Genomic DNA, 144,179 nt, shown 5'->3' on the forward strand with positions numbered 1-144,179 from the left:
GCACTCACCGGGTTAATGCAGTGATGGTGATTTATTGGTAAGATGTCATCTTGCAGGCAACTTCAGGGCAGGGGGAGACAGGTCCAAAGGTGCTGTGCACCGTGGCAACAGCCGTTTCGCGGGCTAACTTTCCCGCTTCATCTAGCCTCTAGGCTAGATGAAGCGGGAAAGTTAGCCCGCGAAACGGCTGTTGCCACGGTGCACAGCACCTTTGGACCTGTCTCCCCCTGCCCTGAAGTTGCCTGCAAGATGACATCTTACCAATAAATCACCATCACTGCATTAACCCGGTGAGTGCCGCTGGTTTTTACTTTCTCAATGGCTTGTGCTGGTTAAATGAACTGCTTTTTCATTTACGCTGAGCACCACTGTGATGCAGGAATGTCACTGAGATTACTCAGTTAACAAGGACTACAACGCTCCTTATCACGAAAGGTCACTCAACCTGAACACATAAATAGCTCCATACAAACTACGGGTTACTGATAGTGCCAACACATCTACTTGCTTGTGATTATAGTAGTTATATTCCTGTATATAGGAGCAGTATTATAGTAGTTATATTCTTGTATATAGGAGCAGTATTATAGTAGTTATATTCTTGTATATAGAAGCAGTATTATAGTAGTTATATTATTGTATATAGGGAGCAGTAATATAGTAGTTATATTCCTGTATATAGGAGCAGTATTATAGTAGTTATATTCTTGTATATAGGAGCAGTATTATAGTAGTTATGGGTAAGGTATAGAAAAAGTCGACCGGCACCAACCGATAAAACGCACTTCGGTACGTGTATACAGAGGACGGGAGAGCGCCACTGTCCCAGATGTATCCTATCCACACAAGTCGCGGTGCAGAGACGAGAAAGCCAAGTAAACAATGGAAACAAAGAGACAGAGAATCTCGCACTCACCGACTTCACAGATGCTGGTGGTTTATTTGCGGGTACATCAGAACCAAGTGCTGCGGGGAGAGGGGAGATGGAAACGCAGGTGTGTTCCTGTGAACACACCTGCGTTTCCATCTCCCCTCTCCCCGCAGCACTTGATTCTGATGTACCCGCAAATAAACCACCAGCATCTGTGAAGTCGGTGAGTGCGAGATTCTCTGTCTCTTTGTTTCCATTATAGTAGTTATATTCTTGCATATAGGAGGCAGTATTATAGCTAAAATTTTAATTACTTACCGTAATTTTGCTTTCTTCGAGAATAGAGGCAGCACACATGGGGGGATATAGGTCCCTTCTACTTACTCTCAGGACCGCCCACCTACAAAAAATACCTGACAACAGGTTAACCAATTAAACTTAATGACACCTCATAAGTACGCATCCGCATCATTCATACACTGTGTACAATAAAATAGCCAATATGATGCTAAACACACTTTTATTGGGAGGGTATATCTGTGCTGCCTCTATTCTCGAAGAAAGCAAAATTACGGTAAGTAATAAAAATTTTAGCTTTCTTCTTCGTATAGAGGCAGCACACATGGGAGCTAGATGGCTGCTGAAAATAGGGGAGGGTAGATTAGATTGCAGCACTTAGCACTCCGGTGCTGAAGGCTGGATCTCTGCTTAGATTATGAAGCCTGTAGTGAGTTACGAATGTGGATGCTGAAGACCATGAGGCTGCATTGCAAATATCCACCACAGGCACTTGGGCCCTTTCTGCCCAAGAGGTTGCCATTGATCTAGTTGAATGCGCCTTTAAGGAGGTAGTTGGTTCCTTGTCTGCCTTCCTGTAGGCTTCTATGATTACAGTTTTCAGCCATCTTGCCAAGGTGTCCTTGGAAGCTTTTTTCCCTCTCTTTGCACCGGTGAACTGTAGGAAGAGATTCTCATCTCGTCTGAAAGTCTCTACCCTGGTGATGTAACAGGCCAGAGCCCTTCCAACATCTAGTAGCCGTAACCTTTGTTCTTCCTCATTGGATGGTTCACGGAAGAAGCACTGTAGCCGAATCTCCTTATTGATGTTCTGTACTGAAGCTACTTTGTGTATAAAGGATGGAATGGTTCTTAACAGCATCCCTTCTGGCGCAAACTTAATGAAGGGTTCTCTAGAGGATAAGGCTTGAATCTCGCCGAGTCTTTTTGCAGACATTATAGCCACTAGGGAACACGTCTTTAAGGTTAGCCACTTTACTTCTACCTCTTCTAGAGGTTCAAATGGTGCGTTCATCAATGAATGTAACACAGTCTGCAAGTCCCAAGCTGAAACACACCGCTCACAATGATGGGTTTTGTGCTCCTGTTTGTGTGTTTTTTGTGTGTTTCTCCCTTTTTGTTTTTCAGATATCGGCATCCTGTGGATTACGTCGGATTCGATGGACTAGGTCAATGACCAGCGGTTGTTTGGATTTTTATTTTCTTTTTAATAAAATGGTCAATGAGGGGTGTGGGGTGTTTTTATTTGCATAAAAAAATAATTTCACTTGTGTCTTGTCTTTATTTCTTCACTTTATAGACTTAGTAGTGGAAGCCGTCTAATAGACAGCATCCATTACTAAGTCGGGGACTAGTGTTAGCTGGATAAAATGGCTAACACTAACCCCCCCCCCCCCATTATTACCCCAGTACCCAATGCCACCAGGGGTACTGGGAAGAGCCGGGTGCCAGTGGTCCCGGAGTGTCAAAATTGGCGCTCCTTGACCGGGCGGCAGCAGGCTGGTAAGATTTAAGCTGGGGAGGGCCTAAACCAATGGCTCTTCCCACCCTGGTATTACCAGGCTGCTGTTGCTTGGTTTTTAACCTGGCTGGTTATGAAAATAGGGGGAACCCTACGCGTTTTTTTTTTTTATGTCCTCAGCCTCTGATTGGCTGGGCGGACATATGAGGAGCCAGAGCCCAGCACACATCAAGCTCAGTGTGCCACGCTCTGGTGAAGAAGAGGGAAGATATTGAGGGTATGAATGCTTTTTGTGTTTTTCCCTTTTTGTTTTTGAGACATCAGTCTCTTAAGGATTACATCGGATTTGGTGGACTATGCCAATGACCAGTGTTTTTTTTTTGTTTGTTTTTTTTAATAAAATGGTCAACAAGGAGCTGTTATTATTAGATTTTTTTTTTTAAATTCACTTGTCTTTATTTCTTTACTTTACAGGCTTAGAATAATTTATAGTTACTTCACTAAGAGGAGTATCATATGGCTACCTGATCCCCATAAAGGGTGATACCCATGTGGCTCCTGTTCTACTTGTCCCTTTGTACAAAAAAATCTAAACAATTCTCCTGTGTAATGACAGGTGATAACTTCCAAATTAGAGACGTCATAGGATGTTGTACAAAGGGAATTATATACAAGGTGAGATGCAGCTGCCATTTAAATATGTGGGTAAAACCATAAGGGAATTTGGGAAAAAGAGGGGCATGGGGAAGGGGGTCATTATGGGCAGGTGGTGGTGGGAAATTAAAAAGGACAATATGCTCACCTGTCCCCGTGCCCGCTCTGTGCCGCATCACCGACTTCTGTACCCCACCGGGTGTTCTTTTCTCCCAGTTTCTGGGTATGTCACGACCCTGGTTGAACATCACAAGCGGGTGGGATTAAGCCTGCTTGGCCAATCAGTCACTGCAGCGTTGTCCCGCCCCAGTCACTGACTGGCTGAGTGAGGCATCTGTCAATCGGGTTGTGAAATAGATGGAGGGGAGTTAAGAAGACAGCTGGTTGGGGTCCATGAGCAGGATGGGGCACTGCTTAGGCACCAGGACAGGTGAATCTAACTTTTTTTTTAATGTTCCCCACACCCAGCCCAGAATTTTTTTTTTTGCCTCCCTTTTAAGACAATATATTCAAGTGGTGTTGCTTTTTTAATAACTATATCACTTGGCTTCCTCATTGCACGCTGAAATGATGGTTATGCATATGGTGGTGTAGCCCTGCCCATAGTCTTAGCTGATCAGCTGAGCACACATATGATTCAGAATGTTTCTTCTAATAATGCTATTGTGATAACATAATTAGAAGAAACATTTGATGTTTTAATTAAAGTATTAATTATGACAGAAAGCTCTATTATCGGGAATATGAATTAACGGCTTTAATAGAGCTTCCTGTAATAATTAATATTTAATAAATAAAACACATTTTTGTTGTAATAAAATGAGTTTCATTGTTCAATAATTTAAACAAATCTATACTTGTGCAATTAAATATACTGTAAAAAAAATATATATATCTATATATCTAAATATATTTATTTTAACAGCATATTTAATTGCACAATGATGGATTTGTTTTAATTAAATTATTGAACAACGAAAGTGACTTTATTACAATGAAAATGTGTTTTATTAATTAAATATATTAACCATTAGAGGCATCGGCATTATTTTTTTCCACTATTTTTGCACTTTGATTTTTTCGACTTTTTTTATTGTATTAGCAACTGCAAGTACACGAAACTCTACCCTATCAGACTCCCACTATTGTAGCTGCAATTATTCAGCCGTTATTGCAAGGTTCGTTTTCGGTTCGGTTCGTAAGAATCCGAACTTCAGGAAAGTTCGAGGGATCGAACTGAACTGAACTTTTCAAAAATTCGCTCATCCCTATTTTTCTGACTACAGAACTCCTTCTGCTATTTCCAATTCTCCAGTATTATTTGAGATTCTAGCATGCCTGCAGTATTTCTTTCCAAAGGGGGTCCAGGCCAGTGTCCGGCTTCAGCCTCTGATTGGCTGGGCGGACATATGAGGAGCCAGAGCCCAGCAAACATCAAGCTCAGTGTGCCACGCTCTGGTGAAGAAGAGGGAAGATATTGAGGGTATGAATGCTTTTTGTGTTTTTCCCTTTTTGTTTTTGAGACATCAGTCTCTTAAGGATTACATCGGATTTGGTGGACTATGCCAATGACCAGTGTTTCTTTTTTTTTAATAAAATGGTCAACAAGGAGCTGTTATTATTAGATTTTTTTTTTTTTTTATTCACTTGTCTTTATTTTTTTACTTTACAGGCTTAGAATAATTTATAGTTACTTCACTAAGAGGAGTATCATATGGCTACCTGATCCCCATAAAGGGTGATACCCATGTGGCTCCTGTTCTACTTGTCCCTTTGTACAAAAAAATCTAAACAATTCTCCTGTGTAATGACAGGTGATAACTTCCAAATTGGAGACGTCATAGGATGTTGTACAAAGGGAATTATATACAAGGTGAGATGCACCTGCCATTTAAATATGTGGGTAAAACCATAAGGGAATTTGGGAAAAAGAGGGGCATGGGGAAGGGGGTCATTATGGGCAGGTGGTGGTAGGAAATTAAAAAGGACAATATGCTCACCTGTCCCCGTGCCCGCTCTGTGCCGCATTACCGGCTCCTGTACCCCACCGGGTGTTCTTTTCTCCCAGTTTCTGGGTATGTCACGACCCTGGTTGAACATCACAAGCGGGTGGGATTAAGCTTGCTTGGCCAATCAGTCACTGCAGCGTTGTCCCGCCCCAGTCACTGACTGGCTGAGTGAGGCATCTGTCAATCGGGTTGTGAAATAGATGGAGGGGAGTTAAGAAGACAGCTGGTTGGGGTCCATGAGTAGGATGGGGCACTGCTTAGGCACCAGGACAGGTGACTCTAACTTTTTTTTTAATGTTCCCCACACCCAGCCCAGAATTTTTTTTTTGCCTCCCTTTTAAGACAATATATTCAAGTGGTGTTGCTTTTTTAATAACTATATCACTTCGCTTCCCCATTGCACGCTGAAATGATGGTTATGCATATGGTGGTGGAGCCCTGCCCATAGTCTTTACATCTGGGTTATGGGCTTGTGCAATGTCAGTTTCCAGTGAAATTGGATCTAAATAGTCATTGTTTACAACCCAGCTATGATCTGACTAATTTTTATAGTAAATGCATAATAAACAAGCTCTCCAACTGCCCAATTATACAGTGCTGCTATATAACACTGACTATACTATAATAACATATGTAATAATGTTTGTAACACTGCTATAAGGATGTCTGCACACAGAGTAATTCTTGCAGGAAAACTCTGCGCAAAATCCGCCGCTTGCTCCCCCGCACTCCCACTTGAAGTTCCGCCCGTCACATAGGCTCCATTATATGCCCGGGCAGATTCCGTCCTCAGCCCATAGAAATGACATGTGAAATCCGCCCGACATTAGAATGGAGCCGATGGAGAGGGAAGCGGGAGCGCCCGGGGACGAATGGCCGATTCCACACTGAGTTTTCCGCAGGAATTACTCTGTGTGCATATACCCGAAGTAGGAACAATGTGCATATATATATGTTATATAATATGTGCAATATTTGTATTTACTATTTACTGCAATGCAACTTCCGAACTGAAGGGTAAGAGAATATGTGACATGTTGGCCAACCCACATGTCAGGGGCTATGTGCAATTAACATTGTACCTTAGCCCCTTAAAGCGTAACTGTCATGTTTTTTTATTTTATTGCAGAAATCAGTAGTATAAGCGATTTTAAGAAACTCTGTAATAGGTTTTATCAGCCAAAAAAGCCTCCTTCTGTACTCAAGAAGCAATTTCCCAGCCTCCCCCCCTGACTTCTTATCTGTGCATTATCAGGCAAACACGTCTTCATTACAGAGAAGCCAGTGAAGACGGGCTCTGCTCTCTCCATTGTAAGCCTATGAAGGGGGGAGGGGCTGAGGGAGATGAGGGAGCAGAAAGAGGTGACATGAAGGTCAGCTGTTTGTAGACTCTCTGGGCACCTAAAACGCTAAATTCAGGTGTCAGAAAGGTCAGTGCTTATCTATGAACTTACTGAGAGAAGATTGCAGGGTGTTGTGCTGTACGGAACTGCTCCGTGCTTACTCACTCCTCTCAGCCCCTCCCCTCTCCATAGCCACATAATGGAGACAGAAATCCTGCTTCATCTGATGTGAGGGGGGAGGCTGGGAGATTGCTTTTTCAGTACAGAAGGAAACTCTTTTAGTACATAAAACCTATTACAGAGTTCTTAAAATCGCTTGAACTGTTGATATTTAATGTTTTCAGAAAAATGGCCCTGAAATGACAGTTACGCTTTAAGGACCGGGCCAATTTGCATTTTTGCACTTCCGTTTTTTCCTCCTTGTGCTTAAAAGGCCATAGCACTTGCATTTTTTTCACCTAGAAACCCACATGAACCCTTATTTTTTGTGCCACTAATTTTACTTTGCAATGACAGGCTGAATTTTTTCATAAAGTACACTGCAAAACAAAAAAGAAAATTCAATATGTGGTGAAATTGTAAAAAAAAAACACTTTTTTTTTTATTTGGGGGTATTTGTTTTTACGCCGTTCGCCCTGGGGTAAAACTGACTTGTTATGCATGTTCCTTAAATGGTTACGATTACTATGATATATAACATGTATAACTTTTATTTTATTTGATGGCTTGTAAAAAAATTCAAACCATTGTTAACAAATATATGTTCCTTAAAATTGCTCTATTCCCAGACTTATAGCGCTTTTATCCTTTGGTCTATGGGGCTGTGTCAGGTGTCATTTTTTGCGCCATGATGTGTTCTTTCTATCGGTACCTTGATTGCGCATAGGCGACTTTTTGATCGCTTTTTATTACAATTTTACTGAATTTTATGCAACCAAAAATGCACTTTGGGATTTTTTTGCGCCTACGCCATTTACTGTGCGAGATCAGGAATGTGATTAATTAATAGTTCGGGCGATTACGCACGCGGCGATAGCAATGTTTATTTATTTATATTTATTACATGTGGAAAGGGGGGTGATTCAAACTTTTATTAGGGGAGTTTTTTTTTTAATTAATAATAACACTTTTTTTTAACACTTATACTAGAAGCCCCCCTGGGGTTTGGGTTATTGCCCCTGGGGTTAGGGTTATTGCCCCTGGGGTTAGGGTTATTCCCCCTGGGGTTAAGGTTATTCCCCCCTGGGGGACTTCTAGTACATGCACACTGATCTCTCATTGAGATCTATGCAGTTTAGATATCTGCTGCAGCCGAAAGCAATCGAGTGCCGAGCCAGGATCAGCGCCATTACGGCGCAGACCCTGGATGGCCTCAGACGTGGGGATCGCTCCTCCACGACAACATCACTAAACACCAGAGAGTGGGACAGCAAGCATTTTAAATGCAGCTGTCAACTCTGACAGCTGCATTTAAAATGCTGATTAGCGGGTAATGAGATCGCACCGTGCCCGCTAATAGCTGCGGTTCCGGGCTGCATAAAGCACCCAGGACCGTGGCGGTTCAGAACGGGGTCGCCGCTGTGGTCCCAGATGTTTTATGCAGCCCGGGACCGCCGCTATTAGCGGGCACGGTCCAATCACCGTACCCGCTAATCAGCATTTTAAATGCAGCTATCAAAGTTATATACAGTAGATTTGTAATTTACTTCTATTTAAAAATCCTTAGTCTTCCCATACTTATCAGCTGCTGCATGTCATGCAGGAAGTGGTGTATTCTCTCCAGTCTGACACAGTGCTCTCTGCTGCCACCTCTGTCCATGTCAGGAACTGTCCAGAGCAGCAGCAAATCCCCATAGAAAACGTCTCCTGCTCTGGACAGTTCCTGACATGGACAGAGGTGGCAGCAGAGAGCACTTCCTTATGTACTGACCAGACTTGGTTCTATGAGGAGCCAGCTGGGGAGGACACTTCTGTTGGGATTTCTATATAACAGTGTCACTGTGATGTTTTAGTGTGATGTGTAGTTGGGAGTACGGGTTAGTGTCTGGAGATAGTCACATCTTATTGCACCATAAATGCTATATTTGTTGCCCTCTCTGTTGCGTGATCTATTTATCCCATGAAGGATTACCCGCTGGGAATAAAATGCATCAGGATTTTTCCAATTATATACGCCATTTTTAGGCAGCCACTCTTTATCTAGGGTATACTCAGGCTTAGGGAAGGGACAGAGTGGTGGAGTGGAAGCTCTGTCTGGGGGGGGGCAGAATTATCGCGGCTGTGGTAGGGTAATACAGGGGCTGGCTGCCACAAGCCTTTTGTGTCTCGTTCCTCCAGTCCGGCCTCAAACCACTGTTCACACTTACATGAAATCACAGGATCTAGGTGGAAGAGATTTTGGTTCTGCATTCTGAGATACATCAAGAAGTCAGAGTGACAAACACCTTCTCAGAACTAGCAGCCACAGACTGAAAATAGATGTGACCATTTCTAAGGAAGTCTTCATAAAAGGAGAAGTTCTAGCTCCTTGGATGTTCCGGAGAAACTGTGCAGTAACAGCGGCGTGAAGTAACAACAAAGCCTTATAGACGCAAATTTATACACAAAGATATACTGTATGATAAAGAAGAAGAAGAGAAAATAATGCGTCACATAAATTATTGTGAGAATAATTCTACAGCGTTAGACAAAGGAAGGTAAGGGTGACAATATAGAAGGAAAAAGCTAGTACAGAAGGACTGCACCTCGAAAATATTTTATTAAGTGTTACACAACCAAAACATATAGGGCACTTAACCCCTTTCCTACCGAGCCAATTTTCATTTTCGCGTTTTCGCGTTTTCGTTTTTTTTTTTCTCCTCGTGTTTAAAAGGCTACAACACTTGCATTTATTTCACCTTCAGAACCATATGAGCCCTTATTTTTTTACGCCACTAATTTTACTTTGCAATGGCAGACTTAATTTTTGCATAAAATATGCCGCAAAACCAGAATTAAAAAAAATTATATGTGCAGTGAAATTGAAAGTAAAACACAATATTTCTTATTTGTGGAGGTTTTGTGTTACGCCATGCACTGCAAGAGGGCCGTTGTAGGTAAGAACTCACATTGTAGGCGGCAGGCTGCCTTGGAACTGTAGTCTATAGATTGCCACCGACTCAGGCACACACATGGTGATGGTGTCCCTCCAGAATGGGGGATGTTTAGGTCTTAATGGTGAGAGATTGAAGGGCAAGTAAGAATAAAGTATATATGTATTTATAAGATGTAAGTCACCTATCTAAAGAGGGGGGGGAGGGTTATTGCCTACTGGGGAACACCTATATAACAGGGGTGTTTTTAGCATTTCAGACATTATGGGTGGGAAAAATGGTAAGAATAATCATAAAAAATAAAGAAAAAGCGCAGAGATTCTGCAGAAACAAACCAAGATGGTGGTCAGCGCCTGAGGTAAAAGGAGGAGTGCGCTTCCGATCCAAGAAGATACCCTCTGTCTGCAGAGTCTGGACTGACAGTATTATTTATCCCTGTGCTTACCGTACATACTACTTAGCAAACTATTTGATCAAACAGAGTGTACCATGTCGCCACGTTAAGGTGTCCTCAGAGACACGGTCCCTACTCTAGCATTTTCACACTAGCAATGGCCTCTCCTGGGCTGAATAAGCTACAACTGGGCAGATAGGAGCCAAATGATCTCTTTTTATATCTTCTATCTATCTATCTATCTATCTATCTATCTATCTATCTAGTAAAAGTATTCCAACAGCATTCCAGAGTAGTGAAGAAAAAACGTGTATTTTATTCCATCTTCAGAAATGCAGCACAGCAAACAATAGCAAACAATGTGTATTTTATTCGATCTTCAGAAATGCAGCACAGCAAACAATAGCAAACTTGTATATCTATAGATATCACGTTGTCTATCTATCTATCTATCTATCTATCTATCTATCTATCTATCTATCTTCTATCTATCTCCTATCTATCTATCTATCTATCTCCTATCTATCTATCTATCTATATATCTCCTATCTATCTTCTATCTATCTCCTATCTATCTATCTATCTATCTATCTCCTATCTATCTATCTATCTCCTATCTATCTCCTATCTATCTTCTATCTATCTCCTATCTATCTATCTATCTATCTATCTATCTATCTATCTATCTATCTATCTATCTCCTATCTATCTATCTATCTATCTATCTATCTATCTATCTATCTATCTATTATCTATCTATCTATCTATCTATCTATATATCTCCTATCTATCATCTATCTATCTATCTATCTATCTATCTATCTATCTATCTATCTACACTTTTAAAGATTTTATATGGAGAGAAAAACAGACATCATCGGTGTCACACATCCATAAACTTATCATTGTTCTATCTTCTTCTCACCACCATATTCTACTAACATCAGGAGTTAAGCCCCTATTACACGTCCTGACCTCTCAGGTCAGCACTTGCTTGCTCCTCGTTCCCTGCTCACTATTACACGAGCACAATCTAATCAGCAAAACTAAGAACCAGTTTTTTTGTAATTTTTCATTGCTTATTTCCCCTGATACATTAGCTCCCTGAGAGAGAGAGATGGTCTGCAAAGATCCAGCAACTTCTGCAGCTCCCGATCATACATCAATCACGCGATCAGCAGAAGAAGGAAGCCTCCCTGCTCCCTGCTGTACTGTGTACACAACTCCTAGGGATGGTGAAAAACTTTTTCTGTCCTCAAACCACAAGGTTTCCAACAGCCAGCTCACGTAAGACGGGACAACAAGGTGCAGTGCTTCTTCCATAAATTTACTATGTATAAAAACACATCTGTAGGATTAGTAAGGGAATCATAGTACCGGATATTACAGATTACAGGAAACAACCAAGTCACTTCCTTATATGCCTGAGGCACGTAGCAGAGTTGTGTCACTTTGTACTGGGGACTCGGCATGTGAGTAGTGATTTATTAAATATATATATATATATATATATATATATATATATATATATATATTATCAGACAGATCTGTAATTTATTTCTTCCAAATATTATAATCCCTACTGTCATATATTAAGTTTTGCCTGCATATTCACTCTATGTTATATTGTGCTGAAATTGGCCATAATGTGTAAGTTCGGAAGAATCTGTGAACGGCAAAACAATTGACTTGCTTTTTTTTAGATTTGTCTACGTTATCAGGCGAAGAAAGTGGAGGAGATTAAACTACAGTGTAGATTATCTATATGGTTATGTTCACACAAAGTATTTTCGTCAGTCTTTTCTTCAACTAAAATCAGGAGGCAGGGCAAAATTATAATGGAGAGATTTGCGTAGTTTGGCCATGCTCCAAATAATGACTGGTATTTTAATAAAAATAAATAAATAAATAAATAATATGTGTCCAAATAATTAATAGAAACAAATGTCCAGCACCAGAGCAGGAAATCCAATGCAAATCGTCCTTTATTGTTTAAAACATAAACACCATCAACCATCAACGGCCCAAAACATGTTGGTCGTGGACTATGGAGTGTTCGTGTTTTAAACAATAAAGGAAGATTTACATTGGATTTCCCCGCTCTGGTGCTGGACATTCGCTTTCCTTACATTTGGTCTGGCTGTGCACAGGTGTTGAGACCCAGAAAGCAGCGGTGAGCAGGTTTTTTATTTATTTACAAACAATTACTGTAATAATAATAATAATATTATTAATAATAATAAGGCTATGTTCACACAATGTGAGAGACCGGCCGTTCCGTGACCCCGGCCGCTCCGTCACGGAGCGGCCGGTCTCTGCACGGATTATCCCGGCCGGTACTGCAGTACCGGCCGGATGATCTTTTGGCCACAGGATTCTGATGAAGCCGCTCGCTTCCCTGTGTGAACTGACAGGGTTTCCTACGGCCGCAATTCATTGAGTTGCGGCCGCAGAAAACTGACATGTCAGTTATTTGCTGCACTGAACGGGATCCTGGCCGGAGCGTATACAATGTATACGATCCCATTGAAGCAGAGGCCGTGTTCCACTCCGCAGAAAGTACGGACGTCATTTTAAACGGAGCTGAAAAACGTTGTGTAAACATAGCTTATAGGCTATGTTCTTACAATGTTTTTTATTCTGTAAAAAAAATATATATATATATAGAAAAAAATGACGTCCGTCATTTAGCTGTTTGGCTGCCCGCTGTTTAAGTCAGGTGGACTAATTGGCCTTTGGATGTGTCTTTAATTGAAAAGTCTGTTGAATTTAATAGTAAAGAAAGTGAAAAGACAGTGAAAAAAAAAAAACTGTACTTGAAAATCTATAAAATAACGTCCACTGTTTGCAAAAGACGTTGTAAAATAATTGGCATGATCATTATTTTGACGTCAATGTCCGTCATTTAACACTCCGTGTGCATTGTAGTTTGTGCAACGTCCGTCCTTCCATTGACTTCAGAGCATTGAGGTGAATAAATATGCAGAAATAACAAACGTCTTTTTAAATAGCAAAGCGGACGCCTTTTCTCTCTCGTTTTTTTTCTTTCTTTTTTTATGTAGTGGGAACATAGCCAAATATATGTGTATATGTTTATTGCATAATTATGAAACGAAAAAGAAACAATAGTAACATTATTGCATGTATTGCATGTTTCCTGATTTAGTCGCCGACCATCCTCATACAGAATGGAGGCAGTGAAGCAGGTTTATCTTCTCCTCATCTGTCAAGGTAAATAGTCTCACAATTCCAGAATAATCGGATAGAATGAGATTCTGTGACTCCAGCCTCATGTTGTGTCATTGTCTCCAGGCTTCTATCTGGGCTCTGTATGTCAGCAAAGGATGTTCCCTTATACAATCACTGCTCTGCTCGGCTCCTGTGTGGAGATTCCTTGTACATATGATCCTGTCTGGGCCTCAGAACGGTCTGGCATTATATGGTATGTATATGGTGGAAGTGGTTATCCAGAGATCCTAAACACCAAGGACTCCTCATCAGTATTGGAGGAATACAGAGGCCGGACCTCCCTGGTACCAGGAGAGAACAGCTGTACCCTGCGGATAGATCCTGTAAGAAGAAAAGATGGCGGCAGGTATTATTATCCAGGGACCATAGAAGATAAAATTCAAAAAGAAGCTGGAGTTTTTCTCAATGTCACAGGTAAATATATGAAAAGACTAATAACAGGAACCACTTAGAATCTTCTCACCAGTAACTTGTGGTACCGTTATATTCAATGGTAACATCTGTGACTGTGTTTGATTACTGTATGTTATTATTGTGTGTATTGATGTGTGTAGTGAGGCAGCTGGGTGTAAATGTGAGATTGCATTGATCCCTGATAGACTAGATAGGACAGGAGGAAAAAAAAAACTGAATTTTTTTTCAGGAACTGACTCTGTAAAGGTATGTGGTTTTGGGATACAGAGGTGTTTAACATTAACCATTGTAACGCCTGTTGCCTGAAGGGATTTCTGAAAAAATCTTATATAGGGTATAGGGCTGTATACTAAGAGTGTGCAAAAAAAGAAGTGAACCAGTAGCTTTTGTCAGTAAACCTAGGTTACTGACAATTTTTCCCCTAATAATATGTCTGTTTGCACAGCTGATCCTGGCCGGTCTGTCGCTGGAGCAGTGTTAACGCTGGGAAGGATGACTGCCCCCACAAACTCCAGGCTGGATTTCCGTTGCCTTATGAAATATGGAGAAAGACTTTTCTATTGCCATTTGAACTAATCCCCACACTTCTAACTCTGCTTTTAAAAGGCTCACCTCAAGTGCCTTAAGCTAATTTATAGAAGGCTCATCTCAAGGGCCATGAATAGATTTTTTTCTGGGGCTCACCTCAAGGGCCATCCATAAAATGTTTTCAAGGGCTCACCTCAAGAGCCTCAAGATTATTTTTTCAAGGGCTCACCTTTAGGTTCTGTTGACACTTTAGCTGCACGCGAGACAGGCAGAGAGCCGAGAACTAGTTATCTGGGCCATGACTAGTCACAGCTCTCTGTCTGTCACTTTGCAGGATGATTGAGGCCAGTAATAAGCCAGTTATATTTGCTGGATAAAATGACCCCTGTTTTATCTGGACACTCTATACAATAAGTTTTAGTAGGCCCATAAGGTGTTTCTGGTTTCACTGTCTTCACAGATAAAGCAAACATTGAACTTTATGGATCTGGATTAATGACTGAAGGAGAAGCCACCACTATGCGATGTATAGTAGAAAACATATGCGGCTCCACTCCTCCTTCTCTACAATGGAACAGATATGGTTATGTCCAACAGAAGTCAGTGATTATGAGAGGATCCTGGAGAATAGAATCAATTCTTAAATACATTCCTTTGTATAAGGATGATGGGGGTTCTATTGAGTGCATAGCTACATATCATAATCTATTAACTTTTTGGACATCAGGATTGATGAATGTTAAATGTAAGTATTATTTATGACTGTATATAATGTGCAAAATGTTTGCTTATACTGTATATGTGATAACATAAGCTTCCTGTCCTCTCTTCCCCTGTGTTGCTCTGTATTTACAAATCGCTTCAAATTACCTGTATACATATAATTTATGTTAAACAAGACTGACAACAAGGGCATTCCCATCCATCTATGGCTATGTTCACACAACGTCAAAAATATTGAAAAGGCGACCGATTTTCATATTTAAAAAAAACGTCAGTTTTTACTAACTGACTACATTGGCAATGCATTGAAGTCAATGGGAAGACAGACGTCCAATGCACACAGAGTATTGAATAATGGACGTTTTTGCCGTGGGCGTCAAAATAATGAACATGATCATTATTTTCGGACGTCTTTTGCAAACAGTGGACGTTTTCTGTTAGTAGTTCACACACAGTATTTCTTTTGTCACTGTTTTTTCTCCGTAAATTCAATGAACTTTTCAATTAATCTGCATCCAAAGGCCAATTAGTAATCCCAAACTAAAATAATGTGCAAACACCAGTCATTGCACTAAGGGGAAGCCAGGCTGCTAAATGACGTCTTTTATTTAAGACTTAAAATAACGGACGACATTTTAAACAGAGCTGAAAAACGATGTGTGAACATAGCCTATTGCTTTGCTCATACTTCAAAGAAAGCTCCTTTGACTTTTACTGTATCTCTGTACTCAGAAAGCACAAAAACATGCACAGATGTGTCCACCCTAACCTTCCCTTTAGTTAAGTTATTGATTGCAATTCATCATGAAATAAAGTCAGCACATTATCACAATTTTAGAATCCTTATAAGGCTTCAGCATAGTAAGAATCACTGGGTAAAAAAACATAGGCAAACAGTATAGATTACCTAAGAGGTGTGCATCGATTGTGTAGAGAATGCCGATCTTAATAAATGGCTCCTCTAATGCTAGAGAGTGGCTAATATGCTCAAGACATGTATCACTGATAATATGTTCCCACATTTATTTCTCTGTGCCCTCCAGTTTTTATGGTGGACTTTTCGTACATTTTCTGCAAAAATTTTTGAAACACCGAATTCATCTTATTTTTTGTCAAATTATTTTTTGTCTACAGGCAGAAAGGTGGGCAAAAACCCCACTAGATTTATGTAGATTATTTTACATTATTTGCCCATAAACTAACCAAACTAAACCAATTTCAAGATGGTAATCAATTACAGCTGTTAATTTACAACATTGTTAACTGCTGTCTAATTTCCCATTGACGTCAATAGAATGCATTATTACACTGAAAACACAGCGATATTCCGACTTTACCATTACTCTCGTATGTGAACATAGCCTACGTGTTTTTTTTATTTTTTTCTCTGAATGTAGCAATGTGCTTTACTGAGTGTATTTTGCTCCAAACTAATTTGAAAATATGTTAATCCCTTTAATATATATGTATATATATATATATATATATATATATATATATATATATATATACAGTACAGACCAAAAGTTTGGACACACCTTCTCGTTCAAAGAGTTTTCTTTATTTTCATGACTATGAAAATTGTAGATTGTAGCGGCATGCTATTCCATCTGGTTTGCATTTAGTTGGACCATCATTTATTTTTTAACAGGAAAATTACCCCAAACACCTCCAGGCTATATATATTTTTTACACAACGTCATATTCATATCCAACATCCTTTACTGGCTAGTAATTTATCTAATGGTCACAGCTCAGTTTTTATCTAAAACCCCTGTACAGCTATAGAGGTAAACAAAAAAATTCTGTCTGCCTGCAGCCACCACTGGGGGGAGTATATGAGTTGACTGCATACTTACTAAGTATTGCTAATAAAAGCAGCTGAGATGCGGCTCTAAGAACGATATTTGGTTGCATTCCTTTCTCAGATGATGATTATTTATTGTATTGCCTAAACCATAACATTTTACCTCTACAGATGCACCAAAAAATGTGACTGTCACCGTCATTGATGCAGGAATGGAGGGAGGTGATGTGAGGTTACAATGTAACAGCTTCTCCAATCCTTATGTACACGAGTATGAATGGTACAAAGGGAAAGAGAAATCCAGATTACCGGAGACAGGACGGGAGATCACAGTGAGGAAAGTGACCAGAGACATGGAGCCCTATTCCTGTACTGCCAGAAATATAATGGGGAGAGGAGAATCAGCCTTGACACAATTACCTGCATCATGTATGTATACAGAGATACCTGTACTGTGTATGTGTACAGATACCTGTACTATGTATGTATACAGAGATACCTGTACTGTGTATGTATACAGAGATACCTGTACTGTGTATGTATACAGAGATACCTGTACTGTGTATGTATACAGATACCTGTACTATGTATGTATACAGATACCTGTACTGTGTATGTATACAGATACCTGTACTATGTATGTATACAGAGATACATGTACTATGTATGTATACAGATACCTGTACTGTGTATGTATACAGATACCTGTACTATGTATGTATACAGATACCTGTACTGTGTATGTATACAGATACCTGTACTGTGTATGTATATACAGATACCTGTACTATGTATGTATACAGATACCTGTACTATGTATGTATACAGAGATCCCTGTACTATGTATGTATACAGATATCTGTACTATGTATGTATACAGAGATACCAGTACTATGTATGTATACAGATACCTGTACTATGTATGTATACAGATATACCAGTACTATGTATGTATATAGAGAAACATGTACTATGTATGTATACAGACACATTTCACTGGAGAACAAAAACATTATCTACATTCTGGAAGCACAGACAGATATATGAAAAGTACCATGTGTCTCCTTAAGGCTGGGTTCACACGATGTAACTGTGCGGCTGTATTTTTTATGCGGCTGTAAATGTGCGGGTGAAACTCCGGCCGTGGGAAAAAATAGACATGCGGCTGAAAACATACGGTCATTTACTTGGAAATCTGGTTCAACTAAAAATAACAAATAAAATGTTAAGAAAGTGATGGAAACACCTCTGGATGCATCTGGGAAAGCAGGGAAACAGTTTACATGAATCGCTATTACCGGGGTTTGCGATCCTCTGCAGTATAGCCGATGTCTCTCATGGTTAATATATTGAATTAATAAAACACATTTTCTTTGTAATCAAGACACTTTCGTTGATCAATAATTTATTTCTAACGAATCCATCATTTTGCAATTAAATATACTGTTAAAATAAATATATATATAAATAAATGTATATTTATATATATATTAATTTTTTGACAGTATATTTAATTGCACAATGATGGATTCGTTAGAATTAAATTATTGAACAAAGAAACTGTATTTATTTCAATGATAATGTGTTTTATTAATTAAATATTAATTAGTACAGGAAGCTCCATAAGCCGTTAATTCATATTCCCGGCAATAGAGCTTTCTGTACTAATCATCACTTTACTTTAATTAAAACATCAAATGTTTCTTCTAATTATGTAATGACAATAGCATTATTAGAAGAAACATTTAGAATTATATGTGTGCTTAGCTGATTGGCTGTTCGGCTGAGCGCACGTATAATGAGCCGGTCGGCAGTACAGTGACTTCATTGTGCTGCGGACCAGCGAAGAGGACACATCGGGGTGAGTATAGAGCTCTCCCCACCCCCTCCCCGGCACTGCACCCTTCCCAGCAAGGAAGGGGGGTCAGTTAACCCCTTCCTTGCTGGGATGGGTGCAGTCTGACATCAGTCTGGCCCCCCGGGGGTTAAGGGGGATGCAATACATCCTCCCTTAACCCCTTGGGGGTCAGACTGTAAGCAGCGATCTGTAAAGATGCTGCATACTGTAAGGAGCACAACACCGCTCACAATGATGGGTGTTGTGCTCCTGTTTGTGTTTTTTGTGTGTTTCTCCCTTTTTGTTTTTCAGATATCGGTATCCTGGGGATTACGTCGGATTCCATGGACTACGTCGATGACCAGCGGTTGTTGTTTTAATTTTTTTAATAAAATGGTCAATGAGGGGTGTGGGGGTGTTTTTATTTGAATAAAAATTTTTTTTAACTTGTGTCTTGTCTTTATTTCTTTACTTTATAGACTTAGTAGTGGAAGCCGTCTAATAGACGGAATCCATTACTAAGTTGGGGCCTAGTGTTAGCCGGTATAAAATGGCTAACACTAACCCCCTATTATTACCCCAGTACCCAATGCCACCAGGGGTACTGGGAAGAGCCGGGTGCCAGTGGTCCCGGAGCGTCAAAATTGGTGCTCCTGGACTGGGGCGGCAGCAGGCTGGTAAGATTTAGGCTGGGGAGGGCCTAAACCAATGGCTCTTCCCACCCTGGTGTTACCAGGCTGCTGTTGTTTGGTTTTTAACCCGGCTGGTTATAAAAATAGGGGGGACCCTATGCGTTTTTTTTTAAATTATTTATTTATTTAAAAAAAAAACACATAGGGTCCCCCCTATTTTTATAACCAGCCGGGTTAAAAACCAAACGACAGCAGCCTGGTAACACCAGGGTGGGAAGAGCCATTGGTTTAGGCCCTCCCCAGCCTAAATCTTACCAGCCTGCTGCCGCCCGGTCCAGGAGCGCCAATTTTGACGCTCCGGGACCACTGGCACCCGGCTCTTCCCAGTACCCCTGGTGGCATTGGGTACTGGGGTAATAATAGGGGGTTAGTGTTAGCCATTTTATACCGGCTAACACTAGGCCCCAACTTAGTAATGGATTCCGTCTATTAGACAGCTTCCACTACTAAGTCTATAAAGTAAAGAAATAAAGACAACACACAAGTTAAAAAACATTTTTATTCAAATAAAAACACCCCCACACCCCTCATTGACCATTTTATTAAAAAAATTAAAACAACAACCGCTGGTCATCGACGTAGTCCATGGAATCCGACGTAATCCCCAGGATACCGATATCTGAAAAACAAAAAGGGAGAAACACACAAAAAACACAAACAGGAGCACAACACCCATCATTGTGAGCGGTGTTGTGCTCCTTACAGTATGCAGCATCTTTACAGATCGCTGCTTACAGTCTGACCCCCAAGGGGTTAAGGGAGGATGTGTTGCATCCCCCTTAACCCCCTGGGGGCCAGACTGATGTCAGACTGCACCCATCCCAGCAAGGAAGGGGTTAAGTGACCCCCCTTCCTTGCTGGGAGGGGTGCAGTGCAGGGGAGGGGGTGGGGAGAGCTCTATACTCACCCCGATGTGTCCTCTTCGCTGGTCCGCAGCACAATGAAGTCACTGTACTGCGGACCGGCTCATTATATGTGCGCTCAGCCGAACAGCCAATCAGCTGAGCGCACATATAATTCTAAATGTTTCTTCTAATAATGCTATTGTCATTACATAATTAGAAGAAACATTTGATGTTTTCATTAAAGTAAAGTGATGATTAGTACAGAATGCTCTATTGCCGGGAATATGAATTAACGGCTTATGGAGCTTCCTGTACTAATTAATATTTAATTAATAAAACACATTTTCGTTGAAATAAATTCAGTTTCGGTGTTCAATAATTTAATTCTAACGAATCCATCATTGTGTAATTAAATATACTGTCAAAAAATAAATATATAGATAAATATACATTTATTTATATATCTATTTATTTTAACAGTATATTTAATTGCAAAATGATGGATTCGTTAGAAATAAATTATTGAACAACGAAAGTGTCTTGAATACAAAGAAAATGTGTTTGATTAATTTAATATATTAACTATTAGAGGCATCGGCATTCGGCATCATTGCCGGCTATTTTTGAAGTACTCCATACGGACCGCCTGTCAATCCTCGGCCGCATGTCCAGCCGCAAACAATGGTCTTGTTAATTTTTTACGGGTCCGTTTACGATAGGGCCGTAGATTCAGACATAGTGTGCACTGTGCAGCCGCATATCCTATACTTCCCAGCATACACACGAACCACCAAAAATACCACCGCACAATTACAGCCGCAAATACAGCCGCACAGTTACAACGTCTGAACCGAGCCCCCAACTGTAAAGTTCAAGTTTGCCCGAACCGAACTTTAAACAAACTAAAACTATTGCAAGCGTTTAGTTTTTTTTTTTTTTTTTTTTTGTGCGATTCAAAACATTTTCGCTCATCTATAATTACCTGTCAGTGCTCCCCTGGTGTCCTTCTTCTAAAGCAGGGGTGTCAAACTCAAATACACAGTGGGCCAAAATTAAAAAATTGGAAAAAGTTGCGGGCCAACCATGATATTTAATGAAGATTGCATGCAGCGTTTCTGGCACTGCCTATCCTAAAGTAATTGTCCCCACATGGTAGTTACGCATTTTATCCCTCAAGCAGTAGGTAATCCCATAATTGTGCCCCATGTAGTAGCCCCCTCTCCCAATAGTGCCCCACATACTAGCCAGGCCTACTATTAGAGCCCCACATAGTAGCCAGCCCTCCCAATAGTGACCCATATAGTAGCCAGCACACCTAATAGTGCCCAATATAGTAGCCAACCCCCCGATAGCATCCCATATAGTAGCTAGCCCCCAATAGTGTCTTACATAGTAGCTCCCCTCCCAATAGTGCCCCACATACTAGCCAGGCCTACTATTAGAGCCCCACATATTAGGCAGCCCTCCCAAAAGTGACCCATATAGTAGCCAGCACACCTAATAGAGCCCAATATACTAGCCAACCCCCATGATAGTGTCCCATATAGTAGCCAGCCCCCAATATGTCTTATATAGTAGCCCCCCTCCCAAAAGTGCCTCACATACTAGGCAGGCCTACTATTAGAACCCTACATAGTAGCCAGCCCTCCCAATAGTGACCCATATAGTAGCCAGCACACCTAATAGAGCCCAATATACAGTACTAGCGAACCCCCATGATAGTGCCCAATATAGTAGCCAGCCCTCCCAATAGTGTCTTAGATAATAGCCAGCCCTCCAAATAGTCTCTTTTATATTAGCTAGTCCCCTCCAATAGTCTCTTATATAGTAGCCAGCCCTCCCAATAGTCTCTTAAGCCAGTCCCTAAAATAGTCTCTTATATAGTAGCCAGCCCTCTCCAATAGTCTTATAAAGCAGCCAGCCCTCCCCAATAGTGTCTTATATAGAAACCAGTCCCTAAAATAGTCTCTTAGGCTATGTACACACTACGTAAGAGACCGGCCGTTCCATGACTCCAGCCGGGTCACGGAACGGCCGAACTCTGACCGGATCAACTCGGCCAGTACCTAAGTACCGGTCGGATGATTTTTCGGGCGCGGAGCTCTGATGCGGACGCATCAGCGCGCGCCCGCATCAGAGCTTCCCATAGCCCACAGTGAAGCGAGCAGCCGGAGCCGCTCGCTTCACTGTGTGCACTGACAGGGCTTTCTGCGGCCAGAATTCACTGAAGTCAGTTGTTTGCGGTGGCGTATGAGATCCCGGCCGGAGCGCACGCGATGTGTGTACGCTCCAGCCGGGATCCCATAGAACAACAGACATTGTTCCACCGCGGTAAAAGTAGTGTGAACATAGCCTTATATAGTAGCCAGCCCTCTCCAATAGTCTTAGAAAGTAGCCTGCCCTCCCCAATAGTGTCTTATATAGAAACAAGTCCCTAAAATAGTCTCTTATATAGTAGCCAGCCTTCCCCCCTAGTCTCTTATTTAGTAGCCAGCCCTCCCAATAGTCTCTTATGTAGAAGCCAGTCCCTAAAATAGTCTCTTATATAGTAGGCAGCCCTTTTCAATAGTCTTATAAAGTAGCCAGCCCTCCCCAATAGTATCTTATGTAGAAGCCAGTCCCTAAAATAGTCTCTGACACATCACGACCCGGCTGGCCGTTCAGACAGTCAGTGACTGGGGCAGGATGCCACTCCAGCCTCTGATAAACTGAGCGGCCAGTCCATCAGCTAGGACAGGTCTTTCCCCCTAAGTTTTGACATCATCACAACGCAAAGAAAAATGCCTTCCGGTGGGGTCCCGAGGCCGGTCCTGCCACTCACTGGGGAGAGGTAAGTTCAGACTTGTAATCAATTTCCCCCCTGCCCCTACCAGCTGCCCAATTTTTATAAATCATCGGACTTCTCCTTTAAAATCCGCCACAACTTACAGATTTGTTAAGCAACCCATCACATCATTTCTGATGGGTTTTCTATTCTAAAAACAAGCCACTTCTAGAATGGCGGGATGGTTAGGTTTTATTTTTGCCCATTGAAAAACCTTCCAGATTTACTAAGGGCATGCGTCACATTAATGAATTTCACACCAAAAAAAAAAAAACTTAAAAAACACACAAAAGACATCATAACAGCTTAAAATTAATGTATTGTTAGTAAATGAGGCCCAATGTCTCACATTTTGACTTCTGGTCAATGAGGAATTCTAAGCTCTGGAGGAGGGAAGTTACAGTTACACAAAAAGTTGCTAGACTCCTTCTGTTAACTGATGTCGCTCTTACAACATCTTTAGGCTATGTTCCCACAATGTACTAAAGATAACAAAGAACGATTACTTTGTCCATTGCCAATGACTCCATTCTTTGCGATCTTTAGTATGTTGTTGGAACAAAGCCTTAGTATAATGTCGGTTCTCTATTAGGCTATGTTCACACAGCGTTTTCTCAGCTCCATTTAAAACGATGTCTAAAACAACAGACGTCTTTTAGCTGTCTGGCCTCCCTTTAAGTCCATTGAATTTAATAGTAAAAACATTGAAAGGAAAGTGATAAAATAACATCTGTGCGTGAACAACAACAACAAAAAAAACGTCCGCTGTTTGCAATAGACGTCCGAAAATAATTAACATGATCATTATTTTGAAGTCCGCGCAGATAAGGTCCATTATTTAATACAGAGTGTGCATTGGACGTCCGTCATCCCATTGACTTCAATGCTTTGCACTGAAGTTAATTAAATTGCAGCAAAAATGGACGTGTTTCTAGATAGAAAAAGCAGACGCCTTTCCTCTTTTTTTTTGACATTGTGTGAACATAAACTTATGGTTTATAGTTTCATCTATTATCTTGATTCATATGTTATATTTAATTACAGATAAAGCCTCCAGAACTAATTCTCTTATCCTTCCTGTGACAATTGGAACAATCTGCCTACTACTGCTTCTACTGCTTGTCTTCTATTGTTGGAGGTACTCTATAGTATTATATCTTATTTTCTGTTTATAGATCACTTTAAGGCTATGTTCACACAAAGTAAAGTCTGTTAAAAAAAAAAAACTGCTCTTATTTTGAAGTCAACGGGACACATTATAATATTTAATTTTGGCCATATTGTGCCCTAAATTTACAATGTGTGAACATACCAAATATTTAAGGCCCTTCTATTAGCTTAGGCATTGTATCCTAAACATAGTGGTCATCCAGTGTGATATAAATCAAGCTTAAAGTAGCAGTAGATGTGATATAAAGCGAGTTTGCAATTTACATTTATTCAGTATTTACTTTGTTTTCATGCTTTAAAACAAAGTTTTGTGAAACACGAACTGGAGAGAGAGGAACGGCTGCACATCCCATCTATGGCTGATACTAATGCCGCTAGGCCTATATTATAATGAAGTCCCATGCTCTGCCCCCTCTCCTCTCTCCCCTGCTGCTGTTAGAAGCCTGTAAGAGCAGCAGGGGAAATGGGGGTGGGGGTGGGGCAGAGCTCTCAGACGCCCGGGGTGTACACCAGAGAGAAGGCGCAGATCCATCCCTTCTCCCTGGCAGATTTGCCCCTCCTGACATTAATCTTGATCCAAATCTACACCTGCTTTAAGCTGATGTAGATTTGTTGCACCAAGAACTGGTTCGGGTGCCCGGCCGGTTACACTAATAGGCGTGCTTCTCTTAGTGAATCCAGCCGGGGGAAAGGGGGCGGGGCCTCCTATCAGCATTGTGAGCTTTTAAGTCTACTCCGCTCCGTGTCGCTCCTCCCCAGGTGCTGGGAAAAGATGGATTTAGTCCTAGGAAACTGGGAGAAGTTAGCCAGGACTGGATCCATCTACTCCGTGGAGTAGCACGGAGTGGAGCAGGCATCAAGGACCCATAGCCGGATGAGCAGAATGCTGATAGGAACTAAGTGCTTTGCTCTGTTTCTACTGTAAATGCTCTCATATCTAGTTTTAAAAAACGGTTTAATGATGGCCGTCCAACAAAAAGGGCCATCATTTTGATGGTGTGTCAACATAGCTTATTGATAATAATAAAATCTGCGCATTTTCCCAGCAGTGTGCCAGGGCGCACCATGATAATTCTCCCTCATGCTTACACCTGCTGAGCTCCGCTTCTTTATTCATAGTTAAAGAAGTCTGGCCCATTTTTTTTAGCAAATGCTGAGTAGGGGGAGGATAAAATAACATGCTCTTACCTCCTCCACCCCAGCGCTGGTGGCCGCATACCGCCGCTCTAGTGCCCGGGCCCCCGGCTGCTTCCTGGTCTGAGCGGGGACCCAGGTTGTGACGTGTAACGTCCTCTCAGCCAGTCAGCTGCCAAGGCCGAACCCCCATTATGGCTGCTGACTGGCTGAGCGGACCTGACACGCCATGTCCCCGCTCAGACCATGTAGCGGCTGAGAACTTGGGGACGGGAGCGGCAGGATGCGGCCACCAGCGCTGGAGCTGGGGGAGGTAAAAGTATGTTACTTCTCCCCAGCACTCGCTTAAAAAAAATGGGTCTGCCCGGAGTTCCCCTTTAACCCCTTAACGACATCGGGCGTAAATTTACGCCCTGATGCCGGTAAGGGAGTTCAGAGCGGGGCCGCGCGGCGACCCCGCTCTGAACCGCGGCGGTCCCGGGTGCCGCGTGTAGCCCGGGACCGCAGGTATTAGCGGGCACGGTCCGATCGCCGTGCCCGCTAATACAGTAATCAGATGCAGCTGTCAAACATGACAGCTGCATCCGATTACCGGATCCAGCGTCTCCCTGGTGTCTAGTGGCGGAGATCGCTCCCCCGGGATGTTATCCCGGAGGAGCGATCTCCGTTTCTGAAGCCGGCCGGGGACCGCTCCAAGATGGCGCCGTCCCCGGCTCGGCACTCGTTTACTTCCGGCTGCAGCAGCCGAAAGCAAACGAGTGCCTATCTCATGGATCTCTGCAGCATATCTATGCTGCAGAGATCTCTATGAGAGATCAAAGCACTTATACTAGAAGTCCCCCAGGGGGAATAAGCCTAACCCCAGGGGGAATAACCCTAACCCCAGGGGGGCTTCTAGTATAAGTGTTAAAGTAAAAAAAAAAGTGTTGTTAACAGTAAAAAACCCCCTCCCCTAATAAAAGTCTGAATCACCCCCCTTTTCCCAGGTTATAAATAAAAGTAAATAAATAAATAAACAAACATGTTTGCTATCGCCGCGCGCGTAATCGCCCAAACTATTAATTAATCACATTCCTGATCTCGCACGGTAAACGACGTGAGCGCAAAAAAATCCCAAAGTGCAAAATTGCGCATTTTTGGTCACATCAAATCCAGAAAAATTGTAATAAAAAGCGATCAAAAAGTCGTATATGCGCAATCAAGGTACCGATAGAAAGATCACATCATGGCGCAAAAAATGACACCTCACACAGCCCCATAGACTAAAGGATAAAAGCGCTATAAGCCTGGGAATGGAGCGATTTTAAGTGACATATATTTGTTGACAATGGTTTGAATTTTTTACCGGCCATCAGATACAATATAAGTTATACATGTTACATATCATTTTAATCGTAACGACTTGAGGAACATATATAACAAGTCAGTTTTACCCCAGGGCGAATGGCGTAAAAACACATTTCCCCCAAATAAACAAAATGCTTTTTTTTTTCAATTTCACCACACTTTGAATTTTTTTCTAGTTTCGCAGTGTACTTTATGCAAAAATTCAGCCTGTCATTGCAAAGTACAATTAGTGACGCAAAAAATAAGGGCTCATGTGGGTTTCTAGGTGGAAAAATGCAAGTGCTATGGCCTTTTAAGCACAAGGAGGAAAAAACTAAAACGCAAAAATCGAAATTGGCTCTGTCCTTAAAGGGTTAATATCTAGAAACAGCAGATCTAATATCACGTTACCAATCTGTTTGGATAAAAAAAAGAATAATAAAAATAGTAAGAATAAAAAATAAAAAAAAAGAAGTTGTCCAATGTGTTACTACATGCAATGTAACATACAGTAAAATTTTTCTTTCAGTCCAACTTATAATGTGCCATCATCTATACTAGAGATGACCTAAAGAAATCATTCCTCTATAGTCACTCCGCCACCCCACTGTTTGACCTATGGGCAGTATTTTTTTATTTCTAGTTTTCTAGTTTCGGTAACTCACTGATGGATGTAATTGATAGGTGTACTATATTTTTTGTTTTTGCAGGATTAGATGCCAGATGTTGAGAAGCAATGAGGTATGTGTGATTAGGTACTAAAGCTTCTACTAATCATTCTGTGCGGTTGTTAGTAGAGTTGAGCCAACTGTTGAGGTTCGGCAATGTTCTCTGAACCTGAACGTTCGACGTTTGACTCTCAGTGTCTGGAGAAGTTGGATGCAGCCCTAGGGAGTCCTGGAAAACATGGATACATCCAAAGGTCATGCTCTGTATCCATACTCTAATGGCAGCCTTAGGGTGGCATCCAACTTCTTCAGCTACCAAGAGTCAAATGCCAAAGATTCAGGTTTAGAGAACATTGCCAAACTGTAAAGTGACTCTCTACCCACAATCTGCCACCCCAAACCACTTCTACCATCGGACAGCTGCTATTAATCCAAGATCTGTCCAGCGATCCATTCGGCAGGTGATAAAGTTATTGTCCTAAAAAACTACTTTTAAACTTGCAGTTCTGTGTCAAATTGGCATGGCCTTGAGTGTGTTTGCCCTAGGATTGCAATGCCCCTCCATTCCTCATCATCATTAGGAACACCCCCAGGCAGGGTTTTTCCTATTCACCAGCTGTCTGCACACTGCACAGGTGCCTTAACGATCCAACACATGTGCAGTATTCACACAGGTGATGAATAGGAGAAATTGTTCTGGGGGCATTCCTAATGATGAAGAGGGTGGGGAGGAGGGACAGAGGGGTGTCACAATCCTAGGACATGGGTACTCCAGGCCACGCTAATTGGCACAGGGCTGCAAGTTTAAAAGTTGTTTTATAGCACAATAACTGCATCATCTGCCGAACGGACCCCAGGACAGATCTTGGATCAAAAGCAGCTATCCGAAGGTACAAGAGGTTTGGAGGGGCAGATTGTGGGTACAGAGTCACTTTAACACTTTAATGTAAGGAGGGATTTGCTGTATTATCATTACATCTTTTATCTTGGGAAATCCCATGACCGGCTATACATACAGATGCATCAGTAACAACTTACAGAAACAGATTTACCTATTAGATAATATCAAATAAATAAAGATTATAGAATATATATATATATATATATATATATATATATATATATATATATATATATATATATATATATATTATAATTTTATTTTATTTTTTTCCACTAAGGCTGAACCATCCCCAGATGCTCCATATACAGATCTGGTGAAAGAAGACATTCAAAGTGACTATAACCAATTACAGGTACCTGTAACAACAATATAATATTATATAATAATAACAATAAGGCTATGTTCACACTGCGTATATGTCCGGCCGCGAAGATATTTTACGCTGACATATACGCTGTAAACTCCGGCCGGGGATTTATGCTACTTGCGGCCGGCTACGTACGGAGCACGAACTTACGCCAGGAATCTACTTACACTTCCTGAGCGCCCTACGTAGCGATCCGACAGCGGTCTTTTACTTGGAAATCTTCGGCTAGCCCCGGACACCTCACAGAACCTTTTGGATCGGCACAAAAAGCTGCAAAAAAGAAGAAATAACCACTCCGTACGGGACCGCATGTTACGCTACGGGCGTAAGTTACGGCATTTTCGTCCTCAAACAATGGTCTGGTTCATTTTTTAGGGCGCCGCTTACCATCCCCGCGTAAGTTTGTACGTAGTGTGAACTTTGCAGCCGTACTTCGTATACTTTCCATTATACGCAAACTACATAAGTCTCCGGCCGCTTATTCACATAACGCGCTACGTCCGGAGACTTACGTAGTGTGAACAAAGCCTAAAAAAGTATCCATACACATTAGATTTAAAGGAAATCTGTCAGCTACAATGCATGTTCCGAACTGATGACGCTGTTAGCTAGCTGTCGGGGAATGAGGCACCTGGTAACTTCAATTTCTGCCTCCATAAAATAGGTGCATATATCTGTGCATAATGTCCGAAAGACTTTTCGAAAGTGCTGAGGGTTGTAACACCTCCTCACTTCCCTCCCCATCCCTGTTTTATTGACAGTCACCTGCAAGATGAGCCCAAATCTCCCTCCTGCCTTGTGCTTAGAAATTGTGTGTACAAATGAGATTTAGAATCCGGACTCAATCAGGCAATTAGAGATAGGGATGGGAGGGGGAGAGGGAAGGCATTACAGTCCTCAGGATTTTTAGGGACATGGGGTATCTCTTTGAAACTTTTAACAACACTGCAAAATCATCTGGAATAAAGGGGGAAAAATGCCCATAACAGTTACTTTTTACAAAAACTGACTTTTTAATAGTTACAAAAAAATATAGGGTAAAGCAAATAAATAAATAAATATTCATGAGAGTAAATAAATAGAACTAGAGGATTCATTTATGGAATAAACATTATTCCATAAATGAAGGTCTAATTTATTTATTTTAAGGTATTTTTTGGTCTATGGGGCTGTGAGAGGGGCCTTTTTTTATTCAATTTTTTTTCTGGGATGGGATTGTGACCCAAAACCAGCAATTTTGCACATTGGCCTTTTTTTTTTTTTTTTTGCTGTTTACCATGCAAGATCAGGAATGTGATCGTTTATTAGTCCAGGCAATTCCGCAGGTGGTGGTAGCAATATTTATTTATTTATTTATTTTATTTATCCAGTGGGTAAAGGGGGTGATTTAAACTTTTAATATGGGAAGGGTTTTTATTTATCAAAAAACCTGGAGGACTTCTATGTGCAATACTACACTGATCTCTCATAGAGATCAATGTAGTACACATGTACTGCATTGATCTATAAGATCCGTGCTCAATTACTAAAGATTGCTGGTTCCCATAATAATCAAGTGCCGAGCCGGAATCAGGGGGTTGGGAGGTTGGGGGAATCCCAGCGCAAGACCCCAGGTGATGGCTTTTTTAAGCTATTTTTTAAAGCAGCATTTAAATAGGTAACTAGTCAGCATAGTGATCAGGCCATGCTAGCTAATATTAGTTGTAATGCTGTAGTGTCTAATGTAATTGGATTGTGTATTGATAACTTATATCCCTCACTGTATGTTCTGTTACATTACAGACTGTGAACTCCCCACACATCACCATCACTAATGGTCACAGAAGTAGCCAGTATGAGAATGTACTATAAGAACAATCCAACAATGGTCCGAACATAAAGAAAAGAAACATCACAGATGGATCCTGAACAGAGATTTCTGGAGTCTTTATGAGGCTATGTTCACACAGAGTCTAACAATGGCCGTTCTTATACTGGCCGAACACCGGCAGGTGTTTGTATGTATGGTGTCCTACTACGGGTGTTGCTATTTGCTACACCCTTCATAAAAGCCTGTACTTTTTGTGCGCAAGTAGTGATGAGTAGTGATAAAGTTTCGCCACTAGATGTCGCTGTTTTAGATATATGTACTAAGATGCTGCAAGGCTGAAGTATGGAAAAGGTTATTGTTTATTTGTGTGTCACATGCATCTGTGAACCTATGGGAAGGTCATCTTCTTCTATCCTACCATTTCTCTCTTTACTTCTTCTAATACACTCTTCACCCACTCACAGTGCACCTTACATACGCAGGGGAAGAAAGTCACATGGGTAGAGGAAGTGTAGCTCAGTCTCAGTTAGGTTCCTGTGCAGCGAGGACACAGGACAGTACAATCACTGCTGCAGTCAAGCTGGGCCCTGGCTCCTGCCAGGTCCCCTTGTCAGGAACAGAAGAATCAGACTCAGTGTGCAGTCTAGGCTTAGACTGAGGTACATGAAGCTAACAGTTTCTTCTTACTCTATACAACACGATGCAGTGTTAAAGCTCTTACAGGAGAGGACAAGTCAGAGAAACCTCAACCCACGCCGTGGACTAGGAGAGTCACAGTGCAGGACAGTCTCCACAAAAGCCAAAAGAAGCTAGGAACTGATCCGGATAGAGCAAAGGAACTGTATCTCACAGCGCTGTTGTCAGCAGGAAATTCTCAGCATTCCGCTCATCCCAGGTAACAAGGTCTGTGGCCTTGTGTCACCCACTAGGACGGGTCTCTCAACACTGGTAGGGCATTTGGTGGTACGAAGACCCATAGGTCAAAACACGTGCACAAGTATTCTTTTCTTCTTCTAAGTATTCTTCTACCTCATCCTCCAACATCCCGGCAGAGCACAGTACTACTTGGGTTGGGACTCTCACGACATCCTCCTCTTTGGTACAGCACAATTGTACTCTTCACTGTATTCCTATCACAGATCTACTACTGAGTGTAAACATACCCTGTCAAGGGAAAGTTGTATTAAATGCTGCACACAAGTACGTTTAAAGTAAACAAGAGATTATTTATGATAAAGAGACTCTGTGATTCTTCGCCCCACACTGACACAGTGTACACTACATCTTTGGGACATTACCCTTTTCTGTGGGTGGCAGTTCCAATAGTCTGGGAGGGTCACTACACCACTCCGGCCCACCGTGATATCATCCCAAGGGACCCCGCAGCAGCCCGGCAGGACACTGTTCAGAGGGCAACAAGGTACAACCGGCCCTTTAAACTAAAAGTAGGTGTGCCACCATAACTGTGTGCCCAACCAGCACAGGCGTCACAACATAACATCACTGGGACCAGCTGTATCTCGGCCAACCACCATAGATCTGGAGTCACACCTCAACATCTGAGTATGAGTAGTACCAGTGTAACAGCAAACCAGATATCCCACGCGTTTGATTGATCTGAAGCACAACTGTTTTACGTTTGACGGTAAGTTCTACAGGCAGGCATCGGGCACGGCTAAGGGTGCACGTTGCGCCCCCTCCTATGCCAACCTCTTTTTGAGTTGGTGAGAGGAGGCGCACGTGTACCCTAACCTCATGTTCCAAGAGAAGGTGATAAAGTGGCATCGCTATATTGATGACATTGTGATTCTTTGGTCAGGTACACATGAAGAGGCGGAGTGCTTTATTCAGGAACTCAACAACAATGATTTCAATATTTTCTTGACTCATCACATTTTGACTTGCATGGTCCAATTTTTGGACTTGGAACTGAGGTTAGAGGACCAAAGGATCAAAACATCACTGTACAGGAAAGAAAAGGCAACTAACAGTTTACTGAGTTTCGACAGCTTCCACCCACTCCACACCAGGAGGGGTATTCCGGTGGGACAGTTCCAACGTATCCGACGTAATTGCACTGATATGCATGATTTTCAACGGCATGCCCGAGATTTGATGACTAGGTTTCGGGCCAGAAAATACCCCCGTGCCATTATTTCATCTGCATTTCAGAGGGCAAGAAATGCTGAACGAGATGATCTCCTCCAGCCACGTGACAGACACCAGGATAGCTCCTTGAGGTTTATTACAGTCTATAACAACCAATGGCAAGACATCCCCCGCATTCTGGGACGGAATTGGAAAATTTTACAGGCGGATACTAGGATTTTGGGTAATATACCTGCCAAACCCGTTATCACGGCTAAACGGGCCCCGAACTTACGCGATAAATTGACACGGAGCCATTTTGTGCGCCCTAAGACCTCTCTGGGCAGTGGACAGCGCATCACTGGTAGTTACTCTTGCGGACAATGTAATATCTGTCAGCACATGACCAACTGTGACCACCTTGAGAATCCTTCGGACGGGGTAAGATATGACCTTAGGGATTTTATCAATTGTCGAACCCAACAGGTAATTTATGCTCTAACCTGCCCATGCAAGAAGATATATTTCGGACAGACTATATAAACAGATAAACTAAAGAACTCTGTAAACGTATCCAAAAACATATATCTACGATTAATCTGGCAGCCAGGGATACGAGACAAGGTAAGATGTTAACCTCTGTGGCATCTCACTTTTTGCAGACACATGGAGGCTCGGCCCGGGGTTTGTGCGTTACTGGCCTGGAGAAGGTTTCTCTAGGTATCCGTGCAGGTGATGTGGTCAGCCAACTATTAAGAAAAGAATAACGTTGGATTTACTCACTTAATTCGGTAAGACCAACTGGGCTTAACAAGGAACTTTTATTTACAGGATTCTTAGGGTAATTGCCACGTCTGTGTTCATAATAATACATCTTAAATTTCCCATACCCACAGGTAGTATTAAACATGTTATTAGGAGGGGAGCAGGGGGGATTCAGTTTCACATTTGGTTTCTTGCACTCAAACTTTTCTCACATAGACTCACATTTCACACCAGTACTTGATAGCATCATATTCACTCACTACACATTTTTTTTCTTTCTCTTTCCCCCTTCCCCCTCCTCACTTTTTGCTGTTTTTTGTTTGATCATGCGGTGTCCCCCCTTTTTTTTTTTTTTTCTCTCACTTGCATTTACACTTCTCTTTCTTCACATCCCAGTAACAATTAGATTCAGTGTAGGCCACCAGGTGGCACTTCACACAGTATATTGATCGGTCACTTCACATTCTTCACCTCTCAATCACACTTATCACTTATCACACATACACATACACATCTCCAGGATATCTCATTATCATTAACTTTTTTATACATTCATGTATTTATCTTTTTTTTTTTTGTCCCCCCCCCCCCTCTTCCCTCCTGCACTTTACTTTCTCCTAGGTTGTAATTTCAACATGTGACATGCATTCCTCTTACAGTTTGGCCCCGACTATCTTGGACAACATTTCTTGTGTGCTGGTCAGTTGCGGTTGGTGTAAAGTGTCTATGGAAGTCCCTCACGTTGATACAGATGATCGTGTCAAGTCTTCCTTCCTCATCATGACTCAAGTTTGGATTCGTCCTTTGTTGATTTCAGCGTCAGAAATAACCTTTGCTCTCCCCTCCATTTAGCTTTCCAAGATGAGCAGACTGGACACCCTAGTATTTGGTGTCATAATAACATTGGAATAACCCCTGAGTATTGATAACTTCAGACACATGATTGAATTCATTAGACAGATACATGGGTCTTGGTCGCATGCACCGAAATGGAGCCTCTGACTCATGGGTGCTGGTTATATACTTGTTTGGCATTGAGAATTATGCCTACTGGTTCACAGCCATATGTTTATTGTTACTGTGTTTTCCCAGCAGACGGTTGTGTTTATTATTTGTGTTTGACTAATATATTTGTATAGTTCCACATTGACATAGCACTTTATATTTATATGGCAGAGGCGGTGTCTATCATATGGCCATGTTTTTACCTGGGCGGCTGTCAGAAGGTCTTTAGGCATGTAGCATTTGCAGCTATTGGCGAATTTGGTTATTTGCTGTAGTTTACTATGCACAGCGTCCCTTATTATTTTTCGGCATTTAAATCAAGATTATTAGAGTCAAGATTATTATGACCACATATGTTATTTTTCCATATTTTTATATTTTAGGTAGATAATATTAGTGCTTGTTTATTTCCTTTCACTGTTTTGTATACTATGTGGTCACCTTACACATGAGACGTGTTTTTAGCACACTGCATGTTTCAATGCATGTGGCACTTGGCACTTTATATTTATTCACTTTTAACTCACACTCACTCACTTTGCACTTCACACTCACTTTGAATTACAGTCACTTTAGGTATTATAACATGTGTTCCGTAATCTTGAGTCTATGGGCCATTACCCATATTTGTTCTCATTAGGGCCATTTTTTTGGCTCCGATTCTATTCCATTATTATAAATTATATTTACTAGAAAATGTACCCGGCACTGCCCGGGTATAAAATGTCATGTCCTGTATACCTGCAGGGTCGTATTTACCATTAGGCACCCATGGTCTGGTGCGTAGGGGCACCTTGCAGAGGGGCAGTACCCTCCCATTCAGACTTGCCAGAAAATCACAGTGTGGCGGTATTGGTCAGGTCTGGTATAGTGGTTTTATCCAGTCACAGTGTCGCGGTATTGGTCAGGTGTGGTATGACAGTGTTATCCAGCACAGTATGGCGGTATTGGTCAGGTCTGGTGTGGCAGTGTTACCCAATCACAGTATGGTGGTATTGGTCAGGTCTGGTATAGCGGTGTTATCCAGTCACAGTATGGCGGTATTGGTCAGGTCTGGTATGGCAGTGTTATCCAGTCACAGTATGGTGGTATTGGTCAGGTCTGGTATGGCAGTGTTATCCAATCACAGTATGGTGGTATTGGTCAGGTCTGGTATAGCGGTGTTATCCAGTCACAGTATGGCGGTATTGGTCAGGTCTGGTATGGCAGTGTTATCCAGTCACAGTATGGCGGTATTGGTCAGGTCTGGTATGGCAGTGTTATCCAGTCACAGTATGGCGGTATTGGTCAGGTCTGGTGTGGCAGTGTTATCCAGTCACAGTATGGCGGTATTGGTCAGGTCTGGTGTGGCAGTGTTATCCAGTCACAGTATGGAGGTATTGGTCAGGTCTGGTATGGCAGTGTTATCCAATCACAGTGTGGCGGTATTGGTCAGGTCTGGTATGGCAGTGTTATCCATTCACAGTATGGCGGTATTGGTCAGGTCTGGTATGGAGGTGTTACCCAGTCACAGTATGGCGGTATTGGTCAGGTCTGGTATGGAGGTGTTACCCAGTCACAGTATGGCGGTATTGGTCAGGTCTGGTATGGAGGTGTTACCCAGTCACAGTGTGGCGGTATTGGTCAGGCATGTTATGACAGTGTTATCCAGCACAGTATGGCGGTATTAGTCAGGTCTGGTATGGCGGTGTTATCCAGCACAATGTATCTGTGTGCCAAATTTGGGGTCAAATGGTTCAGGCGTTTGGAAGTCTATTTGGGACAGACAGACAGACAGACAGACTTTCATTTTTATTATATAGATTTATCATGGTTTGATTATTCGCTGATTCATTATAATCATGTATTGTGATTTATTTATTTTTTTTATATATGATTTATCTTTGCTACAGTATATCTATTTTTTACACAATGACTCATCATGCATGTTTTTGGGGTATAATTTAATGTTCACATTCGGTAAGGGAGTTTGCACCTCTCTGTAACATATTCTGTGACCTCGGGGCCATGTCTCCCGTCGCTATCACGTGACCATGCTTTTCTGGGTCCCGTTATGGCGTCGGGGCGGGCCCAAATTGTGCATATTCATTGGGGCTATGGGTGATGCTCCGATCACGTGAGCTGCGGCACGGCACGCACAGGTAGTGAATGACGTGCTACAGCAGTTACTCTCTGTTCATATTGTATGCGCATGCCTGTCCCGACCATGTGACCATTGACGTAAGTACGCTCTCACCCCGCCTTGGTATATAGCTGCTTATCTCATTTCTGCCCGCCATGATGCGCAGCCGCAGTCCCCACTTCCGCACGCCGACTCCCAGTTTGAGTGTTAACCATGGCATGGGACACTTATTTATTAGGTATATATACTGGCTCATTCACACTATACACCCAGTCCTGACGAAGCCGCCGGGTAGTGGCAATACGCGTGGGGTATCTGGTTCGCTGTTACACTGGGACTACTCATACTCAGGTGGTATTTATTGTATGCCATTGTGTATTATGCTTACCTTGTGTATTGAACATATTGTGGGATGCATTGCTCTAGTCCCTGTATAGCCTATTGAGCATAGTGGTGTAACAGTGAGCATCCTCCTGTATCCTATGAGGATGCCGTTGTTTGGATTTTAGATGTTTTTAACCTGTTTGCAGCCGGTTTAATAAAGCTATTTTTGTATAATATTCCAGGTGTGCGCCTCATCTGTATACCTTAGGGTTCCCTCTTTTTCTTTCGCACATGTATTTTTCCTCGGGTAGTAGGCGGCACCCTTCTAAATACTATTTATCATTAGTGGTGCCCACCTCTTTGTTAAAAAATTTAACACCTCAACATCTAGGAAGGGACTGGCCATACCTCCACACCGGGGGTCACCACATATGTTCCTGCGGCCATCAGAGCTCAGACAGCTGCAGGAACATTTATTTCCATATGGCCCATTTGGGGTGTGTATGGAAATCGATTAAGCCTTGATTTCCATACACGGATGAACAGACTGCATTTGTGTGTACATGTGAGCCTGAATACACAAAGTCTTATAATGTAAATAATTATTTATTATCCGCTATATCCACCCACATGATTACCTGTGCCAGTGACAGTGCCTGATCACCTTGGAACATTAGAAGAAATGGTAGTGATCACCCTGTAAGGTGAGGATGTGTCGGCATCTGACACTTGTAACCTTACTCCCAACACTCGAGAGAGGTCCTAGAAGGACTGAAGGATTGTGTGGTGTGAATCTACAATGGCTGTATAAAATATGCTTGTTAAATTGTAACATCTAAGAAAAAATGTTTGTTACTGCTGACAATCATTGTCTCCATCACTTTTATCAGGAACTTACCTGCACATGCTCCTGCGGCGTCCTCCTCCGGTTCAGCTCCGACAGCCAGAAAGGGAGCTCAGCACCGCCGAGTTAGGTCACGGAGACCCGACGGCAAACGGGAATGACGTGGTCTTGCATAACGCAGAGCCGCCCAGTCCGTCCTGCTGAGCTGCATCTCACTCAGGCTGAGTGACAGATCGCTCTGCCATTCATCCTGTAGTGCCTCAGCTGCAGTGTGGCTGGACTCCAGACCAATAAGGATCTGGTCCGGGCTCCTGGCCCAGTATAAAGTATTGTTGTGGCCAGTCTCTCATTGCTGGCTATTAGTTCATTACTAGGCTAAGAGTTCCTTGGGATTCCTGTACTGTATGTTTCTGACATTTTGCCTGTTCCTTTTACCTGACCTGTCTGCCGCCTGCCCTGACCTCTTTTCCTGTCTTTGTGTGGTGTCCCACCATGGTTGTTACTAGTATATACACCCCTCGCAAAAGCCTGCACCTTATTCTGTACCTTATGATTTTGTACTTTCGTTGCCCAATCCTTAGACTGGGTACCACACACTCCATAGCCTATCAAACACTCACACTTAGGCCTTTCCAGAGGCTTCCCCACCAATGGCTGTTTAGCCCCATCCTCCACTATAAAAGAGAGAGAGAGAGAGAGAGAGAGAGAGAGAGAGAACAGAGATTTGTTCCTGCAAAAGTTTACCCCAGGGCCTTGCCTGACAGGTACTATTTAGTACAGGTTTTTCCAAGTACTATTACAAGTCTACTATCCAGTGCTAAAGCTAAAGGTCTACGTACGGGGTTGACATTCTCTACAATAGTCAGGTTATTCCAGAAAGTATTAGGGTTTGCCTTCAGTGGAACAAAGTGCAGTTAAAGCCAAAGTACTCCGTTGATCTTTGCTCAGCCATCTCGAGAAATCTTGAGTGTCTAGCTACACTTGGTTGTGCGAGACCACAAGCCTACTTCACAAGTCAGGTCAAGTAAAGAACAACTAAATCCTTAGTCTAAGCTAAAGCCTAAGATAAAGTACATAGATATACTGTACCTTACACTTATATGCCTCAAATACCCAGTCTAAATCCATCAAGAGAAGGGACTATGTTTTGTGATCTATTGCACCTTACTGTCAAGCACAGTGTGTATTGCACTGAAGAACTACTCAGTAAACTGTTCAACACAGTTAAGGATTTAAGTATTACCCATGTATAAAATGGCGCCAGTGCGGGGAAGCCAGTGCTGTGGTCCTTTTATTGACCCATGGCCCAATTCCCGTGTATGGCACTGTGTAGGCTCCATTGACTCTAAAAGAGCCGCGTCATAGAGGAGGTTTCCTTCCCCTGGGAGCAGGCCAGCTCGCCTTTAGTGCTTCACCCCTGGCCCACTTCCCGTGAATAGAAGGACGCCCTACATGGGAACCAGACTGCGGTTCAAAAAAGGGCGACGGCACTGGCTTCCCCGCGATGGCGCCGCTTTGTAAATTTGATTTAAGTACTGGGCTATGTGTTTACTCCGCTCCTGTACCTACACTTGTCCTACACTTAGTATACCCAAGGATGGGCATACCACCCCTGGTCACCGTGACCAGTAGTGGATTATAACAGGTACTTTTCGGGCAGTAGCCCTGGGCCCTGTGCTCCTGGGGGCCAATGGCCACCCAAAAAGACTTATACTTTCAGTGGTGTACTGTCTCCTGCCTACAGTTCTGCCATGATTTGCAAAAAAAAAAAAATAAATAAAAATCACATTTTTTTTTTTACCGCAATTTTGCACAAAAACGGGCATCATGACATCATCTACTCTTTACTATGGACACTACGCTACTGCTGAACAAAACGGAGGGATCCCACAGCATCCGATGCAAAATAAAGTGTGTTTATTCACACATCAGGGTACAGAAGTGCAACGTTTCGGCCTATCAGGCCTTTGTCAAGCATAAACATGGTGTATATACAGGAGATATATATATGTGCAAAGCATAAAAGGAACAGCCCACGGGGAGGTACACGAGAGGGAGGGGGGAAGAGGGAGTGAAGGCAAAACAAGAGGGTAAGCAGAAAAACCAGGGATGGCACAGCTCATATGGATTATAGATAAACATCACAATAGAGATGATCAACACTTGATGAATGTCCAGATAGAAGTGTGATCTATCTGGACATTCATCAAGTGTTGATCATCTGTATTGTGATGTTTATCTATAATCCATATGAGCTGTGCCATCCCTGGTTTTTCTGCTTACCCTCTTGTTTTGCCTTCACTCCCTCTTCCCCCCTCCCTCTCGTGTACCTCCCCGTGGGCTGTTCCTTTTATGCTTTGCACATATATATATCTCCTGTATATACACCATGTTTATGCTTGACAAAGGCCTGATAGGCCGAAACGTTGCACTTCTGTACCCTGATGTGTGAATAAACACACTTTATTTTGCATCGGATGCTGTGGGATCCCTCCGTTTTGTTCTACAGTTTAGTGCTCACACCAAGGATTGTGAGCCGTCCTGCGTGCATCCCTCCTCTACACTTTGATCAACTTTTTTGGAGTATCTCCAAGGTGCTGTTGGAGCTTTTTTTATTTTTACTACGCTACTGCTGTCAGAGTTAAAGTAGGGTGGGGGGCCCAGGCTTGGTTAACAGCCCGGGGCCTATGGTAAAGTTAATTGTGACAAGTGCCTAGTCGGTACCTCAAAACCTGGAACGCTGCTAACAACACCTAGCAACCCCAGGTTACTGCATACTGGTATTATTAAAAGTATTGGTCTTAGTACTGTATATAGGAATTGCCAGCAAATAACCTGCTGTAATCTCTAGTAGCAGCACAAGGGATTACACGTTAATGCTCCGTGTTGTTCACTTCTTGATCGCAGGCTGCCTAAGGCCTTTTTTATGTTTCATAGAAATCTATTAGATCTTAGAACTACAGTGTCTTCTCTTGATGGGACATTTTATCCTAGAAAACAGAACAGTTATTAAAGCAATCATTTATAATAGAGGATATTGCATATTTCAGGAAATAAACTGTTACTTCCTCTAATCAGCTAAACTGGTAAAGTTATATTTCCTCATACTCCGGACTGAACATGTAAGTAACTGTACATTATCTATAACTACAGACTTATCAGCCGTATATTATATACTGTACTAGATCTATATACCATGTCCTGTGATATATGTAACTATAGATCTGTCAGCTGTATATTACATTCCAGATCTATATACCATGTTCTGTGATATCTGTAACTATAGATCTGTCAGCTGTATATTATATACAAGATCTATATACCATATCCTGTGATATATATAACTATAGACTTATCAGCTGTATATTATATACCAGATCTATATACCATGTCCTGTGATATATGTAACTATAGATCTGTCAGCTGTATATTACATTCCAGATCTATATACCATGATCTGTGATATCTGTAACTATACACTTATCCGATCAGCTGTATATTATATACCAGATCTATATACAATGTCCTGTGATAGATATATATATATATATATATATATATATATATATATATATATATATAAAACTATAGATCTATCAGCTGCATATTATATACCAGATCTATATACCATGTCCTGTGATATATGTAACTATAGATCTATCAGCTTTATATAATATACCAGATCTATATACCATGTCCTGTGATGTATATAACTATAGATGTATCAGCTGTATATTATATACCAGATCTATATACCATGTCCTGTGATATATGTAACTATAGATCTATCAGCTGTATATTATATCCCAGATCTATATAACATGTTCTGTGATATATGTAACTATAGATGTATCAGCTGTATATTATATCCCAGATCTATATACCATGTCCTGTGATATATATAACTATAAATCTATCAGCTGTATATTATATAAAGTTCTATATGCAGATCTAATGTCTTGTGTCAGTATTAGTTGGAATCTGCATGCCCAGAGCATAGACTTATTATCAGCCATGGAGAGGCCATAGTGTAGGTTCCATCCCGGACATGAGGCCACCTTATTGTTGGTGAGATGGTACACACTATTTGCAAATGGTAACCAAGAGCCTCATTATTTTTATGTTGATTTTCTTTAGCAGTTGCCAGTTGACAATTGCCATTGTCATCTGTATGTCTTGCCAATACCAGTGAGCTGTTGCCTTTTTTTGTGTTTTTGGGTGTCTGGTCATTTTGATCAGTTGGGATCTCACTGTTCGGCCCCCCACTGATACAACCAGAGAAGTGTATGGCTGTGTCTTGTCAAAAGTTTTTTGCAACCTGCAAAAGTTTTTTAAAACCTGCATGGTTTTGTTACATCACCCTTTGGGATAATGACAAGGTGTTTTTTATTGAGGAGCCCCTCTATGGCACACTATTGCACACAATGCTATTTGATATTCTGTCCATTGCAGGGGGTGTGACCATAGATAAGATGTTTGCCATCAGTGCACACGGGGGCGGGAAATTCTAATCTTACCCCCTCCCAGATGCCAGGATGACATGTAACACTTACTCCGATACCTCCACTCTGAAGGCAATTAATACTTGGCCTAGTACTTACTACATATAGAGTGGAGGTATCAGAGTATCGAAGACAGTTACACAGACGTCAGGCATGACATATTCCGAGGAACGGCCGATGAAGAGATGTGTCTAGGGGAGAAGAGGATTCACACTCCCCGCCCTGGTCTAAGTACATTCTAGGCTTTGATCCTTACATTCTTATTTATTTTGGTTGGAAGAAGAGATTACTCCCCATTTTTTCTTGTGGTTTATTTTCAGGTTTAAGCCAGTGGTTCACTTCGATAATCCAGAGGGTGTTAAAGAGGACGTGTCACCCCCCGTGCCGGGGTGACAGGCTCCCGACCCCCCGCTAGAGCCCCCTATACTTACCTGATCGCGCCGGGTCCCGCTTCTTGATCCGATGGAGATTTCAGCGCCTGAAGCCCGGTGCGCACGCTCCTGAGATGAGCCAGACGCTCATAGAGAATGAATGGTGAGTCCGACGCTCCATTCATTCTCTATGAGCATCGGACTCATCTCAAGAGCATGCGCGCTGTACTTCGGGCGCTGAAAACTTTGTCACTGGACCGGATCAAGAAGCGGGACCCGGCTTCTTCCAAGGTCTTCTCCAGTATGTAGCAACATCCTAATCTACCTATTACTATAGACAGATTTCCCCTATCAACAGACAGTGACAGAAGATTGCAGGGAAGGGAGACACCTAGTGGTCAAACCTTTAACATTGTTTTCTAAGCTAAGCAATAATTTTAATTATTGAAGTGATTCAATTTCATCTTTCAAATGTGAAGTCACATTTCATCTTGTTTATTCAGATATATAAAGTCACATGACCGGCCAATAGGCTGTTATGGAAGAGATACTACAGAATGATTTATGCAAAAAGAGCTGAGCCAGGGCCGTGTCCCTAATGTACAGTCATAAATTGTGATACGTAGATGATACCAACACACCACATAGAGTAGAACATAATTAATTAATCATTATAAAAATAGAACATATTAACGACAGTAGCACAATATGTATCTATTTCCCATCTTCCAGGTTTCCTGATTTAGTCGCTGACCATCCTCATCCAGAATGGAGGCAGTGAAGCAGGTTTATCTTCTCCTCATCTGTCAAGGTAAATAGTCTCACAATTCCAGAATAATCGGATAGAATGAGATTCTGTGACTCCGGCCTCATGTTGTGTCATTGTCTCCAGGCTTCTATCTGGGCTCTGTATGTCAGCGATGGACGTTCCCTGAACATATCACTGCTCTGGTCGGCTCCTGTGTGGAGATTCCTTGTACATATGATCCTGCCGGGACCTCAGGAGCGTCCAGCACTGTGTGGTACTTACATGCTAGATGGTCTTATCCAGAGATCCTAAACACCAAGGACTCATCTTCAGTAAAGAAGGAATACAGAGGGCGAACCTCACTGGTACCGGGAGAGAAGAGCTGTACCCTGCGGATAGATCCTGTGAGGAGAGAAGATGGTGGAAATGTATATTATCCAGGGATCGCAGAGGATAGATATATAAATTCAGCTGACAAACAAACTAAAGGTGTTTATCTCTTTGTCACAGGTAAATATATAAAATACTGATACCAGAGACCACTGGGAATCTTATCACATCACACATTAATTGGTATATATTATCAGAAATACAAATATATTGGGAAGCCCATCATTTTTATACCTGAAAGGTAAATTAAGGCTTCCTTCCCACCCATAAAGTTCTCTCAGGTGTCTGACTACTGAATGTAATCCCCTCTGCCCATTAATGTAATTTAGCTTGTCAGCAGTAGGAGCAGCTTGGACCAGATCTGCTTTTGTAACCAGGGCCGATTCTAGGTTTTCTGCTGCCTTGGGTGAAACCTGAAAGGGCTCCAGCTCCACCATAAATCATCCTGTTCAAGCACTACCTTGCATCCTTGAAAGAGTTTCCAATTCCACCAGTCTGTATACAATTCTTAAATCTTTATTGCTTCTCCAAGAATAAAAGCCCCTGACATATGTAAGAGTGAATGCATTGTGACTACTCTTGGTGATCTTATTCGTGGTCACACTACCAGTACACCTTGTGCTCCATATAAAGGTGTAGAGACCACTTGTAGTGTAGTCATAAGAGATGAGTGAACTTTTCAAAAGTTCGGTTTGGCATGTTCGCCAAACTTTAATGTAAATTCCAGGTTTGTCTGAACCAAACTTTAAATGAACCGCACCAAAACTCCTAAACGATTGCATGTGTTTTCCATCATACTTACCTGTCCTCACTCCCCCAGAGTCCTTCTCTGATCCAAAATTTGTTATAGAAGGTGCATAGCAAAGTAGCAGTGCTGTACATCACCACTGATGTGTCTCCTCTTTGGGACATACAGTACACAGAGATGCATAGCACATAATTGCTTACTGTACAGGAGCAGGGATTTCTGTCCAAATGACAGGAGTCCTTGCTGTTAACATAGTTTCTGTGGTGACCTACTCTAGGGCTGGAAACCAGGAATTAGGCCTTTTGCCCAATGTATACTTACTGTGCTGGGTGCAGAATGCTCAGCAAAGTGCATAGCATACTCTAGACTGTGTTCTGTGAAAAAAACAGGTGTCCCTGTTTCCCTACTTGTGGGGCAGTATACAATACATATGCTCACCTCCTCGTCACTTTTTTGGCTGACTTGACCTTTTTAAAAATTTTCCTCAGCGGTGCTCTAGTTGTCATTTGGTAAGTACTGTGGCAGGGACTCTTGTTTTTTTACAGGATCCCAAAAGATTTACACAAATATTTTTTTTTTTTTTTTTTTTTTTTTTCACTTTTATTTAGAACTTATCGAATTCCAAATCGATTTGGAAATCACTTCCTTTCTGGTAACAGTGATGATATTTGATTTTTTTTTTTTTTCTTACATAAAATTACACAGATAACTTAATTATTCAGCTTCATGGATATTTGGGACTTTTGGGATTTGTCACTGAAGGAGAAGCCACCACTATAAAATGTGTTGCAGAAAACACATGTCGCTCCAGTCCTCCTTCTCTACAATGGAACAAACCGGGGAACGTTACAACTAAATCGGAGGAGATTTCAGGAGGACACTGGAGAGAAGAATCACATCTCAACTATATCCCTTCCTATGTGGATGACGGGAGTCAAATTCAGTGCACGGCTACATATCATAATAAACTAACTGCTAAGGGATCAGGAACACTGAACATCTTCTGTATGTATTATACATAGTGACTGAGTATTATATGTAGTGACTGGCATTTTACATTTGCTTACATATTTGGTAACTTTTAGTTTCTCCCTCTACCAGTCTCATTGAATTATCTCCCAAATGTATTCCAAACATCAGTAAGAAGAAGAAATGATCACAAATCTATCTATTTTATTTTACTGGAAAGTTACTCCTTCACATTTAGGCCTTAGGCTATGTTCACACTACGTAAAACCGGTACTTAAAGGGGTAGTGCGGCGGTAAAAAATTATTCACAGAATAACACACATTACAAAGTTATACAACTTTGTAATGTATGTTATGTCTGTGAATCGCCCCCTTCCCGTGTCCCACCACCCCCGCGATTGGCTGAGCACAGTTATGCTCAGCCAATCACGGCTGAGCGCCTGATGATGCGGCCGCGTCATCAGCTGCTCAGCCGCGATTGGCTGAGCATAACTGTGCTCAGCCAATCGCGGCTGAGCACAGTTGTGACGCGGCGGAGGGGGGACGGCGGCAGGGATTCGGCCGGCCGTCCGAAGATGACGTTTGCCACAAAATGGCGGACGGCCCTCGACACGGATCAGGTAATGTATAATGCACCACACACTTCCGGGTACACGGGCGGGGGTGGTGGGACACGGGAAGGGGGCGATTCACAGACATAACATACATTACAAAGTTGTATAACTTTGTAATGTGTGTTATTCTGTGAATAATTTTTTAGCGCCGCACTACCTCTTTAAGTACCGGCCGGCATGATCCGGCCAGAGAACGGCCGGATGTTCACGTTGTGTGAACATAGCCTTAGAGTACGCAATTTCAATTTTAAAAGCAACATTTGCTGACTATTTAAATAATATCTCTCTCTCTAGGAGTCATTTTTTTCTTTGTGTTATTTTGAGCTCAAAATCCCCCATTCAAATTTGAAGGTTAATAGTAAATAAAATTGCTACTAATCTAATTTTATTAGGCATTTTTTGCAGGTTGTGGAACTGATATAAATCCCCATATACTTGTCATACATTCTGTTTTTGTAGATGGAGCCCTGATGAGGACAAGTATCTGTAGTATTAGATAAACAATAATAATATTTTCTCCCACCAGATGTCCCCAAAAATGTGACTGTCACCATTGGGAAGGATGAAGTAATGGAGGGAAGTGACGTGTGGTTACGATGTAACAGCTTCTCCAAGCCTGATGTATCTGAGTATGAATGGTACAAAGGGAAAGAGAAATTACCGGAGTCAGGACGGGAGATCACAGTGAGGAACGTGACCAGAGACATGGAGCCCTATTCCTGTACTGCCAGAAATCCTATAGGGAGAGGAGAATCAGCCCTGACAGAGATACCTGTACTATGTATGTATACAGAGATACCTGTACTGTGTATGTATACAGATACCTGTACTATGTATGTATACAGAGATACCTGTACTGTGTATGTATACAGATACCTGTACTGTGGATGTATACAGATACCTGTACTGTATATGTATACAGATACCTGTACTGTGTATGTATACAGATACCTGTACTGTGTATGTATACAGATACCTGTACTGTGTATGTATACAGAGATACCTGTACTGTGTATGTATACAGAGATACCTGTATTATGTATGTATACAGAGATACCTGTACTATGTATGTATACAGATACCTGTACTATGTATGTATACAGATATACCTGTACTATGTATGTATACAGATACCTGTACTGTGTATGTATACAGAAACCTGTACTATGTATGTATACAGATACCTATACTATGTATGTATACAGATACCTGTACTATGTATGTATACAGAGATACCTGTACTGTGTATGTATACAGAGATACCTGTACTGTGTATGTATACAGATACCTGTACTATGTATGTATACAGATACCTGTACTGTGCATGTATACAGATACCTGTACTATGTATGTATACAGATACCTGTACTATGTATGTATACAGATACCTGTACTATGTATGTATACAGGTACCTGTACTATGTATGTATACAGAGATACCTGTACTATGTATGTATACAGAGATACCTGTGCTATGTATGTATACAGATACCTGTACTATATATATGTATACAGAGATACCTGTACTGTGTATGTATACAGATACCTGTACTGTGTATGTATACAGATACCTGTACTGTGTATGTATACTGATACCTGTACTGTGTATGTATACAGATACCTGTACTGTGTATGTATACAGATACCTGTACTGTGTATGTATACAGAGATACCTGTACTGTGTATGTATACAGAGATACCTGTACTGTGTATGTATACAGATACCTGTACTATGTATGTATACAGAGATACCTATACTGTGTATGTATACAGAGATACCTGTACTGTGTATGTATACAGATACCTGTACTATGTATGTATACAGAGATACCTGTACTGTGTATTTACACAGAGATACCTGTACTGTGTATGTATACAGATACCTGTACTGTGTATGTATACAGAGATACATGTACTATGTATGCAGGGTTTCCCTGTGATCACCTCAGACAATATATCCATCAATATGACTAAAATCTAAGTGCAGCCCTCCTTCAACCTCTGTGGCAGACCTCCTGAGGGGAGAGCTTTTGGAACTGGCCTGTGACAACACTTTATTATTGGTTTAACATACTCGACCCTTATTAATAGGGTTAACTTCACCCAGGAGAGCTGTGGACAGTGGTTAATCAATTGGTGTACAATGAGTCAATGTGTGTCAATGATCCACTGCTGCCGGACAGGGTTTTTTAAAAGGCCACCTGATGTAACCTGACAGGGGCTTTATATGATTAATGTCACCCAGGAGAGCTGTGGACAACTTTTATTGGCACACAATGGAACAGGAAAGAAGTAATTTCACTGCTATGCAGTTTACACTACTACCCTCACACTATTTTCTATTTGTTCCTGATACCTAATCAATCTTCTATAATCCTCTCTAAGCCTGCCTCTCTAAGCCTGCCTCTCTAACCTCTGACCCTAACAGTGACCCTGCCTTGCTCACATAAATAGAGATCAGTATTACTGCAGAACCTGATAGGTTATTTACCTTACACTAATTGATGAACACTGAGGGGATGTTTTTGTTTTGTTTTTTTTTTTAAATATACAATAAAAGTTATATATTAGACAGGTTTCATAAGGGGGCTTTATTCCCCAGACTTCAGCCTGTGGGATTAGATATTGTGGTTGTATTAAGACCCCCAACCTCAGACTAGAGGGAATTTGATTCATATATGTTTGGCAGAGGCTGGGTCCCAACAAAGCAAAGTTTTGTGTGTGGGCTTCATGGATGTGTGTCTGTCAGCGGCCGGTGGGTCACGTATGTGATAGCGGGCAGTGGGTCCCGACACAGCAAAGTTTCATGTGTGTGCTTTGCGTTTATGTGAGCAGCAGTAGCTGGTAGGTCATGTATATGACAGCGCCCGATGGGTCCCAAACAGTAAAATCTTCTGTATATGTTTTTTGTTATTGTTGGCCAACGAACTGGAAGTGGGCATTTGGCATCTGGGTGTGTCAAAGTCATCAGGTAGCAATTTATGTTTGAGGTATAGCCCATGAGGTGTGTAAAAGCATGAGTGTGCAAGGAGAATTGACAAGTAGGGCTTGTGCAACCCTATTGAATTCCAACCCCCTTGCGTCCAACATCACATAACGTGGGCACAGTTGAGGTCCCCTGATGGTTACCTCACAGATAGATAGGAGATAGATAGATAGATAGATAGATAGATAGATAGATAGGAGATAGATATGAGATAGATAGATAGATAGATAGATAGATAGATAGATAGATAGATAGATCTCTGAACCTTGGTGTATGTTGTCTTATATTGTCATTGATGACAGTGGACTGATTTTTCTCCCTCCTGTAGATGCAGCGACTGGAGTTCACATCACCGTGAAGAATGAAGGTGAATTCCCAGCATTGATCTGTGATTTCCTGAGCAGCCGTCCTGATGTCACTCACTACACCTGGATGAAGGACGGATCTATATTACACAATGAGACAGAGAAGACTCTGACCCTATATAACAATGGGGAGAACAATGGGCAGTATTCATGTATCGCTCACAACAGAGCTGGGAATGCCTCCTCGGAAGAGATCTGGATAAAACGTTAGTGACCTGTAGTAAGGTAAAAGGGTTGTCTGTGGTGCAGAAAAGGTTACTTGTTCTTCTCCCTGGCATTCACTTCCTCCCGCTGCATGTGTAGGACATGGAGGAAGTGATGGTTTTATGTACGAATTGAAACCATACCCAGATATGATGTCTAATAGCTTCCTGATGGTGCGGTGACATTGGGCAGCTATTAGAGATTGCACATGATGCCTGGAGCAGCCTCACTCCCCTGAGCATATACCTCTGAGACGTGTAGGGAGAGGAAGTGAGCACCAAGAAGAACAGGTAAGGCATTTTATACACTTGGGGGAGATTTATCAAACTGGTGTAAAGTAGAATGGTCTTAGTTGCCCCTAGCAACCAATCAGATTCCACCTTTAATTTTTCAAAGAGTCTATGAGGCATGAAAAGTGGAATCTGATTGGTTGCTAGTCTTCCCCTTAGTGTCCACCAATACACCGGGTCACTAATTCCGACCAATATGCTCTTCATTTTCTTGGACTGGTCACAACCACACTAACTGAGAAGCCTCAGATTCTGCCAATTTATTCAATTACATGCTGGAGTCAAATCAACTTAATAAAGTATAATTAAAAGAAAAAAAAAATCATCTTTCCACCATACCCTCCCCAAGTAATAAAATGACACAAATACCACATACAGAATGAATTGTTGCATAAAACAAAAAATATATATTTATTTGGTATTGCTAAAAAAAGATAGTTTAAATTTTTTTTTGCCAAGATTATAAAATTGTATCAATATAAACTATACATTTTCCCACAAAAAAAGGAGCCCAAACCAAGAGAAAAAAAAATAAACATGTGGCAACATGGCAAAATGGTAAAGCTTAAAAACAAAAAAACAAAAAAAAAAAAACATAACTCCATTATCACTCATCACTGTAATGATACAGACCCAGAGAATATATTTATTGTTGTTTTTTTTTTGTTTTTTTTTATCACACACTGAATGGTGTAAATTTAGTATGCAAAGAAAGAAAATTAAAAATAATAATTATTTATCTCCCCAAAAAGTGTTAATAAACCTTAATCAATAAATTACATGTATCGCTAAATAGTGTCATTTAAAAGTAAAAATTGTCCCGCAACAACCAAGCCCTCTTATTGCTATGTTGACAAAAAATGATGGCTTTTGGAGAAGGACAAGGGAAAAAAAAAAATAATTGGTTACTAAAGCTTAAAATAGACCGGTCACTAAGACTTCAAAAATACACGTCTTACATTGCAAGTAGTAAGTTTGTTTCAGTTTTTGCAACAATTAAAATCAAGACCACAACCTCACAGCTTCTCTTTTTGGCCATTTGACTGCAGTTTTTTTTCTACGGCCATCATTTCGCACCCAAATAACTATTTTAGGTGCTAAATTAAAAAAAACACAAAAAAAAACAGCCGTCAAATGGCTTAAAAAGATGTTTTGTGGTTGTGACATCAGAAAAACTTCAGATAAATAATAATCATTGATGCAAACAATATCTATTCCTCAATTTACGGCCTTCTTGTATTTTCTGCTTTCCTACAGGTGATACTCTGGATTTACCTCTGATTTTGGGGATGGTTGCTGGAGTTTTCTTTCTGTTCTTTTCTATTCTAGTTGTCTACTTTTATCTAAGGTGATAAAAAGTGATAATAAGAACATACTTAAAGGGTGTTTGCAACTCTATCTTTCTCCTGTAATAAAAGTGGGATGGTACTGTAACAGTATTTGTTGTTAAAGGAACCAAGCAGCCTAATTGCAGCACTGTATACAGCTACTGTGCAGCTCGCGGCATGTACCGGCTGCGGCTGCAGCAGCAACTTTATACTGATGAAAATCAAGTATAATCCCCTAACATTTAAATATGCAAAACAAGAGTCCGTGGAGTCTCTGATGCGAGTTTAAAAACACGGGAATAGCCAGGGATCTCTAGCCTGTTGCCCCGGGATGCCTCCATGATGGGGAGAGCACCACACCACCCTAATAAATAGCCCCTTAAGTACCACCCTTAAATCACCAATATACACTTATAATGGGAAATGCTTATGAAGTGCTTTTTTCCCCCTGCACTTACTACTGCATCAAGGCTTCACTTCCTTGATAACATGATGATGTCACTTCCTGGATAACATGATGATGTCACTTCCTGGATAAAATGGTGATGTCACTTCCTGGATAACATGGTAATGTCACAACATGACTCCCAGAGCTGTGCAGGCTGTGGCTGCTGGAGAGGATGATGGCAGAGGGACACTGAGGGACACAGGGCACTGGTGGGACACTGAGCATCCCTTTGCCATCATCTTCTCCAGCAGTCACAGCCCACACAGCTTTGGGAGTCAGGTTGTGACATCACAATTTTATCCAGGAAGTGACATCACCATGTTATCCAGGAAGTGACATCACCATGTTATCCAGGAAGTGACATCACCATGTTATCCAGGAAGTAACATCACCATTTTATCCAGGAAATGAAGCCTTGATGCAGTAGTAAGTGCAGGGGAAAAAAGCTCTTTATAAGCATTTCCCGTAATATGTGTATATTGGGGATTTGTATAACTTTTGGGGGGCAATAAAATACTTTAATAAAAAATTTTCACCGGACTTCTGCTTTAATTTTCTCCAGTATAAAGCCACTGCTGCATCCACGGCCGGTACATGCCGCGAGCTGCACACCAGCTTTATAAAGAGCTCCAGTTGGGCTGATTGTGTCCCTTTAAGTAGAGGGTTGTGGGTGGCATATTGTGTGTGTGTGTGTGGACTGTTATCACTGTTATAAAGAGGCCTGTGAGGAGAGAGACCCTAAGGCTATGTTCACACAACGTATGAGACAGGCCGTTCCGTGACCTCGGCCGGGTCACGGAACGGCCGGTCTCTGACCTGATCATCCCAGCCGGTACTTAAGTACCGGCCGGATGATTTTCCGGCCGCAGAGTACTTTTACGTAGTGTGAACATAGCCTAAAGCCTGAAGAGTTTTGCACATTATATTTCTAGTGGTTAGGGATGCAGACTGGGTGGGGATGTATGCTGCTAGGGGGAGTAGTGGGAGGGAGTGGGGTGGGGATGCAGGCTGCTAGGAGGAGGATTGGGAGGGAGTGGGGTGGGGATGCAGACTGCTAGGAGGAGGAGTAAGGAACACGGTGTGCATGTAGGTTGCTAGGAGGAGTGGGAGTGGGCAGGGTAGGATGCAGACTGTTAGGAGGAGGAGTAAGGAACACGGTGTGCATGTAGGTTGCTAGGAGGAGTGGGAGTGGGCAGGGTAGGATGCAGACTGTTAGGAGGAGGAGTAAGGAACACGGTGTGCATGTAGGTTGCTAGGAGGAGTGGGAGTGGGCAGGGTAGGATGCAGACTGTTAGGAGGAGGAGTGGAGAAAGCCAGGTGGGGATGCAGAGTGATAGGAGGAGTTGAGGGAGCAAAGTAGAGGAAGCAGGATGCATGCTGCTACGAAGAGTAGTAACTTTTTTTTTAATCTCCCCCCCCCCTTCTCTTTTAAATAGACAAAACAAGAAGTCCCCCCTTCCCACGTCTCCAATCCATGGGGCAGTACCTGCCAGGATTCCTAATGATGTGAGTGTTTTTTCTTGACCAATGTATAATGTATCCTGTAATTTACCCCCGTATGTCATTGTGAATTGTCTGCACCCATGTAATCTGCGGCCAGATATTTATATGTCTTTCAGTAGAGATAAATCTTCTCTTAATGAAATTCTTTCCTCTAGAACACAATGGCTAAGCATGAAAATCAGTATGGAAACATCAAGAATTATCACCAGGCTCAGCCACATTCCAGGAATTCTTCGTAAGTTTCACTTTGAAAATATTTATTTGCATATTTAATTTTATTAAGTTTAAAACAATGTTAGGATCACATATGTGTCCGAGGGTCGGTTCAGAAAGTTGGTTCACTTAGCAAAAAAGTTGAGTGATCTCATAACACCATAAGATCCTGGCAGACCCCATTGACTTTAATGGGGTATGTCAAGTTCCTGTCTGGATTTGAATTGAAAAAATACAGCATGTGCTGCTATTAGTAACCAGGCTGCGGGCATGTGACTTGTATACAAGGCTTGGTGCTGTAATTCAACCCCTGTAGGTCATGCAGGGCAAGGACGAGAGGGACACAAGAACATCAGTTTGACAAAAGGTAGGTTTGTTTTACTGCCACATTGTCTGGTCCACCAGTCTTCTCTCTTTATCCAGTGATTGGCTGAGCTGGCAGATCCAGCTCCGACCCTGCTTCTCTCAGATGCTGAAAGAAGAGAGCAGATCAGGGGATCAGACATAGTCAAATTGAAGCTGTGGGGGACTGAGGCTAAAGATATATATATTTTTTTATGGGCTTTACCAAAATGTTAATTTTCAGCCTAAGGTCACGATAACCTTTAGGCCATGTTCCCACTACGTAAGTTCCGTAGTAATCACGGCCGCTGTAACAACAGCCATTATTACTAAGGAACTTACTGTACGTAGTGCTGCCTTCTAAGGAATCCCGGCCAGAGTGTATGCACATAGTATACACTCCGTCTGGGATCCCTAGCGGCACCGCAAGAAACTGACTTGTCAGTTTTCTGCAGCCGCTATTCCATGTATAGGGGCTACGGAGAACCTGTTGGTGCCATAGTGTGCAGCGGGGAATTCAGATGCAGGTGCACACGGATGTGCATGCTTCTGAATTCAACGGCAGTAAAGATCATCCGGCCGGTACTGCCGGATCTACTCAGGCACCGGCCGTTCCGTGACCCGGCCGGGTCACGGAACGGCCAGTGTCTTACAAAGTGTGAACATAGCCTAAAAGGGGACTGTCCAAAATATATGTTTTTGGTCTAGTAATTCAAGCAAAAGGGCCACAGCAACCCAGAGGTATTTTTCCTCATGATCTGTTTTAATCCCGACAACTAAACCAATGTTCCATCGGTTACTATTTACATATTACTCCTCAAAGTGTCACTGTCATTTTCAAAAACTTTTGACATGTCATAGAGATATGTCAAATGTTTTGATCAGTCTGGGTTTGAGTGTTCAGACCTGTACCCATTGGGAGAACGACCAGGGAGAAGACCGCGCTGCAGCACAGCCTTTTCCCACTCTGTGTAAGCAAAAAAAGTTGGGCTCCAAAGAACTCCATTATGAGCCTGACTCTTTTTTCTAACAGAGGACGCTGGAGCGGATCCTCTCCTTGCTCGTTTTCTCGATTGGTACGGGTCTGAACACTCAAATCCGGACCAATCAAAACTTTTGACATGTCTCTAAGATTTGTAACATACAAATGCAAGAACTGGCCAGCACTCCAGCATCTTTTTAGTTTTTGCTTGTCTTTTAGCCAGAGTGGCATGCGACCTGCACAGTGTAAACAGAGATGTTTGAGTGCTTCCAATTTTTTGTACCTTGTGCTTTTTGTGGGGGATCTGGTTGCACCCATTTCCTGTGAGTGTTTTAAACAGAGATTAGTTGGATCCTTCATGCCGGGTTTGTAAACCTAATGTGAGCCCAAGAGAGCCATTGCTAGAGTAGGACCCATCTCTCTGAGGGCACCTTGGTGTGGTGAGATGGCACACTCTGTTGGATCAAATGGTTTGCTAAGATCCTAACTTTTTAAAATCTTTAGCACAGGTTTTTATCGTGTGTATGCTGAAGGGAGTATATAAGTCCTGGCACTTGCAGGTTGCTGTTGCACTTTTCTGTTCCTGTCTCTAAGACATGTCAAAAGTTTTTCAAAACAACAATGAAACTATATGCTATGTTCCCACTACATAAAAATAATGGCCACATTTCTGGACGGCCGTAATTTTAGCGCAAATGCTTATTACAGGAAATGCACATAAAGTGCACTTACTACTGCATCAAGGCTTCACTTCCTGTATAACATGGTGATGTCACGACCCGACTCCCAGAGCTGTGCGGGCTGTGGCTGCTGGAGAGGATGATGGCAGGGGGACACTGAGGGACACTGAGCATCCCTCTGCCATCATCCTCTCCAGCAGCCACAGCCCGCACAGCTCTGGGGTCGGGTCGTGACATCACCATGTTATCCAGGAAGTGACATCACCATGTTATCCAGGAAGTGACATCACCATGTTATCCAGGAAGTGACATCACCATGTTATCCAGGAAGTGACATCACCATGTTATCCAGGAAGTGAAGCCTTGATGCAGTTGTAAGTGCAGGGAAAAAAAGCACTTTATAAGCATTTCCCGTAATAAGTGTATATTGGGGATTTGTATAACTTTTAGGGGGCAATACAATACTTTAATAAAAATTTTCGCCGGACTTCTCCTTTAAAATGCAGGGAGTACCTACTGTATGTTACTATGACAGGCACACCATTCAAGGCAGCTGTTCTTAAAATATCATGTCTATCCTCATGGGCTGGGGTTAAGAGAAAATGATTGAGAATTCGCTTTCTCTAACAATTTTTTGTTATATTTTTAGGCCTTCAGTGGATGTGAAAGTGGAAGACAACTATGTGATTTACAGCAATAGTGAAGTAAGTAATTCAGTGAGAGAGCTAAACGTCACTTAAAGCGAATTAACCATCAGGTACATCGCTTGGGGTTTGTACATTAATGAATTAGTTGAATTAGTTCAAGCACCGGCCCAGCACAGAGTAATCGGGGCAGGCCTGTCAGCCACTAGAGTGGCGAAACCCCGTCTCCTCTGTGACGCGGCTCCATGGATTCTAATGGAGCAATGTCACAGAAAAGAGATTGTCACACTGTTAGCTGGTAGGTCATCCCCAGTGCTCCATGCCGGGCTGGTGCTTGGGAATAGATTGGCGCCGTGCCTGGGAACCAGGCGGCAGTTTTAAAAAGGGACCACGCCACCGGTATCCCTGCGCCAACGCCGATCCATTAACTTAAAAAACCCAAAGCGATGTACCTGATGATACATTTGCTTTAAATTCTGAAAATCTACTTGCATTGGTCTCCCTGAAACTCAATTTGTCTGCTTTGACTTCTATGTCAATATTATTTTTATTATCGTTGTTGTTGTTATGTAAAATATTATTTATTATTATTATTATTATTATTATTATTATTATTATTATTATTATTATTATTATTATTATTATTTTGCAGACAATGCAACCACAATATGAAGTTGAATATTCTGTTATATCATATAGACAACACAACCATGTACAACTACCCTCTTCCAGCCATGAAGATGTGGAGTATGCAACTTTAAGACATTAAAGGGGCTTTTTAGCTTAAAAACAAAATTGGGACAAGGGTAAAGAGCCACTAAGAATAACTAAATAAATAAATAAATAAATCTCATCGGAGTATGCATTTGTATTGAACACAGATTGTCACAGATTGTCCGACTCAATTTTATTATGGTGCAAATATGCTGTAGAAAGACAATGGATACGACTCTTCTCTTCAGCAGACTCCCTTCTTCCAATATCTTATAATTAGTAGAGATGAGCGAACCTGGAGCATGCTGGAGTCAATCCGAACCCGAACTTTCGGCATTTGATTAGCGGTGGCTGCTGAAGTTGGATAAAGCCCTAAGGTTATGTGGAAATCATGGATATAGTCATTGGCTGTATCCATGTTTTCCAGACAACCTTAGAGCTTTATCCAAGTTCAGCAGCCCCCGCTAATCAAATGCCGAACAATCGGGTTCGGATTGACTCAAACCCAAACCCGGTTTGCTCATCTCTAATAATCAGGCATTTCCTAAACCCTGTTACGTGACCTCCTCCTATAACCAAACTTACCAAGTGTTACACAAGAAACAAGTGTTTCTTCAAGTTGAAGGGTTATAGTAAAAATGATCCTTTATGTGTAAATGGCAAAAGGAGTTGGATGTAACTTTTGAAAGAGAACAGTGATGTTTGGCTATTACTTGGAAGAACAAACATTCCAAGTGTATAAACCACAAAGAGGAAAATAGGTGGTATTTAAAGGGGTACTCCAGGCTGGGGGGGGGATTTTTTGCCTATGGCCGGGGAGGAGGTGGATGAGGGCAATGACGTCCCCTTACCTCCCCGGCTCCAGCTTCGGTCTGTGCTGCCCGGCCGCTTCCTGGTCTCTGCAGGGGCTTCAGACGTGACGTTTCAGGTCCGCTCAGCCCTGCTTATGCCTCTGACTGGCTGAGCGGCCTTGAAACTTCACGTCTCAAGCCCCTGCAGAGACCAGGAAGCGGCCGGGCAGCACAGACCAGAACGTCGCAATTAGGGACACAGCGCTGGAACTGGGGAGGTATGGGGACATCATTGCCCTCATTCACCTCCTCCCTGGCCATAGGCAAAAAAGCCCCCCAGCCCGGAGTACCCTTTTAACCCCTAGCAGGATGGCGCATATGACCTCACACTATTCTAATTTATGTTGGCCTGGTAGATCCCATAAAGCAATACAATTACATATGTGGTGGCCATGCCCAAAATCAGTCTCTTAAAATGCCTCCATCTCTTAACACGGCAGCTTTTACAATTTTAGATATGAAAAAATACGATATCCCCTCTACACACCAGTAGTTCATCACATTCTTCTGGCTGCCAGGCTTCCTGCCACCCAGAAATTGAAATCCCCAACCTCCTTACACATTGGAAGTTTTGAGTGTGAACAAAAGTTGTCTCCCTGGATAATGTCTAAGGCTACGTTCACATCAGCGTTTGACCATCCGGCACCATTCCGTCTACCTTTTCCGTTTTAGAGTAAGCAAAACGGAAACTGTCGGATCCGTTAAAATCCCCATAGATTCCCATGCTATTTTAGTGTGCTCCGTTTGCCCTAATTGTGCTCCGTTTGCATGCAATCCGTTCAAAATCCGTTTTTTTGAACGGAAGAAAAAATAGTGTTTGCAGTATTTTTCTTCCCGCTTAAAAAAACGGATCACGAACGGAAAGTGCACTTCCGTTTTTTTTTTTTACATTGTAGTCAATGAGGACGGATCTAAAACGGAAGGTATTTCCGTTCACATCCGTTTTTTTCATCCGTTTTTGCACTGAGCATGCGCAGAAGCAGCAAGAAACCAAAGAAGAAAAATAAATGGATAGAAAAACGGATGCAAACTGATGTACAAAAGTCAGTTTTTTTAAGCCAAAATACAAACGGACCATTAAAAAAGATGAACATTTTGCAATCAGTTTGCATCAGTCTGCTCATCAGTTTATGCTCATCCGTTTAATTAATATGGACTGATCCATTAGAAACAAAGAAAAACGCTAGTGTGGCCGAGCCCTAAGTTTGCCAAATGATCTTCAACCTTAAAGGGGTTGTTTACCTTTTTTTTTTCTTTCCAATGAACTGGGGCCGGAAAGTGCAGTAGCAAATCCCCATAAAACACCTCTCCTGCTCCACAGACTGGAAAGTATGCCACTTCCTGCAGGTTATACAGCAGCTGATAAGTACTGGAAGACTGGAGATTTTTTAATAGAAGTAAATTACAAATCTCTGGTACTTTTTAGCACCAGTTGATTTGAAAGAAAAAAGATTTTGGTGAACAACCCCTTTAACTATTGGTTTACTTATGATTATGCTTGTTTACTTTTTCAATTTTATCTCATGTTCTACCAGAAGCCGTGTTTGTTGGCTAGTTTGTTTGTTTGCTTGTTTTGTTTGCTTATTGAAAAAAATGTAATAAAATCTTTGAAAATTAAAAAGAATAAAAAAAAAAAAACACAAGAAAGTCCCAAAGTTATCCCACTCATTGTTTGACAGTATCCAGCAAACAGTACATGAGGCTGCTAGGTCCATAAAACCTTTTTCCGGATACAACATGCGTATCTAAAACAAGAACAAAAATTTCCGTTTTAGTTATGTAACAAACTACAGATAAACTAGAAATAAAAGAAAGAAAACAGATAAACATTTGTTATTACTTATCAGGGATGGTCACTGCCATCTGTTGCCACAGATACTCCATGGGGGACATTTATGAAGAACAGAGTACTCATAAACTAGTCTTAAATTAGGCCCCACGCCCAATTGCCCTGGCAGATTAACTAGGAGGCGCATGCCTGTTAGGCTGGGTTCACACTACGTTTTCAGCATCCATTTAATGGATCAGTTTTTTTGCAAAAAACGGATGCATTTTTGATCCGTTTTTCCATTGACTTCCATTACAAAAAAAAAAAAACTGATCAAAACAAATGTGTTTTTTTTGACGCACAATAAAGTACTGTTGACACTACTTTTTTGGCGTTAAAAAAAAAACGGATCCGTTAAACGGATGCTGAAAACGCAGTGTGAACCTAGCCTTATTAAATCTGTCCTGACCTTCGCCTGCCATACGGCAGGAGCAGAAATCTACAACTGGTCCTGAGAAAGTGTAGATTACTGCCATGATTTACAGGTGTAAATCAAGCACAGGAGGAAGCCACGCCTCCTCCCCACCTTGCTACACCCCCAATCCCCCACCCATCTGGCGAGCAGGGATACAGCAGGTGTACGCCAAAGAGAAGGGGCGAATGTTTGAATCTTAAGACAGTTCATTTAATTCTAACATTATAAATACTTAAAGGGGTATTCCAGGAAAAAACATACTTTTCTCCTATCCACGGGATAGGGGAAAAGTAGGAGATCATGGGAGGTCCGACCTTCTTGCCCGACTTCGGGTAAGAAGGTCGGGCAAGGTCGGGTACGGCATGTGACCACTGGCTCTATTCATTCCTATGGAGTTACGGAAAGAGCCTAGTACACAGGAAGACCTACCCGGCTCTTTCCATCAGTTCCATAGGATTGAATAGAGCCACAGGTCACGTGCTGAACCCCCCACACAAAATATAGAGATCGTCGGGCAAGGAGGGCGTACAGAGCTCGGACCTCCCATGATCTCTTACTTTTCCATTCCAGTTCCTTTCCTTCCAAATATTTTGCCAGATAGCACATACAAAACAACGGTTATGTGTATATGTATATTATTTATATAACAAGGATGTTTAGTATTTAACACTGAAGCAATATTTATCTCTAAAACCACAAATGTTTCAGTGTTAGCTAAGAATTTCTAATGAAATCGCTTGTGATAAGCGCTGCACATTTAAGGAAATAGCCCGGAGACTTCTTCTTATGTCTGATGCAGAATAAAAGCTGGTCACACTTATACTTGGGACTTGGCACATAAGTAATTATTTATTATGTGTAACTATAGGGGTATCAGCTGTGCAATACATACTAGCGGAGCTCACGTCCTGGGATATTTGTAACCAATGACTTAAAGGGATTATCCAACGTAAGAAAAACATGGCCACTTTCTTCTAGAGACCGCTCTTGTTTGCAGGTTGGGTGCAGGCTTTGTGGCCATGTTTTTCTAATGCTGGATAACCCTTTTATTAGACTATATGTTGCTTCTTATATATGCATTGTATGTGACATTAAGTTTCTGGAGGAAGAACCAGATGTACAGTAATGTGTATTCAAGATGTCTAGGGACCAATTGCGTAATTCCACCTGAAGAAGGGACACTAGTAGCCCAGAAACTTTTTGTTTGTTGTTTTTTTTTAGACCAATACCAAGAAAGAATAATACTTATTAGAACTCTGGGATCCGCGTTTTTTTTCTGGGTTGTGTTTTTTTTTTTTTTTGCAAATTCTCTGGGTACATATTCACTCTGAATACATAAGTGGAAACATCACCTTAACATTTCCTTTTTAATGCAATGTCCCAGCACTCCTGAAAGTCTCTCCATCTGACCTGGCCTATTAGAAATTGATTTGCCTCAGGTTTCTCTCCACCAATAGGGAATAGCCATAAAGTCCATAAGTAAGGGTAGAGAGGCAATGTGCACAGAACCAGCTAGTGAGTAGTAGAGGAGTGTATGCTGTGGTTCCAGTTTTGTACTGTTCCTGGGAACCAAGCTTTGGTGGCCTGCTAAATCCCAAGTGGTGTGTCTGTCACCCAAGAAGGGAACCAGCCTGTCCACGCTTAGTCTGAGAGGTTTGGAGAAGTAACGCTGGTCACCCCCCCTTCCCCAACAATTACGGGCCGCGGCCTTTGAATTCCTAGCAGACATGTCGCACGCAGGCAACTCTGCTTCACTGAGGTCACTTCTTGGACGGCCGCTGAGGATCCAGGAGAGAGTCCAGGAGACTCTGCAGCTGTTGGGTACTGGAGCTCCTGGAGGAGGAAGACTCTGCTGGGGAACGATGTGTGAGGTACATACCCCCCCAAATGGGGCTTCACAGCACAAGGTTAGGGTGGTCACTGGTGAGATGTAGACTTAAAGTTGGGTCGTGGAGGGGAGTACTTGATGTTGGGTTAAGGGGCCCAGTTCACAGCTCTGCCCAAGGGCCCATAATTCTGTTAAAACGGCCCTGCTACAACACCTATAGCTCCTACACTTAACACCTGCAACTTCTGGGTTACCACATCGATAGTGACACATTATTCTACTATCTACTCTCCATTTAGCAACCATCTATGACTGTTTTCCTGATTTAGTCGCTGACCATCCTCATCCAGAATGGAGGCAGTGAAGCGGGTTTATCTTCTCCTCATCTGTCAAGGTAAATAGTCTCACAATTCCAGAATAATTGGTTAGAATGAGATTCTGTGACTCCAGCCTCATGTTGTGTCATTGTCTCCAGGCTTCTATCTGGGCTCTGTATGTCAGCAATGGACGTTCCCCTCTGAAGTTACTGCTCTGCTCGGCTCCTGCGTGGAGATTCGTTGTGCATTTTCTCCTTATACTACCTCAACAGTTACCGGCACTGTATGGTACTTATATGATGAAAAGGGTCATCCCGAGGTCCTAAACACTATGGCCTCATCTTCTGTACTGAAGGAGTACAGAGACCGAACCTCACTGCTATCAGGAGAGAAGAGCTGTACCCTGCGGATAGATCCTGTGAGGAGAGAAGATGGCGGCAAACATTACTATCCTGGGATTGGAGAAGTTAAAACTATAAATGCATATTACAAACAAAATAGAACTGTTTATCTGAATGTCACAGGTAACTCTATAGAATGAGGAATATAGGTATATATAATCGGTATATATAGAATGTGTAATGGGGTTAGCTCATAGAATCGCCATCAACTGGATTGTACAGGCACTTTTTTCGTTTCTGCCATTCACCATGCAGAAAAAATATTGTTTGATTTTAAAGTGATAACTCCCCAAAAAGAAAAAAGCATATGCACAAAGAGGTAGCACATCACAAAAAATACTTTATTATAACATTATAGAAAATATCATGACAAAAAACTATGCAGGAGTAAAGCAATAAGGGAGACAAACCCCAAACACTACCCTACATTAAAAACACTTAAAATGTCAACATAAGACCTGCCGGCGTGCCAGCCAGATCTATAAAACCACACTGACCCCGGACCATATGAATAATATTGAAGTGTAACAAAGCTGTCCAAGTAGAGTCCCTGTAGCAAGTAACATCACATCACACCCACTGTGGTATAGGTATTGGACAGAGAAGTCAAAGCGATCACCATATGTGGTCCTACAATATAAAGAGTGGGTCAGGTAGGCAAGAGTCACCCCACGCGTTCCGCCGCCGGGGATGTGGGTAATGGGGTAAGGGGCACACTATATATACATGTAAAACATGTGGAGATAATTACCAACCTTAATGAGAGCATGTGCAGGAGAATCCAGCGTTCAGCGATGACGGTCGCCATCTTGGAATGCTGCGCGTGCGCAGAACATACAACATGACAAACACAGGAGGCAATATTACATGAACTACAAGAACATGGCGACCACAACTATGAGCAAGGTTCCGCGCCGGGAAGCAAGACATAATGCCATATACAGAAAACAGTGGCGTCGAGTGATAACGGGCGCCATTTTGAAGGTGTAGCGCCTGCGCAGTAGATACAGAAAGACTGTGGTGTCCGACAATAGTGGACGCCATCTTGGAGAAGTTGCACCTGCGCAGTAGATGTGGGAACAGTGAACGCCATCTTGAAAAGGCTGCGCCTAATAATAGCTATAATATTATTCTAGCATTTCCCACTGCCATTGTCAGAATAGTGGATGTTGCTATTATAATAGCATTTCCCACTACATTACTACTAATTACATTCTGTGACGTGTACATGTGACAATATGTGGGGGATTACTTGGCTATTTTGTGTATTTGCTTAATTATAATAATTATGGTATTCTATGGTTCGGGACTGTACATTTTTTATTTATCATATAAATTATAATTTTTTATTTGTCAATTTTTTCACTTTTTTATTTTTTTCTTTTAGTGGAATTAGTTATCATTTTATTGCAGCTTTATTCATATGTCTATATATATTAATTTATAACATTATTATTCTTTATAATATGGGGATTTCTTTTCATCTGTCATATTTTATATGATCTGCGTTAGTGAGAACCTATGATGATGTATGCGCAGAGCCTTTTGTATATAGCTATGGTCGCCATATTACTGTAGATTTCGCAGTTTGTCCTCCTGCCCACATTTCCATTTGGTGCTGTGTCTACTGCGCAGGCGCAGCCTTTTCAAGATGGCGTTCACTGTTCCCACATCTACTGCGCAGGCGCAACTTCTCCAAGATGGCGTCCACTATTGTCGGACACCACAGTCTTTCTGTATCTACTGCGCAGGCGCTACTCCTTCAAAATGGCGCCCGTTATCACTAGACGCCACTGTTTTCTGTATATGGCATTATGTCTTGCTTCCCGGCGCGGAACCTTGCTCATAGTTGTGGTCGCCATGTTCTTGTAGTCCATGTAATATTGCCTCCTGTGTTTGTCATGTTGTATGTTCTGCGCACGCGCAGCATTCCAAGATGGCGACCGTCATCGCTGAACGCTGGATTCTCCTGCACATGCTCTCATTAAGGTTGGGAATTATCTCCACATGTTTTACATGTATATATAGTGTGCCCCTTACCCCATTACCCACATCCCCGGCGGCGGAACGCGTGGGGTGACTCTTGCCTATCTGACCCACTCTTTATATTGTAGGACCACATATGGTGATCGCATTGACTTCTCTGTCCAATACCTATACCACAGTGGGTGTGATGTGATGTTACTTGCTACAGGGACTCTACTTGGACAGCTTTGTTACACTTCAATATTATTCATATGGTCCGGGGTCAGTGTGGTTTTATAGATCTGGCTGGCACGCCGGCAGGTCTTATGTTGACATTTTAAGTGTTTTTAATGTAGGGAAGAGTTTGGGGTTTGTCTCCCTTATTGCTTTACTCCTGCATAGTTTTTTGTCATGATATTTTCTATAATGTTATAATAAAGTATTTTTTGTGATGTGCTACCTCTTTGTGCATATGCTTTTTTCTTTTTGGGGAGTTATGTGTTATTTATATGCATTGGTTTAGCACTCCTTATTTATAGCGGTGCCCACTATTTTTATATATATATATATATATTATTTTAAAGTGACTCTGTACTCACAATCCTCCCAAACCACTTGTACCTTCAGATTAATGCTTTTAATCCAAGTTCGGTCCTGGGGTCCGTTTGGCAGGCGATGCAGTTATTGTCCTAAAAAACAACTTTTGAACTTGCAGCCCTGTGTCAAATTGGCGTGGCCTAGAGTGTCTATGCTCTTATCTTGCACTGCCTCTCTGTCCCTCCTCCCCGATCTCTTCCCCATTAGGAATGGCCCTGGCAGAATTTCTTCTATTCCTCACTTGTCTGAACACTGCACGGGTGCCTTAACGATTCAACACATGTGAACAGGAGTAAAAACTGCCTGGAGCATTCCTAATGATGAGGAGGGTGGGGAGGAGGGACAGAGCCTAGGGCACACACACTCTAGGCCACGCCAATTTGACACAGGGCTGCAAGTTTAAAAGTTGTTTTTTAGGACAATAACTGCATCCCCTGCTGAACAGGATCTTGGATTAAAAGTAGCTAGTACAAGCGGTTTGGGAGGGCAGATTGTGGGTACAGAGTCGCTTTAATAAACATATAATTTGTTTATTTATTTTATTTTAAAATGTTTTAATTGTACAGTGGAAAGGGGGGAGATAATTTTAAATTAACTGTTAAAAACCTTTTTTTATTATTGACAATTTTTAACTCGCCCTGGGGAAATATTACCTGCAATGATTGCCTTGCATATACTGATCAATGCTATGCCAGGCTCTATGCAATGCTGTGGCAGGCTATATGGGACGATCACTGATCGGAGCACACAGAGGTAAGTATAACTTCTTTAGGCAGTCAAGGAAAATAATTGGGACCCCTGCACCATTAATAATCATGCTGCGGCTTGTCACCGTGATCACAGCAATTAAAGTGACTCTGTATCCACATACCAACCCCACCAAATTGCTAGTACCATCCGTTTGATGAGAGTAAACCCTTACCAGTTGTGTGTTTTTTGCGCATGGTGCCTTGTTTAGAGCAAAAAATGATCCTTTAATTTGTAGCAGGTAAGTCAAACCAGTGTGGCCTAGTGCCTCTTACCTTACTATGCCCCCCTGGTGTTCTCCTGCGGTGTCTCTGGGTCGCCCACTGACCACAGCTTCCACCACGCAGAGACAGCCCACACAGCTAATATATGATGCATGGTAACAGGCATTGGCTTTAATATACACCCAGGCTCAAAATGCAGGAGTTTTTTTTAATGAGAAAGTCACAGGTAACAATATATGTTCTGAATTATTCATAGCTTTCCAGCGATAGCACCAGCTCAGTAAGCGGTCAGGGGGTGACAGATTACCTTTAAAGATTGGTTACTTTTAGAGATGAGCGAACCGGGTTTGGGTTCAAGTCGATCCGAACCCGAACGTTCGGTATTTGATTAGCTGGGGCTGCTGAACTTGGATAAAGCTCTAAGGTTGTAAGCAGCCACCGCTAATCATATGCCGAAAGTTCGGGTTCGGATCGACTCGAGCATGCTCAAGGTTCGCTCATCTCTTGTTATTGTTACTTTCCTTTTTGGTATACAGATACCTGTACTGTGTATGTATACAGATACCTGTACTATGTATGTATACAGATATCTGTACTATGTATGTATACAGATACCTGTACTGTGTATGTATACAGAGATACCTGTAATGTGTATGTATACAGATACCTGTACTATGTATGTATACAGATACCTGTACTATGTATGTATACAGATACCTGTACTGTGTATGTATACAGATACCTGTACTATGTATGTGTACAGATACCTGTACTGTGTATGTATACAGATACCTGTACTGTGTATGTATACAGATACCTGTACTGTGTATGTATACAGATACCTGTACTATGTATGTATACAGATACCTGTACTGTGTATGTATACAGATACCTGTACTGTGTATGTATACAGATACCTGTACTATGTATGTATACAGATACCTGTACTATGTATGTATACAGAGATACCTGTACTGTGTATGTATACAGATACCTGTACTATGTATGTATACAGATATCTGTACTATGTATGTATACAGATACCTGTACTGTGTATGTATACAGATACCTGTACTATGTATGTATAAAGATACCTGTACTATGTATGTATACAGATATCTGTACTATGTATGTATACAGATATCTGTACTATGTATGTATACAGATACCTGTACTATGTATGTATACAGATACCTGTACTGTGTATGTATACAGAGATACCTGTACTGTGTATGTATACAGATACCTGTACTATGTATGTATACAGATACCTGTACTATGTATGTATACAGATACCTGTACTGTGTATGTATACAGATACCTGTACTATGTATGTATACAGATACCTGTACTATGTATGTATACAGATACCTGTACTATGTATGTGTACAGATACCTGTACTATGTATGTGTACAGATACCTGTACTGTGTATGTATACAGATACCTGTACTGTGTATGTATACAGATACCTGTACTATGTATGTATACAGATATCTGTACTATGTATGTATACAGATATCTGTACTATGTATGTATACAGATACCTGTACTATGTATGTATACAGATACCTGTACTGTGTATGTATACAGAGATACCTGTACTGTGTATGTATACAGATACCTGTACTATGTATGTATACAGATACCTGTACTATGTATGTATACAGAGATACCTGTACTATGTATGTATACAGAGATACCTGTACTATGTATGTATACAGAGATACCTGTACTATGTATGTATACAGATACCTGTACTATGTATGTATACAGATACCTGTACTATGTATGTATACAGATACCTGTACTGTGTATGTATACAGATACCTGTACTATGTATGTATGTATGTATACAGAGATACCTGTACTGTGTTTGTATACAGAGATATCTGTACTGTGTATTTATACAACACTGCTCCTTGGCCTCTTCTTACAGAGGATGTACCATCAGGTACATCCTCTTGTATTTAACCCACCGATAGAACGGCGCCGTCATGGGGAAGCCGCTGCCACGGTCCGTTTTTCGAACTGCGGCCCAGTTCCCGTATACGGCGCCGTTCTATGCACGGGTACCAGGCCGGTGCTCAAGCACTGGTGGCGGGCCAGCCTGCCCCCAGTGGGAGAGAATTCCCTCCCCTGTGTGACGCGTCCCCTTTAGAATCAATGGAGCCGCGTCATAGAGGGAGGGAATTCCCTCCCACTGGGGGCAGGTCGGCCCGCCTCCAGTGCTTGAGCACCGGCCTGGTACCCGTGCATAGAACGTCGCCGTACACGGGAACCGATCCGCGGTTCGAAAAAAGGACCGCGGCACTGGCTTCCCCATGACGGCGCCGTTCTATTGGTGGGTTAAATTCAAGAGGATGTACCTGATGGTACATCTTCTTTAAAAGCCCTTCCCCATATAACCTCTCTACCACACTTCATTAATGTTCATAATGGGGAAACGGGAAATGAATCTGATCGCCTTGAGTAATGCTTTTACAATGAACCAATATAGAACAAGAAAATCCTGGCGATAAAGTTTCTGATTTCCTCTTGCGGAGTCCTTACAACCTTGACTAATCTGTTTTCTCTCTTTTTTTATATTTTCACCCAGTAAATAGCTATGTTGTATTTTCTTACAGATGAAGGATTCCGCCTAAATTCCGTTATCTTTCCAGCAGTGATTGGAACGATCTGTCTACTCTTGCTCATTGTGCTTGCACTGCTCGGACTGCTTGTCTACTGTTGTTGGAGGTAGTGTATCGTTTTGTTTTTTTTAAATCAATTTTTACTTTTTGATTATAGATCATACGTATCAGTATAAAACTATGTTTCCAATTTGTAATAATATTGGCGGCCGTGTTACAAGATGGCCGCATTCCCTGATATTTTTTGAAAGTTGGAACATCGCCTTTAAAGGGTACTTTACATTAACATTTTTACTAAAACTAAACTTTATTTAACCCCTTTACTCATTTTGACTTTGGGCTACATCATCATGGGTTAAGGGGGATGCAGAGATGGCTTATGACGTGAGAACGGCTATTAGCCAGCACGTCACAATTGTTGCGCTAGCTAATTTACAGTGGCATTTAATTGCAGTTAAAACAGCATTCATTGGGGTATATCTGTGTGATCGCCGAGGGGACAATCCTTCCTACTTGATGGCTGGGGATCAGTGGCATAATGATGCTGATATAGCTCAGCAATCTTTTACTATGGGTTCCAGCAGCCCATAGTAATGGAGAACTGATCTCAAAGATCAATGTAGTACATGATCAGTGTATTGCACATAGAAGTCCTCTAGGGGGACCACATATTACTGTAAAAAAAAAAAAAAAGCATTCCATATCAAATCACCCCCTTTTCCCATTTAAAAATAAAAATAAACATATTGGCTATTGCCACATGCAGAATCACCTGAACTATTAAATTATCTTATTCCTGATCTTGCACAGTAAAAAGCGCAAAATTGCTGATTTTTTTGTCACATTACATCCAGAATAAAATTTTAAAAAAAAAGGATCAAAAAGTTGCATATACTGTTCGCAAGCAGAATACCAATAGAAAGTACAGATCATGGCAAAAAAATATATCCCTTAAATAGCCCCATAAACCAAATAATAAAAGCGATATAAGGATGACAATAGAGACATTTTAAACACATTTCGTTTTACAAAAAAAAGTTTTCATTTTTTGAGAACATTCAAATAAAATAAAAGTGATAATAGTTGCAGATCTGAAGTTGCTGTAATCGTACTGACCTGAGGATCATACTCAAGTTAGAGAATTGTTTCTTTTTTCAATTTTACTGCATATTTATTGCAAAAGAAAGAAGGATTGATCCAGAAAGTAAAAGAATCCCAAAATGTTCTTAACCTATACAAATAATAATAATTTGGGTGTGATGGTGGAGGGAGATGAGGAAAAGGTCAATCTACTAAATACATTCTTCTCTACTATATTCATAGAGGAGAATTCTATAATGGATGGCTTGATTAGCGATGATGTAAATTCTCTCATAAATCTCACCGGCCTAAGACAAGTGAGGCGGCACCTGAGCCTTACCTGAGGTGCTGGCAGTGTGCTGTAGTTGCCAGCCCCCTTGTGAGCATGGTAACTTTTAGAAATGTGTCCTTTATTAGTTTGGTATGCACAATATCAAGTCTCCTACTGTAATGAAGAGTCAAAGAGGAGTTGTGGCTCAGCGATTGTGCTGCACTCAGGCACACCTCACCACTCCTTCCTCCTCCCTCTTCTTTCTGAATTATCTCTGCTGCTTAGCCTTCTGCTCAGTTCTCTGTAGGCAGTTTATGCCTATAATCTAGATGAGAACAGGAAGAGGCGTTTTGCATAATAAAACCTATTATAGAGTTTCTTTAAAACGCTTGTACTATTGATTTCTGCAAGAATATTTTAAATGACAGCTACACTTTAAGTCTTACATCTATAGTGGGTTAAGTATTTGAGTGTTTTTTAAGTGATGGCATAATGCAGCATCTAAATGAATATAATCACCAGCATGGGTTTATAAAGGATTGGTCATGTCAGACTCATCTGATCAGCTTCTATGAGGAGGTCAGTTATGGACTGGACCTGGCGGAGGCTGTGGACGTTGTGTATCGGGACTTTTCGAAAGGCATTTGATACTGTGCTACAGGAAAGGTTATTCTATAAAATGAGGACGCTGGGACTAGGGGAAATATATGTAAATGGGTAAGTAACTGGCTGAGGGATATTTGGAACTGATTCTAAACTGGGCAAATAAATCACCACAGAGGAGACAAAAGTGGAAATGATCGCTGACGATCACCATTGCAACCTTCATTGTCATATTACTCTGCACCATAATAGTTTTAGAGTGGTGACGTGAGGTCAGTATATCACCATGCCCCATTCTTATGACAATGTATCCTTACAGACATTCGCTTCTATGCACCTCTTGCTATCACTCCAGTTTACCATTGGTCTTCCATCCACTGGGACATATCAGCCTACTCATATAGCCATTTGGCGTGATAAGCCAAGATCTCTCAGTTCAAGGATTTAGTCCCTCTCCATTTATAACAAGTGGTGGTAATAGGCACATTGATGAGCAGGAGGCATTACACAATCATACTCTACTACCATGACCAGATTTCTGAGGTTTTGCTGTGCTCTATGCTTGTCCTGGGGCTACTTGTGTCTTCTGGCATCTTCTTCCTTCTTCTGCGGCAATGACAGCTCTGATCACTAGGGTGCACAACTGGCCAACTGCTCTGGATTAGTAGAGACAGCTTTTCTTCCTCCTGCTACTGCCATCTTCCAAACCAGAGCTAACTGCATCTATTTAAACTCGCTCCTCCCTGCCTGAGTATTATTTTATTCTTGCATCCCAAGAATTCTTGCACTTTTTGGTCCTTAAAGATTAACTGTCCATGCTGGAACTGCCCCATTAGGTCATTGTCCTATCTTAGTCAATGATAGGTTTAGGAAAGAAGGTCCTACACGCATGGTGCATCATTATCAACTAGAAAGCATTCGAGAGAACCTTTGATTAGGGGCATCCCTGTAGTGTCTGTGGAGGAGGAGGCAGATAATAAACCTATTTAAAGAATAGAAATGCCTCCCAGTCCACCACTCCAGCAATAACAGACTATAGACTGTATAACCATGGTAATGCCATCTTGTTCTGCAATGAGTTTAGATTATATTTATTTTTGTTTTTATTCAGGATCAGAGTTTATCCCAGGGCAGATGACATGGTCCATTGGCATTGGGAATGCATGATAGCAATATAGTAACATAGTTAATAAGATTAAAAGAAGACAAGAGTCCATCAGGTTCAACCTAGATAACCCTACAGTGTTGATCCAGAGGAAGGCAAAAACCCTATGAGGCAGATGACAATTGCCCCATTACAGGGAGAAAATTCCTTCCCGACTCCAATGGCGATCAGAATAATGATGAACTGGGGCAAACATGCTCTAGTCAGGGATGTCATTAACAGGATCTTTGCTCTGTCTTTGCTGCCCTAAAGGGCTAAACCTTAATTCATGCCATAGCTGGCTCTGAATTTATTTATTTTTTCATAGAGAACACTACTTTTGATGACCATTATGCTTTCTCCATTTTTTTTACCGTCATCCAGTTCAATATATGTGCTATTGTCTTTTCGTCACAGTTACCTGTATCTTTTTCTTATTGCTAAAATGAATAGTTGTGATAATTGTGCATTTATTTTTTGTTTCCATAGAAAATGCCGAAAATCAACAAACAATAAGGTACGTGACTCTGCCATATAACATCTGAAACATATCCTAACTAGAGATGAGCGAACCTGGAGCATGCTCGAGTCGATCCGAACCCGAACTTTCGGCATTTGATTAGCGGTGGCTGCTGAACTTGGATAAAGCCCTAAGGCTATGTGGAAAACATGGATATAGTCATTGGCTGTATCTATGTTTTCCAGACAACCTTAGAGCTTTATTCAAGTTCAGCAGCCCCAGCTAATCAAATGCCGAAAGTTCGGGTTCGGATCGACTCAAACCCGAACCCGGTTCGCTCATCTCTAATCCTAACCTTCCCTCTCCTCTGATATTCTGTATGTGGAGTTGCAAGGAATGACTTGGCTTCATAATAATAGAAAAAAAAAATGTCTTGGAGACATCAAAATTCTTGATTGTCCAGGACCTGAGTTTTCAGATACCGACCGATAACTAGAATGAGCCGGGAGAAATTAGCTCTTAGCACCTTGTCTCTGTCACAATAAAAGTCTATGGGACACTCTCAATCACAAAAGAGAGACGCCCATGTACTTGATCAGTTGATCAGTGATCAGTTGGGCTGCAAACACATTATTATTTTTTGGCAAGTGTGCTTTAGGGTATGTGCACACTACGGAATTTGCACAGATTCTGTGAGGAATTGTAGAGGAAAGTCTTCTGTTTGAAATTGCTCACCTGTTCAGCTCTGGCAGAATTGGAGCGGAAGTTGAGAAGATTTTGAGCGGAATTCAAGCGGAATGCAAGTGGAATTGAAAAATTCAAGTACCATTGACCATTGGATTCCTCTAGTGCAATCCACCCAAAGAATTAAAAAAGAAATGTGGCGGAACGCAGATCCAACATCGGACATTTCCGTCCGTGTGCACGAATGAGCGAAAAGCCAATTAAACCCATGGAAAGGGCCAATGTTCATATTAGAAATTCTGCCTCTTTTCCATAGTGTATACATACCCTTAAGGAGGAAGCACCAAATTGAACACATAGCCTTCAATGGGAGCCAGAGTGACTGCTTGTGTTAAATATTGGGATGTTGTATGCTGTGGGGGACAGGTAAAGAGGAGTTCACAGTGGTCAGTACCTTCTTTTATCAAATGTTTCTTTCTCTCTATTACTATTTACTATGTTTTTGTTTTTTCCTCTAGAGTGAGACATCCCCAGATGATGCCATATACATTGACCTGGAGAGAAGAGATATGGAAAGTGATTATGAACAATATAAGGTACCTGTGACTGTAATACTTGATGCCTCTAAACATCCTTAAAAACATCTTAAAAGGCTTTTCCCAAGGTCAAAGATTATTCCCTCTGGGGAGGGAACTGGCTGATAGGTGGGGGTCTGAAGGCTGGCATTTCCATAAAGGAGGTAAATGGAATGGAGTGGTACCATGTGTTTTCTGTTCTACAGATTCTGGGGGTCTAAGAAGTTTGGACCTCCATCAATAGTAATCATCTCTCGGTTGGATAGCCATCACCCTTTGAATTTGGTACAACCCATTTACTGTAACCATACACATGACATGTCAGATTTCAGACAGACTAGATGACTAACTAAAGTAGATGTGGGAGTCCCTACTCTCCCAACAATCACATACGTCTGTGACTGCACTTTTAAAATACAATTATTGAAGGGGTACTCAGGCATTAGAAAACTTTTTATATAGTGGTGTAATTATATGGATAACAATAAAGAACCTATTCTTACCTGACCACACTCCCCTGGTGTCCTCCTGAGGTGTCTCCGGTTCCCCTGCTGACTGATCCCACCACCCCCAAAACCCCGAAACAGCTGTCTGTGGATGGATACCTTGCTGAGGTGGTTTCCTTGACTGGAGAACGCTTTGGCTTGGTTGTTCCTTCCCGGAGGGAAGGTCTGGCTAGTTCACTGACGTCGAGACATGTGATGGTGTCTCTGCAGTGTTCTTTTGCATATTCGATTTCCCAGGGGGCAATGTTCTAGAATACACTGACGTTGAGACATGTGATGGTGTCTCTGCGGTGTTTTGGTTGATCTCCCTGAGGTCAACCAGCGTCCTTTTGCATGCACTTACTAGTCATTGCTCCCACTAGCCAGAAACCTACTCCACACTGATGAGGGGCAAAAACCCCGAAACAGCTGTCTGTGGATGGATACCTTGCTGAGGTGGTTTCCTTGACTGGAGAACGCTTTGGCTTGGTTGTTCCTTCCCGGAGGGAAGGTCTGGCTAGTTCACTGACGTCGAGACATGTGATGGTGTCTCTGCAGTGTTCTTTTGCATATTCGATTTCCCAGGGGGCAATGTTCTAGAATACACTGACGTTGAGACATGTGATGGTGTCTCTGCGGTGTTTTGGTTGATCTCCCTGAGGTCAACCAGCGTCCTTTTGCATGCACTTACTAGTCATTGCTCCCACTAGCCAGAAACCTACTCCACACTGATGAGGGGCAAAAACCCCGAAACAGCTGTCTGTGGATGGATACCTTGCTGAGGTGGTTTCCTTGACTGGAGAACGCTTTGGCTTGGTTGTTCCTTCCCGGAGGGAAGGTCTGGCTAGTTCACTGACGTCGAGACATGTGATGGTGTCTCTGCAGTGTTCTTTTGCATATTCGATTTCCCAGGGGGCAATGTTCTAGAATACACTGACGTTGAGACATGTGATGGTGTCTCTGCGGTGTTTTGGTTGATCTCCCTGAGGTCAACCAGCGTCCTTTTGCATGCACTTACTAGTCATTGCTCCCACTAGCCAGAAACCTACTCCACACTGATGAGGGGCAAAAACCCCGAAACAGCTGTCTGTGGATGGATACCTTGCTGAGGTGGTTTCCTTGACTGGAGAACGCTTTGGCTTGGTTGTTCCTTCCCGGAGGGAAGGTCTGGCTAGTTCACTGACGTCGAGACATGTGATGGTGTCTCTGCAGTGTTCTTTTGCATATTCGATTTCCCAGGGGGCAATGTTCTAGAATACACTGACGTTGAGACATGTGATGGTGTCTCTGCGGTGTTTTGGTTGATCTCCCTGAGGTCAACCAGCGTCCTTTTGCATGCACTTACTAGTCATTGCTCCCACTAGCCAGAAACCTACTCCACACTGATGAGGGGCAAAAACCCCGAAACAGCTGTCTGTGGATGGATACCTTGCTGAGGTGGTTTCCTTGACTGGAGAACGCTTTGGCTTGGTTGTTCCTTCCCGGAGGGAAGGTCTGGCTAGTTCACTGACGTCGAGACATGTGATGGTGTCTCTGCAGTGTTCTTTTGCATATTCGATTTCCCAGGGGGCAATGTTCTAGAATACACTGACGTTGAGACATGTGATGGTGTCTCTGCGGTGTTTTGGTTGATCTCCCTGAGGTCAACCAGCGTCCTTTTGCATGCACTTACTAGTCATTGCTCCCACTAGCCAGAAACCTACTCCACACTGATGAGGGGCAAAAACCCCGAAACAGCTGTCTGTGGATGGATACCTTGCTGAGGTGGTTTCCTTGACTGGAGAACGCTTTGGCTTGGTTGTTCCTTCCCGGAGGGAAGGTCTGGCTAGTTCACTGACGTCGAGACATGTGATGGTGTCTCTGCAGTGTTCTTTTGCATATTCGATTTCCCAGGGGGCAATGTTCTAGAATACACTGACGTTGAGACATGTGATGGTGTCTCTGCGGTGTTTTGGTTGATCTCCCTGAGGTCAACCAGCGTCCTTTTGATCCCACCACCATGTCTGTGATTGACTTATCTTGGCAATGACAACTTCCTCAGCCAATCACTGACTAATGTGGGACAGCGCTGCAGTCACTGATTGGCTGAGTAGGCTGTCACTGCCAAGTTAGGCCCATCTTGAAAGTGGTGGTGGGATTGTTTAGCAGCAAACCGGAGCCCCCGTAGGAGGATACCAGGAGAGAGTATAATATGTATATAATATAATATGAGGTATAATATTTTCATTATAACTGGAGCAATATATAAAAAGTTTTTCCATGCCGAAGTGCCCCTTTAAGCTTATACAAAATATTAAATATAAAAATTAATGACACTTTGCCTCATTTTATAGTGTTGTCTACAGTAAAGTCGTTGTACATTAATAATCTGTATCACTCACTGTATCTTCCGTTATGTTACAGCCTATGAACTCCACCACTATGAGAATGTAATACGAGAACAATTCAAGAACTGCCCAATCGTTTCCCTTAATAGAATAAAGCAGAGAAGAAACCTCCCAGGTGGATCCTCACCATATCTGGAGTCATTATTAACATCTAGAAATTTCTGTAGAGAAGAGGAATTTAGTATTGGCCCCAATGTCTCATCCAGTAAAGGAATAGGATAATTGTTTATTATTATTATTATTATTGTTTTTTTTTTTTATGGCACCAGCTTTATTATTTTATGGCAGCAGCTTTATTGTCAAAGCGGATTAATAATCCAGAGCTAGCGGAGCTGTCAGGTGGAGCTGCCTTCCCCCAAGGTCTCATCCTATTTACGGCTATGGGTGGAGGTTAGGATGCCTGCCCGATATTTCTTTTTGACAGTGCTTTAGTTCCTTACCCCCTAAGCCACTTTTGGCCTTTACGTTGCTGATTGTTTTCAAGTCCAAGTGTAAGCGACTTGGCACGGGACTGTGCTCACACAGTGTGGTTAGGCACATGTTTTATGCTTTTGTGTACTGGCTGCCAAAAATTCCTTCACAACGGGGCGGAGTATGAAACATAAAATAGCTGATTTATTGGATAAAATCAGTAAAAATTGACATAAAATAAGCAATTATGCGTTTCGGGAGCTGCATCTCCCTTCATCAGATTGCATGTATGCCATGTGCCAAACTGGCGCCTTTTTTTAGCTCATATAAACAAGCTGTTTGGCACATGGCATACATACAATCGCGTAATTGCTTATTTTATATACATTTTTACTGATTTTATCCAATAAATCAGCCATTTTATGTTTTATACTCCGCTCATTGTGAAGGTATTTTTGGCAGCGCCAGGATACCTACCCAGGTCCTTTTTTCCTCTCTACACTGCATTTTCTGGCTAATGGATTGGCCCCACAGACAATCAGTGAGTGGTGCGGAGTCCCGCCCCAGTCACTGAGTGGCCAGCCCATCAGCCGAGTTGTGACGTGTCAGCTCCAGAGATCCCGGACCCCAGCGGAGGTTCCGCAGCCAGTCCTGCCGCTATCCGCAGTCTTGGGGAGAGGTAAGTTAGTATGTATAATCAATTTCTCCCCTGCTGGTTGGTGGCTTTTATAATCCACCGGACTTCTCCTTTAAAAAAAACAAAAAAACAGCAGTTCTGGCATTCATCATCATAAGTGCCATAGTAACGTGTGTGTCAGCGCTTTTTATATGTGCTTTACTACTTTTTTTTTTAATAATAAAAAGATTTATCCCATGATGTTGGCTCCAGAAGTGTATGGTGTTCTGTGACAATTTAACTCTTTACATAAAGATACTAACCAAGATTACAGCCATAGACTACAGTATGTTCCCACTATGTTAAATGGTGTCTGTCTTTCTGGACGCCCACCATTTTAGTGTAAAAAGGCAGCCATCTATTGGTAATGACAGTCGCAGATAAGGATCATGAACGTAATTTGCGGCCATCACTACTTATCGTCAGCTGTCTTTTCGCTCTAAAATTATTTTCAAATAGTGGGAACATTGCAATAGGCTATGTTCACACAACATTTTTTTTTTTTTTTTTTGCTTGTCTCTTTGGATGACCATCATTTGGAGGTCAGAAAATAGACCTATTCTGCAGATAACAGATGTTATTTGTAGAATACAGGCGTTATTTGGCCTTAAAATGATGGCTGTACTAAAAAGACAGCTATCAAATAAAAAAAGACAGTGTATGAACACAGCCATAGGCAGTATTCATGTTTCTGAGGAACCTGTATATCTGTGCTATGATTTGTGGGTGATCTGTGACCTACACGTGGATCTATTCGAAACAAAGAAGCCGGGCGATCTGTGACCTACACGCGGCTGTATTCGAAACAAAGGAAACCAAGAAGCTGGGGGAAATCTGTGACCTACCCGTGACTGTATTTAAAACAAAGGAGTCGGGGCAATCTGTGACCTACACGTGGATCTATTCGAAACAAAGAAGCCAGGGGCAATCTGTCACCTACTCGTGACTGTATTCAAAACAAAGGAGCCGGGGCGATCTGTGACCTACACGCGGCTGTGTTCGAAACAAAGGAACCGGGGCGATCTGTGACCTACCCGCCGCTGTATTCGAAACAAAGGAAACCAATAAGCTGGGGGAAATCTGTGACCTACCCGTGACTGTATTTAAAACAAAGGAGCCGGGGCGATCTGTGACCTACCCGCGGCTGTATTCGAAACAAAGGAGCCGGGGTGATCTGTGACCTACCCACGGTTGTATTCGAAACAAAGGAAACAAAGGAATCGGGGGGCGATCTGAAGATCCCAGAGGGGTATGAAGGTCAGACCCCCCCCAAACACACACACAATCTCTTACTTGTTCCGTATCCTGTGAATAGGGCACAAGTTAGTTTTAAGCGGACTACCTCTTTACCTGCTATTTAACTGCTTATATTTCAGAACACGTAGCTGTCATTGAGGATGAAGTAACTCTCACTCATGATGGACTTATACGTCATGGAGCTAAATGGGGTTAACAGGTCACATTATCAATAAATGCAGCTGTGCTGTAAGCTAAGGTTGAAAGGGATTGCAATAGAGGATGTTGCACATTTCAGGAAATAACTTAGGTCCCTAAGATTCCTCGTGCAGACAGTAAAGTGTCATATTACACTCAGGACTTGGCATGTAAGTAATATAACTATTATCTGTATCTATAGATCTATCTGCTGTGAATTACGCACCTGTAGGATCGGGCACATCTAATACAGTGTGATTCTCTGATATCATATTCAATATACTATATAGTATTTATATATGTCATATACTATGTGCTCCTCATTGTATATCCATTATAGGTGACACTGAGCTGAAATGATTCATAATGTGTAAGATGGAAGAATATGGGAACCACAAGTGTGGTCTATATTATCAGGGGAGGAACTGGGGTGAAATCACTAAAGAAGATTCCCGGTATAATGGGGTGAAGGGAGGGAGAATCTTTATTTACTTGTAATATTCTAAAAAGTATCAAACTGAATTTAACATTTTATTTCTCACTGATTTTATTCAGGGGAGTTGTATCTATTATCTATCTATCTATCTATCTATCTATCTATCTATCTATCTATCTATATCAGCTTTATAAATCAGCTTAACCACTGGCTTTTAGAGCACAGCTGTGGTCAGTAACCTAGACAATGAATAGTCAAGGTATAAGCACGAAAGTACTCTCCAGCTCGCTTGATTACTTTTAAACCTTTATTGTATAATGTTTAAAAGGCCGACGCGTTTCGGGCTCTCTTGCCCTTATTCATGGCTCTCTGTCAGGAGGTCCCGAGACGACCCATGAATTAAGAAGTCGTCACCCAAAATATAAGGGGGGACTATTCCCTGTCCATGCCCTACAATGATAAAGGAGAAAGGTGAGCAGAGTGGCGTCAGTAGCCCCGCCACAAGAGTCTCTTGTGGCGGGGCTACTGACGCCACTCTGCTCACCTTTCTCCTTTATCATTGTAGGGCATGGACAGGGAATAGTCCCCCCTTATATTTTGGGTGACGACTTCTTAATTCATGGGTCGTCTCGGGACCTCCTGACAGAGAGCCATGAATAAGGGCAAGAGAGCCCGAAACGCGTCGGCCTTTTAAACATTATACAATAAAGGTTTAAAAGTAATCAAGCGAGCTGGAGAGTACTTTCGTGCTTATACCTTGTTGGATGCCCTTGGGTCCGGGGGTTTTTTCTCGCGTGCTCGTGGAGAGGCATACAGCCATAATAAGAACACCACATTCCATCTAAAGGGACTTTCATGTTGTGAGTGCTGACCACTCTTCGTTTTTTGAATGAATAGTCAACAATGGGAGAAGAGCAGCAAATCTGGAAAAGGGGACAAGTTTGCTTTATAAAAGTATTTGCATCATTTTTTTTACCTGACGCACCTTACAAGTTTAACTATTTTAGTTGAAAAGGAAATACCCCTCTAATATCCTGCCTATCCCTAGTTAGACCAGCAACACATTGTAAAAAGATTGTATAAGTTTAGTATTAGCATCATCAGATTGTGAAACATGGATGTGAACATTTTGTAACTTCTAAGCAAGAATATTGACCAATCCCATTATCTTTTGCTCAGTAGGATGTTGGGTCACATGCCAGGACAACCAGCTGTGAACATGGGGCAGGTTTAAAAAAATACTCTTATTTATTCTGTAATGGTCAGGTCCTAATAGGTATTGATGAGCAGCCATTTGTATTGTGGCATACGAGGGGCATTTATTAAAGGTTTCCTCTGATCGACTTCCTGTGGATTGAGAGCAACAAAACTTGATACAGTTATTAGTTCATCTCTATATAGGTGCCACCAAGGGACACACACTTCTCCCATCTTCTTATGACACTGTAAACACCTCGCTTGTAGTAGTCACCTGGTTTGTGAAGTTGGAAATAGTCTCATCATTATTGTTGGAACAAGGCTGGATGGTCAGATGAAATGTAAAGTTGGATGAATAAGTGGGGGTGAAGTAGAATTTCAAAGCCGCGGGGCATTTGGGCAACATGTGAGTTGGGACCTGGGGCATTGTCTTGCAGAAGGTGGACACCTTTGGCTTTGGTAAGCATGCCATGACTTTTAGTTTTAATGGTTTCCTGCTATTTGAGTTACTAGTTACTATAGACCTATAGACATTTAAATTATTACTCATGTGCAGTTTCAGCATCCTGTGATAATAGCATTGGGTCAGGGAAAATAGTTAATCAACGTCCCTCATACAACTGACTAACCCTCCCCCCATAGAGCACAATATATTTATTGGGGTACATAATACACATATGCAGTAACCTTGGGTTGCTAGGGGTTGTTAGCAATGGGCTAGGTGTTGGGCTGTACTTACTAGGCACTTGTTACGGTGGCCAGGAGGGCTTCAGGTCTCTAAAGTAGGTGTTACTTGAGTAGGACAAGGCTAAGGGGCTATCGTGGGGCCTTGTCTAATAACTGCAGAACTGCCAGGGCGCTTGAGATTTCCCCAAAGTGGCTCATTGATATTGAGGTCAGGAGACTGAGATGGCCACTCCAGAACCTTAAGGGTGCCTTCACACCTACCGTATCGCAGCAGAAAATCCGCTGCGGATCCGCAGCAGATTTAATTAAATGAATGAACACAGCATCAAATACACACACTGTCAAATCTGCTGCGGATCCGCAGCAGATCCGCAGCGGATTTGACACTGTGTTCATTCATTTAGTTAAATCTGCTGCGGATCCGCAGCGGATTTTCTGCTGCGATACGGTAGGTGTGAAGGCACCCTCAATTTGTTTTGCTGTAGCCAATGACAGGCTACTTGTATTTTGAATTGTGGTTATGTTGAAGTTTTCAAGTACGTCCCATGTGCAGTTTCAGGGATGGTGAGTGCTTATAACCTGCTGAATTCATCTCTCCTTCAACTTTGACCACGTTTCCTGTGCCTTTGTAGCTCACACATGCCCAAAACATCAGTGATCCACCTCCATGCTTTACAATAGGAATGGTGTTCCTTTTATCATAGGCCTTGTTGACACCTCTCCAAATGTAACGTTTATGTTTGTGGCCAAAAAGTTCAATTTTGGTATCATGACTCCAAATGACCTTGTTCCAGAAGTTTTGAGGCTTGTCTCTGTGCTGTTTGGTGTATATAGGTGATATACTTTTTGGCATTTGCACAGTAATGGTTTTCTTCTGGCAACTCGACCATGCAGCCCATTTTTCTTCAATTGCCTCCTTATAGTGCATCTTGAACCAGCCACACTGCTAGTTTTCAGAGAGTCCTGTATTTCAGCTGATGTTATTTGTGGGTTTTTCTTTGCATCCCAGACAATTTTCCTGGCAGTTGTGGCCGAAATGTTTGTCAATTTGTGTCAATTTCTGTGCATGTAATCGACCAAAATCACCAGGGTATGTGAACTTTCGATTAGGGTCATTTGTATGTTTTTGGTTGTCACGATCGAACTTTCATTGGCTACAGCAGAACAAAGTAAAGGGAGTGGCCATCTCAGTCTCCTGACCTCAATATCACTGAGTCACAAGCGCACAGTTCGTGCAAAACTGACCAGGAATTTACAGGAAATTGAGTTTTTTTGCCAAAAAGAATTGGCAGTTTTACCACCTGAGAAAATAATTAGCGTGATCCACAACTACCACAAAAGACTTAAATGTTAGAGAGGGCAATACATGGTATTAAGAACTGGGGGATGTAAACTTTTGATTAGGATCATTTGGATCTTTTTGGTTATCATTATGATTCAAAAAGAGAAAACACAATAGATTGACAATAAATGGCTTCAAACAACCACTAACCATGAGTGGGAAAAAAAGGTTTTTGTGTTATCACTTATATTCTCTGCTGGTGTATGTAAACTTTTGAGCACAACTGTAAGTGACTTGCTTGGAGACTCTCATACTCACGGTAAAGATATGTAGACTGCCTTCTGTCATAAGAGCCCACGGAGTGTCAGGACTGGTAGTACAAGTCCTAGCGATGCCAACCTCTCCAAGGTTCCATGAGTAGGTGGAGCAGGTATCCACAGAGTTCGTCGGCTTACTTGCACTTTGCTCTGCTGCAGATAAATCAAATAAAGTTCCTGTTATTGTGTCTATTCCTGTTATTATATCTATTACTCATCCTACAGGTGTCGATGATTGGTTTTCTGATTTAGTCTCTTAACAATTCTTAACAAACAATGGAGACAATGAAGCAGGTTTATCTTCTACTCTTCTTTCAAGGTAAATAATTTCCCAATTCCAGAATAATCTGATAGAATGAGATCCTGTGACTCCAGTCTCATGTTGTGTCATTGTCTCCAGGCTTCTATCTGGGCTATTTTTGTCAGCGGTGGACGTTTCCTCGTACATTTACTGCTCTGATGGGCTCCTGTGTGGAAATTCCTTGTACATATGATCCTGCACTATCCAGCACTGTATGGTACATATATAATAGTAGAAATTATCCAGAGATCCTAAACACCAAGGACTCGTCTTCAGTATTAAAGGAATATAGAAACCGAACCTCACTGGTGCCAGGAGAGAAGAGCTGTACCCTGCGGATAGATCCTGTGAGGAGAGAAGATAGTGACAGATATTATCCAGGGATCACAGAAAATAAATATATAAACGCATATTCTCGAATGCTTTCTCTCGATGTCATAGGTAAGTGTGCAACATGACCAGAAACCACTAGGAATCTTTTCGCCTGTGTTCTATCATTACTGTACGTCCATGGTTAGACATAGGTAGGTCCCAAACTCTCAAGAAAGAAGATACCTGGATATTATACCGCCTATAGGGAGTAGCTTCCCTATGAGTCAATGTCCAACTCTATAAAAGTCTAGAAAAATTCAAACACAAGTTTCTTCTCATCTCTGCTGTTTCTGGGTTCTAGTGCAAAATAAGGTGCTGGTTAGCTTGGTAGGAGACCTTTGATATGGGTCTGAGATAGTAATGTGTTTCTATGAGGAAAAAATCTGGTGTAGTAAGTCTTATAGGATAGGTTCCACTTCCTTGAAAAAATTTTGAAGCCGTTGTCTACAGATTGGTTCTCTTCCGGATGAGTCATAGAAAGGTAATTTGCATTTCTCAAGAAGCGCTGTTTAAGCCATAAGACTCTCTGTACCATGTTGGCGATCTCCTCAAGGAGGTACAGTAAATTATTCCCTAACTTTGTACAAGATTTTGAAGGTGAATTTGACAATTTGTACCCATTTATGAAAAAGAGCATTTGAGAGGCCAGACACTGATCTCTGCTTCATGGCTAAGTCCTAAACCCTTACAGGGGTTAGGACTCCTTACCACCTTATGCCTTACTCCTACAACCTTGCCGTAAATAAAAAATAAAAAAACATACTTACCCACTTGCTCTCCTGCTGCTTGCGCTATAAGATCTTCCATTCCTTTTATACCTTGACTTATTCTAATAGACTACTAAGAATAAGTAATGATGTCTGATGTTTAAATTATAATTCCACAGAAAAGACAAATGTTTGGATTTCTTGGAATGAACCTATGACGGAAGGAGAAGCTACCACTTTACGATGTTCTGCAGAACATACATGTTACTCCAGTCCTCCTTTTCTACAATGGAACAAACCGGGGGAAGTTAAGAATATGTCAGTGAAGATTTCTGAAGGATCCTGGAGAGAAGAATCAGAACTTACTTATATTCCTTCATATCTGGATGATGAGACTTCTGTTCGGTGCACTGTTACATTTCCTAATGGAAAAAGGACTCGTAGATCAACAGAACTGAAAATCTTTTGTATGTATTATAGGTGTCTGGGTACAATGAAACATTAGGCATACATTAGGCATAAAACTAGATATGCTGTTAGCATAATTTGCTTTACAAGGATATTTCCATTTAAAACATGCCCATACTCCTTTGCATAGTTTTCATGGTACTACAGAGAGGACAGTAAGCCAGGGATTCTTTATGCATCCCTATTTTACTGTCAGTAGATTTCCAGGGCTAGGTGCAGTGCCCTCAAATATGGAAGTCAACTCCCTAACTGAACGAAAGTAAGCTAACTCTGTTGTATACATTGTTGGCTTACTGTCAATTGGTTACTATGACGGGGGTTCCTGGACAGAAGCAGGAAGTTTTGGCACACACAGTAAACACTGAAAATTCTAGAGAGGTAAGTATGGCTTATATATTTTTTTCCTTTCTCTATTACTCTTATTCACTTGTGTTCTTTTCTTTTTACAGGTAGGATGTGTGGGCAACTATTTATTTATTTTACTTACTACTGGTAAACATCATCCTTTTCGAAGACAGGGCTGAGTGTTAGTCTGTAAAACATCTCATGTCGACCCTTCTTAATGTGCCCATATTTACAGGGGTCCTGGGAAGAACCAGCTATGGGCAGGCATGAAGCTTTTAAAAAGAGTGGTATGTGCCTGAGGTGGTAACAGGCTGGTATTATTAGGCTGGAAAGAGTCAAAATAAGTTTTCCACCCTGTTAAGGTCATGCTCTTATGTCTGTTTGGTTATGGAAAATAAATAATGTGAGGTATTTTCCATAACCAGCCACATAGAAACAAAGCAGTAACAGCCTGATCCTACCAGAGAATGACGAGCCATTTATATTGTCCTTCTCTATCCTAATAATGCCAGCATGTCACCACCCCAGGCTGTATTTTTGATGATCTACACCTGCTTGTACTCACCTCTTCCCAGTACTCCTGTGGTAGAGGGCATTGGGGTAACTAGAGGGTGGTTAATTTTACAGGCTAACACTACGCCATTTTCCAGGTTAACACTAAGCCCCAGCTTAGATGGATGCTTTCTACTAGAAAGCACCCAATTCGTAGCTACATATAAGTAAGAAAAAAGACACACATGTTTTTCAAGTTTATCAAAATAAAACCCTTTGTTAAATTTAGAAAGAAATCTTCTTTGTCTATTTTTTATAGTACCCTGGTTCATCTTCCTGTAAAAATATATAAACTTAATTAAAATGAAGAAAAGAAAAAAAAAAAATCCCCAGCTTTATCTGTGTTTAGTGTCACAGGGCTTCCCGGGCAAAAGCAGAAAGTTTTGGCGCTGGATGAGACGAAATTTGGTGCAATATAGGAACCTGTGCCAGAGGTTTATCAAACATGGTGTAAAATGAGACTGGCTCAGTTGTCCCTAGCAACCAATCAGATTCCACCTTTCATTCCTCCCAGACTCTTTGGAAGATGAAAGGTGGAATCTGATTGGTTGCTACGGGCAACTGAACCAGTTTTACTTTACACCATGTTTGATAAATCTCCCCCTATAAGTTTAATTTTCTAGACATCTTTATTAATAGTAAAGCAGAAAATTAGTTTATTACATTTTTAAACAAACTTTCTGTGTGTCTTACCACATAATATATCCCTCTAGTGGTTGGAGCTCAGATTTGTCTGATATAGATATATTCATTCCCCTATATATAGCAAAAATCTTTCTACTTGCAGCCACCACTAGGGGGAGCATATGAGCTGACTGCACCCATACTGCATAATTATTACATTTTCATTACTTTTAATTCTTCACACATGTACTGCATACTGAATTCATTTCCGCAGATGATGACCTGATGATGTCACATATTTGCTATACTAACTAAACCTGAATAATATTTTACCTTAACAGATGCCCCAAAAAATGTGACTGTCACCACCATCGAGATGGTAGATGAAATAATAGAGGGAAGTGATGTGAGGTTACAATGTAACAGCTTCTCCAAGCCTGATGTATCTGAGTATGAATGGTACAAAGGGAAAGAAAAATCCAGATTACCGGAGAGAGGACAGGAAATCACAGTGAGGAACGTGACCAGAGACATGGAGCCCTATTCCTGTACTGCCAGAAATCGTGTGGGGAGAGGAGAATCAGCCCTGACACAGATACCTGTACTATGTATGTATACAGATACCTGTACTGTGTATGTATACAGATACCTGTACTATGTATGTATACAGCAGGGGTGGGGAACCTTTTCCATGTCGAGGGCCGGTCGGGCCTTAATAAAATCATTCGAGGGCCGCACTCAATGTTATACCGTGCGCGGCAGTTAGTAGCGGGGGTTTGCAGCACCCGAACAAGGCAAAGTATTGTTCCCCTAATGCCCCTGCTATTGTAGTTAACCCTCTGTGATGCCCCTTGTACCTGATTTGAATCCTTAGTGATGCCCCTGGTAGCCTAGTTAACCCCCCAGCCATGTCCCTGGTGGCCTAGTTAACCCCCCCAGTCATGTCCCTGGTAGCCTAGTTAACTCCTCAGTCATGTCCCTGGTGGCCTAGTTAACTCCTCAGTCATGTCCCTGGTGGCCTAGTTAACTCCTCACTCATGTCCCTGGTAGCCTAGTTAACTCCTCAGTCATGTCTCTGGTGGCCTAGTTAACCCCCAGTCATGTCCCTGTTAGCCTAATTACCCCCCAGTCATGTCCCTGGTGGCCTAGTTAACTCCTCAGTCATGTCCCTGGTAGCCTAGTTAACTCCTCAGTCATGTCCCTGGTGGCCTAGTTAACTCCTCAGTCATGTCCCTGGTGGCCTAGTTAACTCCTCACTCATGTCCCTGGTAGCCTAGTTAACTCCTCAGTCATGTCCCTGGTGGCCTAGTTAACCCCCCCAGTCATGTCCCTGGTAGCCTAGTTAACCCCCAGTCATGTCCCTGGTGGCCTAGTAGTTAACCCCCCAGTCATGTCCCTTGTGGCCTAGTTAACCCCCCAGTCATGTCCCTGGTAGCCTAGTTACCCCCCCCCCCCCCCAGTCATGTCCCTGGTGGCCTAGTTAACCCCCAGTGTCTGCCCCAAATGAAAAAAATAAACATCCCACTCACCTTTCCTCCGCTCCCCTGCTGTCCAGTTCCTCTTCTCCCTCCTCTCTTCTGTGCCGGTCTTCTCCTGCAGGCGGCGCGCGATGAAATGACGTCATCGCGCGCGGCCCGCAGGAGTCAGAAGACGTGCGCCGCGCTGGTGAGGCAGGAGCCGGCATACAACACATCTTCCTGTGTCTGTGCCAGCTCCTGCCTCACCAGCGCGGCGCACGTCACAGGAGGGCAGGAGTCAGAAGATGTGCACCGCTCTGAGGGGAAGGAGCCCGCACTCACAGCATCCTCCTGGCAGCTGTCACAGACACAGGAGGATGCCGTGTGTGTCGGCTCCTTCTCCTCCAGAGCGGCGCATGTCACAGGGGAGCCGCGGGCCACATCCGGAGGTGTCAGGGGCCGGATGCGGCCCGCGGGCAGGAGGTTCCCCACCCCTGGTATACAGAGATACCTGTACTATGTATGTATACAGATACCTGTACTGTGGATGTATACAGATCCACAGTACAGGTATCTGTATATATACACAGTACAGGTATGTATACAGATACCTGTACTGTGGATGTATACAGATACCTGTACTATGTATGTATACAGATACCTGTACTATGTATGTATACAGAGATACCTGTACTATGTATGTATACAGATACCTGTACTATGTATGTATACAGAGATACCTGTACTATGTATGTATACAGATAACTGTACTGTGGATGTATACAGAGATACCTGTACTATGTATGTATACAGATACCAGTACTATGTATGTATACAGAGATACCTGTGCTATGTATGTATACAGATACCTGTACTATGTATGTATACAGAGATACCTGTACTATGTATGTATACAGAGATACCTGTACTGTGTATGTATACAGATACCTGTACTATGTATGTATACAGATATACCTGTACTATGTATGTATACAGATACCTGTACTATGTATGTATACAGAGATACCTGTACTATGTATGTATACAGATACCTGTACTATGTATGTATACAGATACCTGTACTATGTATGTATACAGAGATACCTGTACTGTGTATGTATACAGATACCTGTACTATGTATGTATACAGATACCTGTACTATGTATGTATACAGATACCTGTACTGTGTTTGTATACAGATACCCGTACTATATATGTATACAGATACCTGTGCTATGTATGTATACAGATACCTGTACTATGTATGTATACAGATACCTGTACTGTGTTTGTATACAGATACCTGTACTATGTATGTATACAGAGATACCTGTACTATGTATGTATACAGAGATACCTGTACTATGTATGTATACAGAGATACAACCAAAACCACCAAAAACCCTCTAAACCCTTAGACTAAATTCTCATTGTGTTATTGCGATACATTTAGAGCATGTGCAGTAACCTTTCAAAAAGAATGCTTGTTTATAATGTGGTGTTCTGACAGAACCATTAAGTTTAATGGGCCAAACTTACCCAACTAGTGACTATAGTGAGTTTCCCAAATAAATGTCTTCATTTTACATTATTGAAAAGTGAAGTCTACTGTGCTGTTTGACTCCTGCAGTGTCTGCTCAGCCAATCAAGAGCTAAAGCGGTGTCCCCCCCCTAAGCCACTGATTGGCTGAGCAGCCGATGCTGAACATAGAAAACATGAGTCGAGCTGAGGATGTTAAATATTACCCCCTCCCAACAAAGCACAGTTTTACACCAAAGTGGTTAAGTAGGGCTGCTCTGGATCCTCACTTAACCACCTGGTGGCCAGACTGTTCAGTCTGGCCCATAAGGGGTGTAAGTGGGGATACTATGCATACTAGTCCATCTGCCATGCTGAGCTCACCTTTCATTTTAAATTTAGTATATTTTGTTTACACATCTCTTTTTTACTCCCCCAACACATTGGCTAATGGCGAAGACTTGCATTTTAACTCCAGCAGCATGAGGTGCTCGGTCATGCATCGATCTCAATATGCTCGATAGAACATGCTTGCTCAACACTAATGTTCTATTGTTACTGAAGGCATTAAATTTTCATATATATATATATATATATATATATATATATTTATTTAATTTATTTTTATTTTTTTTTCCCTGTAGATGCAGCAACTGGAGTTCACATCACCATGAAGAATGGAAGCAAATTCACAGCATTGATCTGTGATTTCCTGAGCAGCCGTCCTGATGTCACTCACTACACCTGGATGAAGGATGGATCTATTTTACTCAGTGAGACAGGAAAGACTGTGACCCTATATAACAATGGGGAGAACAATGGGCAGTATTCATGTATCGCTCATAACATTGCTGGAAATTCCTCCTCAGAACAGGTCCATGTAGAACGTAAGTGTCCTGTAATGTGATATGCTTGTTCAAAAAAGCGAGCAGATAAAAGTACATGAGTCTGGCTGCCAAACGATCCCTGCTTCACAATCCCTATTCCTTAGATATTAAGAATAGAGATGAGCGAACCTCGAGCATGCTCGAGTCGATCCTAACCCGAACGTTCAGAATTTGATTAGCGGTGGCTGCTGAACTTGGATAAAGCTCTAAGGTTGTCTGGAAACATGGATACAGCCAATGACTATATCCATGTTTTCCACATAGCCTTAGGGCTTTATCCAACTTCAGCAGCCACCGCTAATCAAATGCCGAACGATTGGGTTCGGATGGACTTGAGCATGCTCCAGGTTCGCTCATCTTTAATTAAGAACCTTAGCATGGCATATTAGGACATTTCTGTAAAGCAGTGGGATCCCCCCCTTTGCCCAGGGGCATCCACCAGACTAAGCCCTGGCATTTTTTTAAATGTTCATTATTACTAAACTGTAGGTCATGGATTTAAAGTCTGAATCATTCTGGTACAGTAGTGCCGGATAAAATGTTTGACAGATACCCAGAATTAATCTGGTACACGATAGCCAGTTATTTTCTCACCTCTAGAGCACAGTGCAAAAGGAGTTAATAAATAAAATAGTATGCTCACCTGTCTGAGCTCCCCCAGTGTCCTCCTCTGGCTCTCCGGTGTTTTCAGCTGCCTCCATCCCGCTCAGCCAATCACTGACGGAGATGGGACAGCACTGCAGCCAATGATTGGCTGAGCATAATGTCACTCTTGTCACAGCCCCGTCAGCCAATTACTGGCTGTGGTGGTGTCCCATCTCAGTCAGTAATTGGATGAGTGGGATATTGGCAGCGGTGTGGGACACCAGAGACCAGAGAAGGAGGACATAAAGATAACATGGACAGGTAAGTATAGATAAGTAATTGTTGCAATCAGTTAGCTGTTTTAGTGTGGTTCAGTTTAGATAAACCCAAACTTTACATTAAAGTTTGGCAAACCTACTGCCGAACCAAACTTTTGAAAATTTTGCTCATCTCTAATACTGACATATGTAACTGCATCTCCCTGACCTTTCCTTCAATATAATTAAGGATTTAAATTTCTTATGATTAAAAAAAAATAATAATAATAAATAAAAACAACATGATAAAAAAATTACCCTGTACAAGTTGCAGTCCACATCACAACCACCAGGTGGCCACAGATAGACACGTAACATTTTCAGATCCTAACAGAGTGTCATGAAATCCTGTTTGCTTTTTAGCTAGTCGTTTTTATGTTAACTAGACATACATCTTGGGATACGTTGAGCCAAAACACATGTTCACACAATTTGGTTAAGTGCTTGAATTTCTCCCATTCAGCACAATATTAACCCCTTAAGGTCAAAGCCAATTTTCGATTTTGCGCTTGCATTTTTTCACCTAGAGACTTATATGAGCGCTTATTTTTTTCCGAAACCAATTGTACTTTGCAATGACAGGCATTATTTTTCCATAAAATATGCTGCGAAACCGGAAAAAAATCATTTGCGCTGACAAATTGAAAAAAAAAAACTAATTTGTTTTGATTTCGGGGAGTTTTGCATTTACGCCGTTCGCCCTATGGTAAAACTGACTTGTTGTGCATGTTCCGCAAGTTGTTCCGATTACAACGATATGTAACATGTATAACTTTTATATTATGTGATGGCTTTTAAAAAATTCAAACCATTGGTAACAAATATATGTTCCTTATGGTGCGTTCACACCTACAGGATCTGCAGCTGATTTTCTGCAGCAGATTTTATTTAAATAACTGAACACAGCATCAAATCTGCTGCAGATCTGCTGCAGATCCTGTAGGTGTGAACGCACCCTTAAAATCGCTCCATTCCCAGGCTTGTAGCGCCTTTATCCTTTGGTCTATGGGGCTGTGTCAGGTGACAAGTTTTTGCGCCATGATGTGATCTTTCTATCGGTACCTTTATTGCCCATATACGTCTTTTTGATCACTTTTTATTACATTTTTTCTGGATTTGATGCAACCAAAAATGAGCAATTTTGCACTTTGGAATTTTTTTGCGCTGACGCCGTTTACCGTGCGAGATCAGGAATGTGATTAATTAATAGTTCGGGCGATTACGCGCGCGGCGATAGCAAATATGTTTATTTATTTGTTTATTTGATAATTTATATTTATAAAATGGGAAAAGGGGGGTGATTTGGACTTTTATTAGGGGAGGGGATTTTTTTATTAATAAAAACACTTTTTTACTTTTTTTTTTACATAAACTAGAAGCCCCCCTGGGGGACTTGTATATACACAGCACTGATCTCTCATAGAGATCAATGCTGTGTATATACACAGCAATGATTCATCATATCGGTGATAGATTGCTATGGCCTGCTGCAGGCCACAGTAATCTATTGCCGAGCCGGGATCAGCGTCAGTGCGACACTGAGGCCCAGGCCGGCCAAAAGAACGGATCTCCCCCCCCCGCGATCGCTAAGGGATTAAGATATGCTATAAAAACACTCAAAAAGCTTTACCTATACACCAGTCACTGGGTGTTTGCACATAAGTGAGCACTTAAAGGGGTTATCCAGTGCCACAAAAACATGGCCACTTTCTTCCAGAGCACACATTGTCAATGAACATAAGCCCAAGGCCATAACCTTTAAAGGAGACCTGTTACCCCGGCTGCCGGGGTGAAGCCTGCCCGACTTCTTGGTATAGCCCCTTATGCTTATCCCCCTCTGAAGACCGCCCAACCCCCCGGTGGAGCCCATTATACTTACCCCTTCCTCGAAGTTCCGGTCCGGGCCCCGTCCTGCCGCCGAGAAATCCCCGTTGGAAGCCATGTGCGTGCTCACCAGAGATGAGTCCGATGTTCATAGAGAATGACTGGAGCAGTCATTCTCTATGGGCGTCGGACCCATCTCTGGTGAGCATGCACACGGCTTCCGACAGGGATTTCTTGGTGGCAGGACAGGGTCCGGGACCGGAACTTCGAGGAAGGGGTAAGTATAAGGGGCTCCACCGGGGGGTCGGGCAGTCTTCACCGCGACAGCTGGGGTGACAGGCTTCCTTTAAGTAACTACAGGCTTAAAAAAATTACCCCCGATTGTAGAGCTTCAGGATACCAATATTTCCTTAATAAATACAGACCCCCTTACAATACTCAATAAATACAGACCCCCTTACAATACTCAATAAATACAGACCCCCTTACAATACTCAATAAATACAAACCCCAGAACCCTTTAAAATTTCAGACTCCAGACAAAACCCAGTAGTCGTCTATAGCAGCTCACATTCCCCTTCTATGGATCCTGCTATTCTCGGCACACTTGTGGTCATGTGACTATATCCATGCCGTATCTCTCTCTCACTGCATTTAACATCAGAACACTACAATATCTGAGGTCAGGATTTATTTAGAAAGACTTACAGATAGTTCAGTAATCGAAGGGTAATTGTTTCCCTGCTTCTAGCCTCCTTATATTTTTTTTGCCTTTTTACAGGTGATGCAGTGGATTTACCTCTGATTCTGGGGACGGTCGCTGGAGTTTTCTTGATCCTTTTTTCCACACTGGTCGTCTTCCTTTGCACAAGGTGATTATAAGTAACAATGACAGCATACTTACTACTGTTTGAGTCCCAAATCATGAAACATTGCTGAAAACACCCTTTAAAAAAATTAGGTTTTTAAAAACTTCACTCACTTATTTTGTGGTCCACTGTCCTCTGTGGTCCTTTTGTTGTTTCTGCTGTCCTCTTGCGGTTTCTTCAGGTCACCCGCTTAATGCTGCCACCAAAACTTTTAAGCTGAACTCGTCTCGGCCTGGAAAGCCTGCTGAGCCAATCACTGGCCACTGCAGTGTCCTATCTCAGTCAGTGATTGGCTGTGCGGGTTGTCACTTCCGAGACAAGTCTGTCTCTGGAGTGGTGGCAGACGAATTCAACAGGGACTCAGAGAAACAGCAAGAGGACACTAGGGGAGCGTGGGGAGATAAGAATAAGATATTTATTTTGTTATAATTCAGATTTGGAGAAATGCAATTTGTGGGGGAAATTTTGATTGAAATCAGTTTGAGTTGGGACAATGCGGAAATTGTTCTGCTTATCTCCACTGAAACCATTTATAAAAGGTGAAAGGTGTAAATGTATGAATATAAGGAGATCAATGTTTATTAAACTAAACCTACATTTTAGAGTGTTTTCTTTTTACGGGCAGCCCTCCAGCTCTGCTGGATACTGTCATGACCGAGGTGTGGTCCTCGGTTCATAGGATATGCACTTTTGGCCATGAATTTATGTTAATTCTGTGTTATTTCGATTTGTAAGAGTTCTGTCTGAACACTGTCCTACTCCTTTTGCCTTGCTTACTGATTCACCTGCCACACCTGTGTCTGCTCTGCTGAGTTCCTTCCGGCCACTTCATGATTAACTTCTGTTTTGATTAGGTGATTGACATCTGGTTTCTCCACTCTTGCTGGATTCTGGACCCCTGTCCTGACTGGACCTCTGACTTTGTATATATACTTCCTCAGTCTGTTAACCCTTTGCTAGCTATTAGTCTTCCTAAAAGCATGCTTGCGTATCTTGTATCCATCTCTTCTATTGTTATCTGACTACTCCTTGTTATCTGGCTTCCCTGACCCCGGCTATTGTTATCTGACTACTCCTTGTTATCTGGCTTCCCTGACCCCTGCTATTATTATTATCTGACTACTCCTTGTTATCTGGCTTCCCTGACCTTTGCTATTGTTGCCTGACCATTCTTTGGATTTAGACTGTTTACTTTGCTGTCCATTTGGTTTGACCCCAGATTTCCAACTTCCCCTCATTTGTAAGTTTGTCTTGTCTGTGTTTTATATATCACATTACTGCAGGTTAGGGACTGTTGCCAAGTTGCCTGCAGTCAACTATGGTTGTCCGAGCCAAATAGACAGTGACAGTGGTCGGGGACAAGTTCAGGGTTCACCGTCTGTGTCCACCGTTTCCCTTCTGTGGCTAAACTCTACCTGCGGTTTGTAACAGATACTTATAACCTTTTAAACCTGTTTTTTTATTATATTCTTCATAACAGACAAAACAAGAAGTCTGCTCTTCCAACCTCTCCAATTCATGGGACAGTACCTGCCAGGATTCCTTGTGATGTAAGTATTGTACATGGCTAATGTATTACCCTTTTATTTCCCCATATACAGATGTAGTCGGCCTCATCTTGATCCCCACAACACTAACTTTATATAATGCATTATTGTCTGACTGTATCTCTGTGTCCATAGAGACCAGACCTTCAGGATTAGTAGAGAAACTTGTGACTGATCCAGATGGTCCGATTGTGACAAACACCTTATACCACACTCCAGTCTTCACTATTAGAGATGATCGAACATCGGGAAATCTTAGGTTCTATCAAACTCGAACCTTGTCGAACCTTCCGCATTTGATTCCCAATGCCTTCCCGGTCCGTGGGGAAGGAGGAGACAGCACGGGTACCGCCTGATATTCTGGGTTTTAGCCTAGGTAATAGACTGAATCACGATATTCCTGGCGGTACCCGGACTGTGTCCTCCTTCCCCCTGGACCGGGAAGGCATCGGGAATCAAATACAGAAGGTTTAACAAGGTTTAAGTTTGATAGATTTTCCGATATTCGATCATCTCTATTCACTATCACAGCTCAGCCTGTCAGTGGCTGCAATGGTATCCCACCTCAGCCATGGGGCGTGGTACTAAAGTCAAGAACTTGAGTCATGAACACTTAAGTATTTTGGTGCTCGCTCATCTCTGTTTAACATTAACTCTTGATGACTAGTATTATACTAGGACACCCAGACACAACATATTACTGTGACGGGTTAACACACTCAAGATAACCATGGCTTACAGCTGTATATCATATAACATGTGCCGATGTCCAATAGACCCGGTGCTAAACATTTTGATGCCGTTTATGTTCTCTTTTTAAAATAATTATCCATAGAACCCAATGGCTAAAGATCAGCATGGAAATATTGGGAATAATCGTCACTCTGAGGAGCCTTCCATGAGTTCAGGGTGAGTTTCCCTTGAATCTAATGGTTTACGTGTAGGCTGTACAACAGCATAGAGAGTATCCTGAAAGGATAACCAAATTTGTTTTGACTCGGGATAGTATCTCACTGTCTACATCTAGTTTATTGTTCTTTTCTACCCCACTTTGGCTTTGATCTTAGTATCTTCCTTCCTGGTTCTCTCTTAGCTTCTCAATTTTACTTTAATTCATAACTTTCCAGACACTTCCATGTGCCAGGACTCAACAAAAAGTCCCCCCCCCCAATCCGTATTCCGTTCCATTCATTATCTATGGTAGCCACAGAAACACACAAATACATAGTTTGCTTGCCCCCATACTGAATTAATGGAGTGGTTATGTGCATGCCCGACCCAGCACTTCATTCTAAGGAGACTTGAGGTCCCATTCTTGAGATCATTAGACCCCCCCCCCCCCCCCCCATGTAATCAGAAAGGAGACAACATGGGAAAACCCCTTCAAGGATTAAAATTTTTCATGCCCCAGTTCAGCTTGATATCATGACAAATACTCTTTCATATCCTGCCAAACCACCTGAGAGTGTTACATAGTATCAAAGGATAGTTTTACGTGTTTTTGTTATATCTTTAGGTCTCCACTGGATGTGGACATTGAACAAAATCCGATTTACAGCAATAGTGAGGTAAGTAATTCTATGAGAAGGTTAAAATTGTCTTCCTTTCTCTGCACTTCCTGGGATATAGTCAATAAAGCAAATTTACAATATAAATGAAGTGCTTCGTTACCTCAGCAATCGGCTTATCAACCGCAGCTGCCTTTATACTCCATGCTGCTCCGGGTGTTGGGAAAAGCTGGGTCTAGTCCTGGCAAATTGGGAAAAGTTTCCGAGGACTGGATCCAGTTTTTCCAGACATCGGGGAGGAGCGGCATGGAGTGCAAAGGCAGACGGCTGACAAGCTGAGGGCTGACCTAACAAATCACTTTTATTCTTTTAGGCTATCTTCTAACGGCCGTGATTTCCACGGAACTTACGTAGTGCTGCAGGCTAAAGGGATCCCAGCCGGAGTGTATACACATAGTATACGCTCCGGCTAGGATCCCTAGCGGCCGGCATCAGAACTCTGCGGCACTAAAGATCATCCGGGATGATCGGCCGTTCCATGACCTGGCTGGGTAACGGAACGGCCGGTCTCATATGAGGTCTGAACATGGTCTTATACTGTAAATTCGCTTATCTCTAGTAATCGCCCAAGCAGTCATTTATTACTCACCTAGTCACTTATTTCCCTTGTTGTACCGGTACTAAAACATGGCACCATTCCAATAAGTGGAAAACATATAAAATAAGGTTAAGATGACTCTCCAGATTGGGAACCCCCCTGTCTAGCAACTTTTTTTTTGGTTTCCAAGAGGAGAATGTCTTTACTGAAGACCTGCAAATGTGACGTAATATAGCAGCTGCACAGAACATTATAGGAAAGAGAATAACCCTGACTACACAGCATAGTTTACCATACTTTTTTTTTATCAACTGCGGCTGTTGATGCCAATGGAGACACAATCCCAATCATTAGCTACATCAACATCTTATCACTCCTACCATGGAGTAAGAGCAGTAGTAAAGATTTGCTGTCATGTCCCTCTCCTCATTTTAGGACTATATATGACTCGTTGACAACTATTATAAACACTGTACTTTTTTTTTTATTATTATTATCTAATATCTGTATTATATCTTGCAGGTAATTGAGCCATCAAATGAAGTTGAGTATTCTGTTATCTCCCATGCACAGCGTGACAAGGTGCAGCTAAGTACTGCCAAGTCCGGCCATGTAGAAGATGTGGAATATGCAACTTTGAAACGTTCTGGTTTAGGGGAATTGTGGACATCCAACAATTGTACCTGACAAGAAGATTAAAAAAAAATCCTTTTCCCTGGAAGACTTAGCACACCTGTGCAATAAACAAAAAGCCAAAGGCCTTACATGAGAACATTGTAATGTTGAATTCCTCCCCCTGATGTGCCTCTGGGTGAATTAGAATACAGATGATCATTAAAGTTCTCCGTAGACCATTTTTGATTAACTCTTCTACCAAGACAAAATTGTTAAGTGGACAAGTCCTTTACAAGATAAAGTCTTCTACTGTTTATATCTTACTTTTCCCCTAATTTTATTTACATACTTACAAGTTATATGATACATTATACTATTTTTACATTAGTGGTGTACATTACAGAATAATAAATCATTACATATTTATAATAAAAAAAGAACACTGTAAAATATGTGTTATTCTTGTATATAGGGTATTATAATAGTTATAGGTAAATAGGAGAAGGAAAGATGCGGTCACTCACCACAGAGTATGCCGTACGGTGCTTTATTAATCCAGGGATGAACACAGCTGGGAAGGGGGAAGGTGGAGAAGCGGGTGCTGGTCAGACAAACGTTTTCACGCGGTCACGCTCTTCGTCAGGTCTGGTACACGTCACACCGGTAGGGGTGTGCTTAAAACAGGTGTGTAATTAACATGTGAAATACAAAAGTGAATACAAAACACACATTAAAACCAAAAGCGATGTAACACTTAAAACAGGAGAGCATTAACCCTTAGGGGACACAGCCAGTTTTTATTTTTGCATTTTTGTTTTTCCCTCCTCGTGTATATAAGGCCATAGCGCCTGCATTTTTCCACCTAGAGACCCAAGTGAGCCCTTATTTTTTGCGCAACTAATTGTACTTTGCTATGGCAGATGTAATTTTTGCCTAAAATGTGCTGGGAAACCAGAAAAAAATTCAAAGTGTGGTGAAATTGAAAAAAAAAACGCATTTCTTTTATTTGGGGGAAATGTGTTTTTACGCCATTCACCCTGGGGTAAAACTGACTTGTTATATATGTTCCTCAAGTTGTTACAATTAAAACGATATGTAACATGTATAACTTATATTGTATCTGATGGCCTGTAAAAAATTCAAACCGTTGTTAACAAATATACGTCACTTAAAATGGCTCCATTCCCAGGCTTATAGCGCTTTTATCCTTTGGTCTATGGGTCTGTGTGAGGTGTCATTTTTTGCGCCATGATGTGATCTTTCTATCGGTACCTTGATTGCGCATATACGACTTTTTGATCGCTTTTTATTACAATTATTCTGGATTTGATGCGACAGAAATTGCGCAATTTTGCACTTTGGGATTTTTTTGCGCTGACGCCGTTTACCGTGTGAGATCAGGAATGTGATTAATTAATAGTTTGGGCGATTACGTACGCGGCGATAGCAAACATGTTTGTTTATTAATTAATTTATTTATTTTTATTTATAAAATGGGGAAAGGGGGGTGATTCAGACTTTTATTAGGGGAGGGGGTTTTGTGTTATTAAAAATACATTTTTCTTTTACTTTACACATATACTAGAAGCCCCCCTGGGGGACTTCTAGTATATGTACTCTGATCTCTCATAGAGATCCATGCAGTATAGTTATACTGCATGAATCCATGAGATCGGTGTTCTATTGCTTTTGGCTGCTGCAGCCAAATGCAATAGAATGCCGAGCCGGGATCAGCGCCATTACGGCGCAGACCCCGGCCCGGGAAGGATGCGGGGATCGCCCCCCCGCAATCGCGCCGCAGGGGGGCGATCCCCCCCACTAGACCACCAGGTATGTGTTTTAAGAAGTATTTAGAAGCAGCTGTCAACTTTGACAGCTGCTTCTAAGTACTTAATTAGCGGGCACGGCGATCGGACCGTGCCCGCTAATAGCCGCGAGCCCGGGCTACACGCGGCACCCGGGATCGCGGCAGTTCAGAGGGTGGTCGCCGCGCGACCCCCCTCTGAACTCCCATAGCGGCACGAGGACGTTCAATAACGTCCTGGTGCAGCTATGGGTTAAGATCTGTCCTTTCGTTCAGGCCAGATACACCAGTGGCATCTAACCTGATGATCCATTTTGTTTCGCATTTTAGTAGTGCTTTGCTTTGAGTTATATTTTTGTATATAGGAGCAGTATTATAGTAGTTATATCCCTGTATATAGGAGCAGTATTATAGTAGTTATATTCCTGTATATAGGGGCAGTATTATAGTAGTTATATTCCAGTATATAGCAGTATTATAGTAGTTATATTCCTGTATATAGGAGCAGTATTATAGTAGTTATATTCTTGTACATAGGGAGCAGTATTATAGTAGTTATATTCCTGTATATAGGAGCAGTATTATAGTAGTTATATTCCTGTATATAGGAGGCAGTATTATAGTAGTTATATTCCTGTATATAGGAGCAGTATTATAGTAGTTATAGAAGCTAATAGATACAGGTGCCGGCACTGCCTGATCGCCAACCAATGTGTATGAGGCTATCACAGTCCCGGGAGTGGATCTCCGTGACCACACGGATCTATGCAAGGGGTGCTCGGACGGAGCGAAGACAATATAGTGTATCAAAAAAGAATAAATCCAAGCACTCACCCCGATAGTAGACCTTCGGTGGGTTTATTTGCACATAACAGGGAGGGAGATGGTAGCGGTGCGGGAGCGCAGCAGACAACGCTGCGCTCCCGCACCGCTACCATCTCCCTCCCTGTTATGTGCAAATAAACCCACCGAAGGTCTACTATCGGGGTGAGTGCTTGGATTTATTCTTTTTTGATACATTATAGTAGTTATATTCCTGTATATAGGAGCAGTATTATAGTAGTTATATTCTTGTATATAGGAGCAGTATTATAGTAGTTATATTCCTGTATATAGGAGCAGTAGTATTATAGTAGTTATATTCCTGTATATAGGAGCAGTAGTATAGTAGTATGGTGCACTTATTGTGATGTTGATAAAGTGCACTTAACTTGCTCAACTTTATTTCATACACCTACCAGGACCAGTTTAGCAAAACTGTTAGAGGCTGTGGACCTTTCATGTGGGGAAGGAGGAGAGTGCCCGACTACCGCCTGGAATTCTGGGTTTCAGCCTAGGTAATAGCCTATTACCTGTTTGATCATCTCTAATAGCAAGGTCCCAACCTCACAGTGTTTAAGGGTAAAACCAAGGTTCCCTTAGACCCCGCGTTGTGACCTTAATTCAGGATCCGACGTCCCGGCCATGAGACATGTGACACATCTATTAAGATAAAAGGGCAGGTGATTATTTTCAGGAGTTTATGTTTCAGATGACCCGAACTATCAACCTAATTCTCGACAAATAAATATTAGTGAGTCCCTTTTCATTATTATCCCCCAAATGCCCCCAAACCAAAATGTGTTCACTTTATTTCCTATTTAATACCATGTGACAATCTGATTAAAAAAAATCTCCCAGACTTCTCTATGTGATTACGTAAGGGAAGTGAAGCAAGAGCGAAAAGCAGATGTATCTCACCCGGCTTCAGCACCCACAGATTTATATTCGGCAATACTTGGTGAGTACGTGATCCCTTCTTCTGAAAGACCAATGTTATTTCTTTTTATATATATATATATATATATATATATATATATATTTTTTTTTTTTTTTTTTTTTTTTTTTTTTTAATTTATTTATTTTTTCTTCTAAGATTTTCATTCACTGTTTCTGTATGAACCCAACGCCTCTTTATACATAGCCTTATATCATTTCTGTGACTATCATCTATCTAAGAAGTCCTCTCATGTACGGTCTTGTCAGGGATATATTTGCTCATAAGGATACAGCAGTGATGGTTCTGTCCACACAATGTAGACTTATTCCAAGCCAAGCTGCAACAACGGCCGTTATTTGCTCTTAGTTTTACGTTATGGGAACATAGCCTGTACTGTTTGCTCTTGTTTATTCTTGTATTTAATATCTTTGTTGTTATGTTTTATTCTCTTCTTGGGTTATTTTCTATGTTTTCCTGTTTCCCATTTTTAGGTGAAGTCCACATTGGAGAACCTGAGCAGCTGATCCTCTGAACTTCACATCAATCCGCTAATATGAGAAAAAAATGTGCACTTCTAGTTTCCATTATTTTACAAGGTAACATCAGGAGCTTTTGCTGCAGTTTTTCCAGTTTATTTATGATAAAATCATTTGTTGTGTTGATGAATAATGTCCCTATATGTAAAAAATATAAAATGTAAATGTTATGTTTTTTTCAGATCTGCTTAAAATGACGTCCGTAATTTTGAGTCAAAAATAACGGACGCCATTTAGCTATCTACCCTTTGTGCAATGACAGCTGTTGGTACATTATTTTAGTTTGGAGTTACTAATTGGCCTTTGGGTGTGGCTTAATTGAAAAGTCCATTGAATTTAATAGTAAAAACTGAGAAAGAACAGCGACAAAAGAAAAACTGTGTGAACAACAAATAAAAAATGTCTGCTGTTTGCAAAAGACATCCGAAAATATTTGTCATGATCATTATTTGGACGTCTGCGGCGATAACGTACAATATTCAATGCATTGTGTGCATTGGACGTCCGTCTTTCCGTTGACTTCAATGCACTGCCATAGCAGTCAGTTAAATCACGGCAATAACGGGTGTTATTTTAAATTTCAAAATCGCCCGCCTTTTCTCTATTTTTGACATTGTGTGAACATAGCCTCTATCTGTAATGATGACAAAAAAATAATGATCATGAACATAATTTGCGGCCATCATTACCAAGAGACGGTCATCTTATTGCGCTAAAATGTCAGCTGTTCCTATTGTGGGAGAATAGCCTAAGGCTAGATTCACACACAGTATTTTTGCTCAGTATTTTTCAACCAAAACCAGGAGTGGATTGAAAACACAGAAAGGCTATGTTCACATACGGCTGAAATTTAGTGAATTGCAAATAACAGCTGACCCCTTAAGGACGAAGCTAATTGATCTTATTTTTTGCGGCACTTGTACTTTGCAATGACATACTTCATTTTTCCATAAAATATGGTGCAAAACCTGGGGGGGGGGGGAGATCAGTGAAATTCAACCCCCCCCCCCCCCTTTTTTTTTTTTTTTTTTTTTTTTTAACTTGGGTAGGGGGGTTGTGTTTATGCCATTTGCCTTAGGGTCGAACTGACATGTTATCTATGTTCCTCAAGTAGGAATGATACAATGATAGGCAACTTGCACAACTTTTATTTTATGTGACTACTTTTAAAAAATTGAAACCTTTTTAAAAAAACAAAATGTTCCTTAAAATTGTTCTATTCCCATACCTATAATGCTTTAATGATGATCTGTACTTTCTATTGGTACCTTAACTGCTTATATGCAACTTTTTGATCATTTTCTATTCCAATTTTTCTGCATTTAAGCAAAATAAATGCAAGCAAAATAAATTACAATTAATGAATGAATGAATTAATTAATTAGAAGTTCCCTGGGGGACTTCTAGTATAACTACATTGACCTCTCATAGAGATCAGTGCAGTAAACTTAATACAGCACTGATCAATTAGACCTCTGCTGTATTACTCTGGGCTGCTGCAGTCCAGCTACCGAGCTGGGATTAGCATCAGTGTCCAGCTGAGCCTGGCCCGGTTAGAAGAAGGGATCCCCCCTCTGCGATAGAATCGCAGGGGATGGGGGATACATCCACTAGACACCAGGGATGGGACTGTGCAGGTCATTTAAATGCAGCTGTCATGTTTTACAGCTACATTTAACTGTCTTAATTAGCGAGCGCAGCGATTGGCCCACATCTATGAATAGCCACAGTCCCTGGCTGCAGATAGAAGCCGGGAGCGTGGCGGTTTAGAGTGGGGTTGTGGCGCAACCCCCTCTGAACCCCAGTTAACGGCGCCATGATGCCAAGGAGTTAAAATAATGGGAATTATTTACCATTAAATGACGGCCATCCATTCAATTTCAACAGTGTGTAAACATAGCCTTTCTGTGTTCTCAATCCACTTCTGGTTTTGCATAAAAGGGATCCGTGGAGGCTCATTTGCGAGTCACAAAACACAGGAATAGCCATATATCCCTCCAGGGAAGGAAAGCCTATTGCCAAGGGGGTGCCTCCCAGTCGGGAAATAACCAAACCACCCTGATATGTAGCCCCTTAAGTCCCACTCAGTTGTGAGTATTGGAACTTAAGTAGGGAAATACCAGTGTGGCCCCTTTTGCATCCAAGTCTAACTCTGTTGCGAGTATTGCGACCAAAGCCAGGCATCCATCCACAGACAGCTGTTTCAGGGTATTTGCCCATTGTCAGTGTGGAGCAGGATTCTGACTAACAGGGGACAATGAAAAGTAGACCAGGGCAAATACCCCGAAACAGCTGTCTGTGGATGGATGCCTGGCTTTGGTTATCCCTTGTTATGTTGCAATACTCGCAGTAGAGTTAGACTTTGACACAAAAGGGGCCACCCTGGTGTTTCCCTATTTATGTTCCAATACTTACAACTGAGTGGGGCTTAAGGGGCTATCTATCAGGGTGGTGTGGTAAGCTCTCCCCCCTGAGAGGCACACCTTGGCAAAAGGTTTTCTTTCCCTGAAGGGATATCTTGTTGTATCTTCTCCTGTGGTTTTAATCAGTTTGAAGTATTTCATGATCATTGATTTATGCTTATTAAGCCTGATCTTGTTCGTTTCATGGTTTCTTCCACATACACTACCTCACTAGTGTTACAGCTATAGAAACCTCTAAAAATCAATTTTAACCCATGCATGTCCTGCAGTAAGTGGTGTATTCTTTCCAGTCTGACAAAGTGCTCTCTGCTGCCACCTCTGTTCATGCCAGGAACTGTCCAGAGAAGTAGAAAACCTTTCCTGCTCTCCATACTGGAAAAAAAATACATCACTTTCTGCAGGACATAGAGCAGTTGATAAGTACTGGAAGACTTGAGATTTTTTAATAAAAGTAATTTACAAATCTGAATACCTTTATCCCACCAGTTGATTCAAAAACATTTGTTTTGCCCTCTGGAGGGGCCATATAATGATGGCTGTGCAGTGTTGGCTGTTCAAGTATGCATAGGTGCCTCATTTCTGTGTAAAAATGTTCGCTTCATTTTTTTTTCTTTTTTTCCAGTACATGTACATCTCCCCTTGTTATTTTATTAGCTATTGTTTTGCCCATCTTTAATGCAAAATAGAGGTATCCCCAAACAATTTTTCATATTTGGAAATACTGGCTCATACTTGAGTATAGTTTGTTTTTTAATTATCTGGATGTGTCTATAAAAAATCTGTTTGTTTTTCTAAGTAGTATTTACTAATTCTTTCATATTGTGTACTATTCAGTATGCCACAGCATGATTACCCTGCAGGAGCCAAACCCTGGACTTTAATAATGATGGGTAGGAAAGGGTAGGGGAGCGATCAGGTGTGTATGCAGCAACTCAGCCCAGCCTCTATAATTCTTAAACTTGATTTTAAAATTTAACACACAAAATTGACAACAAATCTACAGCTCTGAGCATGACAAAGAGCGGACATGTTCCCTTTAACAGGATGTAAACTTTTGGCAATGGCTTCCTGATCAATGAGTATTTTGCTTGTAGCCAGCAGTGAGTATTCAATCTCCCTTCAGCGATAGAGGAAATGCAGTCTTACATGGTACCCAGTAAAACAGGGCACCACCTCTGCCACTGACTGGCTGAGCGGACTTGAAACGTCACGTCTCAAACCTGCGTCAGTGACCAGAAATCGGCCGGGCAGCGTGGACCGGAGCAGCGTGATCCAGGACATGGCGCTGGAATCGGGGAGGTAAGGGGACGTCATTGCCCTCATCCACCTCCTCCCCGGCCATAGGCAAAAGAGTCCCTTAGCCCGGAGGTTTCTGCTTGGAATTTTCGCTTCTTTTCCTCAGTGGGAACGCACCCTTGAAGAGGTTAGGTTTCTGCTTGAAATTTCTCGCCTATTCAGCTCTGCCAGAATAGGAGCAGAATTCGAGAGGAATTCGAGTGGAATGCAAGCGGAATTCAAGCAGAATTCAAAACCCATTGATTTCTATTGGAGTCATCTAGTAGAATCCGCCCCAAAAATTGACATGCCAATTCTTTGGACGGAAGCGGATCCACAGCAGAAAATTCCGCTGGAAAATTCTACTTGGCACATCATGAAATAAATTGAGTACCTGCATCATGACGTACTGGTACTGTATGTCCAGTAATGTAGCTACCATACAGGAAGACCATGCAACTGCTATAGGGCCCAGGCATCAATGAGACCCATGGAACCTCCACCAATAGAGCTTGGTCTGCCTTCATGGTACCGGCTCACAACACATTGCATAGCATGGCACTGAGGGTCTTTCTTGTGGCCAAAGGTAACTGTGCACCTTCAGTCACTAGAGCCACCCCCTCCATACATATACTCACCTTGCCCGGTGGAGTGTTCCCTAGTTCTCCTAGCTCCCTGGCTCACAAGTGATGAGTTGAGGAACCGCACCGGGACAGATGAATATGTTGGGGGGGGGGGGGGTGTCATACAATTTTTACTATGGGGCCCTATGCATCCTAGTTATGCCCCTGGATATGTTATGATGCACAGGAGCTCTATGAAGCGAGCTCGGGAGCGCTTAATAGAGAGTGAGTACTGTCTGCTATCAGCTGCCACCCGCCATTAACCCCTTAAACCATGTGATCGTGGCATTTAAGTGGCCAATCAGGATGCCTGCAGTGTGACTGCTGGAGGTTTCATACTTACCTTGGTGCAGTCAGTTTGGCACTTTTCTTATAGAGTGTGCCTTAGGCAGACTCTCAGAAAAGATCATAGATAGCACTGGTCATTGCTATGCAAAGTCTAATGATTGAATACAGATAGGTGAAGTGCTGCGGAATCTGTGTGCGCTACACAAATAAATAAAATATGTATGTAATAGTCCCCTAGGGGGACATAAAAAGTGTTTTTAAAAAAAAAAAAGAAAAGTTTTTTTTTAGAATGTGACAGGACAGGATTAAGATATTAAGACGAGACAATACTATTCCTGTACGGTGAATGTTTAAAAAAAAAAAAAAAAAAAAGAGGAAAAAATGCTAGGACTGCAGATTTTTTTATTATCTACCAGAGGGAAAATTAATAACAACAACAAAAAACAAATATCATACTAGTAAAAACTAGAAATTGTAATGCAAAAAAAATAAAAAATAACACCCAAACCAGCCCTGTAGGTTGAAAATCGAGAAGGAAAAAATTAGAACGCAAAATTGAAAAATGGCTCCTGGTCCTTAATGGTGCATTTACACAGACAGATTTATCAGACAGATCTTTGAAAAAAAAGCCAGGAGTGGATTTGGAAAGAGGATAGATCCCAGTCTTTTCTTTATGACCTGTTCCCTGTTTATAGTCTGTTCCTGGCTTTGGCTTCAAAGATCTGTCAGATAAATCTGTCTGTGTAAACGCACCTTAGGCCAAAATAAGCGTCAGAGGCAAGGGGTTAATTTACAGTTTGAGGCTATGTTAACACTACGCAAATCTACGGCCGTAGTTCTCGCCGCAGAACTATGGCCGTAGTTTTGCGGAGTTGAACAAAGCCTTGTGTGCAATGGGATCCCGGACGGAGCATACACACATCGTATGCGCTCCGGCCGGGATCTGTGCGGCGCCGGAAAAAACTGACAGGTCAGTCCGGCCGCTTGCTTCACTGTGGGCTATGGGAAGCTCTGATGCGAGCGTGCGCTGATGTGCCCGCATCAGAGCTCGGCGGCCGGGGTCAAGGAATGGCCGGTCTCATACGTAGTGTGAACATAACCTAACATTGTGCATGAAATATCATAAATGTGTCAAGAAATAATTCAACATGAAATTCCTCTTTCAGTCTTGTTTCTTAAAACTTATAATAAACAATAAACTTCTTCCCGAAAATTTAAATCATCACCTTTCTATACTGTATATATACAGTGGTACCTTGGTTTAAGAGTAACTTGGTTTAAGAGCGTTTAGATTTAAGAGCTCACAGTTTTTCAAAATTGTGACTTGGTGTAAGAGCATTGCTTTGGTTTAAGAGCTCCCTGTACTGGGTGGGAGGGGAAGTGGGGGAGGGGCATGGCCTGCATAGCGGGGTCTTCAGCCCTGTACTCTGACCCAGGAAGTTTCCCTCACCTTCTAAATCATAGCAGATCCACTTAAGGCTGGGGCTTGCATCAGAGGACAGGACTGTGGAGGTAATCTCTCCATATCTGTAACCCCTCTCTCCCCGGACAGAGAGTGCTGCATGTATGTGCCCACATCTGCCCTGCTCATTCCTTCATGCTCCCTGTAGTCTCTGTCCGCCCTTGTGTTTCCCATCCTCTCCATTACTGTACAGTAACTTATATTATCACAGATTCTGCTGTTTCTGAATGTTTGTTTCTTTTGTTTTACATCTAATTCAGAATAATAAATCATCATTTTTGGGGTGTGGAACCAATTGTCTACATGTCAGTGATTTCTTTTGGGAAAATTTGCTTTGGTTTAAGAGTGGATTTGGATTACAAGTGCGGTCCCGGAACGAATTATGCTCGTAATCCAAGGCACCACTGTATATATATATATATATATATATATATATATATATATATATATATATATATATATATCTTACCCTGCTGAGCTCTGATTAATCAGGAGTGGTTAGTAATACATATAACATCCTGCACGTAGTTGTCCGTGATCTTTTCTGTTTTTATTCATCAGTTTGTGTTGGTCAAGAAAAGAAGTTTAACTTCCCCAGCACAATCCAGGCCTTACTTGGCTCCTGTGTGGAGATCCCCTGCTACACCTCCGGGCCTACTGCCAATGTGGTATGGCACGTGAAGAAAGCTCCGCAAGGACAGAGAATAATCTATAGTACAGACGTGTCACAGATATCCTCAGTGTACAGAAACCGGGCTGAACTGCTGAGACCTGCACCAGAGAACTGCACGCTGAGAATTCACGACGTGGCCAGGAGTGATGGGATGTCTTACTTTCCTCAAGAAAGGAAATTATCATCATTTCTTGCAACATTTATTACAACTTATGTTACATTACAAGTCATAGGTAAACCAGATTTTTCTTCTTAAGTTCTTCCACCCACTATTCCTTTTCCCTCTTTGCCTTCCTCCTCCTTTCTGTGCTTCCCTCCCTATTCCCTCCCTTACGCCCTCTTCCTTCCTTCCTTCCTTCCTTCCTCACTTCCTCACTTTCTCACTTCCCCCCTTCCCTCTTCTTTCCTTCCTTCCTCCTTTCATCCTTCCTTCCCTTACTTCCTCCCCCTTCCTTTAATCCTTCATTCCTCCCTTCCTTCTTCCTTCCTTCCTTATTTCCTCCCTCCCTCCCTCCCTCCCTCCCTCCCTCCCTCCCTCCCTTCCTTCCTTATTTCCTCCCTCCCTCCCTCCCTCCCTCCCTCCCTTCCTTCCTTATTTCCTCCCTCCCTCCCTCCCTCCCTCCCTCCCTCCCTTCCTTCCTTCCTTCCTTCCCCCTTCCCTCTTCTTTCCTTCCTCCCTCCCCTATTCCTTCAATCCTTCCTTCCTCCCTCCTCTCTTCCTTCCTTGCTCACTTCCCGCTTCTTTCCTTCCTTCCTCCATTCCTCCATTCCTCCCTCCTTCCCTTACTCCCTCCCCCTTTCTTCAATCCTTCATTCCTCCCTCCCCTTTTCATTTTTTTCCTTCTTTCTTTCCTTCCTTCCCTCCTTCATCCCTCTCTTACTTCTTCCTTCCTCTCTTCTTCCATCCGCTCTTCATTCCATCCTTCCTTCCCTTCCTTCCTTCCTTCCTTCCTTCACCACTTGGTATGCATGTAAGCTCAAGTTGTAGTGTAAAAGTAATGATAGTAGTAGCAGCAGTATATAATATATGACAAGTCAACAGACTTTCCATTTCCTCCACAGAGTTACCACCAGAACCCGTATTAATTGTACCTGGTGAAATGTCCGTGGGTGAAACTAAAACCGTCACATGTATGGTGAACTACACCTGTGCTTCCAGCCCACCGACCTTCACCTGGAACCTCAATGGTCCTTATGCTACTGAGAGATCCGACCTTGGAAACGGGAAGTGGACAGCAACAAGTAAACTGGACTACCAGCCCTCTGATGCCAAGGATGGGTCCATGGTGATTCAATGTTCAGTTATGTATTTTGGTGGGCTAACGAGAAAATCTACGAGCCAAATAAACCTTTTAGGTAAGTCTTGTATGGAGATCATGGAATCTTTGTGGTGCTGTCCATATCCGTGATATGAAACAGACAAAGTAAATATGAAAGTTGGTGAAATCTAAACGTAATTTTACAGCTGGAATAAAACAAGTTGAGCAACTGCCTAAGGGTCTCTGTCACATTGGGGATAGATGACCAGATCCCATCATGAATTATCTCCTACCAAACATCTATGGTGCACCATTTGAATATTGAACATTGGACATAATTTATGCTTGTAGTCCTGAAAATGACAGCTCTATTTCCATATAATATTGGCATAATGCTGAGGACTATATGGATATTTCAGTTTACAGTTTTTATGTTTTAACTGTGCAATAATTTTTGGGTTTACTTTTCATCTAACTCCTTCCAAAAAGTAGGAAGCCCACAAGACAAGCCATTGTTTATCAGGCACTAATGAGAGAGCACGAGGACAATGATGGTGGTGCTGATGATGGTAATGATAGTTGTGATGATGGTAATGATCGCGGTGATGATGGTAATGATGGTGGTGGTGATGGTAATGATCGTGGTGATGATGGTAATGAGGGTGGAGATGATGGTGGTGATGATGATGGTAATGATAGTTGTGATGATGGTAATGATTGCGGTGATGATGGTAATGATGGTGGTGGTGATGGTAATGATCGTGGTGCTGATGGTAATGAGGGTGGAGATGATGGTGGTGATGATGCTGGTGATGATGATAATGAGGGTGGAGATGATGGTGGTGCTGATGGTAATGAGAGTGGTGATGATGGTGGTGATGATGGTGGTAATGATGGTTGTGATGATGGTAATGAGGGTGGTGATGATGATGATGATGATGATGGTGGTGTTGATGGTAGTGATGATGGTTATAATGGTAGTGGTGATAATGATAGTGGTGGTGATGAAGGTGGTGATGATGGTAATGATGGTGGTGGTGATGATGGTGGTGATGTTGGTAGTGATGATGATGGTAATGATGGTGGTGATGATGATGATGATGTTGGTAGTGATGATGGTGATAATGGTGGTGATGATGGTGATAATGGTGGTGATGATGAGGGGGATGATGGTGATAATGGTGGTGATGATGAGGGTGGTTATGATGATGGTGGTGATGATGGTAATGATGGGGTTGCTTGAGGACAATGAAATGGTGAATAATAATGATAAGCACATTTTTGAAAAGTTGGTTTGCCGCTTTGGCTCAATCTCAACAACAAAAAGTATTTCTTACCAAACCAGCCCAGGCTGAACTGGACTTCATAGGGTATTATTCTTAAAAGATTTCCTAGGCTGGATGTAATGGGTCTGACCAAAAGAATCCAGTAAGCTAGGGAAGCTTTTAGGTAATCTATTTCAATAAGCTGTGGGTTATGACTGTGTCTGCTGGGACCGTGGCGTGGTCCTCATCCTGTGAGGTACATAAATTGGCCATGAATTAGTGCTTATTCTGTGTGTTATTTGAATTTTTCTGAGCTGTCTGAACACAGTCCTACTCTTTCTGTTCTGCTAATTGATTCACCTGCCACACCTGTTCACTATCCCTTGTTTGTAAGTTTGTCTTGTCCTTGTTTTATGTATCACACCCCCTTTAGGCTACGTTCACACAGAGCAATAGGAGCGGATTACGCAAGGAAATATTTCCGCCTGAAATCAACTGACGCTGAATTCCGAGCAGAATATAAGCAGAATGTAAGCAGAATCCCTGCGTATTCTGCTAGGAAAGTGTTCAGCTCGTAATCAGCTCTTGACAAATTCAGCGCGGAATACTCGAGGAATCCGCGCTGAATCCGCATGCATTCAGCGCTGAAATTCAGCGAGTATTTGGTGAGTAAACTAGACTATACCAGAACATATACTAGAATCCTCCCCCCCCCCTTTTCCCCATTTCCGCGCTGATTCAGCGAGTAATTTCCGCTTGTATTACGCTTGTATTCCGCGCTTAATCCGCGCTGAATCCGCGCTGAAACAGAAAATCAGAGCCCCATTGATTTGTATAGGCTTCCGCTAGCGGAAGAATGAACATGTTCATTCTACTGGCGGAAAGCGGATTAGTTCAGTGCGGAAATTCCACTGTGTGAACTGCAGAGCAGAATTTCCATTCAACACAATGGAAATTAGCTCTGCACCTATTTTAACGGCTGAAATTTCAGCGCTGATTCAGCGCAGAAATTCAGCTGCTTTTGCTCAGTGGGAACGAGCCCTTAGGTTAGGAACTGACACCCATTTGCCTGCAGTCACCAAGGGCTGTCTGAGACAAGTAGGCAGAGACAATGGGCGGGGCAAGGTCAGGGTTCCCCGCCTGTGTCCTCCCTGTCCCTCTCCTGACCTAACCCTACAGTATCTACAGTTTGTGATACTGTGGATGCATAAAGCACCCCTAATATACTGTAAGTAAGCAGTTTTTTTTTTTTTTTTTTTTTACAGGATCCCCAGCAGACCAGGGCCCTTCTTACATTGGGCTTACTATAGGAATCATTTGTGCGATTTCACTTTTGGCAATCACTTTTATCATCTGGAGGTACAGTATAATCTGTTAACTGATTTCATTCTCTGGCAGCAGAGAATCAAAGAAAGTACAATTCTCTTTTCTTCACCCACTCTCTGAGCATAATTACACACAAAATTAACTGATACTGTATGTTCTTCTTTAGATCTTTGAAAAAATGTGTCCGTCATCACTTTTATTGGTTTAGAGCAGTGATTTTCAACCTCTTTTGAGCCGCGGCACACTTTTTATACTTAAAAAATCCCGGGGCACACCACCAACCAAAATGGCACAAAATGACACTAAAACAGTTCATATTATACATATAGTTAATAATATAGATTCTAAATGTATTTATACTCACTCAGTGTGAAACCTGGGCCTGTCTTCTTCTCCCCCATGCTTCTCTCCTGTGCTTCTCTCCACCATACTTCTCCCCCCTGCTTCTCTCCTGTGCTTCTCTCCACCATACTTCTCCCCCCTGTGCTTCTCTCCACCATACTTCTCCCCCCTGCTTCTCTCCTGTGCTTCTCTCCACCATACTTCTCCCCCCTGCTTCTCTCCTGTGCTTCTCTCCACCATACTTCTCCCCCCTGCTTCTCTCCTGTGCTTCTCTCCACCATACTTCTCCCCCATGCTTCTCTCCTGTGCTTCTCTCCACCATACTTCTCCCCCCTGCTTCTCTCCTGTGCTTCTCTCCACCATACTTCTCCCCCATGCTTCTCTCCTGTGCTTCTCTCCACCATACTTCTCCCCCCTGTGCTTCTCTCCACCATACTTCTCCCCCCTGCTTCTCTCCTGTGCTTCTCTCCACCATACTTCTCCCCCCTGCTTCTCTCCTGTGCTTCTCTCCACCATACTTCTCCCGCAGGGCCGCCGATAGGGCAGTACAAGTGGTACTGCCGTATGGGGCCCGGACACGGGGGGGGGGGGGGCCCAACTGTTTTTGAGCATCCCGAAAAGCTGCGGCCACGCAGCTTCTCGGGATGCACTGATCGCTTTAATGTTCCGCCCGCACAGCGGGCGGAACATTAAAGCGATCAGAATACAGGAGAAGGACCTGTCAGCGTCCTCCTCCTGTATTCTCTCCCATAGGCTGCCGGCACTTCATACCAGCAGCCTATGGGAGGCCGGGCCGTGACCCCTCCGGCAGGCGTGATCATGTGACGTCATCACGTCTGCCGGAAGTCCCGTCCCTGCGGCTCGCAAGATGGAGCCCGAAGAGGAGGAGGAGAGCTGCTGCCTGCACAGAGCGGATTAGGTGAGTAGGATGTTTGTTTTTTTTAGGGGCACCTCTGGGGGCATTATTAGTGTATGGGGGGCACCTCTGGGGGCATTATTATCTCATGGGGGCACCTCTGGGGGCATTATTAGTATATGGGGGCACCTCTGGGGGCATTATTAGTATATGGGGGCACCTCTGGGGGCATTATTAGTGTATGGGGGCACCTCTGGGGGCATTATTAGCTCATGGGGGCACCTCTGGGGGCATTATTGGTCTACGGGGGCACCTCTGGGGGCATTATTGGTGTATGGGGGCACCTCTGGGGGCATTATTAGTGTATGGGGGCACCTCTGGGGGCATTATTAGTGTATGGGGGCACCTCTGGGGGCATTATTAGTATATGGGGGCACCTCTGGGGGCATTATTAGTATATGGGGGCACCTCTGGGGGCATTATTAGTATATGGGGGCACCTCTGGGGGCATTATTAGTATATGGGGGCACCTCTGTGGGCATTATTAGTATATGGGGGCACCTCTGGGGGCATTATTAGTGTATGGGCGCACCTCTGGGGGCATTATTAGTATATGGGGGGCACCTCTGGGGGCATTATTAGTTCATGGGGGCACCTCTGGGGGCATTATTAGTTCATGGGGGCACCTTTGGGGGCATTATTAGTATATGGGGGCACCTCTGGGGGCATTATTAGTATATGGGGCCACCTCTGGGGCATTATTAGTATATGGGGGCACCTCTGGGGGCATTATTAGTATATGGGGGCACCTCTGGGGGCATTATTAGTATATGGGGGCACCTCTGGGGGCATTATTAGCTCATGGGGGAACCTCTGGGGGCATTATTAACTCATGGGGGCATCTCTGGGGGCATTATTAGTGCATGGGGGTACCTCTGGGGGCATTTTTAGTTCATGGGGGCCACCTCTAGGGGCATTATTAGCTCATGGGGGCACAGCTGGGAATCCTACATACAGGGGGCACAGCAGGGGATCCTACATACAGGGGGCATCCCACACAGCGCAGTTACTATGGGAGCCTACAGGAGGGTGGAAGGGAAGGAAGTTGCTAGAAATGTGCGGAGCCTAAATTGTTTGTCTCGCAGGTTCTAAGGGGATGAAACGTATCTGGAAGGAATCATCATGGAGGTCTGGGCCGGATGGAGAGGAAAAGGGAAAGTGACGCCTCAGATCAAAGAAGACGTCACCTGTGAGTCACTGTATGACGGTTTTCTTATTTTGTAGAACATCATTTAGTAGGGGTGCCCTGAGGTGACAGCTACTACATTATCTGTACTCAGAGATATCACTGTGTTATCTGTTGTGTTACATAGGACTGCAGGTGACTACTACATTATCTGTACTCAGAGATATCACTGTGTTATCTGTGGTGTTACATAGGACTGCAGGTGACATCTACTACATTATCTGTACTCAGAGATATCACTGTGTTATCTGTGGTGTTACATAGGACTGCAGGCGACAGCTACTACATTATCTGTACTCAGAGATATCACTGTGTTATCTGTAGTGTTACCTAGGACTGCAGGTGACAGCTACTACATTATCTGTACTCAAGAGATATCACTGTGTTATCTGTGGTGTTACATAGGACTGCAGGTGACATCTACATTATCTGTACTCAGAGGGATATCACTGTGTTATCTGTGCTGTTACATAGGACTGCAGGTGACATCTACTACATGATCTATACTCAGAGGTATCACTGTGTTATCTGTGCTGTTACATAGGACTGCAGGTGAAATCTACTACATTATCTGTACTCAGAGATACCACTGTGTTATGTGGTGTTACATAGGACTGCAGGTGATATCAGGTGATTTCTCCAGGTTGCAGAAGTTCAAACTTCATCGTGCCCTGGTGTGCTGGTGTCTGTATGTGTGTATACATGTGTGCTGGTGTCTGTATACATGTGTGCTGGTGTCTGTGTGTGAGATCAATTCTAGAGAACTGGCTCATATACCCCATTTTCCCCAGTGGCTTAAAATGTAACCTCTGTTATACAGTTATAAAATTGTAGAAATTAAATGTGAACAAGGTGCAATTCAAATAGACACTTGCTTGTATAGCTGCCTCTTGTGCTCTGTATGCAGTGCATTATACTCACCCTTGCAACGTACAATTTATAGCGTGTCTACAAGCCCAGCGGGGTTTATTATGATGGAGACTAAAACTTATACAAGAGTGGGGTAGGGGTTCCCCTGTATTCAGAATGCTGTTGAGTGCTTGGCAATGCCCCGTCTGGGATTATTGAATTTCGAGGGTCTATGCAGAGCAGGATAAAGACACCTCTGCTGCACAAACAGGATCTCCTAGAAAGCGTTCTCACCGCCATGTATTCGCTATCACTGGCTTGGGTGAGCTAAACTAGTCTGCCTGGGGGGGGGGGGGGGTGATTTGTATATGCTCACTAACATGGAACAGCCTCAATATATTAGCCTTATCAACATATTCTATGTTAGTGAGCATACCGGGGGGGGGGGGGGGGATATTGGTGAACATATACAAATCAAACAGCCCCCCAGACCCTCGAAATTCAATAACCCCAAACGGGGCATTGCCTAGCACTCAACAGCATTCTGAATACAGGGGAACCCCTACCCCACTCTTGTATAAGTTTTAGTCTCCATCATAATGAGCCCCGCTGGGCTTGTAGACGCGCTATAAATTGTACGTTGCAGGGGTGAATATAATGCACTGCATACAGAGCACAAGAGGCAGCTATACAAGTAAGTGTCTATTTGAATTGCACCTTGTTCACATTTAATTTCTACAATTTTATAACTGTATAACAGAGGTTACATTTTAAGCCACTGGGGAAAATGGAGAATATGAGCCAGTTCTCTAGAATTGATCTCAACCAAATTATACCTCCCAGCAAGGCGTGGGGCGAACACACAATTTTTTTTTTTTTTTATTAATGTGGGGGGCCCAGACACTTTGGTTGTATGGGGCCCCGAAATTCCTGATGGCGGCCCTGTTCTCCCCCCTGTGCTTCTCTCCACCATACTTCTCTCCTGTGCTTCTCTCCGCTGTTTCTTTCCCCCCTATCCTCATGTTTCTCTCCCCTGTTTCTCCCCCATCCCCAGGTTTCTCTCCCCCATTGTTTTCTCCTGTTTCACAGGGGCACCATAGTTTGGGAAACTTTCCCCGCGGCACACCCGACCATGTGTCGCGGCACACTAGTTGAAAATCACTGGTTTAGAGTATATATTTAATATATGGTGCTACAGAACAATGAAACGCTTAATGGAAACATTGCGTAACATGTAACCAACAAACAAATACCAACTTTTCATAATTTCCTTCTTTTCACAGCAGCAATAAGTTGTTTACTGACGGGAAAAAAATTTAACTTCTGCTTTTTCACGTCCTATTTATTTACTATGATCATAAAAACGTTCCATGGAAGGAGGGCATGACCTTTCACGAGAAATCATTTTTTCCATTCCTTCTCTTGCATGTGCATGATCCCTTTTTTGGGGAACAGGACTTGTGCAGGCGTTGGATGGTTGCCTCGAAAACTTTACTGTCCAGCATCAGCTGAGTTTCTGGAAAACATCAGGAGTCGGGAGAATTTACATGTTAAGGCTATGTTCACACACTGTAACTTTTTGTAAAAGTACGGCCGTTGTTGCAATTGGCAACAACGACCGTAATTTTTACAAAAAGCTATGCTGCTTAGTCTTCTATGGGATTCCGGCTGGAGCATATACACATAGTACATGTCAGTGTTTAGTACATGTCAGTGAATAGCGGCCGCAGAAAGCTCTGTCAGTTCACACAATGAAGCGAGCAGCTGGTCTCTTACGCCATGTGAACATGGCCTAAGTTATATAATCACACTTTTTTCCGAAAAATTTAAAAGCATGATCCAGTATAAATAATATTCTTTCTTCCAGATATGGCTCTACTGTCCACGAGCAACATCATAAAGTAACTAGGGATGACTTTTGGTCCGATGGCATCTTCGCTCAATTACTATGCCTGCGATGCCTGTGATCCCGGGTGCATAGTTGGGCTCCCGGGAATCTGCGGACAGGATCTTCCAGGGAATTCAAGATACATTCCCTGGATTTCCAGATAATGTATCTTAAATTCCCTGGAAGATCCCGGGATCTTTGGACCGAAAGTTCAGCTCATCTTTATAAAGTACCTGAAGGACATATAATGCCATAATAAAAGAGAATATTACTGAGCGAAACATAAGAGTATAAAAAAACAGGGAACTTAGCTGCAAAACTACATACAAACCCAAGACAATGGTGGAGCTATTTAGGCAAGAAAGCAGCCATGTTTTTCTAATCTTGGATATCCTCTTTAAAATATAATATAGCCCTGTAATAGTGTGATAGTGGACAGTGACTGGTCAATGATAATATGCTAATCAGTTTTCTTTTTGGTTTTGCCAGAAAACGTGACTCCTGTCTCTGGGGAAAGAAAAGCGAGGTACAGATTCATATCTATAGTTCACAATTTAACAAGTCAAGGAACCTAAATATTCTTAAAGGGAACCTGTCAACCCCCCCACCCCCCCACCCCGCCGGGGTGAAGGCCGCCCGACCCCCCGCTAGAGCCCTGGATACTTACCCCATCTTGCCAAGTCCCACTCCTGGAGCTGGTCTCGGGATGGAGATATCCTTGGCGGAAGCCTGGCGCACGCTGCATAGATGAGACCGATGACCATAGAGAATGAATGGAGCCGTCATTCTCTATGGGCGTCGGACTCATCTCTGTTGCGTGTGCGCCGGGCTCCCACCAAAGATATCTCCATCCTGGGACCAGCTCCAGGAGTGGGACTTGGCAAGATGGGGTAAGTATTCGGGGCTCTAGTGGGGGGTCGGGCGGCCTTCATCCCGGCAAGGGGGGGGGGGGAGACGGGACAGGATCCCTGTATTATAACACGTATAGAATTTTAAGTGTTCATGTTGCACAACGCAGTCTTTAGAAAGTTCCTTCTTCCACCGCAAAATTAGCTAAACGTCTTCCCAGCAGTGAGCCCTCAGACATAACAGACAATTGCATACCACCCACAAATAATCTTAAAGGAATCTGTCTGCAGTTTTGCCATCAGAGCTGTACGCTGCCGCCTTAGGCACAGTCCCTCGAATGCCTAGATGTTCTTACAGCCCTGTCCACGGATGAATCCCTAATAGTAATAAACAAACTTACCAAACTTCAAGTTTGTCCAAAAGTGAATGCTCTGCATTTGATTCCCGGAGGCTGGAGAAGTTCACTTTTGGACAAACCTGATGTTCGGTAAGTTTGTTCATCACTAATCCATAAGGAGTTACAGAGCCATGGGCTCATTTTGTAGGGTTTATGCTTGATTGAATGTAGAATAGGAAGCTAGAGAGTTTGTTAGATGCAACATTAGGTGGAGATTGTAATAGTTCTTAGGAAATATTAGTAATAGAATTCTGTTGTTTTTTGTTTTTACAGTGCAGCAGAAAACTAGACCATCGTTTTGAGACATTATCTAAAAATGTGAGTTATCTTTTTAGCATATAATGTGCTTATTGTAATTATTATTTTAACATTTATAATTTTTTATTATACTTTCCCCCCCCCCCATACTTCCATGTTTTTTTTTAACGTATACAAAAATATAGCCAACCTAATTTTCTTAACCGTAAAAAAAAATGGATCCATTTTTTTTTTCTAATGGAAGTCTATGGAAAAATGGATCAAAACAGATGCACACAAAGGCCTACGTTTTTTTCATCCGTTTTTTGAAACAAAAAAAAGTAAACGGATGAAAAAAAACGGATTGCACCCGGAGTGGAGAGGCCAAAGGCAGCCGGAAGACAAGCTGACCGAGGAGCCTAGCGAAACGCTTTGCTATGACTGTAAATTCTCTCATCTCTAGCTGTGGCCTTTGGCTTTCTGGCCTCCGCAGAACCAATTAACGCAGTAAATGTTTTACAGATATTTCTCTACAAATTTTCATTGATTCATTTCATTAATATTTTAGAATAAAAGATACACAGATCTCCTCGAGAGACAAACATCTTCTTACTACACGATAGAGGTAAGTTTATCAACATGAGTTTATGTTCACCAAGCTACTGTATTCACTTCAGTAATCACTAAATCACTAAAGTACTGTCTGGTACTGCAGCTAAGCTCCAATTACTTAAAGGGGTACTCCGGGCCAGGGGTGTTTTTACTGTATGGCCGGGGAGGGGCTGGATATAGACACCGCCGTCCACTTACCTCTCCGGGATCGCGCCACCCTGTTCTCTCATTCCTCTGCCGCTTCCTGGTCTGAGATGCGGCTTAACACGTGACGTCTCAAGACAGCTCAGCCATTCAGGGGCCGAGGCGGGACCCCGCTAAGACCTGTGAATGACTGAGCTGCCTTGAGATGTCAGGTGTTAAGCCGCAGCTCAGACCAGGAAGCGGCAGACGAACGGGAGAACAGGGTGGCGTGATCTGAAAACTCAGAAAGACTATGTACACACACTGTTGAGATTGAGTGGATGGCCGTGATTTCATGGCAAACAATTTTAAAACACACTCAATTTCAACAGTGTGTGAAATGTGTTTTCAAACCACTCCTGGTATTGGTTGAAAAATACTGAGAAAAATACTAAGCAAAAATTCCGTGTGTGAACATAGCCTTATGTGCTAATAAGTTTTTTTTTTCTCTTGTAGCCAACAGCTCATTCCCATTTACCAAGACAAGGGCGAAATGTGATGCAGTCACCTGAAGATGCATCGATATATGAGGACATGTCTATAGGACAACCAAATTAAAGGGAAAAGAAGGACAGATTTAGGCTATGTTCCCACAAGGTCTTTTTTGGCCCTTTGAGGTCAAATAACTGGCGGGATTTCATAATACAAGTCATCAGTATGAAATAACGGACGTCACGTGGCCTCAAAGGGCCAAAAAAGACCTTGTGGGAACATAACCTTAAGTTTTTGACTGCATTAAAAAGAACATTACTCCAGCCGTTAGATTCATCAATATTTTTTTATCTCTCACTTTCACAACTTATTTTTGCACATAGTATTCCTGGAAGTATTTTGGTCACTATTTTCTTATCCAAAAACAGAAATGGAATAAAAACATTTTCTTTATTCGATTCCAATTCTGTTTTCGGCTATAAATACTGACAGAAATACTGACCATAACACTTTGTGAACATGGCCTAAACATGTTTTTGTAAACTTGTTTAATTAAAGAACTTCACAGTTGCAGAAGCAAAAAATATTTAAAAGTACAGGTAGTAAGCTATGTCCCCACTACATAAAAAGGATGCCCGGCTGTCTATTGGTAATGATGGCCGCTCCTAATGTCTGTGATCATTATTTGTGAATTCCTGTTATGGGAACATAGCCTCATGGTGTACCTTTTTTTGCCTTTTAAACCACTTTGTAAATAAGAAAATTCCAATAAAATATGCTTTAACTAACAACAAAGAAATGGCTCACGGGCCTTGGTAATCCCAAATATGATGATTTTTTAAAGGAGAGGTCCTGTGAAATTGAAAAAAAAAAAAAAAAAAAGAGGAATTAACCACCAACCTACAATATGTCACAAAAAAATTTCTCAGAATCAGAAAGAAAAGTTATAGCATCACGTAGCTACAACTGCATCAAGGGATTTAAAAAATGGGCTCTGGTCCTAAAAGCCAAAATCAGTCCGATCCTGAAGGGGTTATATATCACTATTGCTGCTGGATTGTACATAGCATCACGCTAGTGGTATATAATGACTGTAACAGTTGCCGACACTAATACTTCAATAGTCCATGTGTTACAGGTATATGGATCAGAGAAGAAACTGAGATCGAACCAGAAGTGGTTATAAAATAAAACGGCACCTTGTTGTGCTGCCAAAGTTCAGCGCACACACCAGATTGTGAGTCCCTGGACTCCAGCTGTCACATCTGGTCGGCTGATCATTGCACTCTATTCCACGGGACGATTATTGTCCATAGCAGCTGATATCGGCTGAATACGGTCGATAATAGTTCTGTGGAATAGGGCCTTAAAGTGTCACTGTCGTGATTTTTTTTTTTTGCAGAAATCAATAGTCCAGGCAATTTTAAGAAACTTTGTAAATAGGTTTATTAGCCAAAAAATGCATTTTTATCATGAAAAAGCAGTTTGAAGCTCTCCCCCCTGTCTTCATTGTTCTCCTATGGAGAGAGCTAAATAAAAGACCAAAACAGGACAACAAAGAGTTAATCTACAAATACCTCACCCGTTATCTCCTGGGACAGTCACCACTGACCTGTCTGAGCTCGGATTACAGCTGTCACCCAGCTCCGTGCCTGTAATCCTCTGTTATCTGCTTTCTGCTGCCGGCTAACTCCCTCCTTCCTCCTCCCCCCTCCTTTCTCCCTAGAGCAGACAGGGTACGACTCATGCAACAAGTCACAATTTCCTGATTTTTTGCAGTGGATGGAAAAGAGAAAGGAGGGGGGGGGACCTGGGAAAAGGCTTTTTACATGCAGATATTGGTATATTTGGCTAATAAACCCAATTACAAAGTTTCTTAAAATCGCCTGGACTATTAATTTCTGCAAAAAAAAAAAATACGACAGTGATTCTCTGGTGGTCTCATTTAATGTGTCTACCAAATGTCTATTTCTGTTTGTTTATGGAGTGGTCGGGTCACCTCCTGGGTCTAATGTCAGAGCGCTGGGTACATCCTGGGAGAAACGTCATGCGAGTGAGGACCGTGCACTCAGATGAAGGCATATAATTCCAAGTTTGCATTTAATGACAAAGAGGTCTATGGTGGACCTTGAAAGATGTTTGGCATTATATCGACCTCACCTACCACCGGGGCAAAGTGATAGTGAGGCTTCTTGCCTCGCTGTGAGAAAGACCTCAAAGCGCACGCAGCCCGACCGCATGAGGATGCAGTCTTGGAAATGCTGGAGCAGTGAAAGGTGTCTCTGTACACCATATTAATTGTACCATATTACAGTAAGTCTTTTGAATGAACTGGAATAGGCACAACAAGGTTACATATACCAGTTACACATGGACTATTGAAGTTTTAGTGTCGGCAACTGTTATAATCATTATATACTGTACCACTAATGTGATGCTGTGTACAATCCAGCACCAATAATGATATACAATATAATTGTAACTACAGCTGTATCTACTACATCTTACCCCACAAGAGCCATGTGGTTATTTTATGTTAAATTTGATAAAGATTTTAAGATCCATGGATGAAGTGTTTATGTTTGTATTTACAAGTATTACATTCATTTTATAGTCACATTTGCATAAAATGATATGAATGAGATGCTATTTAGAAGTTAAAGTGTCACTGTCTTTTAATTTTATTTTATTTTTTTTTGTTGCAGAAATCAATAGTACAGGCGATTTAAAGAAACTTTGTAATTGGGTTTATTACCCGAAAAATGCATTTTTATCATGAAAAAGCAGTTTGAAGCTCTCTCTCCCTTGTTGTCATGGTTCCCTATGGAGGGGGGGGGGGGGGGTTGAGGGAGATGAGGCACCAAAGCAGGAAAATGAAGAGTTAATTTACAGCTACATCATCGGGCTATCTCCTCTGATGTCAGCACTGACCTCTCTGACCTCTGAATACCGGCTTTCACACAGCTCCCACTGTGTAATCATTTGTTCTCTGCTCTCTGCTGGCTCTCCATAGGTTACACAGGACTCGACTGATGTAAAAGAGTCGAGATTTCCTGATAATGAGCAGTAAATGACAGAGAGTAGGGAGGGGGGGGGGGACCTGGGGAAATGCTTTTCGAATGCACATAATGGCAAATTTATATACCCAATTATAATACACCCAATTAAAAAGTTTCTTAAAATGGCCTGTACTATTGTTTTCTGCGTAAAAATTATATATATATATATATATATATATATATATATATATATATATATATATATACATCAGCATATCATAACATAGGTGGCAGCTAGATTGATAAATTAAATGGAAATTCATTACCTAAAAGTTTCCCAAAATTATAGATGTTCAGTTTAGTAACAAGACTTTTAAGAGGCAACCTAATAACTTTGTACAACTTTGTATAAACAAAGGGCAGTACAGTCATTTCTCTCATGACCTATTTATACCCAACAACTATGTCTAGAGGAAAGATGATATAAGCATTTACATTGAAAGGACTCTTTACTGTTAGAGCAATGGGACTATGGAGAAAGTTATCATCGCCAACATGTTAAAATAACATGACTCTGTTAATAATTCCATAGTGTCAGCAGGCTCAGACATGGTGTAATGCGCATACAGTATGTAAAAAAAAGAAAAAAAAAAGACAATTTGAAGTACGTGTTAATATATTTATAATGTATATAATATATATGTATGCCTTTATATATTTTTGACATAGTTAAGGGTTTTTAATGCCCTAAAATTTATTGTTTTGGAGTTCTTCTTTCCTCATTTTCTTCCTCTTCTTCTTCTTCCTCTTCTTCCTCCTCTTCTTCCTCCTCTTCTTCTTCCTCCACTTCCTCGTCATCCTGCCCCTCTTCTTCTCTTTTCCTGCATTAGAAGGTAATATATATTTAGTGAAAATGCACAGAAATGAGACCCAGCATCCTTATTCATCCGCACTTTTACAAACCATTAACACAATCCCAAAGAAAGTGACATGAAGTAACTTTTACTTAGTAGATCGAAACAAATCATTTAGACCCATAAACATGTAACAACAGCAGTGGACAAAAATATTTTTATTTACTTCCTTCAAAAATAAGGAGACCCACTTGAGAGTGTTTTGTATATTTTGTGGTCAGTTGTTATTTACAATATTTCCCCTTTGGTGGGTGGGCCTTCCACAAGCTCAGGGGCACCGCTATGGGTACCCATATGCCCCAAACTATGCCAATTTGCTCTTGTGCTGGTGGGAGGACCAGATCATGTTTGAAGAGAATCATGTTGGTTTTGTGGGTGTTGTACTGTTCTGTATGTGATGTATTAGAGGCATTTGGCGAATAATAATAAATGTCATTGGACTATGGTTCAGATGGCAGATTCACCTGAGGGCGCTCTTACACAGTGCAGTTTTCAGGTGCAGCGTATAAGGAATTATATCATGGAAAGAATAATATAATATATTGGTGCAGCTCACAATTATCGCTGTATAGGTCGAGGTTAAACTAAAAAATGCCCTTACCTAGAAAGGAGCGAGTGAGGAAATCGGAAGTACATAAAGTTTTTTTAGTCCTCTAAACCACAACAGTCCTATCTTACCAGTTGAAATGGTTACCTGTACAGGTCGTAAACATATACTAATCTGGCCAAGATTTGGACAGTAATAAATTAATTTAATATAATCATAAATAGCGCATGATATAAATATTCATCAACAGAAGATAAAAACATATATACGCATTCCTATAGTTATCAAAAATGAGGATTAATACATGGAACATTAAATAAATGCACATAAAGGTTCAATACACAGATAAATAAATAAATAGAAATAAAAAACAAAAAATAAACAATAGAAAAATGAGTCAAAAAAAAAAAAAAAAAAAAAAAGGTCTCTTTAAAATGAGCGGTACCGCTGGGTGCCGGCCGGTTGCGAAGTAATATTGCTTATACCTTTAATTGTAAGCTACTAATTCCACTCTAGTTGCAGTTCAGTTTAGAGGGTGGTCTTGGACTTGTAGTCCTTCCAGGTACATATCAAGACTCGGACTGATAGTCTTTTTTAACGTGTTTTACAGACACCCTTTTAGACTAATAGTCCTCCCGAGTCATCAAAGTATGGTCTGCTTTGTTAGATCAGTAATGATATTTTACGCAAACAGTGATATCAGACACAAACTTATGGCGTTTGTAGCGCCTCTCACCCGTCCCGAGGTGGCTGGTGGTATCGCTTCTTTCCTCTCTGCTATCAGCTCGCAACGGCCGAATGAGGTTAGCGGCTAGTGTAGCGATCCCGCAGCGCGTCCTCGTGGTTCTGAGGATACCTTCGCGCGCGATGGTACAGCCTCGATCTCGTCACAGATGACTCCGTCCGGGACAGGGTGGTAAAGATGGTTGTGGTATTCCAAATGGCAAGTGTCCAGATGGTACAATACAATCGGGGGGCCCCCCAGAGGGACAATGGGTCAAGAGTAAGTCCCAAAAAAAGGGAAAAGAAAAGAAAAATAAAAAATAATAATAATAATAAAAAAAAAAAAAAAAAAAAAAAAAAAAAAAAAATGAGAAAAAATAATGTTCGGTTTAAAATCACAATAACTAATCTGATGTAGCATTAGTCTGTATAATTGCCATACGCGTTTCAAGGTTCTCAATGTTTAACCTCTTCGTCAGTGGCGATGATGCTGGCGATGACGTTAAAAAAGACTATCAGTCCGAGTCTTGATATGTACCTGGAAGGACTACAAGTCCAAGACCACCCTCTAAACTGAACTGCAACTAGAGTGGAATTAGTAGCTTACAATTAAAGGTATAAGCAATATTACTTCGCAACCGGCCGGCACCCAGCGGTACCGCTCATTTTAAAGAGACCTTTTTTTTTTTTTTTTTTTTTTTGACTCATTTTTCTATTGTTTATTTTTTATTTTTTATTTCTATTTATTTATTTATCTGTGTATTGAACCTTTATGTGCATTTATTTAATGTTCCATGTATTAATCCTCATTTTTGATAACTATAGGAATGCGTATATATGTTTTTATCTTCTGTTGATGAATATTTATATCATGCGCTATTTATGATTATATTAAATTAATTTATTACTGTCCAAATCTTGGCCAGATTAGTATATGTTTACGACCTGTACAGGTAACCATTTCAACTGGTAAGATAGGACTGTTGTGGTTTAGAGGACTAAAAAAACTTTATGTACTTCCTATATCATGGAAAGAACCAATGCTCCTTCTATTCCTTTTTTGTTGCAGTACTGCAATGTAAAAGAGGCCTTAAAGAGGAACGTAAATTTGGGACCATATACTTATAGTCAAGCTTTTATTGCATAGCAGTTTCTGCCGAAATTGATTAAAGGGGTAATTCAGCTATGTGTTCACAGATTCCCCACAATTGACACCTTTGGCGCCTTTCAACTTTTTTACACTGATCTTAGCTTCAGATTCAAACTTTTACAAATATTCACAGTTTTACATCATGGCACCCGTCCATTTTTTAATGCTCGAGTGCTCAAGTGCCTTCTGCTCCAGGGCAGAAGAGAGCGCGGTTCGGTGCTGGTTCAGCACCCTGAGGACACTGAAGAGGACACCAAGGGAATGCAGACAGGGAGGTTGGGCACCAAAACTGCGCTAAAACAGCTAAACAATTGTTTATCTATTTTAGTGGTTTTTTTTAAGGTTCACAAGTTTGCAAATTTTATCCCAAAAATTTGTTTACCTGGCAGACTGAATTTTTCAAAACTTGCTGATCTCTACTAATGATGAAGCCTGGTAACGCTGATCACATGCCAAAATGGAGTCAATTGAGAGAAATGTGCAGAGACCAAAATAAGCTCTAATTACGTCACCAAAGAAATACAAAAATATATGCAAATGTGTGAGCACAGCCTAAACTCATTGTTCTTATATTTCATATTTTGTACTTACACTTTATCACAGCTGAAGGACAGGGAAACCAATCCAAGGAACAGTACAAGGAAAATAGATTTCTCCAGGAAAGCCATGCTTATATCTGTGGGAGAGGAATAAAAAAAAAAAAAAAAAAAAAAAATATATATATATATATATATATATATATATATATATATATATATATATATATATATATATATAAATACATATGTGTGTGTGTGTGTGTGTGTGTTAAATACTAAGTTAAATATTTTATCAAGTGTGTTCATTTATAAAACTTACCTCCTTCTTCTGATAAGCTGATCTTTCTCTCTATTGTTAACAGCTCATTGTTTAGGTTACTGACCACCTCTCTGCTCCTATATCTTCTATCTATCTATCTATTATCTATCTATCTATCTATCTATCTATCTATCTATCTATCTCCTATCTATCTATCTCCTATCTATCTATCTATCTCCTATCTATCTCCTATCTATTATCTATCTCCTATCTATCTCCTATCTATCTATCTATCTATCTATCTATCTATCTATCTATCTATCTATCTATCTCCTATCTATCTATCTATCTATCTATCTCCTATCTATCTATATCTATCTATCTATCTATCTATCTATCTATCTATCTATCTATCTATCTTCTATCTATATCTATCTATCTATCTATCTATCTATCTATCTATCTATCTATCTATCTATCTATCTCCTATCTATCTATATCTATCTATCTATCTATCTCCTATCTATCTATCTATCTATCTATCTATCTATCTATCTATCTATCTATCTATATGTATGTTATTTCAGCAGCACTGCCAGTAGTGTGAACGGGTGCCTGTTGTAGTCCCAACCACGGACTTCCTAATATATCTGAAGTAGATTCAATGGCACTCCCAAATAGATGCAAAAATCAGTGTTTATTCCAGTGTCCAAAAATAAGTTGTCACAGCACAGCAATAGGCAACGTTTCTGTGGCCTCACGCCACCATTTTCAAGCCAGTATAAGTGAGCACATCACACATTTAAATACAGGTGGGGAGCACCCTATTGGTGCAAACCACTGTCAATCAAAGTGATTAAAAAAATGCATTCAGGTGTCCAGAGTGGAGGAATAGTGTTACATACAAAAAAAGGCAAAATACAAAAGTGACTCTATATGCTTCTATAAACATTATTTGATCCCAAAAATAACCGCATAGTGCATTTGTTATTGTATTAGAGTGTAATATATACATATATTGAAATACAGGTGAAAAACAAATACATTTAACTCTATCATTAAAAACTTCTTGTGTTATCCAAATTTTCAAAAGAAAAAGTCCATTTCCAATATGGCACATAGTCCATAAAAATCGCCTGATTTTCAGGCGATTTTTATGGACTATGTGCCATATTGGAAATGGACTTTTTCTTTTGAAAATTTGGATAACACAAGAAGTTTTTAATGATAGAGTTAAATGTATTTGTTTTTCACCTGTATTTCAATATATGTATATATTACACTCTAATACAATAACAAATGCACTATGCGGTTATTTTTGGGATCAAATAATGTTTATAGAAGCATATAGAGTCACTTTTGTATTTTGCCTTTTTTTGTATGTAACACTATTCCTCCACTCTGGACACCTGAATGCATTTTTTTAATCACTTTGATTGACAGTGGTTTGCACCAATAGGGTGCTCCCCACCTGTATTTAAATGTGTGATGTGCTCACTTATACTGGCTTGAAAATGGTGGCGTGAGGCCACAGAAACGTTGCCTATTGCTGTGCTGTGACAACTTATTTTTGGACACTGGAATAAACACTGATTTTTGCATCTATTTGGGAGTGCCATTGAATCTACTTCAGATATCTATCTATCTATCTATCTATCTATCTATCTCCTATCTATCTATCTATCTATCTATATCTATCTATCTATCTATCTATCTCCTATCTATCTATCTATCTATCTATCTCCTATCTATCTATCTATCTATCTATCTCCTATCTATCTCCTATCTATCTATCTATCTATCTATCTATCTATCTATCTATCTCCTATCTATCTATCTATCTCCTATCTATCTATCTATCTATCTATCTACGTTCAAGAATACGCTGCACACAGGAGCGGATTAACTTTACCATAGGCCCCGGTCTGTTCACCAAGCCTGGGCCCCCCCACCCCACAGTAACTATGGCAGCACTAGCCTGGCGTTCATAGTACAGGATAAATAATGTCATGACGTCCTGATTTGTGCAAAATTGCCATTAAAAAACTGTGATTTTTGCAAATCATGGCGGAAGTGTAGCCAGGAGACAGTACACCATTGAAAGTATAAGTCTTTTTGAGTGGTCATGGGCCCCCCAGGAGCTCAGGGCCCCGGGCTGCCGCCCAAAACGCCCCTATTATAATTCACTACTGGCTGCACATCCATATGGGGAAAAAAATTATGGTATTTATTTCAATTAAAAACATCAGCCAGTGCAACATTTCTGTCTCCACACGAGACCTTACTTAAAAAGGAGACGTGGTTCCAGTGTCCACTCCTGGCACTCCGAACAACTTTTCTGTGAGTGCACTCCATTTTGCTTTTTATCGATCTACCTTGCTTCCCCGAAAATAAGACGCCCTCTGAAATTATCGCCTGACCCGCCGCATATCAGACGCACCGCTGAGGTTGAGTATTCTGGGGAGGCCTCGGGACAATGTCTTAATTCGTTCCCCCTGCACCCCCTCCCAGCCAGGGGGAGAGAAATAAGTCATCTCCCGAAAATAAGACATAGTGCACCGTCTTACTTTCAGGGAAACTATCTATCTATCTATCTATCTATCTATCTATCTATCTATCTATCTATCTCCTATCTACCTATCTATCTATCTATCTATCTATCTATCTATCTATCTTCTATCTATCTATCTATCTCCTATCTATCTATCTATCTATCTATCTATCTCCTATCTATCTCCTATCTATCTATCTATCTATCTATCTGGGGCATAGCTAGGATTCACAGGGCACCGTAGCAAAAAAATGTAAGGACCCCCCCCCTCCCCTATGCACAACACAAAGCACTGTTTGTGTGTGTGTGTGTGTGTGTGTGTAAATAAATAGATAGATAGAGTATATGCTCTGTGAGGTGGCCAAAATATAAAATATCTTGTGACCAGAGGCAGAATCCTGGCTGCAGCAAGAAGAGTGACTGGCAGAGCCCATTAGGAGCCTTATAGTTAAATACATAGGTGCAGGAGCAGACTACCTTCTGCTTAACCCCTTATGTACTGCAGTGTGTAAGTTACCCAAAGTTCAGAAGACAAGGAGTATCTGCCTTACTGCTGGTGAACTGATAACCCCTGACCTCTACACAGAGCTCTGCACATTTTCCTACTTGATTGCGCAGCTGGAGAAAAGAGGTCAGAGGTTATGAGATGAGATCTCTGTCTTCTGCCTGTTAACCTTTTTTTGTGTTGCAGCATGTAAGTAAGCATTGGGTCATTACACACTGCAGTACATAAGGGGTTAAGCAGAAGTACACATGCTCTTACCTTCTTCCCCGGGCCCCCCTCATGCATAGGCCCCATAGCACCTGCCTACCCTGCCTCTATGGTAGCTATGCCACAGCTATCTATCTATCTATCTATCTATCTATCTATCTATCTATCTATTATCTATCTATCTATCTATCTATCTATCTATCTATCTATCTCCTATCTATCTATCTCCTATCTATCTATCTATCTATCTATCTATCTATCTATCTATCTATCTATCTCCTATCTATCTATCTATCTATCTATCTATCTCCTATCTATCTATCTATCTATCTATCTATCTATCTATCTATCTATCTATCTACCTATTTAGACCATGTTTTTAGAGCAGAGTGGGGATCAGTAACCAATGAGTTGTCAGCAATGGGAGGGAAAGAGCAGCATATCAGAGGGAAATTTTCTGAATAAAATTATTTGCAAAAGTATAAATTGACAAGTCCCACAAGTATAACCATATTACCTATATTACCTCAGACCCCCTTTATTGTCTCATTTTGAAACTGAACTGAAATAAACTGCAATATTGATCAAACAATATTAAATGGGTACTCGGGATTTACATTTTATATATATATATATTCCATAAAAAATAAGAAAAATTGTATTCTTACCTAACTGCGCTCCCCTGGGTCCTCCTGTCACATCTTCGTATCCCCTGCTGAGCGCTCCAGCACCTACTTCCAAGACAGACTTGCCCCAGCAATGACAGCCCGTTCAGCCAATCAATGACTGATGAGGGACAGTGCCGTGGCCAGTGATTGGCTGAGCAGGCTGTCACTGCCTAGATGAGTCCATCTGGCCTGACCATGAATGGGTGACCCAAAGATGCAACAGCAGGACCCTAGGGGAACATGGGTAAGTGAAAAAGGATGTTTCCTATTTTATAAGCAATATATTTAAACATATAAATGCTCAGAGTAGCCCTTTAATTTTAGCATAAAGCATATATACTTACTGTATGAGTCTGAATGTGCTGAGTACAGGCGGTTGGAATAGCGGAATACCACAGAATGGATGAATGACTTCTGGGGAAGAAAGTCCTGGATTATATTGCAGCATCTTGTGGGTTGGATTTCTAATCTATAATCATAAGCAAACGTAGACCTGATCGTTCTGTTTATTGTTCTCATGCTGTCTGTATAATGTGGGTCTCATGATTTAGAATTATGTTCATATTTTACCACATTACAATTACACAGATATTGTTCATTCTGATTCAATGTGACAGATCTGATGACATTTCTCAGTTCACTGAAGTCACTATGGTCATCCCGATTCCAGGAGACCCCTGTGCACCCATGTACAAGTCATAGTAATACATATACTGTACATAATTCTATGACATATAGTAACAGGCTTTTAGCATGACTGGGGACTCAGTAACTTCATGCTTAGGTTAGTTAAGAAATGTCCCGTTTGGTACAACTGGAAAACATGATAAAAAGTAAAAATAAATAAATAATCATATAAAAATAATAAAAATAAAAAAATCATATCTCCCTAAGTTTCAATGTTTCCATCATAAATATGCCTCAAAAACATTTCTCTGGTTCAAAAAGTCATGAATAACTTGGAAACATAACTATTTATATTTAATCCTTTAACCCCTTGCCTCCGCAGCCTGTTTTGGCCTTAATGACCAGGGCCTATTTTGCAAATCTGACCTATGTCTCTTTATGTAGTGATAACTCTGCGATGCGCTTAACTATCGTGGTTATTCTGAGATTGTTTTTTCCTGACATATTCCTCTGTATGTTTGTGGTGTACTTTGGTTGATACCCTAAGTATTTTTTTGTAAAAAAACACAACATTTGCCCCAAAATTAGAAAAATTTACAATCCTTTATATTCAAAATTCTCTTTTCCTAAGAAAGATAGTCATGCCACATGAACTAATTATTACTGCAATATCTACAACATGTCTGCTTTATGGTGACGTCATTTGGTGAACGTCCTTTTACTTGTTAGGATGTTAGAGGACTTCAAAATTTTGCTGCGATTTTTCAAATATCAGGAAAATGTCAAATTCTGATTTTTTTTAGAGACCAGTCCAGTTCTGAAGTGGATTTGTGGGGCCTGTATGTTAGTTATCCCCATAAATCCCTCCACTGTAAAAACTGCACCCCTCAAAGTATTCAAAGTAACATTTCATAAGTGTATTAACCCTTTGGGTGTTTTGCAGAAATTGAAGCTTGTTGGAGGATAAATTAATTTTTTTTTATTTTTTTGGCAGACATTCTATGTTAATCTATTTTTTCCTCTAACACAGCAAATATTAACTGAGAAATACCACTCACTATTTATTCCCCTTATTCCAGTGTTACTAGAAATCCCCCATATGTGTCCGCAGTGCGTCACCTGACTTAACCACAGGCCGTAGACATGACAGAGACCTGGTGAATTTTGGGGCCTTTTTTTGTTTCAGGTTTTTTTTTTAGCCATTATACCATGTCACAGGGCCTTGCGGTGACAAAATATTTGTGTAAGACAAGTTGACGTTTTTTATGAGGTGGTACGAATAAAAAACACAATTTAGCAGCTGTTTTTCACCATTTTTTTTGTACGCCGTTTACTATACATCACCTATGACATGTTGTTGTTATTTGTCAGGTTGGTACGATTACAGTGATGTCCATTTTATATAACTTTTGTTATAGTTTATGGCATTTATACTATAAATACTGTTTGTGTCTTGCATATTGTTAGGGCAGTAATTTTTAATTTTTTTCGCCAATGGAGATATGTGAGGGCTTTTTTTTTTTGCGGCATAAGATGACGTTTTTAGCAGTACACCTTTTGGGTACATGTGACATTTTGATAGCTGTTCTCTATATTTTTTAGGGGGCGGGATTAACAAAAAATTGTCATTTTGGTTAGTTTTTTATTTATTTTTTGAGCGATGTTAATCTGGCGGTATAATTAATGTAACAGGTTAATAGACGGGGTCATTACGGATGCAGCGATACCAAATATGTGTATCTTATTTATAGGGGATCATTTATAAAGGGAGGATGGGGAATGTGTATATTTATTTTAATTATTTATTTATTTATGTATGTATTTATTTAATTATTTAATTTATTTGTTTTAATTATTTATTTATATATTTGTGTGTGTGTGTGTTTTTTTTTACTTTTGCAGGTATATATATAATGCATTACAGCACATAAGCTGTGCTGTAATGCATTATACAGTGAATGAGTGTCAGTGTCACACACACTGACAGTCATTCAAACTATCAGGTCCCTGCAGCTGATTCAAACGATCAGGGCCCTGATCTTACAGCATGGGGGGGAGCCGTAGCCCGGGGGATGGGGACGGGGGACAAGGGGAGGGAGAGGATGGAACGGAGCACAGGGAGGTAGGCACGAGGGGCACGAGCACGGGGGGGGGAGCACAGAGGGCAGCACGGGAGAGCACGAGCAGGGGGGGGAGCACGGGAGAGCACGAGCAGGGGGGGAGCACGGGAGAGCACGAGCATGGGGGGGGGGGGGAGAGCACAGAGGGGAGCCCGGGAGAGCACGGGGGGAGCACGGGGGCGGGGAGGACCAGCACGGGGAGGAAGCCGAATCCGGAGGGGAGGGGGACAAGTAGAGGAAGGGAGAGGAGAACTGGGGAAGAGTAGAACGGGGGGAACTGGATCAGGGCGGGGGGGGCCCGGACATTACAGGTTGAAGGAAGGGGGACCTGGGGAGAGCATTACAGCAGTGGCGACAGGAGGGGGCAACGTGCTGTAGCCTCCTCCTGCCTTCCCATCAACCTGCTGCACAGAATCTTCCCATAGACGCTGCGGTCACACTGACCGCGGTGTTTATGGGGTTAACTGCCCGGGGGGGAGCACGGCTCCCCTCCGGGCAGTGGCAGCAGGAGGAGGCTGTGTGACACAGCCTCCTCCTGCTGCCCGATCTCAGCCAGGGACGGTGGGGGGAGGCAGAAAAGGCATGACGTCCAGGGACGTCATGATGCATTCTGCCACTGCTTTTCATGACGTCCCTGGACGTCATATTGGGGGAAGGGGTTAAATAAATAACAATGTGACCTTTGAAAGGTGTCTAAGAACTGGAAGTATGAAATGTTGTCGTGATCACAGAAGGATTATTTAAAAAAATGACACATCCTTGCAGAAGAGATGAATCATACATGTGAAATAGAGCAAATCCCCACCACAACAGTTCTAGGCTGACTGCTCTCTAACTGAGATTCAATACAATTCGCCTAAGGTAAGGAAAAGCTCAATGACATACTCATGATAAAAAGATTAAATTAATCCAGCAGATCGGCATTTGTTCACACCACCGCTCGTGGTGTGTAATACAGCCATTAGTCTATGTGACCTTTTTTTCGCAAACCTGTCAGACTGAGTGAAAAGACGGCTGCTGTGTTCTTAAAGGGGTACTCTGGCGAAAATCTTTTTCTTCCATATGAACTAGTTTCAGAAAGTTAAATAGATTTGTTATTTACTTCTTTTTAAAAATCTCCAGTTTTCCGGTACTTATCAGCTTATCCAGTCTGACACAGTGCTCTTTGCTGCCACCTCTGTCCATGTCAGGAACTGTCCAGAGTAGTAGCGAATACCCAGAGAAAATGTCTCCTGCTCTGAACAGTTCCTGACATGGACAGAGGTGGCAGCACACTGTTTCCTACAGCAGCTGATACGTACAGCATCCATAGGACAGATGCCCGCATGAGCACCCAACAGCCCCCTCCCCATGCAGACCAGCATACTCATACTCACCTGACTTGGTTTAGTCCCCCGGCGTTCCCTCTCCCAGTTACCTGGCATATGACTGACATCACCCATGTGCTGGGTAGCTGGGAGAATGAAGTATTGCTGGGAACTGGATGTGTAGGGGGGGGGGGGGGGGCGTTCAGGATTCATGCATGTCACAAAAAAGAAAAGTAAGAATACAGGGCATAGTGCATTTCTTTTCTTCTTCGTGACGAATGAAAACATTTAATAGTAAAAAAAACAGGACACATGAATTTCTCTAAATAAATCTTTGTTTGTTGTTGTTTTTTTCTTTTGCAATAACAATTTTTAAAAAAGTAATCAAATAACATACAGTATATCACCACAGTGCTCAGAAGTCAGGAGAACCCGATGATTATGCCGTGGCGCTGGTAAGCTCCATTCCTGTCTATAGACTCTCACTCTTCACAGAACGTAAGATGACGACCAAACGTCTTGCTACGTTTCGGGGATCCGCCCCCTTTCTCAAGCATAATTGGAGTGCACCCTTCACCATATTTATAGCAGTTGCTCATTTATATATCAAATCACTATAAAAACTATTAAATATAGGTTAAAGATTTACAATAATGGTTACTCTAATATACTTCAATTTTCATATTTTTCTTAAAATAGTACTAGCCACCACTATTATAAACGTCATCTAAATGAAGAGTATGGACACATGGTAATGCTAATCCTCCCTTACAAGAATACTGGAAAGTTACAGATTTCATTTAACCCTTTCGGGTGTAAACTCGGGACTGTTCACACACAGTGTTATTAGGCACTATTGGATTTATTTTTGAAATGAAAACATTTGACACGTCCCAATGACATTTTATTTTTATTTTTTTATTAACAAATAAGTTAAAAAGTTTGCAAAAACACCAACAAAAACTCCATGGCATTTATTTATTTATTTCCAAAAATGCCAGCGGTCAGATGTTAGCTGGAAGTCAATGGAAGTTTATGAAATGCCTTACATATTTGTCTTTTTTTGTCTGTGGGATTTTTCTCTCCGCTCTGGTGTTTTGGAGTCTTTGTGGCAGTTTCTTGAAACTGCAGCTTGCTGAGGGTTTGGCATTTTTTGTAGAAAACTGTGGCATTTCTTTCCCATAGACTTCTAAGCAACCAAAGTGTCAGAACCTAACCCTACACTATATGTAATAAAACAGTATAATACATGTTGTGTTAAGTTAATATACAGTAAAAAAAAAAAAAAAAACTGGCGGCTTCAATGCAACAGACACGACCCACTTTGCATCTATTGCATTACAGCCACCAGGTTTTTTACTGTGTATTAACACAGCACATTTTTGTTATCATTTTGCATAATAATAAGCTTATAAGTGTGCTGTAAAAAGTCAAATAGAAAGTCATATTCAGACACAGTATACTCCCAGAAGCACATCACAGGCTGCAGGGGCTCTACTCCGAGCCGCAGCATATTGGACCCCAGCCTGCAAGGGGAAAAGTGGGGGGACGATTTGCCGCTGGAGTTCCTGGGGACAATCTGGTGATGGCAGAAAGGGAGGAGGTGGACGTGCACTATTTAAGCTCCTGGGTGTCTTTGGTCTACCTGCTGAGCGCTTCCTGCCTGCAGCCTGTTCCTAGCCTCAGCGACTTCTACTGCACGACCTGGGACAAGCTGGAACAAAAGGCAGCTCTTCCTTATGGATATGTCCAGGCTGGCACTGCCGTACCAGGCGAAGCATAAGAAGTTTAGAATAAGTACAGAATTTATTATGCTATTATGCAATGTTTATATCGGGTCAATTAGAATGTTCATGCTAGAGTGAACACACAAGTCTATTACTCAATTCAGTGAGCGTTCCAAGATGAGCATTCTGTTTTATGTATGAATCCCTTAGCAAGTTATTCATATAAATCCACGCCCTGTTCTCTGCACTGACACAAAGGCATTGTTTATGTTACTGGGGACATAGCAAAAAAAAAAAAAAAAAGTAATTCACACAAAAACGCCGATATCATCATTGGCATTGTTTCTAGCATTTTTTTGTTAATTGCTAAAAAAAAGATGTGTCTGGGGCAGCCTTAAAGAAAAAATTGAACAATTACTGGAAGAGAAACTTGTGGGATTAAAAAAGAGAACTTGCTAAATGTCACTTCTATAATAGTGAAGTCAAAAATAGATGTCAAGGTAAAAACGTTGTGTAATGGAGTTACAAGCCAAGGTCACAAGTTACAGAGAAAATACATACATTTAACATGGTTGGGACCCCTAAACCCCCGGCGATCTCCGTATGGGACCCGGCCGACTTTGTTATGAATACAGCTACAGGTACGGCACATGACCCGCAGTTGTGTTCATAACAGAGCCAGCTGGGGTCCCATACGGAGATCGCTGGAGGATTCAGGGGTCGGGACTGTGCTTGTAATCCAAATCACTGTTAAACCAAAGCAAGTTTTCCTTTAAGGAATCATTGAAATGGTTTCATACCCCAAAAATAATGTTTTTTTTTTATTCTGAATAACAGGTAAAACAATTTTTAGAAAGCTGGAAATGTCATATTATAAGTTACTGTACAGTATAGTCAAACAGCATGTGGTGTGTAATGTATAGCAAGTGCATAAGAATGAAAAAAGCAGCAGTTTCAGACACAGGAGGGAACTGCAGATCCCCATAATGCAGTAGCATAGTACAGCAGGCTAGAATAGACAAGCAGAGCTGCTGTCAGAGGTCTGTGTGGTCACATGACAGCAATGGGGAAGTGTGTGTGTGTGTGTGGGGGGGGGGGGGTTACACTCACAAGTGTAGGCACATTATAGCAGCCGTTTGTATAGCTGAGTGTAAGTGCAGGCACATTATGGCAGGAATGCCAAGGATGGGAAACACAAGGGCTGACAGAGACTGCAGGGAGCATGAAGGAATGAGCAGGGCAGATGTGGGCACATACATGCAGCACTCTCTGTCCGGGGAGAGAGAGGGGTTACAGCTATGAAGAGATTACCTCCACACCCCTGTCCCCTGATGTAAGCCCCAGTCTGAATTGGATCTGCTATGATTTGGAAGGTGAGGAAGACTTCCTGGGTCAGAGTACATTGCTGTAGACCATCCTGTGTAGGCCTTGTCCCTCCCCCCCAGTACAGGGAGCTCTTAAAGCAACTCTGTACCCACAATATGACCCCCCCAAACCACTTGTACCTTCGGATAGCTGCTTTTAATGCAAGATCTGTCCTGCGGTCAGTTTGGCAGGAAATGCAGTTATTGTCCTAAAGAACAACTTTTAAACTTACAGCCCCGTGCCCTACGGGCGTATCTGTGCCCTAACTTTGCACCACCCCTCTGTCCCTCCTCCCCACCCTCTTCATCATTAGGAATGTCCTGGAACATTTTCTCCATTCTGAACATTTGCACAGGTGTCTTAATGATCCAATCCATGTGCCGGGCTGAGACAGCTGAGGAATAGGAGACAATCTGCCTGGTGTATTCCTAATGATGGGGAGGGCGGGGAGGAGGGACAGAGAGGTTGTCCCAGCCTAATGCATACACAATGTAGGCCACGCCCGTAGGGCACAGGTTGTCAGTTTAAAAATAGTTTTTTTAGGACAATAACTGCATCTCTTGCAAAACGGACCCCACGACAGATCTTGGATTAAAAGCAGCTATCCAAAAGGTACAAGCGGTTTGGGGGGGGGGGGCAGATTTTGGGTACAGAGTCGCTTTAAACCAAAGCAATGCTCTTAACCCCTTAACGACACAGGGCGTATATTTACGTCCTGTGGTCGCCTCGGGGACTTCAGAGGGGGGCGCACGGCAACCCTGCTCTGAACCGCTGCGGTCCCGGGTGCAGCATGTAGCCCGGGTCTGCGGCTATTATTGGGCATGGTCCAATTGCTGTGCCCGCTAATCAGCATTATAAATGCAGCTGTCAGAAGTTGACAGCTGCATTTAAAGTGTGGGCTGTCCATGTCCCTGGTGTCTAGTGGGGTGGATCGCGCCCCCCCCCCCCACCCCCCCCCCCCGGGAAGATGTTCCGGAGGAGCGATCCACACATCCGTTACCTCCAGGTGTCTGCGCTGTAATGGCGCTATCCCGACTCAACACTCGATTGCTTCCGGCTGCAGCAGCATATATCTCCGGCTGCAGCAGCATATAACTATACAGCATAGATCTCAATGAGAGATCAGTGTGCTTATACTAGAAGTCCCCCAGGCTGTTATTATTAATAAAAAGCCCCTCCCCTAATAAAAGTGTGAATCACCCCCCTTTTCTCATGTTATAAATAAAAATAAATAAATAAATAAACAAACATGTTTAGTATCGCCGCGTGCGTAATCGCCCAAACTATTAATTTATAACATTCCTGATCTCGCACGGTAAAGTGCCAAAATGATCTTGTTGAGGGGCTACAGAGCAGAAGCTCCATTTTTGCAGATGATACTAAACTGGGTAAAGTAATCAGTACAGAGGAGGATAATATCATATTACAGAGGGATTTGGAGAAGCTAGAGGCTTGGGCGGTGAAATGGCAAATAAAGTTTAATGTGGATAAATGTAAGGTTATGCACTTGGGCCATAGAAATAATAAATACAGTTATGTGCTAAATAATAAAACACTGGGTAAAACTACTTCCGAAAAGGACCTGGGGGTATTGGTGGACAGTAAACTCAACTTTAGTGATCAGTGCCAGGCAGCAGCTGCCAAGGCTAATAAAATAATGGGATGCATCAAAAGAGGTATAGATGCTAAAGATGAGAACATAGTTTTGCCTCTTAAATCACTAGTCAGATCACATATGGAATACTGTGTACAGTTTTGGGCACCGGTATATAAGAAGGACACAGCTGAACTGGTGCAGAGGAGGGCAACAAAGGTCATTAAGGGAATGGGTGGGTTACAGTACCAGGACAGGTTATTACGCTTGGGGTTATTTACGCTAGAAAAAAGACGTCTTAGGGGCGATCTGATCACAATTTACAAACATATGAATGGACAGTACAGAGATCTTTGTAGTGATCTCCTTACTCCTAGGACTGTAACCATGACAAGGGGGCATCCTCTACGTCTAGAGGAAAGAAGATTTTATCATCAGCATCGACGCGGGTTCTTTACTGTACGAGCGGTAAGACTGTGGAACTCTCTGCTACATGATGTTGTCATGGCCGATTCATTAAATAAGTTCAAGGGAGGCCTGGATGCTTTTCTTGAACAATATAATATTACAAGTTATGGGCATTAGAATTCCGGTGATACGTTGATCCAGGGATTGTTCTGGTTGCCATTGGAGTCCGGGGGGGGAGTTTTCTCCCTGTGGTGGGGTGGTTGTGGTCTGCCTCGTGGGGGGTTTTGCCTTCTCTGGATCAACACAGTAGGGTTTCCCTAGGTTGAACCTGATGGACTCTTGTCTTCTTTCAACCTTATTTACTATGTTACTATGTTACTATACAGCCCAATAGACCAAATGTTAAAAGCACTATAAGGATGTGTTCACACAACGTTAAACTACGGCCGTAGTTCTCGCCGCAGAACTATGGCCATAGTTTTGCGGTGTGTGGCATAGCTTTTATGTTGAATGGGATCCCGGCCAGAGCGTACACACATCGTACACGATCCGGCTGGGAGCCCATGCGATATGTCAGTTTTCTGCGGCCGGAATTCAGTGAATTCCGGCTGCAGAAAGCCCTGTCAGTTCACACAGTGAAGCGAGCGGCCCCGGCTCCGTGGCCGAATGGATGATCCGGGCGCAGACCGGCCGTTCTGTGACCTGGCCGGGGTCACGGAACTGCCGATCTGTTACGACGTGTGAACATAGCCTAAGCCTGTGAATAGAGCGATTTTAAGGAACATATATACGTAAAAGAAATGCTTTCTTTTTACAATTTCACCACACATTGATTTTTTTTCTGGTTTTGCAGTGTACTTTATAACAAAAAATCAGCCTGTCATTGCAAAGTTGAATTAGTGGCACAAAAAATAAGGGCTCATGTGGGTTTCTAGGTGAAAAAGTGTCCTATGGCCTTTTTTAGCACAAGGAGGAAAAAAAACGCAAAAATGCAAATTGGCTCTGTCCTTAAGGGGTTAAACCAAGTTACAATTTTAAAAAACTGTGAGCTCTTCTTCCAAAACACTTTTAATCAAAGTTACTCTTAAACCAAGGTACCACTGTATTGATCCAGTGACATCATCAGAACCACCAGAGGCCGGTCAGCAATCCAATTTATAAATAGCTCACAGAAAAATATAAATAAATAAATAATGTTTATTTTCTTTTATTGCTAATATATGATGACTATCTTTGAGCAAAAACTGCAATTTTTCCCCAGCTTTTCATCTTGTGCACTATATTGGTTGGACAGGGATGTGGAGGGGGCACGGTGTTCAAAATTTATTAACAATTGGCAAAAAAAAAAAAAAAAAAAACAGGCTAAAAGTCTGTGTTGCTTCCAAGCTGGTGTAGATTTTTTTTCTCCCGCTGTGTGTGCACCTCTTGATAAATCCAGTGGGGATTTAAAATTAGAGCTGCGAAAAAAAAGGCACACATTGATGCCCATGGCCCTCATGGGTCTTAGAAGATAGAAACAAAAAACATTAGTGAAAAAATGTTAACCCTTGGAAAAGGGTTATTATTAGAGATGAGCAAACCTGGAGCATGCTCGAGTCGATCAGAACCCGAACGTTCGGTATTTGATTAGCTGGGGCTGCTGAAGTTGGATAAAGCTCTAAGGTTGTCTGGAAAACATGGATACAGCCAATGACTATATCCATGTTTTCCACATAGCCTTAGGGCTTTATCCAACTTCAGCAGCTACCGCTAATCAAATGCCGAAAGTTCGGGTTCGGATCAACTCGAGTATGCTTGAGGTTCGCTCATCTCTAGTTATTATGTATTATAATTGGAAAAACCTTGTGGCCAAGTGGCCTGGTCTTAACTGGTCTTAACCGTAGAAAGACCACAAGCTCTCTTTCCTCCTATCCATTTCTCATAGCAGATAGGAGGTTCCATTGATTTTGGTCCAACGTCTAACTCCTGAGAGCAGCAAAGTATCTGTTATATGATCAGTACCACTCACTGCAAATAACCATACGGATACAATCAGGCTGCCATATTATTGTACCATGGAGCTATTTTGTAGTGGCCTAAAAACCTACATTGCCTCTTACTCTGGCAGGCCCTATAGGCTATAGGACCTTGTGGAATGGGGACTACTATAGACTTATAGCCATGAGATGTGTGCCATATGGTGAGCATCTTAGGAGCAGATCAGATTAAGGGTTCCCAACTTCTTCATATTGCATCAACTGGAAAAAAAAAAAGTAGACTATTAGGACATAGTAGCAGCTTCTCTAAAATGGAATACCACATTGCTGAGGAAATTGTACAATATGTTCCTCCTCGTTGACTTAATAATCCCCTTAAAAAGCTCTAACTCAGGATGGAACATGTTCTCGTCTGATGAGACCACCATGAGGTATGTCAACTTTTCATTATATACAATTATATGATTACATTAGTTGTATGGACGGAAAAATAAAATATATACCAGAACGTCATTAGGTGGTATTGTAATTGGACTCCTTATATAAGGTACTGGGCACTGAAGGAGATGGGAGCCAAGACTTTTGGACTCAGTTACATGGTGACCAGCCCAGTCTTCCTGGACTATCTATGAAGAAGGTGCCCTACCTAAGTGAAGCAACCCGTAACTACAGCTATGTTATATGACCAATTCGTCTCTCCTAAACCAGTCACTGATACATATCAGGAACTCATGAGTCTTTGTAAAATTAGTCATTTTTTATTTTTTTAACTACAGGAAACCGATTTGAAACAATCAATGAATAAAGAAAGAAAATGAAGTCACTGATTGATCGTATAACATTGGTCTTTTTGGGAATTGTTCTTCCAGGTAACATAAATCTAAACTACATGTCGGTTATATATATAGTGGTGCCTTGGATTACGAGCATAATTCGTTCTGGGACCATGCTTGTAAATCCACTCCAAATCCACTCCAAATCCACTCTTAAACCAAAGCAAAACTTCCCATATGAAATCATAGAAATGAAGACAATTGTTTGTTTTTTTTTAATTCTGAATAACAGTTAAGACAAATGAAACAAACATTTAGAAACAGCTGAACATGTAATATTATATTACAAGTTACTGTATAGTATAGCAATTAGCATGTGGTGTATAATGTATAGTAAGTACATAAACCTGATAACACAGCTGCTGTTTGTAGATACAGGATGGAGCTGCAGATCCCCATCATAGCGAGAATGGGAAACACAAGGGCCGACAGAGACTGCGGGGAGTATGAAGGAATGAGCGGGGTGTAGAGTGAGCACTCTGTCTGGGGAGCTATGAAGAGATTATCTCCACAGTCCTGTCCCCTGATGTAAGCCCCAGCCTGACGTGGATCTGCAATGATTTGGAAGATGAGTGAGACTTCCTGGTTTAGAGTACAGGGCTGTAGACCCCGCTATGCAGACCATGCCCCTCCCTATTCCCGCTCCCACCCAGTACTGGAAACTCTTAAACCAAGTCATAATTTTGAAAAACTGTAAGCTCTTAAACCAAAACGCTCCTAATCCAAGTTACCCTTAAAACAAGGTACCACTATACTTTGTTTTTGGACAGGATGAAAAGGATATGGAGGCTATGGTGACACACTGTAAATTAAAAGCAAAATATGACTATAAAATAGGTGTAAAATGTAGCTGTATTTTCAATCTATAATGTGCAACATATTCAAGTTTCTGAAAAAAATTGTTTTTAAAGACATTATAAAGATACATATAATGTGA

At 41.8% G+C, this 144,179-nt stretch overlaps 7 protein-coding genes and 1 long non-coding RNA gene across 8 annotated transcripts in view; 7 read left to right on the forward strand and 1 right to left on the reverse strand.

Annotated features, from left to right (window-relative positions):
• The first annotated feature begins 11,552 nt into the window (after window positions 1-11,552).
• On the forward strand, window positions 11,553-27,433 carry LOC138768816 (myelin-associated glycoprotein-like). Its single transcript, XM_069946772.1, has 7 exons — window positions 11,553-11,594; window positions 13,289-13,353; window positions 13,435-13,785; window positions 14,774-15,058; window positions 17,015-17,272; window positions 24,086-24,179; window positions 27,382-27,433. The coding sequence occupies exons 2-7, from the start codon at window positions 13,311-13,313 to the stop codon at window positions 27,431-27,433; spliced, it is 1,083 nt and encodes a 360-aa protein (XP_069802873.1). The 5' UTR covers window positions 11,553-11,594; window positions 13,289-13,310.
• Window positions 27,434-40,617: 13,184 nt separating this feature from the next.
• Window positions 40,618-46,598, forward strand: LOC138768817 (Schwann cell myelin protein-like). Its single transcript, XM_069946773.1, has 5 exons — window positions 40,618-40,690; window positions 43,174-43,252; window positions 43,334-43,699; window positions 46,437-46,495; window positions 46,557-46,598. The coding sequence occupies exons 2-5, from the start codon at window positions 43,210-43,212 to the stop codon at window positions 46,596-46,598; spliced, it is 510 nt and encodes a 169-aa protein (XP_069802874.1). The 5' UTR covers window positions 40,618-40,690; window positions 43,174-43,209.
• On the forward strand, window positions 46,562-56,766 carry LOC138769801 (uncharacterized). The gene is made up of 7 exons (XM_069948483.1): window positions 46,562-46,691; window positions 49,225-49,467; window positions 51,013-51,103; window positions 52,968-53,037; window positions 53,190-53,269; window positions 55,901-55,955; window positions 56,548-56,766. The coding sequence occupies exons 1-7, from the start codon at window positions 46,616-46,618 to the stop codon at window positions 56,662-56,664; spliced, it is 732 nt and encodes a 243-aa protein (XP_069804584.1). The 5' UTR covers window positions 46,562-46,615; the 3' UTR covers window positions 56,665-56,766.
• A 5,070-nt stretch (window positions 56,767-61,836) lies between these two features.
• Window positions 61,837-76,324, forward strand: LOC138769873 (uncharacterized). Its single transcript, XM_069948596.1, has 6 exons — window positions 61,837-61,925; window positions 62,007-62,372; window positions 68,409-68,520; window positions 72,002-72,029; window positions 73,175-73,252; window positions 76,120-76,324. Exons 1-6 carry the CDS (start codon window positions 61,883-61,885, stop codon window positions 76,147-76,149), a joined length of 657 nt encoding a protein of 218 aa, XP_069804697.1. The 5' UTR covers window positions 61,837-61,882; the 3' UTR covers window positions 76,150-76,324.
• A 6,467-nt stretch (window positions 76,325-82,791) lies between these two features.
• Window positions 82,792-95,831, forward strand: LOC138768818 (B-cell receptor CD22-like). Its single transcript, XM_069946774.1, has 7 exons — window positions 82,792-82,862; window positions 82,944-83,285; window positions 84,103-84,390; window positions 89,534-89,776; window positions 93,284-93,374; window positions 94,852-94,921; window positions 95,754-95,831. Exons 1-7 carry the CDS (start codon window positions 82,820-82,822, stop codon window positions 95,829-95,831), a joined length of 1,155 nt encoding a protein of 384 aa, XP_069802875.1. The 5' UTR covers window positions 82,792-82,819.
• Window positions 95,832-101,175: 5,344 nt separating this feature from the next.
• Window positions 101,176-121,010, forward strand: LOC138769524 (myeloid cell surface antigen CD33-like). The gene is made up of 9 exons (XM_069948066.1): window positions 101,176-101,223; window positions 101,694-101,798; window positions 108,371-108,715; window positions 109,545-109,838; window positions 112,272-112,365; window positions 118,003-118,039; window positions 119,033-119,077; window positions 119,565-119,621; window positions 120,248-121,010. Exons 2-9 carry the CDS (start codon window positions 101,756-101,758, stop codon window positions 120,347-120,349), a joined length of 1,017 nt encoding a protein of 338 aa, XP_069804167.1. The 5' UTR covers window positions 101,176-101,223; window positions 101,694-101,755; the 3' UTR covers window positions 120,350-121,010.
• Window positions 121,011-123,880: 2,870 nt separating this feature from the next.
• LOC138769816 (uncharacterized) lies at window positions 123,881-131,736 on the reverse strand. The gene is made up of 3 exons (XR_011359313.1): window positions 131,630-131,736; window positions 127,148-127,232; window positions 123,881-124,103 (listed from the first exon to the last, which is right to left on the reverse strand). It is a non-coding gene; the product is annotated as an uncharacterized lncRNA (long non-coding RNA).
• Window positions 131,737-143,191: 11,455 nt separating this feature from the next.
• The window catches only part of LOC138769795 (myeloid cell surface antigen CD33-like), an 11,472-nt gene continuing 10,484 nt past the window's right edge, over window positions 143,192-144,179 (forward strand). The window contains exon 1 of the mRNA XM_069948479.1: window positions 143,192-143,278. Coding sequence (XP_069804580.1) covers window positions 143,224-143,278 — 55 coding nt within the window. The 5' untranslated portion in view covers window positions 143,192-143,223. The remainder of the gene's footprint in view (window positions 143,279-144,179) is intronic.

The sequence above is a fragment of the Dendropsophus ebraccatus genome, chromosome 12 (genome assembly GCF_027789765.1).
Source record: "Dendropsophus ebraccatus isolate aDenEbr1 chromosome 12, aDenEbr1.pat, whole genome shotgun sequence".
In the NCBI taxonomy this organism is placed as follows: domain Eukaryota; kingdom Metazoa; phylum Chordata; class Amphibia; order Anura; family Hylidae; genus Dendropsophus; species Dendropsophus ebraccatus.

Coding starts and splice junctions, on each gene's coding strand:
- LOC138768816 (XM_069946772.1), top strand. CDS start 13,311: ATGGAGGCAGTGAAGCAGGTTTATCTTCTCCTCATCTGTCAAG. Junction 17,273..24,085: donor GACACAATTACCTGCATCAT/GTATGTATACAG, acceptor ATTTAATTACAG/ATAAAGCCTCCAGAACTAAT. Junction 24,180..27,381: donor CTTGTCTTCTATTGTTGGAG/GTACTCTATAGT, acceptor TTGTTTTTGCAG/GATTAGATGCCAGATGTTGA.
- LOC138769524 (XM_069948066.1), top strand. CDS start 101,756: ATGAGAAAAAAATGTGCACTTCTAGTTTCCATTATTTTACAAG. Junction 118,040..119,032: donor TCTGGGGAAAGAAAAGCGAG/GTACAGATTCAT, acceptor TTGTTTTTACAG/TGCAGCAGAAAACTAGACCA. Junction 119,078..119,564: donor TTGAGACATTATCTAAAAAT/GTGAGTTATCTT, acceptor TTAATATTTTAG/AATAAAAGATACACAGATCT.
- LOC138768818 (XM_069946774.1), top strand. CDS start 82,820: ATGGAGACAATGAAGCAGGTTTATCTTCTACTCTTCTTTCAAG. Junction 82,863..82,943: donor TCTTCTACTCTTCTTTCAAG/GTAAATAATTTC, acceptor CATTGTCTCCAG/GCTTCTATCTGGGCTATTTT. Junction 94,922..95,753: donor CTGCCAGGATTCCTTGTGAT/GTAAGTATTGTA, acceptor AATTATCCATAG/AACCCAATGGCTAAAGATCA.
- LOC138769873 (XM_069948596.1), top strand. CDS start 61,883: ATGGAGGCAGTGAAGCGGGTTTATCTTCTCCTCATCTGTCAAG. Junction 61,926..62,006: donor TCTTCTCCTCATCTGTCAAG/GTAAATAGTCTC, acceptor CATTGTCTCCAG/GCTTCTATCTGGGCTCTGTA. Junction 62,373..68,408: donor TGTTTATCTGAATGTCACAG/GTAACTCTATAG, acceptor ATTTTCTTACAG/ATGAAGGATTCCGCCTAAAT.
- LOC138768817 (XM_069946773.1), top strand. CDS start 43,210: ATGGAGGCAGTGAAGCAGGTTTATCTTCTCCTCATCTGTCAAG. Junction 43,700..46,436: donor TGTTTATCTCTTTGTCACAG/GTAAATATATAA, acceptor TTCTCCCACCAG/ATGTCCCCAAAAATGTGACT. Junction 46,496..46,556: donor AAGTAATGGAGGGAAGTGAC/GTGTGGTTACGA, acceptor AATGGTACAAAG/GGAAAGAGAAATTACCGGAG.
- LOC138769801 (XM_069948483.1), top strand. CDS start 46,616: ATGGAGCCCTATTCCTGTACTGCCAGAAATCCTATAGGGAGAGGAGAA. Junction 49,468..51,012: donor GGAAGAGATCTGGATAAAAC/GTTAGTGACCTG, acceptor GCTTTCCTACAG/GTGATACTCTGGATTTACCT. Junction 53,270..55,900: donor CCACATTCCAGGAATTCTTC/GTAAGTTTCACT, acceptor TTATATTTTTAG/GCCTTCAGTGGATGTGAAAG.